This window comes from Cnephaeus nilssonii (assembly GCF_951640355.1).
Source record: "Cnephaeus nilssonii genome assembly, chromosome: 7".
In the NCBI taxonomy this organism is placed as follows: domain Eukaryota; kingdom Metazoa; phylum Chordata; class Mammalia; order Chiroptera; family Vespertilionidae; genus Cnephaeus; species Cnephaeus nilssonii.
The window spans coordinates 19,172,803-19,300,584 of NC_137078.1; the positions used below are offsets into that span (position 1 = coordinate 19,172,803).

Here is a 127,782-nt window from a genome sequence, read left to right on the forward strand (position 1 = left end):
TGGTCCCACTCTGGGTACACTGGCTTTTGGATCTCCAAGGAGGTGCTAATTTAGCCTCTGCCTGAGGCCACCCAGCAGGAGCTATGGAGAAATCTGCAGATTCCTCTTCTTTGTTTGGGGTTTGGAGGTGCCCAGATGAGGCCCAGCTGTGAAGCAATGCAAGCTGCTGTGGGGCCTTGGGCCTTCTTTTGGATGTTCTGGGTCTCTCTGACCCAGCTTCAGTTTGTTAGGTAATTTTAGATTTCAAAGGACCAGACCATTCATATGCAAAGGTCTCTGCGCACAGCTTGGATGGGGTGGTCTCAAGGAATCCACAGAGTGGAGCAAACAGCTATAGCTGATCCTCAGCCATGCCCTAAGAGGCCCCCAGGTATCAGTGTCCTGCGGTAATCGCTGCAAGCACCTCTGAGAGAAAGCCGCCCTCTAGTTCCGCTTGCTGCCAGACAGTCCAGTTTCTCCCCGTATGAGTCTGGGTCCCCAGAGTCTCGCCCGGAACTGGAGTTCAGAGCAGTAAGGAGCTTGTGTCTCCCACCCGCTTGAAAAAGACAACTGCGTCCTCATTTGCCAGCCCTTTCCACTTGCAGACCTCCGTAACTTTGCACTTTACTTCCGCACCTCCTCTGTGTCTCAGTGTGCTTTTCTCTTTTCTTCTAGTTGTAGAATTTCCACTCAGCCAGCCTTCCTGTGGTTCTGGATGATGTCCGTTTTGTCTTTTGGTTGTAGTTTTGAAGTGGTTGTGCGAGGCAGCAATTTCAGGTGTTTATCTATGCCACCATCTTGGTTTCTCCTCTGGGTCTATTTTGTTTATCAGTTTATTTTGTTCATTAGATTACACATATGAGTGAGATCATGTGATACTTACCTTTCTCTGACTGGCTTATTTCACTTAGTATAATACTCTCCAGTTCCATCCATGCTGTTGCAAATGGTAAGAGTTCTTTCTTTTTTATAGCTGCGTAGTATTCCATTGTGTAAATCTACCACAGTTGTTTTTTATACACTCATCTGCTGATGGGCACTTAGGCTGTTTCCAAATCTTAGCTATTGTAAATTGTGCTGCTATGAACATAGGGGTGCATACGTCCTTTCTGATTGGTGTTTCTGATTTCTTGGGATATATTCCTAGAAGTAGGATTTTGGGTCAAATGGGAGTTACATTTTTAATTTTTTGAGGAAACTCCATATTGTTTTCCATAGTGGCTGCACCAGTCTGCATTCCCACCAGCAGTGCACGAGAGTTCCCTTTTCTCCACATCCTTACCAACAAATCATTTGTTGGTTTATTGATGATAGCCATTCTGACAGGTGAGGTGACATCTCATTGTCGTTTCCTAGAGTTCCAAATGGGATCAGGGGCAAGAGCACATTGGGCCCTTGGCTACCACTACTTACTATATGAGTCATAATATCTAATGTACCTCTCACCCTCCAGGCCCAAGGCCAGAGGAAGGAAGTCTGGGATACCTGCCCATCTGATTTTCCCACCTCTTCTCACTTCTATTTCCCATTATTCTGTAGCCAGAAGGACAGGCTGCTGCCTGCATGAGTCTTCCTCTTTCCTAACTCCAATGTCATAGCTATTTTATTTTATTTTTTCAGCCTGGAAGTTGACTTTTAATCATAAAATACAGGGGGGAGGGCAGAGGGAGTGCAGGGGGTGGTGTGGTGTGCTGCCGCGCCAGGTTCAGAGTTGGTTACACAAACTGCTGCTGCTGCTTCTTGGTGGCTGCCTTGCTGGCAAGGTCCTTGGCCTTCTCTGTAGCTGCCAGTGCTGTCCCCTTGGCTTCCTTGGCTCAACAAGGGTTTTGGAAGGGGCCTCACCTTGCAGCTTGGCCAAGATGTATTCAAAACCCTTCACTGACTTGGTCACATTGCTTTTTAACTGGGCGAGACCAAATTCCTGGACAGCTCTGGAGAGATCAAATAAGCTAGAGGTGGCCCAAGCTTCCCGGTGGATTTCAGTGCAGCCGCTGTTATCAGAGTGTACACAGTAAATACATGGTTCCTCCACTACCATCAGCCGGGCATGATTGATGTTCCAGGTGAAGGGGGCATGGTCTGGTTCTGTGGGTTCACAATAGAACCCTCCAGGATGTACACCGAGTGAGCAACATTGGCAGGAAATAGTAGCTCAGCCCAGCGGGGCATCCTGTTGGTCTTGCTCAGGAGTCTATGGGACAGGAGCTTCTGGTCAGGGGTCACCTCCCGGTGCACTATCTTCTGTCAAGACACGTTTGCTATAGGGATTCAGGTATTGCTGCCAGCAGGCAGCGAACATTTGGTCCCAGGAACTCGGAAGCACGCTGTGGCCCAGGAAACACTTCACCATTGTCCCTGCCGGGCGGGGTCAGCACCCAAGCAGCATCAGGGGTGCAGAGCCCGCCGGGGGGGGGGGGGGGAGCACCTAGAGGCCAGGCCGGGGCTCAGCGCACACCTGCCAGGCACCAGCTCAGTCACCGCCCCGCTGCACCCAACCAACAGTCGCCGCCATGAGGAGTTGTGGGGCCATAGCTATTTTCTCTACACGTTGAGAGTCTGTTTTACTAAAATAAGAACTAAAGGGATTGGGAAAAATCTCTCTCACATAAAATCTGCCTTTCAAGTCTATTATTTTACTGCAAAACCCCATTTTGCATGTCAGAAGCTAAGAAGATACCTTATATTTTTTCTAATAAATAACTAATGCTACTCTAATCCCAGGAAATGGGGGTCTTGGGTTGACAAAAGGAAAATTATCTACATGGAAAGACAAAAGAGTGGTGAAGGCCTGGGAGGGGAGGTTGTGGGTGGAAGGGGTCAATGGGGAAAACAACAAAGGGGACATTTGTAATACTTTCAACAATAAAGTAAATTTTAAAAAGAAAGCACATTTATAATTTACTAAAGAATGTAAAATTCTTGTTAGAAGGATATGAGAATTATTAAATCAATGTTTTTTTCAGTGACTTGTTCTTAGAGGAATTAGCACTAGGCCTTTTTCACTGCCTGTCCACGGCCATCATGGGTTGCATACATGCTCCTGGGAAGGGCCTGTCCCAGTCAGCTCTGCTCTACCTCTGCAGAGTCCCCACCTGGCTGAAATTGGTGTCAGATGACCTGAAGGAGCAGATCTACAAACTGGCCAAGAAGGGCCTGACTCCCTCACAAATTGGTGTGATACTGAGTGACTCACAAGGTGTTACACAAGTAGGTTTTGTGACAGGCAATAAAATCTTAAGAATTCTTAAGTCCAAAGGACTTACAACTGATCTTCCTGAGGCTATCTACCATTTAATTAAGAAAGCTGTTGCTGTTCCAAAGCATCTTAAGAGAAACAGAAAGGATAAGAATGCTAAACTCGGAGAAACCAAGATGGCGGCATAGGTAAACACCTGAACTGCTGCCTCGCACAACAATTTCAAAACTACAACTAAAAGATAAAACGGACATCATCCAGAACCACAGGAAGGCTGGCTGAGTGGAAATTCTACAATTAGAAGGAAAGAGAAAAGCACACTGAGATTCAGAGGAGCTGCGGAAAGCAGAGGTATGGAGGCGCGCACGCGGAGAGGGCTGGCAACTGAGTATGTAGCTGGCTTTCTCAATTGGGAGGGAGACAAAAGCTCCCGACTGCTCTGAACTCCAGTTCCGAGCAAGACTCTGGGGACCCAGACTCATACGGGGAGAAACTGGACTGTCTGGCAGCGAGCAAAACTCGAGGGCAGCTTTCTCTCAGAGTGCTTGCAGTGATTACCACGGGACACTGAGGCCCAGGGGACTCTTAGGGCAGGGCTGAGGATCAGCCATTGCTGTTTGCTCCACCCTGAGACCCCACCCCATCCAAGCTGAGCACAGAGACTTTTGCATATGAATGGTCTGGTCTTTTGAAATCTAAAATTACCTAACAAACTGCAGCTGAGTCAGAGACCCAGAACATCCAAAAGAAGGCCCAAGGCCCCACAGCAGCTTGCATTGCTTCACAGCTGGGCCTCATCTGGGCACCTCCAAAACCCAAACAAAGAAGAGGAATCTGCAGATTTCTCCATAGCTCCTGCTGGGTGGCCTCAGGCAGAGGCTAAATTAGCACCTCCTTGGAGATCCAAAAGCCAGTGTACCCAGAGTGGGACCATCCAGATTACAACTCCTCAGATCCATAAGGGACCCACTCAGGGGGCAGACTCAGTGAGCACCAAAGCCCCACTGAAGCAAGTCTTGTCTCATAAAGGTGTCTCCAGCACAGAAGTTCTCCCATCGTAGGCACAGCTGATCCTCACAGCCAATTGGCCTAGAGGTCAATTCCTCCCAGTGATACCAACAACAATCAAGGCTTAACTACAACAAGACTGTGCGCACAGCCCACAAAGGGGTGCACCAAGAGTGTCCACCTCAGGTAACTGGGGAGGCTGAGCCACTGGGCCTTATAGGACACCTAGCACACAAAGCCACTCTATCAAAGGGAAGCAGCCAAAATGCAGAGACAAAGAAACAGGTCACAAATGAAAGGAATGGAGGAAAGCAAATGACTGGAAATAGAGTTCAAAACCACGGTTATAAGGTTTTTCAAGAATTTCCTAGAAACCACCGATAAATTTAGTGAGACCCTCGAGGATATGAAAAAGGACCAACTAGAAATTAAGCATACACTGACTGAAATAAAAAATAATATACAGAGATCCAACATCAGACTAGAGGATCGTAAGAATCAAGTCAAAGATTTGAAATATAAAGAAGCAAAAAACACTCATCCAGAAAAGAAAAAAGAAAAAAGAATCCAAAATATGAAGATAGTGTAAGGAGCCTCTGGGACAATTTCAAGCATACCAATATCAGAATTATGTGGGTGCCAGAAGAAGAGAGAGAGCAAGATACTGAAAACCTATTTGAAGAAACAATGACAGAAAACTTCCCCCACCTGGTGAAAGAAATAGACTTACAAGTCCAGGAAGCACACAGAACCCCAAACAAAAGGAATCCAAAGAAGACCACACCAAGACACACCATAATTAAAATGCCAAGAGCAAAAGATAAAGAGAGAATATTAAATGCAGCAAGGGAAAAACATTTAGTTACCTACCCATATTATTGTCAGCTGATTTCTCAACAGAAACTATGCAGGCCAGATGAGAGTGGCAAGAAATATTTAAAGTGATGAATAGCAAGAACCTACAACCAAGATTACTTTACCCAGCAAAGCTATCATTCAGAATTGAAGTTCAGATAAAGAGCTTCACAGATAAGAAAAAGCTAAAGGAGTTCATCACCACCAAAGCAGTATTATACGAAATGCTGAAAGATATTCTTTAAGAAGAGGAAGAAGAAGAAAAAGGTAAAGATAAAAATTATGAAAAACAAAGACATATCTATCAACAAGTGAATCTAAAAATCAAGTGAATAAAAAATCTGATGAGCAGAATAAACTGGTGAATATAATAGAATCAGGGGCATAGAAAGGGAGTGGACTGACAATTCTCAGGGGGAAAGGGGTGTGGGGGGTGTGGGAAGAGACTGGACAAAAATCATACACCTATGGATGAGGACAGTGCGGGGGGGGGGGGCGGGGGCGGGTAAGTCAGAGGTTGAGGTGGGAACTGGGTGGAGGGGAGCTATGGGGGGGGGGAAGAGGAACAATTGTAATAATCTGAAGAATAAAGATTTATTTTACAAAAAAGAATGCTAAATTATGTCTGATTCTGAGCAAGAGCTGTATTTACCGGTTGGCTTGGTATTATAAAACCAAACGAGTCCTCCCCCCAATTAGAAATAGGAGTCATCCACAGCCTCTGCCCTGGTTGCATAAAATGTCTATTTACTCAAGTAATAAAATCATTGTTTAACGAAAAAAAGAAGAAGAAGAAGAAGAAGAAGAAGAAGAAGAAGAAGAAGAAGAAGAAGAAGAAGAAGAAGAAGAAGAAGGAGAACATTAGGAGTGTTGACCTAAGTCCATTCTGTTTTCCTTGTCTTTAATCTGTCATCTTTTTGCTGTGTATGTGTGTTTATGTGTGTCTGTGTGTGTATATGTGTTGTTACTTTTAGTGCCTCACTTTTAAAAATGAGTGGGTAACTGCCCTGGCAGGTGTGGCTCAGTTGGTTGAGCCTGGATCCATGTACCAAAAGGTCACCAGTTTGATTTCCATTCCCAGTCAGGGCACATGCCCAGGTTGTAGGCTCCATCTCCAGTTCATCAGTAGGGGCACGCAGGAGGCAACGGATCAATGTTTCTCTCTCACATCAATGTTTCTCTCTCCCTCTCCTTTCTTTTCTCACTAAAATAAATAAAAACATATACATATATATGGTTATCCACTCATTAAAAAAAGTATATATATATATATACATATATATATATACATATATATGTATATATATATGTGTATATATATATATATGTATATATATATATATATATATATATATATACTTTTTTTAATGAGTGGATAACCAAGAATCCCTACACATTTGAGGAAAACCTCTAATGTAAAGACTGATATAAAAGCAAATAAGCCAACACGAAGAAGGGAGAGGAAAGAGAAAAAAAACAGGGAGCAGAATAATGAATATTCTTAGAGAATTGTGAAAAAAATAATGTGGCCGTGAAACAAGAATGAAAGGCTCTGAAGGAGAATAATCTGAGGGAGGGGAGGAAGCTCTTGAAAGTTAAAACTAAGAAAACAAGAATAAAAATTCAGTAGGCAGTGTGCAAGGTAAATTGAGAAAATAACTCAGAAATTAGAAGAGCAAAACAAGAATAACAACCAAAAATCCCAATTAAATGGAAAATTGAAAAGAAACCCTGAATGCAAGAAATAATAAGTATTCCATAAAGAGAAAATAAAGAAAACAGAAAAAGGAAATTGTCAAAGAAATAACAGAAAACATTTCCAGAGCTAAATGGCATGGGTTGCTACAATAAAAATGGGGGGAAAACACACAGATGTTTCAGAACCTTAGAAACAAAGAAAAATTCATAAAACCTTCAAGAGAGAAATACAACGAACAAATACAACCTGATGTGACCCATTCTCGGGACCCAGGTTGATTAGAGATTTCCTAGCTTAATCCAAGTGCCCCCAGATCTTCAAAGAGTGCAGCTGAAATTCTCCTATTCACAATCCTCCACGCAGCCCCTTAATACCCCCTATTGTGGACTGAATTGTGCTCCCTCCCTCTTCATATGTTAGAGTCCTAGCTTCCCACGTGATTATGTGGACACAAGGCCTTTAGGAAGTAAAGGTCACAGGAGGTATAAGGGTGGAGCCCTTATCCAATAGAAGTGGTGGCCTTAAAAGAAGAGAGCTCAAGATGATTGTGAGTGCCAAGAGCTCCTGTTTCAACAGTTGACTTTGGGAGAGTTCTTGGATGACCCTCTCTCCCTTCTCTGTTTCCCAAAGATTTGTAGGACTGCCATTAATACTTCTATCTGTGGATGTGTTCTCACTGGCACAAGTTGTCAGCGCCATGACTGATACCCTCGCCATGCTGTCTTCTAAGGAGTGTGCTTTAGACTTACTAGTACTTGAACTACCTCTGCCTTCCCCTCCTGGGGCTGCCACCGTTTTTTTAGTGTAGTATATCCCATACAAACTCTGCTCTGGATATACTTATGCTAAATATTTTTAATTTAAAACTTACAATTAAAATTTTTTAAGTATTCTTTGTTTATCTGAAATCCAGATCTAATTGGGTGTCCCATATTTTTATGGCAAACATACTATCTTTTCGACTATGCCCAGCTTTAATAACTGAGAGAACTTGGTCGAGTAAGCTTATTATTTCTTCCAAAACTGGGAAGAAGGCTTTTTATTACAGCAGTTGGTGAACTAAACTTAATCAGTGTGGTTTTTATGCACATTTTCTATAACCCAGCGTTCTTTCAGGTACGGCTTTCTGCACCCATGTTTTCAACTTCAGTACAGGAGCACAGTTAGGTCCCAGTTTTCTGTTAAGTGTTTAAGGAATCAACTAGCTTTGCCCTTGAGCTCTCTACTATCCACAAAAATGAATGCCTAAAGGCACTTAGACAACCTGCTCCAGTCTTGGAAATACTGAATTTTTAAGGGAGTTCAAACCTGGATGCCCTCCACTTGAACGGCAATAACTTGGTTGGCTATGGAACAGCCACCTCACTGGGTATTGTTTCTTGTATTGCATCTCTTGAGAATAGTCTTAATTGTTGACAAGTCCCCCTCAGTAATGTGAAAAATAATTTCCTCAGTAAATGCATCTTGGTGACAAGATTTACTCTTCATGATTTCTGACCTTGAGCATAGCTCCCAACTAAACTGAGTTGATTAGTCATGGTCAGGTCTTCTTAAGCAGGAAAAAGCCATTGCTTTCTAAAAACGGCTTCATCACCAAAGAAGAATCTGTGGATCACTTTCCAAGATATACCCTTTTCTAGTTCTGTTATGGGGGAAATTACCTTGATGCAATGCAGCCCCAAGTATTCTACCAAGGCAAGCTATCCCAGAGGTCAGTACAGAAAGGCCCACGAATAAATTAAATTCTCAAATCATACAGTTTATTATTATTTGTTAAACATATTTTTTATTTATTTCAGAGAGGAAGGGAGAGGGAGAGAGAGAGAAACATCAAGGACGAGAGAATCATTGATTGGCTACCTCCTGCACGCTCCCTATTGGGGATCGAGCCCACAACCCGGGCATGTGCCCCTGACTGGAATCGAACATGGGACCCTTCAGTCCACAGGCCGAAGCTCTGTCCACTGAGTCAAACCAGCGAGATCCATACAGTTTATTATTAAATAACACATGCATGGTGACATCCCCTCCTGATTTTGTAAAGAACCACCTTGTCCTTCATGTCTTTATTCTGATACAAAGTATTCAGGTATTTCTCCCTCTGTTCAAGAGGCTTATGGGATCCAGGATGGCTAAATGGTGGCTTGTTCATGAGTGATGAACCAGAGGACTCAGATGGTGTTGTGTCCACTGGCCTCCACCTCTTGGCTCTAGTACAGGAAATCCCTCCCCCACCCTACCTCTACTTTAGGTACTTCCTGTTTCTTCTGTTACTCCTGTCTATCCTTTTCAGGTTAAGTTGCTATATGGTTCACTAGCCTCCCTCCTTTCCTATCAACTCATTTAACAACTGGGAGAAGAAAAGCAGGTGGTAATGGACAAAAACAAAATAGAAATCGCATGGCTACGACAATAACTTAGAGTTGGGAGTCTATTTAAGAAGCAGAGCCTTATGCACATCTTGTGCCTCAGTTCTCAGAGCTGCTGTTAAGTTGTTAAACCTTTTGTTCAACTCATTGTTTTCCTGATATCACTAAATTGTTTATCTGTGTTCTCTTGCAGCTCTCTGAGTAGCTCTAGAACAATTACTTTGAATTGGATGTGGGACAATACCCGAATCTCCATTTGGGGAGGGGGGCAGTTGGAGGTTTACTCTATTACTCTATTTACTCCAATTGATGGAGTCTTGTTTCCCTGATTCTTAATGACCCTTGTAGCCTGGCATAGGTGTCTGCGTATTTAAAGAAGCAGTGACTCTTTCCAAACTTTATGGACTGACTTCAAGGGGAGACTTTCACCTGTAGGTAGGGACACATTGGCGTGTACTTGCTGTAAATCCAGGTCCAGTGGTACAAAAAGCCAAGTACAGAGGTGTGTGGTGACACTGAGTTCAGGGGGGCGCGTGGTGTCTATTCAGCTCAGGTCTCTGGAGTCCAGAGCATAGGCAGCTGTGTGGTCCTAGGCAAGAGCTGGCGGGAAATTGGGGATCCACAGTAGATTCAGTGGCTGTTGGGATCCTCAGCCATTCTTCCAGGTGCCACCAGCTAGCAACCAGGGCAGGCAGAGATGGTGGCCAGAGCCAGTGGTGTGCACACACTCAGCTTCAGAGGCCAGTGGCAAGTGGCTGTGCAGGGCCAGGGGCTGGTTTCAGACACATACATAGTGATGGGAACCAGAGCAAGCAGCCAGGGCTGGGGCCAACTGCAGGTGCGCTGGTAGCTGTGAGGACCCTGATACTGACTGTGGAGGTTTGGTCTTGCCACGAGTCTCACAGCAGTGGATCCAGTGACAGAGGTTGGGCTGACCACACACAGGTCTAAGCGAAGGGGGCTAGCTGCATATGAGCACCGTGATGCTGATCAGAGGCAGAAGACTGGGCCTGACTGGGGCCTGCAAGTAGCTTCAGAAGCCCTGGTTGTCAGGCAGGCTCTCCTCTAGCTGTGCAATCTTTCCTGATGCACGTGCATGCAGATGTGGCGGGCGACAGGTGTCAGGTAGGCAGCATGCAAGTGCACAGCTGGAGGTGCTGTCCCCAAGTGTGTGCATGGTTGAGGGGGTCAGCTGTGGGTATTTAGGTGGCATCTTGCACTCACACAGCCACGGGGGGCCTGGGATGGCTGCCAGTGGGTTTCTGGCTCCAGCAGGTGAGGGAGGGAGAGGAGAGGGACTCCGGCTGCTGGAGACATTGAGTGTGAATACTGGGGGCGGGGGAGGAGATGAAGAAGCTGCTGTGCCATCCGCCGTTTTTCTTCTTCAGTGGTGAACGTTGCTGGGTTTGTCTGCTCGGCAGGTCACTGTGAACTGCAGTTGTGTCCACTGTGTGGCTGCTACCGCTAGTCCCTGCTTTTTCCCCTTGTGTATCGCCATTTCTACACATCTCAGTTTGCCCATCTGAATGGGATGAAATTGAGTGGGGCCTTCAAATGGTTCCCCAATATAGGCTGGGGAAGCTGGATGCCACCCCACTCTTCCTTTCCCGCGGGTGAGAACTCATTTTGGCTGGGAGTTCCCTCTTGGCACTGAGCAGTGCCAGCTCTGGGGACAGGAAGATGCAGGCAAAATTAAGCTGTCTGCCTTCTCTCTGTGTGCTTATTCTCAGGCACATGACCTTGACCAGGAATCGAACCTGAGACCCTTCTGTACATGGGCCGGCGCTCTAACCACTGAACACACCAGCCAGGGCTGACTTTTCTTTTAAGCTACAACGTGACGAAATGATTCTCTCCATGGATGATAAAGCTGCACAGGGGTTCCTGCGTTTTCCACCACCTCCGATAGAAATCTCCAATGGGAGCGGGAAGGAAAGCCAATGACCATGCCAAGAAGGCATTTCTCAGGGATTTAGCATCTCCTATCATCCAGAAGCTGCTCCTCAACCCTGCAAGCTCAGAATCCAGTTTGTTAGGAAGTCGAGAGCCACTCTGTCTGTCAGGAAATAGGTGTTTATCAAAGCTCAAAGACAGGTACACCATCAGAACACCATTTACACACACAAAAGGGACCGTAAGTGCCTTCCGGCCGGAGCACATAGCTTGAAGGCATGGCACACGGGCAATGAAGTGCAGGCAGAGGCGGTGTGATGAGCCTGCGATGAGAACAGGAAGCGTCATTGCATCGGAGTATCTGAGGTCTGAGTATGTCCCCCGGCCTCCTCACGCCGACTGCAGTCCTCAGCCAGAGCACCGGCTCCCCGGACAGCTCTCCGATGGACACGAGGACGCCTTCCCCCAGACTCACCATCCTCCCCTCGCTCCTTGGCTGTGTTGGCATCAGCAGTCACAGCCACGTCCCGTCTCTTGCCATCTATTCTGAGTTGGTTTCAGTCTAACTCTCTCCGGGAAATACTTGATTTCCAAATTCTTGGGAGAAGCCTCACGGGAGCTAACACCACCCTATTAGCCAATGGCTTTTTTCCTCTCCACGGTTTTCCTTTCAGTTTCTGGGTCCATCCGAGCCTCTGCTGCGGCTCCTGATTAACGCCAGTTTGCTGTGAACTGGGTTTGCTGGGAGGTGCATTTTCAGCACCACTCGGCCTTTGTCATTTGCAGAGGCTGCTTTTGAGAGCTCTGTGGATGCCGCTGCCGCCCGCCACAGCGTTTAGAGCGATCTTTGCCATCACCACTTACTCCTTTGTGCACCGTGCTCATTATCCCATGTTTATGGATTTCAAGGGGGGTAACATTTTTCAAGTTTGGAATCTGTTTTCTGTTTTGTTTGACAGTGTTCTGCCGCCCCCTCCCTCACACACAGCTCATGCCACTGCCCCCCCCCCCCCAACCTGGTCCTTGGAGTCCTTTCTCCTAACTTCCCAGCTCTCACTCTGGTGGCACCTGAGAACCACGGGGGAGAGTGACGGCTCCAGGTGCCCAGGCTGCACCCAGACCAATTCATTCGCATTTTCTGGGGTGGGGCCCAGCGTCAGTACTTTCCAAAGTCTCATATGATTCCAGCCAAGGCTGAGAAAGGTGGTGACTCCAAGGGATTTGCTCCGCCAGCTGCCTCCAGTCTCACTCAAGCAGGGGTCCTTTGTTTAAAAAGTTGAAACAGCCCAGCTGGTGTGGCTCAGTAACTGAGCATCAGCCTGTGAACCAGGAGGTCACAGTTTGATTCCCAGTCAGGGCACATGCCCAGGTTGCAGATTCGATCCCCGGTGTGGCGCATGCAGGAGGCAGCCGATCAATGATTCTCTCATCATTGATGTTTCTCTCTCTCTCTCCCTCTTGCTTCCTCTCTGAACTCTCTCTCTCTCTCTCTTTTAAGTTGAAATATATTTAACATCTTGCATTGTCTAAGTTTAAGTTTACAACATGTTGACTCGAGACGATACTGCAATATGATTGCCATGTAGGGTTGGCTAGCACCTCTGTCCAGTCACATTATCATTCGCTCTGTGGTGGAAATGAGGGGTTCTTAACCTGGCCCTTCAGGGTAGCCTGTGATAGGTTCTTGCAACTCTGAACTTGTTTCAGTTTATCTGTTTTTTAAGAGAGGATCACAGTTTTCACCTGATTCTTAAAGGGGCCTACGTATCAAAAAAGGGAACTCTACACCCTACACCCTTCATTCCCGATCTTACCCAGGGGCTGCCAGCTTCCCCACCACGGAAGCCCCTTTCTTCCTTCCTTTAAGCACGGGGAATAGCACATGCCAGGGCGGCCATAGCAGGCACCCCCCACATTCCCTCAGGTCTGCAAAATTTGTTGTTGGTAGTGTGTCCATCTTGTGTTCGCTGCTGAAAGCCCTGGCATTCTGAAACCCTCACTGCAGTGTGTCCCTTGTTTATCTGATGGCCCAAACTTCCCCTTCAGTGTCAAAATGCTTTCTTAATTTGACTCGGGTGTGTGTTTTTTTGTTTGTTTGTTTGTTTGTTTGTTTGTTTTTTAAAGTCATTATTATTTGTAAATTTATCTTTCTGGGTTTGGTCCTTTTCATTGTTTCTGACATTTGTATTTTGTGGGGATATTTCTATAAGGGGAAATACCTTGAACTTTCTTACAAAAGAGGAAACTCCTTTGTGCTTTTTCTCTCGTTGTCTTCCAGAAGTGGAGGGAATAAGGGTCAGGGGTATTTATTGAGTCTTGGATGCACCAGGAGCTGGGCTTCAATACCTCCTCAGGTGTAATTCCTGCAACACCCTCTCAGGTAGCCAGCTCTATTTGCCAATGTGGAACTTTCCCCTTTAAATTTTTTTATTTATTTATGTTAATAAATCATTTTCAGGGGAGGGTAAGCTCCATTCTTTCCCATCCTCCAACACGCAGTCACATATAGACTTGTCACCTGCTCCCCTATCAGGAAGAGAAGCTCTCATTCCATAGTCTGTGTTAAACTTAACCCCCCCCCCGCTTTTTTTTTTTTTTTAGAGAGAGAAGGGGGGGGTGAGAGAGAGAGAGTCAGAGAGAGAAACATCAATTTGTTGTTCCACTTACTTATGCATTTATTGGTTGCTCTTTGTATGTGCCTTGACTGGGGGGATCCAACCCAAAACCTTGGAGTATCAGAATGACACTCCAACCAATGTCATCAGAATGACACTCCAACCACCTGTTTAGCCAGGACAAACTTCACCCTTTTTCTTTTTCTTCTTTTTTGTTAATCCTCACCTGAGGATATTTTTTCTATTACTTTTCAGAGAGAGTGGAAGGGAAGGAGGATGGGAGGGAGGTAGAGAGAGAGAAAAAGAGAAAGAGAGAGAGAGAGAGCGAGAGAAGCATTGATGTGAGATAGACACATCAACTGGTTGCCTCCTACACACGCCCCACTGGGGGCAGGGAGCAAACCCGCAACCCAGGTACATGCACTTGCCCAGGAATCGAATCCTCGACCCTGGTATCTAGTGGGTGGAGACCAGGGATGCGGCTAGCCATCCTACAGTGCACAAGACAGCCCCACAACCAAGCATTACCCAGTCCAAAATGTCAATAGTACAGAGATTGATAAACCTTGCTTTAAATGATAATGAAATAATAGATGTGAAAACACTCTACAAATCCAAACTGCTATTTCTATTGTTTTACATATAGATTTCCTGGAATGTTAGCCAATAGGAGGCTCTCAGCTCACATTTATTAGATAGACCAGTGCATGTCAAAAATGCTTCAGCAAACGTTATGCTAAAGTGAAATGTCAGTCACAAAATACTTCACTTAGCCCTGGCAGGGGTGTACAGTGGTTAGAGCATCGGCCGGTGCACCAAAAGGCCTTGGGTTCAATTCCTGGTCAAGAGCAGGTACCTGGGTTGCAGGCATAATCCCCTATGATCTCCTACCCTGGTTGGGGCCCATGTGGGAGGCAACCAGTTGATGTGTCTCTCTCACACTGAAGTTTCTCTCTCTTCCTCCCTCCCTCCCTTCCACTCTCTCTAAAGAGCAATGGAAAAAATGTCCTTGGGTAGGATTAAAAAAAAAAAAAAAGCGTCACTTATTTGAGGTATCCACAGTAGTCAAACTCGTAGAAAAGTAGACTGTGGTTACCAGGAACAGAGTGGGGTGGAGGAGGGGATGTGGGTGTTGTTCAATGAGTACACAGTTTTAGTTATGCAAGGGGAAAAGTCATAGAGCTCTGTTCAACAATATATGTTTAGTTAGTACTATACACTTGTACATTTAAAAGTGGTTAGAATGGCAAATTTTATGTTATGTGCTTTTTACCACAATAAAATAAATGCTTTAGCAAGTCCTTAATGCCAGTGATTAGTAGAATGTGAACTCTACCAGGTTTCAGATTTCAGTGGTAGGGACTAGAAAAGGATTCTGTGTCAAGTTTTCCTGTGGCAGTGTGTGCACCTGAGTAAAAGCTAGTCTTCCATTCTAGCTAATTTTACAGAAATGCAAGAATATGTCAAATACGGAAGGCCAGGGGCGGGGGTGATGGCAGGGAAAAGGGGTGAAGAGTCTGCAATAGGACCTCATGCTAGAGACATTAAGTGCTTGGAAATAAGCTGATGTGTTGAATTAACTCTTGTTTTCATGAGAAATGATCTATTCTAGAAAATAACTAAGAATTTAGAGAACATTCGTAAATATCAATGTTATTAGAATTGGGTGCCTTTAACAGGGGTCTGAATATACCTGTTGACTTTGGCCACGAAGGTTCTAAAATCATGTTTGTTTTACTTTGGATCTATTTACCTAATTTTGATAAGGCTAACCCAAATTAGTGTTATCATGCTGTGCTTCAAAATGCAAATATTTTACTAGCCTCTTTTAAAAGCACAAATATTGTCTTTAGCTTAGGTTTCTGAGGGTAGAAACAGATTATAGGAACGAATCTCATGAAGTTAGGATAATCTCAGCCTTTCTTTGATTTGTCCTTCAGTTGACTAGTGAGGTGGGCCTAGAGAAGGGCTTGTAAGTTTTTGTTTTCTGAAGTCCTCTCTGTCAGACGAAGGTAGGAAAGCTTTCTGGAATCAGCTTATCGCACTGGGCCAGCAGGGACCAGGTCCGGTGCCCGATAGCTGCGTGACTTTAGGCCAGGCACTTTCCATTGTGCTTTCTTCTGTAAAATGACAGCCTGGCTGGGACAAGATGACCTTTCAGCTTCTTTCCAGTCCTATTTGTGGACTATTCTCTTATATAGCCATTTGCTTTTCCAGAGAAAAATAGTGAGAATTTAAAATTTGATACTCAATCAAAGTACATGAAATGCATTAAAATGAAACTATGTAATTTTCATGTGAGTTTGCCTTGGACATTGGGAAATTTTTTTATTTTTAAGACATCGCTAATTCTGAAATGAATAATGTAAGTGATGGTTAATGACCCCATGTGCGTCTTACAGCCTTCACGTTCTCTCCTGGCTGCCCTCCACGCAGCACCTTCCAAAGGATCTGCAATAGCACCCACACGCCAGCCCCTGCTTGCTTTCCTTCTATCTAATCTAACTTGTACTTGCCCCCATTCCCCCCCGCCCCCCAGAAACTCTACTGGGTGTTATTGACTGCTAATGGCCTAATAAGACACTGTTCTCTTTCTTGAATAACTCAAACAATTGCCTCCTTATGAGACCTGTTTAATGTCATTGTGGAAACCTTGGCTGGTGGGGTTGAGACCTTGAGAGACGTGACTTTTCCAGTGCCCCTCAAATGCCCTGTTGTGCACTCCTTATGTCTTCGAAGACATGTTTTTCCCTTCAAGTTGTTCCCAGTCTAGTGGGAAATAAAATGCTGTGATTCCAAAAAATTCTCCCTACTTCTCATCCACAAGATTTCAACCAGGGAAGATATGTCAAGCTACACCGTATACGGCCACTTTGTGGCAGCACCGCATCTTGCCACAGTTAAGTCAGGCTAAACGCAGTGCTGAATTTCCAATTCATTAGCATGCAGGGAAATTCAAAAGTGAGCATGTGCAGGAAACAATAATAGCTGGCATTGGCTCTGGCCAAGTGGCTCAGTTGGTCATCCCGATGCATCAAGGTTGTGGGTTCGATCTCTAGTCAGGAGGCATACAGCAAGCAACCAATGAATGCATACAGAAATGGGTGGAACAACAAATTTCTCTCCCTCTTTCTCTCTTTCCCTCTCTCTCTAAAAATAAATCAATCAAAAACAAATTTAAATAATAGCTAGCATTTATATTGATATTATCTTTATTTTACAGACAATGAAACTGAAACAGAAGGATAGAGCAACTTGGCCAAGGTCACACAGCTAGAAACCAGCAGAACCAGGAACCAAACCCATGCAAGTATCTCTTTAAAGCCCATGCCATGCTACTAAATATGATGTCATTTATGAGAAAAATCTAGAAAATAAAGGGAAAGTTGTAAAATTATGCCAAGGCCAAAACAGTCATCTTGATATAGCAAAAACATATGGTTAGCCGAGGCATCAGTAATTAGAGCAAAGCTCTTCTGTCAAGGGTCAGATGGTAAATATTTTAGGGTTTGGTGGCCAGATGGTTTCTGTTGCAACTAGCAACTCTGCCCTTGTAATGTGAGAGCAGCCACAGATAATTCGTAAACAGATGAGTGTGACTGCACTCCAATAACACTATATTTATGAACACTGAATTTGAATTTCACCTAATTTTTACATGTCACAAAGTATTTTTCTTGTTTGGATTTTACCCCTCAGCCATTTGAAAAATGCAAAACCATTCTTAGCTACAGGTTGTACAAAAACATGTGGCGGCTGGATTGGTTACTCCACACCCCCTTCCCCACCCTCCACCATAGTATTGCTGACCCCTGGTATAGAGGGAGGACGAGTAACTGGACTTATCCAATGATGAGTGCTTAGCCTTAGCTAGGTGATAAAAATACAGTGGTCAGTAGACAGAATGAGCTAATGATGAATGAAGCAAGCAAACAAGCTATTACAAGGGTACGAGGTCCTATTAGGACAAGTGGAAGGGCTCCTAACCCAGACTTGGGAGGGAAGGGAAGGGACTCTAGGAAAGCAGTGCCACGTGGGGACCTGGTGGATCTGGATGGGAGGAACTCTATAAAGAAAAGGTGTGGGGGCAGAATATGCCAGGTAGAAGGCCTGTGAAATCAGAAGGTTTAGGTTCCAGTCCTGATGCTGCCATTAACTCATTATTGGCTCTCAGGCAAGTCAGCCTACATAAGGACTTCAATTTCACGTACAAAATGTATATAATGTCAATTCTTACCTCACAGGCTATCAGTGACATAACAGAGAAAAGAGTGAGATAACATATTAGTTATAGTTCATTTTCAGTGTTCCCCATTAGTAAATTGAATGAGTTGGTCTAAATAATCTGCAAGATTCCTTCCAGCTATGACGGTCTATGAATTTTTATGTTTTAGGTAAAGAGAAACACTACTATTGAACAATTCTGGGTGCTGTACTTGTCAATGGTGACCTGCCTCGTGACAACTGAGACTGCCCAAAGTGGAAGAAATACACTGAGTGGCCAAATTATTATGATCTCTGAATGCATAATAATCTGGCCACTCAGTGTATATCCTATATAATAAAAGGCTAATATGCAAATTGTCCCCTTGACCAGGAGTTCAACCAGCAGGCAGGCCGGCCAACTGCCCATGTTCCCTCTCCCTGGCCAGGCTGGCAGGACCCCACCCATGCACGAATTCATGCACCGGGCCTCATACACACACACACACACACACACACACACACACACACACACACACACTGAGTGGCCAGATTATTATGTGTTCAGTGATCATAATAATCTGGCCACTCAGTGTATATTATCCTTTGTATTCAAAGATGACATCAGTGACTATTTCTGGGGAAAGGGGGCTGCAAGACAGACACACACTGTATCCTCACTTCACGTGGGAAGAGTACCCTGAATTGGAGCTGTCCTTTGGCTCAAACTCTAACAAACTCACAAATTTTTTTCTACAGATTTGGACGGTCTTACCTCGACACTCTTAAAAGAGTTGGGCTTCTTTTAGTCTTTCCAGCAGTAAGTAATTTTAAGAATTGTTGATTTGCTGTTCTTTCGGCTTCTCTTAGCTCTACTCCCACAAAAAACGTAAACTCCATTGAATTTTATAAGTTGCTTCAAACCATTTATAGGAAAGAGGAACCTGAGTTTGTGTGTGGAAGAGAAAGACACTTTCCTCTGCACTCAAGGTTCTTTTGACTTAATAATCAAATCGACATGAGACAGATTAGCAAGAGAAAATAACCAAATTTCATACATATATATGAATGGGAACCCCACATATATGAGAGAGTCAGAGACTGACATGCATGAAAGGTTCAGGGATGAAAGGGAACATGGGTGTATAACAGATCCTGAGCTAGGGATGAGGTGAGGTACCCTGGGGGCTTCAAAAGGCCATTGAAGAATGATAAGGAAAGCAGATGTTTAGTAAACAGAGGTTTGCCCTGCCATATAGGTGGGTCAGAAAGAGATTATCACTGATTAGATAGTTAGGCAGCTAGTTAGATAAGGAAAGAGAAGGACACAAAACTGGCTAAGCCTAAACCTGATTAAGTCTGGAAGTTACAGCTTCAGACACCCCAGGGGATAGCTGAATCTCCACTAAGGGGATTAACATACCTCCATGTAGGGAGAAAAGACCGGCTTTCCAATCTCCACAGGGAAAAGCAGTCCACTGGCTCTGACTATGGGGGTGAGGAATGAACAAAGAAGGGGAAATTCCTCTGGTGGGTGCATGCCCAGTAAAAGCTGGAATGGCACAGAGGAAGGTAAGTGCATGTGCAGTAGGAACCAGACGGCGAAGCAAAACTTTGGGGCATGAGCAGTAGGAGCCAAAATGGTGACATAAAATGGGTGAGTCTAGCCTGAAAAGCCTGGAGAAAAGACTGGTTTGGATAGAGGGATGACCCAACTCAAACCTCAAAGAGCTTGGTTAGTTTGAAAGAAAGCCTGCTCTCTCCCAAGCCCGTGGTAATATAATCAAAGCTTAACAAAGGCCGGTCTCGGTAGGGAGTTTGTTAGTGCATTCACCTGTTCCTTCGCATTAGTTTTCTCTCCATAGCAGCCCCAGGTCTCCAAGCACAGCTCCAAACATAGCTCTTAGCGCAGGCCTGGGTGCAGCAATGCAGCGCCCACTGGTGAGCAGCCTGGAGCAGAGACTATGCTGGACTACCGGAGCTTAGGGCGATGGCATTACAGTTCTGGATCCTGACCCTCCTGGTGGGCAGTCCAAGCCCAGGACTTCTGCAGGGAGACAGGGCTAAGCCACCTGGTAGTGAATGAGACATTGGGTACCTGGGAGCAGTTATTTATTTTCACCCCAATAAATCTTACCAACCACACCTTGTTCTCCTATGTGAGGGTCCCCAAAATGCTTTTCTTGTGATTCCATGGAAGAACCCCACTTCCACTGGCAACAGGATGACTAGCTCTGAACTCCCCCAAATGCATAATAGCATTTAGCTTCTTCCCTGAAATATGAATCATAATTCATTCCTACAAGAACATATGAAAAACACATAGGCCTCCTGTTTGCCTGCCTTAGGAAGAGCCTGAGGTTCAGGGAGGAGTTTCTTGCTGAAGATACAGAACCTGCACTATGGAGACTAGAATCTAGTCTTCTAACTCCCAGCCCAGGGCATTTCCACCTGGGATTTCTCTTCCCTCCTAGGCAGAGCTAAATCTGTTAGAGGTCCCCCTGGACCTGGGGCTACAGGATTTCCCAGCTGGAACTAAATTTAAGGGTGAACCTGAAGCACCACAGGTCTGTGAAAGGAATCCAAAAGTTCCTTCTCTGGGAAGAGCGGCCTCCGGATATGTAAACTGGAGGATAATGTCAGGAAACTACCAGAGAATAATCACCAGGAGCCCTGTATTAGAGTGTCCTAGCGAGTAATCCAGCCACTTCAATGGCAGTTATTTCCTTGTGCAATTTTGTTTTATAACATTTCAGGATAAGCTGGTATTGGTGGCACCTAGACCTTAGTCACTTGAGACATCAAGATAAGGTTCTCAAAGACTCTAAAGGCCAGGCCTTTGGAGGTGGAACTAAAGGCCACAGAAGTTTGTATTTCCACATTCCAGCTTTTGTTATTCTATTTCTAAACACTGCAGTTAACTTGGTTAACCTGCCTTTACCTTAAAGAGAAGGAAAGTGCTCACTGTAGGACATGCTTCCTGGCAATTTTATCCTCCTGGGAACTGCTTGGGAGAGGAGGTAGGAGTCAACCTACTGGAAAATTACAGGAGGGAGATTGGAGGGAGTTGGTGTTCCTGCAGCATTACCTCTATGTAATTCCCCATAGCAGTTTAAGATCCTGTAGGCTTGTATTCATTTGGGCTACATTACATTTTATATTTCCAGAACCTAGCCTGGTATATTGTAAGTACACAAAAAATGTTTGTTGAATGAGTCATTTGATTGTGGTACATAAGATTTTTATTTTTTAAATAATTCCTTATTGTTGAAAGTATTACATACGCCCCCTTTCCCCCCCCCCATTGACTCCCTCTAGCCTGTCCCACCCCAGGCCCTCACTGCCCCATGTATGCATGGCCTCATCTGTGTCCATGGGATGGATATATATATATATATATATATATATATATATATATATACACACACACACACACACACACACACACACACACACACACATATTCATTCCTTGGTTGATTACCTTCCCCCCCACCAACCCTCCCCTACCTTCCCTCTGAGATACTGCATCTGTTCCATGCTTCTATGTCTCTGGATCCACTCAGTTCATCAGCTTATTTTGTTACTTAGATTTCACATATGAGCGAGATCATGTGATACTTGTCTTTCTCTGACTAACTTATTTCACTTAGCATGGTACTCTCCAGTTCCCTCCATGTTATCTCAAAAGGTAAGAGATTCTTCTTTTTTTAAAAAAGGAGATTCTTGTTTTTTTACTGCTGCATAGTATTCTATGGTGTATGTGGTACATAAGATTTTATTTCCAAAAGTTGTTTTTTTAATAGTGCATTTAGTATAGTGCTCAGTTTGTGATGTACTCACTGGGGACGATGACTTTTTATTTGTCTTGTTATATCATTAGTATCCGTATAGATCTTAGCTCCAACTTTTAATTCTTTATTAAAGGACCATGTTCATTTCTAACTTACTGGTTTGCATTATGTTCCTCTGTTCCCTTCAGGCAAGAGGAAAATGTTTCCAGAGTTTAATAAAGTACTTGACCCTGTCTGGTGTTTAAAATATACTTTATTTAATTAGTCACTCCCCACAACATTCCTGTGAGGTATGAACTTCCTTTGATAATAGGTAAAGCTGAAAATAAAGTCCTGGACTATCTAAAAAAGAAATGAGGTATTTTTTCAATTCTAGTAAAATCCATCTTCCACAATTAAAGACAGATTTACTAAGTAAATTCAGGTTTTGCCAAATGCAACGCTACTTTTTTATTGTCCCTATTTTTTTCAATTTGGGCCTTTGATTATGTCCCTGGTAAAGACCTTTCTCCATCCAGAGGTGGATTGGCCAAGCAGAGAGGAGACATCAGTGGATTCCTGGTAGACTGTGGGCTTCACGAAGAAGTAGGGACTCTAAAATCCAGCCAAAACTCTAACTGGAAGACTTTCTAAGCAGGGACAGGTTAGCCTTAAAACATATAAGGTCTTTGGGCTCAGACTCCTCCTTTAGCCATTAGCATTTACAGCCTTGGCTGTCAGGTAACATTTTATGTGCAAATGAAATCAGAATGTGTCTTCTGGGCACAGACTTTATCTAATCTTGAGGAGCTATTCATCTTTCAGCTCTTTGCTCTGTTTTGCATTGCCCCAATGGTATTTAATTGACTGCTTGGAAAGAACAAGCTTTTTTGTGCATTTTTCTGCTATCCTATTTCTGGTTATTTTATGTTAAACTATGGCAACTCTTCCCCATTTACTCCTGGCATTCTTTTCTCCCCCATGGCTTTCCTGCAAGGTCTGAAATTATGTATATTGCTTCTGCAATCCTCCCAGCTCCACCAGGAGATTGATGTTGTCTTGGTTTTAGAATTGAAAATCCAAGACCCCAAGGTGTGGGTGTCCTGGCTAGGAAGGAAGCCACTCCTGGGGGTTGGAGGTCCCTGAGTAACAGCAGGCGTTGTTTCCTCACATTTATGAAAGAGGACGCTGTGATGTGTGAGAGCAAATGACTTGTTCAAGGGCTCCAAGATGTCAGGAGTGGCTGTGGTCCAATGGAGACATTCTGACACCCACAGTTCAGAGCTCTTTTTGCCCCACTCCTTGGCTATTATAAGCCCTGTTGCTTCAGGTTATTTCCTGTGGTTATAAGGACATTGATGAGTGTAAGACAGGGTACTGCATTCAACAATAGTAAATACATGAAAGAAAGGAAGAAAGGAAGAAAGAAGGAAGGAAGGAAGGAAGGAAGGAAGGAAGGAAGGAAGGAAGGAAGGAAGGAAGGAAGGAAGGGAGGGTGAGAGAGAGAGAGAGAGAGAGAGAGAGAGAGAGAGAGAGAGAGAGAGAAAGAAAGAAAGAAAGAAAGAAAGAAAGAAAGAAAGAAAGAAAGAAAGAAAGAAAGAAAGAAAGAAAGAAAGAGCCAAGGTAGGGAAGTAGCTTGAATAGTGAAAAAGGAACCTCAAGTGCACTTAAAATCAATTTAACACAAGCTGCTCTTTCTCTACAAACTCACCAGACTTTCATAGACTCTGAGAAAGTTTCCTTGGCTTCCCTGATTCCTAACTTGGGCCCAGAGGTGATGTCATGATGAAATGAGTGTGGGGAAAAGTGTTTTGGGCATCATATGGATCCAACAATAAGACAAGGATCTATCCACATCCATAAAAATGTAGCTCTTTTCTTCTGCTCCCCTTTCTATAGCCAGTTGTTGAGATGAAACTCTAAGTGTAGCTATTTTAGTGAAATTGTTACCAGAGAGCTGCCTGTGTCAAAGGTGGCTCTCTCCTCCTCAGCTCTTGTCAGCTTGTGAGAAAGAATTTAGATGAGTGACAGACAACAATGTTGAAGCAAATCAAGCCTGGCTGGTGTGGCTCAGTGGTTGAGCATCGACCTATGAACCAGGAGGTCATGGTTTGGTTCTTGGTCAGGGCACATGCCCAGGTTGCAGGCCCATCCTCAGGAGGGGATGTGCAGGAGGCAGCCAATCAATGATTCTCTCTTATCATTGATGTTTATATCTCTCTCTTCCTCTCCCTTCTTCTCTGAAATCAATAAAAATATGTTACAAAGAAAGAAAGAAAGAAAGCAAAGCAAGCAAATTTATTAAGAATACACTTGAAGTCCAGCTGGTGTAGCTCAGTGGTGGAGTATCGACCTATGAACCAGGAGGTCAGGGTTCAATTCCCAGTCAGGGCACATGCCCAGGTTACAGGCTCAATCCCTAGTAGGAGGCATGCAGGGGGCAGCCGATTAATGATTCTATCTCATCATTGATGCTTCTGTCTCTCTCTCTCCATCTCCCTTCCTTTCTGATATCAATAAAAAATATATATTAAAAAGAAAAATAGTCCTAGCTAGATTGGCTCAGTGGATAGAGGGTCAACCTGTGGACTGAAGGATCCTGGGTTCGATTCCAATCAAGGGCATGTGCCCAGGTTGCAGGCTCAATCCACAGTGGGAAGCATGCAGGAGGCAGGCAATCAGTGATTCTCATCATTGATGTTTCTATCTTTCTCTTCCTCTCTGAAATCAATAAAAATATATTTTAAAAAATATAATACACTTTGCATAAAGCACAAGCTGGCAACGCACCTAGTCTAAGCATACCACATGGTGGAGGTTCAAGTGTTTTATATTACCCCCTTCCCAAGCCCACCCCCAGAGGTTTCAAGGTTCCTCTACCAGAGAGATTAGATTTCAAGGTCCCCCTTTTACATTGTTGAGGCTTTTCTCCGAGTTTATGAGAACATCTGGCAATTTTATCTGGGCAAGTCCCAAGACCACTGACTTCTTTGTTCAGTGGATGAGAAAACTCCCCTTTTTTCTCCTTTTCCCTTTCTCCTGCCCTGCAGCTATTTATCCTGCCACATTTCTCCCTCAAGTGATACCATCCCAATGCTTTTGGGGTTTTGGTTATTTGTCCCCCAGACTGTATCTGTCCTTGGGTTTAGCTGGCAAAAATGGTATTAATTATGTAATTATATAATACATTTAAGCTATGTATTCTCTGGTTAGGGAGTAGAGGTATGAACCCATTTGCTGTCAAGTGTCCTTGGTTGGAGAAGATAAGGTCTTGCAATTCACAAGCTGACCGCAAGCTGTCCAAAGTGTTTGGCCTTGTTTAATTTTTTGTCTCAGTTTTCCCATTCTACTTGCCCAGGAATTTCCCTAGCTTCTTTCTATGCTGCCACAAAATAAAAATTAATATATATCCTGGAGTGAGAATTTATAAGAATTCTCTTTATTATATATTATTTAGAATATATTATATAGAAATAAGCAAGTATAGGTTGAACTTTGGGACATAAATTTATTGAGTGACCAAGCCACAAGTCTATATTGATTCCCAATTTCTTCAAGACTTTAGCCTACCTGGTCACTTCCTCCAACTTAGTATTTAAGGCTTTATTTTGATTAGATGTTCAAGTTGAGATAGAGAATCATGCTGTTTTTGTTTGTTTGTTTGTTTTGGTCACTCATTACCATACCCTTCTATTATTTTGAAAAAATACAAGAGTATAGAACCCAGAACTTACAAGAATGATTAGTGGTATATTGCAGAAGGGCCTGGAGAAAGCCAGGAGGGTCAGGAAAACCAGTTTCCCACATTTCCTACATGACCACCATGAGAGTAAGCATAAGATAGTGTGGGTTGATGGAGGAAAAATGATTGATGGAGGAAAATAATTCTTTTGTAAATGTCTAACATTGTCAAAGATACGATTTTGAATAATTGTGAATGTTTCTAGAACTCAAATCAAAGGACCCTCATGGCATTTCAGATGAGGTACAGTTAATGCTACAGCAGAGTACTGAAACGTTGTATTGCAAACGTTCTTCACCCTGTAACTAAATTCAGAGACCTGTAAATCCAGAGAAGAGCAGGAAAATTATTAGAGACTAGTGGTCTGGTGCACAAATTTGTGCACATTGAAAGGAAATTAATTAGAAGAAATATTTTAATATTGCTATTCACCCTTTCTTTATTATAGAAGAGTCAACCAAATTTACGATTGACAACAGATCAAAACACACGCGTGCAATTGGCTCCAGCAAGAGGTTTATATGTATCGCGCATGCACAAGTCAAATTACCCTTTTATAGATATAGAATAAACTTGCTTAATTAGACCTGCTTTCTGATTTAGCTAAACTTTTTCCAACCCAGTGAAGCACCCCAACTTCTCTTTCAGGTAATTGTCAGCAACACAGCAGTAAATATCAACACGAAGCAGATTATTATTGTAGATCATGCAGGGAGATCAAAGGGTAAAATGTTTAATTGCAACAGTGTTTGACTATATTCTGCACAGTGAGAAAACCTGTAGTCATTTTCAAGGTCCACCATTTCTTACTTCTTTTTAGTCGGGTCAAGTTTCTAAGCTTTCTAAATCTCCATTTTCTGGCTAATGAAAAGAAAATGGCATTCCACCAAGTCTCCTATCTACGTATTCCAGGACTTCTGTGAGGATCAAATGAGATGAAGCATGGGAAAACACTTCACCAACATTTGGTTACAGTGTAAATGTTTCCACCTGGCTATAAAGCAAGTCATGTTCCTGGGCTGAAGAAACTGCAAGGAGGCTAGTCGCTAGGGAGAGGAAGCTGGGCGTTGCTATGTGATGTCATTACCTGCATGGTCAGACACTTACTAGTAGCATATTAGCCTTTTATATATACTAGTATATAGATGTTTTTATGCATGAAATGTGTAAAGGGATGAAACTGGAAGTGGTGGACAAAGGGTCTCTGGCTGGAGATAACCTCTGGCCAGAGGCAGTACTCTGCACACCCAATTCTTATCTTGCTTGTAAGAATGAATTCAAATAAGAGCAGGGGTCTCCACTCAGCTTCCCTTTTGTATGACACAAAATCAAAACAATGCCCCTTTGTGTGTAAAATTAAAGAGAGGTTTCTGGCTTGTGTGGACACCAAAGAAAGGGTGTCACTACTATCACTACTTGCCCGCGGTAGAGGTGCAGAAAATGTAACTAAGACCTTGTCTATACAAAAAGAAATAGACAGCCAGTTTGAAAGGGTATTGCCATGGACTAGAACAAAGAATATCCTTATATGATATTATTCTACACTGTCATTAAAATTTTTCCCAGATTTGGATCACCCCCATTACTTATAATAGTTCCTCACACCCATGGGGATAAAAAAAAAAAATCATCTGTTTGGTGCTTGGAGACAAACGTAACACATCTCTAGATATTTTAGAATTACAACAGCATATTATACAATTACCCCAAACAAACTTACAAAATAATTCTTTGAATGTCTGGCAGCAATTTAAAAAGGACATGAAAGGGTTTAATCCCTTCCACTGTGTAGAGGGCCCCCTGGGAAGGCACCTGAGCATTCTAAATTGGCCCCTCTTGCCCTTTTGGCCAAGAGGGACCCGCTTCTCACAATCCAATTGTCCACAGCTGTTGCCTGAGCTTCTGTTCATGCCAAGGTTGAAACCTCGTGATGGTTGGTACCATGGATCTGTCTCTCGCCCAGTGGGGTGAGCTGGGCCTCCTTGGAGAAGAAACCTGGGTTCCACAAGATATGTGATCAGTCCTGGGACCCTGCCAGCAGGCGAGGGGATCCCAAGGCAGGTGCTGGGCGTGGAGGCCATGGGGGCATAGACGACCAAGGAGACAGAACTAAACCTCACATCACCCTGCTTGGCCCCAGAGGATGGCTGGTTGGCCAGAGACGGGTAAGATTCCTCAGGGAAGGAACAACCTAAGACAGGCACAGTCGCATAGGGGCCATCAGGAGAGAACTTGGGGGTCAACAGAGGTGGGGCACAGACCTTCACCCCCCCAAGTTTGCAGGGGCCTGAACCCTCACCCCTGCTGAAGGAGATCTCCTGCCCCCATGGCTGCTCAGCTTCACATGCCCAGCTCAAATCGGGACCCAGGTAACAGAGACTTGGCTGACAGCAGATGCCCTCTCACTGCAACAAGACTTGATGGAGATGTCTTGCACCCATGATCCGGGGAACTGGGGTCTATGATATCTAAATCCAGCCTAGCACAAGGAATGCTCAGGGCCTACTCAAGAAGGCAAATAATCCTCTCCACTAATAATTACAGAGTAAAACAAGATGGTTGTTAGAGTATTAAATTTGACAGTAAAATAGTAGTCAAGTTTTCAGACTAATTTAAATTGGCCAATCAAAATAAGCAAATACTCTAGAAAAATCAATTGTACTGGACAAAAAAGCTGGTCCTAAAGTGTTAACTAAAATTTTTATTGGTAGTTCATCTCATGGTAAAATTGTGTAACATATAATGAACCTAAAGCAGTCACATTTTAGTGCAAAAAAGTAAAATTTAAAAGCTATCAAGATTACAGCATAAAATTTCCAAAAGCCTCCCAATATTTAAACCAAAAAAAGGGGGGATAGTAGAAGAATATCATGTAAGGAAAAATATCCTGTAAATAAATTACATCTAGAAAATTTTTACTTTAGAAAATTAACTTTCATTTGTAATGCTAACAGCAAGACACCCAGGTAAAACATACATGGTGTCAAAACAAGCCAAAGAAAAATCGTTTGGGCAAAAAAATGAAAAAGGATCGCAAGTCAAATTTATAGAAAATATTCCTTTATTAACTTTTGGTCGAGAATATGTTTGTATATTTTCAGAAAACAACTCCGAGACCATGTGGATTCCTGCAACAGAGAGGAATTGACAGGAGTGCTCCAGCCATGAAGTCAGAAGAGAAACAGTCCAGAGATGGAAGACGCTGACCATGCCTTGCCATACTAGCAGTCAGCAGATGTGCGTCACTGCAGATTGCCCAGGACCAAACCAGAGAGGGTCGGACCTGCATTACCACCATTTGTCCACCATCCAGAACTGAAATATCATTGCTGTTATGAACACATAAACAACTGTTGGACATAGAAATCGGGACTCAAAAGAACTGTTGGCCCAGAAAGAAACTCACTATAGACTGATTCATTTGCCTCTCAGCATAACCATTATTGCTTGTCTCATTTTCGGTTCCTATAAGTGTATTCCTAGTATCACATGAGCTCACTCTCTAGGGGAAAAGATGAACAACATAGACTGAAGAACAAGAACAGCATTGATCAGACTGTCAGACCTCAGAGGGAAGGTAGGGGAGGGTGGGGACAAGGGAGATAGATCAACCAAAGGACTTGTGTGCTTGCATATGAGCCTAACCAGTGATCATGGACAACAGGGGGAGGGGGGCATGCGTGTGGGGGGGTTTGGGAAGGGAATGGGGGTGGGGGTTGATGACAAATATGTGATACCTTAATCAATAAAGTAATTAAAAAAACAAAAACAAATAAGAGACTAGAAATGGCAGCAAAAGCAGGCAAGGATTTATTTGTAGGAAAGTAATACATTCAGATAGGACCTGAGCAGGCAGCTAAGCTGGCTGATACTGAACCCAGTACCCTGATATTTGGGAGTTTAGAGAATTTATATCGTAACTCTAGGCTGGAACATCCCTAGTTAAGGAGCTAGTCACCCCCTCCCTCATGTCTCAAAAAAATGTATATAAGCTATAACGCTCCTTCATCTAGGTGCTAGGCCACCAGTTAGACCACATCCTGGAGAGCTCTGAATCTTTCCTGTTCACATAGGGGCCTACCACCTCCATGGTCTATTTTCAGTTTGTCACGTCTCACTCCATTTCCTCCAAGCCCAGCTGCCTCTCCCAGCCTCTTCCAGCTCAGATCTTTCTATCCACTTATTCTAATAAAAATTGTGTCAAGAATGAGGCAATAGCCAAAAGAAAGAAAGAGCTGATGAAAATTGTGGATATATTAAGAGAAAAGAGCTATAAAAATCATTTAACTAGTGTAGGCAATATAATTAGATATTGGCACCTTTATTTAATCATCCCCAGTAAATTTCATTTGACATGGACAGTGACTACCTAAAGGGATATTAAAAATAAAATAAAAGTTAGAGAAATTTTAGTAATCATTTCTTTTTTAAAAACTAAAAAACTTTTCAATTACCATTGACATTCCATACTATATTAGTTTTAGGTGTACAGCACAGTAGTTCAACATTTATATAACTTATGAGGAATCCCCCTGAAAAGTCCAGTCCCCACGAGGCACCATATGTAGTTATTATAATATTATTGACTATATTCCCTATACTATACTTTACATCCCCATGACTATTTTGTAATTGCCAATTTGTTAATCCCTTCACCTTTTTCAGCCAATTTCCCCGAACCCTTCCCCACCCCCAATCTGGCAACTATCAGTTTTTTTTCTCTGTATCTATGAAGTTATCTGTTTTGTTTGTTTGTTTATTTGTTTATTTTTTAGATTCCACATATAATTGAAATCACATGGTATTTGTCTCTCTCTGTCTGACTTATTTCACTTAGCAAGATATCCTCTAGGACTAGGTCCATCCACGTTGTTGAAAATGGTAAGATTTCACTCTTTTTTATGGCCAAGTAATATTCCATTGTAAATATGTACCACTTCTTCTTTATCCAGTTGTCTATTAATGGACACTTAAGTTGCATATATCTTTTCAAATTAGTATTTTAATAGTCATAATTTCTGAAAAGATTGTCCTTATATGACTGCAGTATTGAAGAAATAATTTGTTCAAAAGAATTCTACATTGATACATAAAAGATAGCAATGTAAAAAAAGTGTTTGGGTTGATTGAATTACACTTTGGGTCATATAAACAAGACTATGTTCCTGAATCAAGATGTGGATTATATTTCCTAAAACAAGTGAAGACAACTCACCTAGTTTGGGAGGACTTCCCTGTGTCCTTTCTTATAATTTCCTCTGCTCCTGATGTTACTGAACTCAAGGAGTTTAAGGTTTAGGGTGTTCTATTAAAAAACGAGAGGTGGTTATCACAAGGTAGTTTTATTTACTTACAGCAAGCAAAGGAGATGGGATTCATATCCAAAGCTCTTCCTCCTCAAACAAAGACTTAGCCATTGCCTATACACACTGTTGGGTCCATTACATGGTGATTTCTTCTTTGCAGTTGGCTACTTTTATTTGTTGAGTTCCTGTCAGGTGCTTCAGCAAAATACTGTGCTATGTTTTAACATGTAGCAAGGAAGAACATTTCGAAATGCCCAGACCTTGAGACCCTTGTCTTATCTAACACTGATGCTTACGAAACAGAGTTGACAACCATCTTTTCAATGGGGTGGGGAAAAACAACAAATAATAACTTCCGCCTTATGTTCTAAAGTAATGATTGTGAAAACAATGCCCAAAGAAGACTGAGTAACATTATGGAAAAGTTGTGCTATGATATGAATTGCAAAATGTGTGATGCTAATTTGCATCTCCCCTGACTTCTTGGTAAAATAAATATATGTAAATAAGAGTACAGACCATGAAAACGTTGTGTTTATAAACTCTCTATAATATTATGTTGTCTTTATAATTAAGATGTATTGGAAAAAGTAGGTAGTTAAATGCACACATACTCACAGATATAAATGTAGGTTGTAAATTGTTAATGCTTGGAATCTCACACTAATGTGTTCAGGGAAACAGAAATGAAAACTTGAGCACTTGCTCAATAAATATTTGATTGTTGCCCTGGCTGGTTTGGCTCAGTGGGTAGAGCATCGGCCTGCTGACTGAAGGGTCCCGGGTTCGATTCCGATCAAGGACACATGCCTGGGGTTGCGGGCTCGATCCCCAGTGGGGGATGTGCAGGAGGCGGCCAGTCGATGATTCTCTCTCATCATTGATGTTTTTGTCTCTCTCTTCCTCTCCCTTCCTCTCTGAAATCAACAAAAAATATATATTTTAAAAAAAATATTTGATTGTCTAGGATGTGAAGTCAATTGTGGGAGCAAGACACAGATGAGGAATAGTGAGCTCAGAGCTAATGCGCCCCTTCTTTAGGCATGCACAGCGTGCATTCACACCCCTTTGCAGCTAACTGCCAAGCAAAACAGAACTAGTCAATGCTATTCTAGATGTATGATCTCATTGGCACGGGCTCACAGAGGAAGAAGGGAGGAGCAAGAAGAATTCAGAGAGGTGCTAATTGTGTCATTTTCTCCACTTGTGGTGTGAGGAGAGGCTCTTGTTTCCTCTTCTCTGGCTGTTCCCTTTATTGCTGGGCATGGCCATGAGCTCTTTATATACGCAATCTCGTTTTTATCCTCACAACTGACCTATGAAGGGGGTAAAATTACATAGTCTCGTGTGTGTTTTTTCAGCTAAGGAAACTCCTTTGAAAGGGTTTATAAATCTGAATCTAAGGACCTTCTTTTCTTAAATTTTGGGTGGTCCCAAACTGAGATGGCTCTTGTCTCCTACCTCTGCAGGCATCAGGCGGCTTCTCCTGTGTCCTATCTGGGCTTGGGTGAAATAAACTTGGCGTCCAGCTTTATCCTCTACATAATGTTTGCATGATGACGAGCTGTTGATTTTTTTGGCTTAAAAAAAAAAAAAAGCCTTCATGCATCAGAGTACCCCAGTCACTTTGCGGAGTAAATTAGGTGGTGAGGCAAGCTTGCTAATGTGTGTTATAAAAGACCTTGTCTAACAGCAGAGAAAATTAAGTCCTGGAAAGGATTTGACTCAATAGCCAGTCATATGCCTTGCTTTATAGCATGCCCAGCCAATATGGAGATGGGGGGCGGGTGTGTGGAAAAAGACAGAGTTAAACATTTTATTTTTAAGCACTAAATATTTATTGACAGAATATCTCTCCAGGCGGTGTTCACATGCTTAGAACTGACGCTTTTAACTTGGCAGTGCCGTTTAAGCAAACAAACTCAGTCAGTTGAGCGCAATGATTAACAGGAAGCTGGGGAGCTGACACATTTGACAACCTTTGGCCACGAGAAGAGGCTGGGTTTGAGGTCTTGTGGCAATGACTAGGAGGGTGGCCACCTCGCCCTTTAGTGATTTTATTACGGGGCCAGGTGGGCACATTGGCATCACAACCTTCCTGAGGCAGCTTATTTGTGTGTAGGAACGGGCTGCTGATTAGTGGGAGACTGAGCAAAGCAAATCCAAAGGAATTACTTCAGAAATGCGTCCAAGAAAGGTGGAAATGCAACACAGCTGTAAATGGAAGAAAGAAAAAGTAGGAGAACGGTCCACGGGAAGGGCATGAAACAGCCCATCAGAACGGCACGCACCGAAAGGATGCCGATGGATTCTGGAGAAAATGTAAGTTAACTATATCTCCCCTCTCATCAGGTCTCAAGAGACATTTTACTCATTTCCTGGTTTTGAATAATGGGCTCTTGGAAGCACTGTCTTTTTAGTGTGTCTCTCATCACGGCCCTGATTTTCGTATTTGTTTACAATAACAAGTTATGGGAGAAGAAAAGTCTTCTGAGGGCGTCTCTTATCAATGCTTCACTCTTAGCAGAAACCTGTCATCAGATTCTTAAGGGGAAGGTTTTTTACTTAACAGAGAATGCGTTGAAAACTACCCTGAGTGGATCTTCCTGTTATGAATACATGGCTCAGAGTCACTATATAACAGAAACGCTCTCTGAAGAAGAGGCCGGGTTCCCTTTGGCTTACTCAGTGACCATCCACAAAGACTTCGGTACTTTCGAGAGGCTCTTCAGAGCTATCTACATGCCCCAGAATGTCTACTGCGTTCATGTGGACGAAAAGGCACCAGCTGCCTTTAAAGGTGCAGTGGAGCAATTGCTGAGCTGCTTCCCAAATGCCTTTCTGGCTTCCAAGAGGGAGCCGGTTGTCTATGGCGGGATCTCCAGGCTCCAGGCGGACCTGAACTGCCTGAGAGACCTGGTGGCCTCCGAGGTCCCATGGAAGTACGCCATCAACACCTGTGGACAAGATTTCCCCCTGAAAACCAACAAGGAAATCGTTCAGTATCTGAAAGGATTCAAAGGGAAAAACATTACCCCGGGCGTGCTGCCTCCCGATCATGCTATTGGACGGACTAAATACGTCCACCAAGAAATATTACACACAAAAAATTCCTACGTGCTTAAAACAGAAAAATTGAAAACGTCCCCCCCGCACAACATGACCATTTACTTTGGCACTGCCTATGTGGCCCTCACAAGGGAATTTGCTAACTTCATCCTCCAAGACCAGCAGTCCCTTGACCTGCTGTCCTGGTCCAAGGACACCTACAGTCCGGACGAACACTTCTGGGTGACCCTCAACAGGATTCCTGGTAAGCATGTCTCTTAACTTTTGTTTTTATGAGTACACATTGCATGGTCGATAGTGAATAAAGTGCTTAAAATATAGTAAAAAAAAATAATGATGTTTCAAAGGTGTTTCAGTTTCAAATGTTAACTTCAAATGTCTTATAGCAGCTCTGCTCACAGAGCAGGTTGATATAACTCACCTCCATTCTACAGATGGGGAAACAAGGCACAGTGGTTAGCAGGGCAATGGCAGAGCTCTACCGTCTGGCTTGATTGTGCTGATATCCCAGGGTCCTTTCTGGGCCCAGAGACCCACTTCGAACATGTGCTGCAGCCTGGACACAGGGCCGGGGACCGAGGGAACCCTGGCTATGCAAATGAGATTAAACCTAGTTCTCCTTTAAGTGTGATACACTTATAATCAGGAATAGACATTACAAATTAAATTTGAATGACAATTTGAACATTTTAATCATATTTTTGGCCCTGTTGAAGCTCCTATGGCCAAATCCACATCCTTTCAAAATAGAGCAGGGTACAACTTTAAATTTTTCATTTGCAACTTCTGTCCTGAAATTGTGCCAGAATTTAGAGCACCTTAAAGATTTCTAGACCAGTGCCTTCATTTTATAGACAAAGAAACTTTAGTGTGGTTACGTGATGTGCTCATTACCCAGCTAGTAAGTGACCGTGCCAATTATACACCAGGTCTCCTAAGCCTGATGTTCTTTTTCACTTGATTTTCAATTAGGTCCCAGCTGTTACTAAATTAACTCCTCTTTCTCTGTGACCCAAGTTCCAAATGATTTGAATGATCTCAAGTTGTTTACAGTGAACCGATTCAATTCTGCTAATTCGATTCAAAATAAAAAATTCGGAGTCACGGGTCAAGGGAAACGTCACTTGAATCAATATGAGGATCAGGCTGGTGGTTTCTTGAGAAGAGTGGTTCCACCCTGGATGCACGCTATAATCACCTGGAGCTTTTAAAGCTATGTGAGGCCAGGCCCATTTCCCAGAGGGCCTGACTTCCTGAGTGGATTAGCCTCTTTATGTGTTCAGTCTCCAGCAGATTCTCAGGAATAGCCAGCCAGGCCATTAACTGTTCATTATAGTCATTATTTTTAGATATTAGTATGCAAAGCTTCATAGACTTACAAAGCTTTTTATTTTTCCTCCCAACCACTGAAAACAACTAATTTTCTTTCTTTCTTCCTTTCTTCCTTCTTCCTTCCTTCCTTCCTTCCTTCCTTCCTTTCTTTCTTTCTTTCTTTCTTTCTTTCTTTCTTTCTTTCTTTCTTTCTTCCTTCCTTCCTTCCTTCCTTCCTTCCTTCCTTCCTTTCTCTCTCTCTCTCTCTCTCTCTCTCTCTCTCTCTCTCTCTCTTTCCTTCCTCCTTAATTGAGACATAATTGACATAACATTATATAAGTTTCAGGTGTACAACATAATGATTCAATATTTGTACATATTACAAAATGATCACCACAATAAGCTAGTTAACATCCATCACCACACAGGATAGAATTTTTTTTTTTCTTGTGATAAGAACTTACTGATTTCAGAAAGGAATGGAGAGGGAGAGATAGAAACATTAATGATGAGAGAGAATCATTTATCAACTTCATCCTCTATACCCCCAATTGGGGATCAAGCCTGCAACCCAGGCATATACCCTGACCTGGAATCGAGCCATGACCTCCTGGTTCATAGGTTGACACTCAACCACTGAGCCATACCAATTGGGCCTTGTGATAAGAACTTTTAAGAATTATTATTTTAGCAGGTTTTAAATATTCAATATAGCATTATTCTCTAGAGTCATTGTGCTATACCTTACATCCCCAAAATTTATTTATTTCCAGTTTGAAAATAAATAAGTCCTGGGGATGTAAGGTACAATATGGTGATTCTAAGTAATAATAGTATATTGTTTCTTTCTTTTTCTAATGTCTTTTTTATTTATTTCATATATTTATTTCATATATATATATATATATATATATATATATATATATATATGGAGAGAGAGAGAGAGAGAGAGAGAGAGATTGATTGATTGATTTCAGAGAGGAATGGAGAAGGGGAGAGAGATAGAAACATCAATGATGAGGGAGAATCATTGATTGGCTGCCTCCTGCACACCCTCTACTGGGGATTGAGCCTGAAATCCAGGCATGTGCCCTTGACCAGAATCAAACCCGGGACCTTCAGTCCACAGGCCGACACTCGATCCACTGAGCCAAACCAGCCAGGGCATAATATTATATTGTTTCTTTTTGCCATCTTCACTCATTTCTCCCACCCTACCCTCATTGTCTAATGCCCCCTCACCCTGATTCTGGCAACCACCAGTACCTTCTCTGTGTCTGTGAGTTCAATTGCCTTCTTTTTCCTAGATTCCACATATCAGTAAGATCATATGGTATTTGTCTTTCTCTGATTTATGTCATATAGCATAATGCCCTTAAGGTCCATCCATGTTATTGTAAATGGCAAGATTTCTTTTTTTTTTTTTTAATTAGTATTTGGTATTAGGTTGGGCTGCTATTACAGAGTACTACAGGTGGGGTGACTTAAATATCAGAACTTTATTTTCTCACAGTTCTGGAGTCTGGAAGTCAGAGGCAAAGGTGCTGGCTGGTTAGTTTCTTCTGAGACCTCTTTCCTTGGTTTGTAGATGCTGCCTTCTTGCTGTATCCTCACATGGTCTTCTCTCTCAAGATTTCTTTTTTTATGACTGAATAATATTCCACATTTTCTTTCTTTTTAAAAGTGTTTATTTATTGATTTTAGAGAGAGAGAGAGTGAGGAAGGGGAGGGAGGGAGAGAGAGAAACATCGATTTGTTGTTCCACTTATTTATGCATTCATTGGTTGCTTCTTGTATGTGCCCTGACCAGAGATGGAATCTGAAACCTTAGCATATCGGGATGATGCTCCAATCAACTGAGCTACTTGGCCAGGGCTACACCACATTTCTTTATCTATTCATCCGTCAATGGACATGTAGGTGGTTACCGTATCTTGGCTATTGTAAATAATGCTGCAGTGAACATAGGGGTGCATGTATCTTTTTGAGTCGGTGTTTTTATTACCTTTTAAATAGTGATAGAAGGAATCGGGCTCAAGAAAGTGAGGTGGAGGAGGTTTGACCATATAGCTGTTCATATGGGATTAGAATGTCCAGAATAGGGGAAGTAAAAGCCCCACTTCTCTCTTATGTGTTTCTTGGACCAAATATGATGAATAGTATTCGGGTCTGGGCACCATATCTTAAGGGGGGTCATCGACAATACAAAGAGAGTAGCCAAGAAGGATAAAAGCCAAACCCTTCTTTTTTTGTTTTTTAAGAAATTATCAATGACAAAAGAAAAGATGTTTAATCTGGAAAAGGCTTGAAGAGGTATCACTGTCTTTACATAAAGATTTGCTTGTGAGAGAGAAATTGAACCAACTCTAGTTTTGAAAGAAGAATCCAGGATCAGTGGTAGGAATAAAAGAACCCATTGACCTGAGGTTAGAATGGATAGCTTCTCAGTGGTGAATAAGGCCAAGGAATATGTGGAAGCAGAAGCTGGAGAACAGCTGTGGAAGAAACTCATTTTTCCAGTATTGGACCAAATGAGAGTCCATGATCCTAAATCTCATCAGTTTATTGAAAAGAAAAGGTAACACCCTCAATTCTCAGCATTATTTATCTATTTGAACTGGATTTTTACACCTCTGCTTGGCAGTTACAGATAGCAACGCAATCCGGGGGAAAAACGTACTTCTCCATGTATTTCAAAAATTTTAAAGAGTGAGCCCTTGAAATACTCTGCGTGTTACGTGTATGAAGGATACTTGCTGGAGGCTGTGGCCCATCACTGGTACAGCTGACTCCTGTGGGACCTGGAGTGGCCAGAGTGCAGGACTTGGTCATGAGAAGGGGAGAAAACGGGAAGTTTAGGTGGCCATTTGTTTAATTGTTACTCCTGCTCTGTGGAAATTTGGGTCATTTCTGTTTTAAGGGCCCTTCTATTTGAGGTATGAGTTATTTGTTTTGGTCATTTTTAAGATTGTTCTAGTAGCCTGCAGTGATTGGGGGCTAACTAAGATTCTCAAAGAAGTAATAGGCCAGGAAAAAACACACCACACCTCACAAGTGAAATGGCCTCATGGAGACCTAGAATACCACCACCCAACGGACATATAATGTGAGCCACAAATGTAATTTTGAAATTTTCTAGTAGCCACATTAAAAGAAACAAAAATAAATGAGCGAAATTAGTTTAAATAATGTATTGTGTTTAATGCAATGTAAAGTAACATTTATACATGTGGCTGGTGACTTTCATTGGCTTTGTTTCATTTTTCTGTGTTTCTTGGATTTAAAGATTTAAAAACTGACCAATGAGCCCAGCCGGTGTTGCTCAGTGGTTGAGCATTGACCTATAAACCAGGTGGTCACGGTTCCATTCCAGGTCAGAACACAGGCCGGGGTTGTGGGCTTGATCCCCAGTGGGGGGCATGCAGGAAGCAGCCCATCAATGATTCTCTCTCATCATTGATGTTTCTGACTCTCTCTTCCTCTCCCTTCCTCTCTCTGAAATCAATAAAAACATATACAAATATTTGGAGTAAAAAAATAAGTAAATGAATAAACAAAACTGGATGCAGACAGCAGACTGGTGATTGCAGGATGTGGGGAGGTGCGGGCTGGGTGGAAGAGGTTTGGGGGGGTGGAGGTACAGTTTAGCAGTTGCAGAGTGCTCATCGGGATGTAAAAAAGAAGGGGTAGGCCCCCACTGAACTGGAGTCCTCGATCATCAACTGGAATGCATTTCAGACTTTTGCTGACTGTCAAGTATGTTGAACAAATGATCTCAAGATGTGTTGACACTGTGGAGGGAGATGGTTGCTCCCAAATGCTGGTGGCACTGAAAGCCAGACAGTCCTGGCTCTGCTGCACACAGTCTGTGTAACTTTGGGCAAGAGGCCTGACTTCTCTGAGCCTGATTCTTCATCTGTGTCTTGAGAATAAACGCCCTTCTGATTGGACTGATAGATGGATTAGAGCACACAAATTGTACCTGGTGCATTGTAGGAACTCTTTAAAAATGTCCAGAGGAGGAGCAGACTAACTTCTTCAACGTTTATTTTTGAGGTCTTAATGCTATTATTTTAAAACTTCTGTGTGTAACCAAAAAACCCCAGGCACATCTGGCGTTGAAGGTGCGAAGGTAATTTTTTGCTGGCAGTCAGGTCTGTGGCCACAGAGGGTGCCCTCGGCTGCAGCTGTTCTTAGCAATGTGGTCACTGTAGGGCCCTAGGCAGTTGGTTTCTCGCTCCTGTTATTAGGAAGCAGCATCTGTGACTAGCTGAAAGCCTCGCCCCCGGTCACTGTACACTGGTCTGGAAACCAATGTTCTCCTGTCCCCTGGTTCTAGAATGTTCTACGTTTGCTGCTCATTCTAGTCTCTTCTCAAGACCCACCAGAGAAGGCACTTCCTCAGAGGAGCCTTCCCTGCCCCTTTCCTCGGCCACAGAAGCAGCCATTCTGCTCTTGCTCGGGTAAGGACATCTCCACGGCGTCCTCACTCTTTGTGTGGCTCTCTCCCTTTGCTCGCGTCTCTGCCCCTCCCCCACTACACGCACTCCTGTTGTGGGGCGACCCGCAAGAGACGACCACCAGAGACAGAGATCAAAATTGATGAGCCTTTATTAAGCTGGCCAGCGACTACAGTTGCAGCACTTCACCGCGGTAAAGGCCGAACGGCAGTGCAGATTACAGGTGTTACAGCAAATTTATACTCAGAAACCACGAGAGGGGGTTAGGACAGTTACAATGACAACCCAAAGGTTACAAAAGTTATTTCAGCCGTTTCCAAGAAACTCAGGGCACAGGTGCAACGCCTGGGCACGCTTGGCCGGAGCTTGAACCTCTAACTCCCTCTAAACTCCAACCGACCCATTGTTCAGTGACCTCCTCTACCTCCCTCTGTCCCAAGGCATCCTGCCTCCAGGCAACGGAGGAGCTGTGCAACGTCTGCAGCCCAGAACATTCCGAGGTGAGATTGTGAACGAGACATTTGCCTAGCCTCCTCATTCGGTGGGATTCCAATATAATGCTGAATAAGGAGCAAAGGAATGGGAGAGCAAATGAGTGGGAGAGAAAAGAGTATTACTCTGCTGGCCTAATACTTTCTACAAATATTTCTTTAGCAAATAAAGAAATTTATCCTGAAGCTTTGCACAAAATGTATTTTCTTCTCTCTCAATTCTGGTTCAGTTTTTACTGTCTACAGAGCAGGAATCCTGCCCCCGATTCCCGTCCCTCTCTTCCCCCCTGCCCCCCCCCCCCCGCCCCTACTTTTCTAAAGGGCAGACATTTGTGGCCACCCTTGCTGAATGCACTAGAAAACACTTAGGGAGTGGTGGTGGCGGTGGGAGTTGTTAGTCATCTGACTGTATAAGGTCAGCATAACCTCTTTACGCCTTTTGAAGATTGAAGTTGTACATTTTAGTTCAGGTCAAGAAAAGTAAAGTTAGCAGCTAAGGACATTTGCCAGAGTCATTTTAGCCAGGAGAGGCTTTGATGACGGGATCCAGAAAATGTAGTTTATTTGGCTACAACTTGAATTCCCTGTATATTGCTAAGCTCCAAACACACCTCTAGGCTTTTATGACAGTTTCCCCTAGGGCCTAGGGCCTTCTTTGCCTGGAGGCATCCTGATTATCTTTGAGCAACACCCCCCTCCATTGTTGGGTCAGCCCCCCCCCCAACACCCCTCCCCCCTTCCCTCGCAGAGTTAACCTTTGTCCTCCATGCCCCAGGTGCTCTGTTCACCTCACAGATAGTCCTTCCCTTCTTAGGGTTTGATGCTTGGGCCTCGTGGAATGACAGAATGCAGAGGCCTGATGGTCCCCTGAGCTTCATATCTTCTCGAGTCCCAACCAGCACGGTGCTTGGCTTCAGCTTGAATTTGATTCACTTATGTTGCTAGTATAAAATAAATGTGGTGTTGCTTTCATACAAATCCAGAAGTTTTCTTCTCTCCAAGTCACTGACAGCTTACAACAGACCCACAGAATTCCCAGCTGCTTTACAGAACCTTTCTAGAAGGTATGTAGACCATCATCATGAGTCCTTAGCAATGTCCAGCACTGGATGTTTTACTTTTTTTCCCCCCAAGTTAATAGCTTTATTGAGATATTATTTACATACCCCCAAACCGAGGTATGTAATTCAGGTATATCATTCACACACTGTAAAATTCATCAGCTTTACCATTTCAAGTGTACAATTCAATAATTTTTATTATATTTACAGAGTCATGCAACTAAGATTCCAATCTAATTTTTTAATTGTTGACAGTATTACTGATGTCCCCTAATTATGTCCCTCTTTTGCTCCCCTCCTCCCAGCCCTTGTCCCACCCAGGCTGTCACCACACTATTGTTTATGTCCATTGGTTATGCATAAATGCATATAGGTCCTTTGGTTAATCTCTGTCCATCTCCCTCCCCTCCCCTCTGAGATGTGTCGGTCTGTTCCATGCCTCCGTGCCTCTGCACCTATTTTAGAATATTTTTATCACTTCCTGAAGAAACCTCATGTCCATTTATAGCTACTTTCCATTTCCACTCCCAACCCTTACTTCTCTGTATGGATTTGCCTTTTCTGGACACTTTTGTATACTAGTAAATTGAATCAAGTTTTTTTATGTCTGGCTCCTTCCAAATGGTGGAATATTTTTGAGGTTCATCAATGTAGCATGAATCAGTGCATCCCTCCTCTATGTGGATGACTACTATTCTATTATATGGATAAACACTTTGTTTATCCATTAATCCACTGACAGGTACTTGGGTTGTTTCCACTATTTTGCCATTATGAATAATGCTGCTATGAACATCCCTGAACAAATCTTTGCATAGACACATTTTCATTTTTCCTGGGTAGATCCCAAGAGTGAAATTGCTGGCTCATGTGGTAACTCTGTGTTTAACATTTTAAGGAACTGCCAACCTGGTTTCCAAAGCGAAGGCACTATTTTACATTTCCACCAGCAGTGTACGAGTGTTGCAATTACTCCTCATCCTCACCAATGCTTGTTATTGCCTGTCTTTCTACTGAAGCCATTCTAATGGGTGTACAAGAATATCTCACTGTGATTTTGATTTTCATTTCTCTAATTGTTATTATTGGAGAATTGAGTGGATGGAATTTCTCCGTTGCTAGTGGAAGTGGGGTTCTTGGGGTGCTGATGGAATAAGAACTTCCAGAGGCCATACGAGAGGATGAGATGTGGTAGAAAGCTCTATTTGCGTGAACTTATATCCCTTGGTTTCCTTTAAACCAGTCCTGGAGAAGGTGCAGCTGGGCCTTTAGTAGAGCTAGAAGCAAAGCCAGTGTCCAGAGTTTCCCTTCCATGGTGAAGCTGGGTCCAGTGCAGCATCAGACTAATTCCAGCCCATCAGTCCGTTGTGTGGGGGCCACATGGCTGAGGGCCCTGTGGGCGAGTGCAGGGTTTGAGAGCCCTACAAGCCAGGAGTCAGGCTCGAGCAGCAAGAGAAAAGAGGGCCAAGAGAGGGAACTACCTTTGTTCAGGAGCTGATGTATCTCAGATTTCGTGCTCTTGCAGTGGCCACGCCTGTTCTGGCCAGTGACCTGCTCCCAGGTGTGACAAACAAGCAATCACCTTTCCTACATCATTCAGACCTTACCGGGCATGCGTCCAAACTGCAGCTTCCCTTTGCTCCTTTCCAGTTATTAATAACTGGGTTAAATGAAAATAGCATCATAATGAACAATGATGTTGAACATCTTTTCATGTGCTTGGTGGTCACTGATATATCTTCTTAGAAGACTAAGTGCCTTTAGAGGATGAAGAGATGAAATTATCTAACATTAAATTCGGGACACACTGCGTGGCCAAAATGTTAATTTAGGTTTCTATCTCCTCTAAGCAATTAGCTAAGCCTCATTCAAAAAATAAAGCAACCCACTTAATTGAGATACTGCCCTAATATGTAGTTACTGTAATTTGACCCCTTTTCTGAGGTTTTATGCAAACTATAAGTCCTTCTCCTTTTAAGTATCAAATGATTGCAATTCCCTCCTTTCTAATAAAACCAATCAACTATCTTTAGTCTATCCTGTCAACATAAAAAACATCTAAACCTACAGAAAATTTTTATCACAGTTTATTTGAGCAAACTGACCACATTTGCTGGGAAGCAAAATCTCAAGTGCTCCACAAAATAACAGTTTTGCAGTTTCTTTTAAGAATGGAAAGAGGATTACATGAAGGTGGGAGAAAGCAAGACAGGGACTGGATTACAGGATAGTCCATAAGACTATATGTTCTCTCTGGGTGGTCACACTTCTGTGGGGTCTGATAAGGAGGCATTTTCTTTTCTTTTTTAAAACACATTTTGAGCCGAAACCGGTTTGGCTCAGTGGATAGAGCGTCAGCCTGCAGACTGAAGGGTCCCAGGTTTGATTCCGGTCAAGGGCATGTACCTTGGTTGCGGGCACATCCCCAGTGGGGGGTGTGCAGGAGGCAGCTGATCGATGTTTCTAACTATCCCTCTCCCTTCCTCTCTGTAAAAAATCAATAAAATATATATTTTTAAAAACACATTTTAAAATGATTTTTTAGAGAAAGGAAGAGGAAGGGGACAGAGAGAGAGAGAGAGAGAGAGAGAGAGAGAGAGAGAAACATCCATTTGTTGCTCGACTTATTTATACATCCATTGGTTGCTTCTTGTATGTGCCCTGACAGGAGATCGAACTCACAGCCTCGGTGTATCAGGACAATGTTCTAACCAGGCAGTGTGTTAACCTAGAGAAGCACAAAAACAATGGACAGGGCTTGCTTAAGGCAAAGATAAACCTTTTACTAAAGAAGTTGTAAGCCTGGGGCATGACAGCTCACCATGACTTGCCCAGTTAGGAATTCGTGGTCAGGTCACCCTGAGAGGTTACTTTCGGTGAGATTTATTACCGAGCCCCTTTTATGTCCTCAGCCCTCATCCTCCCAGCTTTTTAAGCAGTGAGATGAAGGGCTGTGCCAGAGTCCTAATTAGTATTTTTGTGGCTTTTACTTTTTGTTTCTTCCATTTTACAAGATTTGTTCCTTGGCTGTGTTCTCCATTTGCGTGTGTGCATTGATTGGCCTGTGCTAGCTACATTTGGCCACCTAGAAACTTCGGAGGGGCTTGTTTAATCCACATCAGTTTGTTGCTTCAAATACGAATTCCTGTGTTACTGAGCTTGACAGATTTAGACAGTGTCTGACAGGGTTTCATAATCATTTGTTTTTACCTCAGATGATTCATAAATGTGTTGAGCTTTCTCCTTATTAGGAATGAAGCGAACTCCAAATTCCTATCACCTTTGCAATCTTAACTAATCTCCGAGTAGCTTTGGGGAAAAAGCCGAATATTTTTTATGAAAGGTAAACCAGCCACCTTTGTAGAACTGTCCATCCAAATGCTGAGGCGTGTGCAGCTCTTTTCCCTGCCTTTGGGATTTTACAGGACGCAGTTCTGCTCTGCGAGACTCCAGCATCTTCCTCTCAGGCACAAGCTCTGCGAGGGACAGGGTTTAAGGCTTTTCTTGCTTTCCAGATTCGAAGCCATAAAAGGGAAGGTTAAGATAGGAGGGGAAATGAAATCAATGACAAGGCAGAATTGAGAATGAAGTTAATTGCTATGATAAGCCACTATTGATAAGAAAATAGAAACCTGAGCTTGTTCTGAAGGTCATACATAGATCCTGTCAAACTCGAAGGCTAACACGGGCCAAATAAACAAGGTTTAAGTGTATGTGGGCCGCAAAAAAAAAAAAAAACCACTTCATTTTTCATAGAAACGTAGGTATATTTCAATAGAGACATGCTGAATACAAAGGGCTAAAATAAATGAATAATCATTTACATAAAATAATAGAATATTTTAATAAAAATTCATATTTTTTCTTGAACATTAACTCACCAGACACTGAATAACTGCTCAAATTAATAAGTGGAACGCAAATAAACCTACTTTTCTTGTTCTCTGAAAGCAAAATATTTCCTGTTGTGCACACCAAACAAGTCAGTCCAAGACTCATGACGTGGCAATTGGCTGCTAAAACATTCGCTGCTAGTATTAGTGGTGAGGAATGGTGTGCCTGCACATAAGGCGTGTAAGGGAAATTAATGCAACATGATTATAGTATCAGTCATTAGCGAACGTTGTAGTTCATCTTATATAATAGAGGTAATATGCAAATTGACCCTCATGCCCTCGCACAAGATGGCCACCCCCAAGTGGTCCAAGATGGCCGCCACAAGATGGCCAGCAGGGGAGGGCAGTTGGGGGTGACCAGGCTGGCAGGGGAGGGCAGTTAGGGGCGACTGGGCCAGCAGGGGAGGGCAGTTGGGGGCAATTGGGCCGGCAGGGGAGTAGTTAGGCATTGATCAGGCTGGCAGGGAGTGGTTAGGGGTGATCAAGCTGGCAGGCAGGCAGACGAGCGGTTGGGAGCCAGCAGTCCCAGATTGTGAGAGGGATCCCAGATTGGAGAAGGTGAAGGCTGGGCTGAGGGACAAATCCACCCCCCCCCCCAGTGCATGAATTTCGTGCACCAGGCCTCTAGTTATTAATAATTATGTATAACAGTATATTGTAAAAATTAAGTTACAAAATTTTTATTAAATTTTTCTTACATACCATTATATTGGCTGGGCTGCAAAAATATTTGCTGTGGGCCGCGATCCATGAGTTTGACATGCTTGTCATAGATCCTCATTCATACATGGTGCAACTAGAAAGAACTTCTTTTTCCAAAATGTGTGGAGTGCTTTTAGTTCATTCCCATCTGTTTCCTGTAATGGCAGTTCTTTCCTTGTTATGCTTTGTGCTCATTGCTTACCTTCCCAGTTGTGGCTGTGCACGCTGGCACATGACAGTGGTTGCATACTGGCAGGGGAGGGCAGTTGGGGCCCAGAGCAATTGGAAACCTTTGGACAGACACTTCTGGCTGAAAGAATTTTGTCCGTTATTTTTTATAGGTGCCAGACAAATGATGGTTTTCAATATATCATGGTGAGAAAACTGTTGAAAAGTACTTCCTTAATATACCATCCCAAATTAAAACTGGATTTCAAAATCTCAGAGGGGCAAGTTTTCATTTGGTCATAAAAGGTAGAGAAGAGCCCAGCTAGTGTGGTTCAGTGGTTGAGCATTGACCTATGAACCAGGCGGTCATGGTTTGATTCCAATCCGGGCACATGCCCAGGCTGTGGGCTCAATCCCCAGTGTGTGTGTGGGGGGAGGGTGTAGGAGGCAGTTAATCAATAATTCTCTCTCATCATTAATATTTCTCTCTCTCTCCCCCCCTCCTGTCCTCTCTGAAATCAATTTTAAAAGTTCTTTTGAAAAGGTAGAGAAGAGCTGAATCCAGTGACCCAGCATCTATCTTTCGGTAGAATCATGCTGTAATGAGTGGCCTATGTTAATTGTACAGAAGGGGCAATTTCCACATCCTAGATGGCTCCAATACTGGCACTGTTGAAGAAGCCCTATAGCACAAGTGTTTTCTCAAGGAGAGAGCAGAAAGTCCCAACATGATACTTCATTTGATTAAGTTACTAAAGCCTCACAGAAATCCTCTGAGGGAGGTAGATGTTATCATCTCCAATTCACAAATGAGGAAGCCAGGGTTACACAGTAGAATGACTTAATCTAGGTTTGCCTGACCCCTAATTTATGATCAGCCTAATCTACTATGCTGCCTTTCAGAAGTCCTCATGGCTGAAGCAATGTATTTAATAAAAATACTACTCTTTGAATATATAGAAAATGTTTAAAGATCTTAATGAGTTTTCAACCTTCTATTTTAAACTAATTTCAAAATTACTATACTTATAAGTAGAGGTAAAGAGCTCTCCTATACCCTTTACCACATTTCCCAACCTATAACATTTTACCAGTATATTTCCTAACACCAGCAACAGAGATACTTTCTTGCATAACCATAGTACAATCACCAAGTGATACAGCATTTCTCTTTAATCCACACACTGTATTCCAGTATCACTGGTTGTACTGATAATGCCTTTCATAAAATTAGGGTCTCATTAAGGATCTCAAACTACACTTACCTGTCATATCTCTTTAGTCTCCTCTAATTTGGAACAATTTCTCAGTCTGTGTCTTTCAAGGTTTCATCATGTTTGAGGGTGCAGGTCTGATGTTTCCTCAGGACCAGATTCAAGTTATGCCTTTTGGGCAAAGATACCAGAGAAATAATGCTGTAGAAGCATACTGTGCTGATAGTGGCAATATTAACTTTTGCCATTTCATTAAGATGGTACCTGACAAATTTGTGTTTTGTATTTACTACTAAGTAATTACTAAGTATTTTGTAGGCAGACACTTTGAGACTATTTAGATATCCTGTCCTTCATCAAATGTCCACTCTCCAGTTCTACCATCCACTGATGGTTCTTGCTGACCCAATTATTACCATGTGATGTGATTTTTTTTTCTAACTCCATCCTTCTATGATTATTAGTTGACATTCACCAATAAGGTAGAGCCTTCTCTTCTCCCCATGTGCTTACTTGCCTTGTTTGTTTATTTATTTATACTTATCCCTATGGATATGAATTCCCATTTTACTCAATGAATTATATTTTATTACTATTTATACTTATTTTGCTGCTCAACTGTCCCAGACCTGGCCTGTGGGTCCCCTTCAAGCTGTTTTCTGTGTCTTTTCAATATATCCCCATTATTTTTTGAGTACTTCCTTACTTTCTAGCACCAGGAGATGTTCTGTTAATCTTGTACTTAACTTGCCCCTGTCTTGGAGTCAGCCATTTCCTTTAAGGAATCCTCATTCCATTTAGTAGAGAATAATATTTAGAAACTGAAGCCAGACAAAGAGTCCACTGCCTATCACTACCAGAGTCAACAAGTAGAGACAAGGTTGAATCTTTGTGGTGTGTTTATATTCAGATGGCTGGTGATCCAAGAGAACTACAGGCATAATACCCTGAGAGAAACCGCTCTGGCGTCTCCACTCAAGCCAGCCTTCATATAGGGTCAGAGGGTGGGAGAGGACCTAAAACTACATGAGTTCCCAGGGTGTGCTTTCTATAATTGTCCTTGGAAAGATTAGCCCTCAGACATTTCTTTCCCTTCGGGCATGTTTTGCTCTTGATCTACTTTCAAATGTATCTTCTTTCAAGGCCACTTATCTTTAGGACTGTGTGTTTCTTCTTACAACATGTGCTCCACAGTTAACCAGGTTCTATAAGAAAAATCTATAGTTAGTGCAGGGAATAGGTATTAATCAACTGTGATTCTATTCTTATTGCATACTCCTTCCTATCAAAATGGAGATCTGGGCATTCAAGAGCATTATTAATTCTATGACCATCAGGGGTCAAAGCTAGAAAAAAATACATGTATGTGTACACATCTGTATACATGATGACATACACTCAGACATGTGCATTCTCCAACATGTACTCCAGCTCACACATTGTCTCATCTCACATATTCACTCATGCATACCCATCTATATTTTAATTTTTAAAATATATATTAAAAACCACAATTTCACACTATCTCTAATTCTAATCCAACAACACGGGGTCTATGTTCTCCACTTCCTTCTCCAGCAGTGAGGAACCTGGCTCCCATTAACCTCAGTACATTCATGTATTGTCTCAGTCCTCCCAATGGTGCTTGGCAATTTAAACTATTCTTATCCCCAAGACATGCAGATCTACCTCTCACCAGCTATAGCCTTGGTCCCTGGGAAGAAAGAAGGTGCTCTGAATGAATTCAAATACCTTTATAAATCTATTTGTATTAGAAGGCAGTTAAGTATATAAGTGTATAAATTCAAAGTTCTGCTTTAATGCTACCTGAGTTCATGACCTTATTCACTCATTCATAGGTAATAAAGTCTTGCTTGCTTATCTGTAAAATGGGGGTAATAATTGTGTTTTTACTTTACTAGTGGCCCGATGCATGAAATTCGTGCATGGGGGGAGGGTGGAAGGTTCCCCTAAGCCCAGCCTGCACCCTCTCCAATCGGGGGCCTCTTGGGGGATGTCCAACTGCCAGTTTAGGCCTGATCCCTGTGGGATCTGGGACCGCTGGCTCCTAACCACTCACCTGCCTGCCTGCCTAATTGCCCCTAACTGCTCTCCCCTGCCGGCCTGATCTCGCCCCCAACTGCCCTCCCTGCTGACCTGATCTCACCCCCAACGGCCCTCCTCTACTGACCTGACCTCACCAACAACAACCCTCCCCTGCTGGTCTGATCTTGCCCCCAACTACCCTTCCCTGCCAGCCTGATCTAGCCCCTAACTGCCCTCCCCTATCGGTCTGATCACCCCTAACTGCCTCTGCCTGCCTGATTGCCCCTAACTGCCCTCCCCTGCAGGCCTGATCTTGCCCCCAACGGCCCTTCCCTGCTGACCTGACTCACCCCCAACTGCCCTCCCCTGCTGGCCTGATTGCCCCTAACTGCCTCTGCCTTGGCCCCCACCACCATGGCTTTGTCCAGAAGGAAGTCAGACGTCCGGAAGATGGCTGGTTGACCTGGTCTAATTAGCATATTACCCTTTTATTAGTATAGATAGATTATATAGGATAGGATTGCTTAAATGGGGGGGAAAGCCGTTTTCAGCAGGAGGAGATGCTCTTGGTAGACAAAAATACAAAATCCCTATATTTGGACTGATAGCCAGCCATATGCACTATACTGCCAACCGGTCATTAAAAAATTGAACCGCTTTCTTACGCCTTACACCAAACAGCTGTTGCCCTTAAAACCCTTCCTCAGTTCCCACCTCAGGTTCTGCCTTTGCAGTTCACCCAGATTAGGTTCTGATTGGTCAGTTTCTATGCCAGTCAGCGTCAAAAGCTCCACCTCCTAGGCAGCCATTGGCTCCTCTCAGTTCACCCAGATTTGGTTCTGATTGGTTGGTTTCTATGTCAGTCAGCATCTCCGGGCCTATCTCCGGGCCTGATCAGAGAGGCGGGGCTGATCAGCAGCCACCCCAGGCTGCTGGCGAGCAGGCTGAACTGCTGACCTCTCAGAGAAAGAAAGAGAGGCGTGGCTGCTGGCGAGGCTGGGAGAGAGAGAGAGGCAAGGGCTTCTCTCTCTGGGTCTCGCCAGCAGCCACGGCAGCTGCTGATCAGCCCCGCCTCTCTTTCTCTCCGAGAGAAGTTCAGCCCACTCACCAGTCCCTGCCCACTTGAGCCTGCTGCTTGTGCAGCCGGGCGTTCATTCGTCCCTTCAGTCATTTTGAACATTATGGACCCTGGCTCTTTATATATATAGACTAGAAGCCCGGTGCACGAAATTCGTGCACGGTGGGGGGTTGTCCCTCAGCCCAGCCTTGTACCCTCTCCAATCTGGGACTCCTGGAGGGATGTCCGACTGCCCGTTTAGGCCCAATCAGGATCGGGCCTAAACGGGCAGTCGGACATCCCTCTCACAATCCAGGACTGCTGGCTCCCAACTGCTTGCCTGCCTGCCTTCCTGATTGCCCCTAACCGCTTCTGCCTGCCAGCCTGATCACCCCCTAACCACTCCGCTGCCAGCCTGGTTGATGCTTAACTGCTCCCCTGCCAGCCTGTTTGCCCCCAACTTCCCTCCTCTGCCAGCCTGGTCACCCCTAACTGCCCTCTCCTGCAGGGTTGATCACCTCCAACTGCCCTCCTTGCAAGCCTGGTCCCTCTCAACTGCCCTCCCTTGCAGGCCTGGTCCCTCACAACTGCCCTCCCTTGCAGGCCGGGTGCCTCCCAACTGCCCGCTCCTGCTGGCCATCTTGTGGTGGCCATCTTGTGTCTACATGGGGACAGGATCTTTGACCACATGGGGGCAGCTATATTGTGTGTTGCAGTGATGATCAATCTGCATATTACTCTTTTATTAGATAGGATAGAGGCCTGGTACAGGAGTGGGGGCCAGCTGGTTTGCCCTGAAGGGTGTCCCAGATCAGGGTGGGGTTCCCTTGGAGCGTGGGGCAGCCTGAGCGAGGGGCCTGTGGTGGTTTGCAGGCTGGCCACGCCCCCTGGCAATGCAAGCGGAGGCCCTGGTATCTGGAATTTACTTTCCTTCTACAATTGAAACTTTGTAGCCTGGAGCAGAGCCAAGCCTGCTGCTCCCTCCAGGGCGGCAGCCATTTCTGTGGCAGTTAATTCACCTTCTATAATTGAAACTTTGTAGCCTTAAGCGGGTGAGCCCAGCCAGGGTGTGCGGAAAGCTTTGCTTCCCCTGTTGCCGGCGGCAACCCTGGCCTGCTCTCTCAAGCTCCATTCTGCCGCCATTTGTTTGAATTTGTTTACCTTCTATAATTGAAACTTTGTAGCTTGAGTGGAGGCTTAGGCCTGCAACGGCTATTGGAAAGCTTGGCTTGCTCTGTTACCTGGGAAACCTTGCTCTCTGTGGCTGTAGCCATCTTGGATGCGGTTAATTTGCATACTCGCCCTGATTGGCTGGTGAGCGTGGCTTGGCTGGTGGGCGTGGCTTATGTAGCAGAGTGATGGTTAATTTGCATATTACCATTTTATTAGAGAGGATAGGGTTGTTGTGAGCATTAAATAGTAATCAACATGAAATGTTGACCAAATACCCAGCACCTGATAAGTATTATCTCAATGTTATCTTTTATTATTGTATCAGTCAGGACCCCAGCAAGAAAACAGGCAGCATACTCAAATTAGGCTAATCAAGAGAGACTTAGAAAAAGTACTGTGGACAGAGCCAGGCCTTCTGGAACCCAGTTTTGCGTGGGCCAAGGTGTCCCCTGGATCAGGCCCTCTGCTTGTGACTGGTCAGACCATGAAGAAATGTGATCACCTGAAGAGGGAGCTGGGGAGATGGAATTTGGAAGTCAATCCTAATGATAGCTGGAAGGAAAGATTTGTCCAGATGATTTTCTGAACAATACAGAAAAGATGTTGGCAGGAATGGAAAAGAAATGTCACAGTGCTTCAGGCTTAGGTGTCTTTTCAACACATGTCTATTGATTGAATGTGAGAGAAAGAAAATAAGTGCTGGAAAAAGGAATGCATGTGTCTTACTGAACGTGAACAGCTCTCATTATTTCTCATGTTTTTCTCCAGGAAGCGGATCTGGGTGCTGCGGCCTAGACATTTCTGGGCACAGGATGGCACAGTGACTGAGAGCAAGAGCTCTGGAGCAGAGCTGCTCACATTCAAGTCCTGGGCCAGCCCTTCTCAGTGACCCTCAGCAGGAAGGTTCCCTGAGAGAGCAGTGACCTTCTGAGTCTCAGTTTCCTCATTGGGCAAGTGGGGGTGGTAACCCCTAATGCCAGATGTCAGCTTTGTCATTCATACTTCTTGGTACCCTGTTGTAACATACATTCTGTTTGTCAGAGCAGGGCTTCTTCCATCCTTATCTGATCTAGCTGACAAGTCCCTTAACAGCTGGCGCTCAGTTCTGTGTTGATGAGCACAGAGGGTTTTTGAATTAAGTTTTGACGTCCTGTTCTGTTTTCTATTGGCTCCGTTTCTTCTGGACATTGCTCACTGGTAGAAAGGAGTGGTTGTTGAGTAGTGGCCGAAGGTGGCTGGTGTCAGGAACCAAAGTAGAAACACCCTTGGCAGTCAGACTGCTTAAAGAAGAAGTGATGTATATGGTACTGCAGAGTATCTGGTCATAAGTAATACCATAAATATCAGTTATTTAAGGAAGACTCTTGATCCCCACTCACCTTGAAGACTCCCCTGGAAGAGTTTTCTTGGGAGGACCATAACTCCTTCATTCATTCATTCATTCATTCATTCATTCAATCAATCATTTTTGGTGAAATAGTGTATAACATAGAAAAGTGCACATAATATTAGTATTCATCTTGATGCAGTTCCACAAATGAACACACCCATATAACCCACATCAAATCATAGAACATGACTAGCATCCCAGGCACTACCCTCATGTCTAACAGCATAGATTACTTTGACTTCTTGTCCTTTATATAAATGGAAATAGACAACTTGTACTCTTTTTTTTTTGGTCTGCTGTTTTTTGCTTCATATTATGTTTGTGAGATTTACTTTTGATGTTGTTGCAGGCATTAATATTTATTCATTTTCATTGTTGTGTAGAGAGAAGGAGGTGTAGGGGTGGGGAGGGATGATTTTGTCCCCCAACCCCCAGGAAACATTTGGCAACATCTGAAGACATTTATGATTGTCACTACTTGGGTGGGGGGTAAGGGGTGCTACTGGCATTTAGTGGTAGAGGCCAGAGATGTCGCCAAACCTCCTAAAATACACAGAAAGCACCCACAAGCTTATTCTGCCTCAAATGCCAATAGTGCCAAGGTTGAGAAACCCTGATCTGTAATAACTGTTGGTGGGAGCTTGGGTCTGTTATGAGTATGGCTGGAGTGAATATTGAGCTATAAGTCCTTTCATAAACATGTACACATTTCTGTTGAATAAATACCTGGGAATGGAATTTCTGGGTTACAGGGTGTGCCTATGCTCAGTAGAGATTGCCGGTTTTTCAGAGTTGAACCAATTCACACTTCCACAAGCAGTACATGAGCATTCGGGTTGTTCCATATCTGCACCAATATTTGGTATTTTCAGCCTTTTTCTCATTTATTTATTTTTTTATTTTTTGACTCTTCTTCTACACCCTCCTCTCATTCAGCTTATGGCACACTAGATCCTCAAAACATCAGTAAGTAGTTTGTCAGTAAGTAGTCCTATTCCACATTTTGTGAAAGACTGGGATTATGCCCAGGTGTGCTTGCTGTGTACAGTAAATTAGAGACTGCATTCGGGGCAGGACAACTTGCTCCTAGGATTTTTCTCATTTAAATAAGAGCCTTTTCTGTATATTCATTTCTTTCATTCTTCCTAGGAGTACTGATTGCTTTTCATAGTAAATTTTATACATTTACTTATAAAACTGATCAGGGCAATCATCCACCATTTGAGTTCATGTTTATTAAGCATTTCCAAATTGTATAGGCTGGTTCATGCCAAACATTGGTTGTTTTATTATACAGTAAATTGCCTAGTCATAGGAAAATAGATCAAGTGTGGTCATTGAGCAAAAAAATCAAAGAATTTTGGTCTCTGATCCATTGGTTCTCAAACTTTGGTCCCAATTCCTTGTTAGAAAAGCAAATTATTAAATTCCATCTGAATCCTATTAACCTCTTGGGTCAGAGTCCTGTAACCTGTATTTTATTTTATTTTTCCCCAGAGAGGAAGGGAAAGGAAGAGAGAAACATCAATGATGAGAGAGAATCATTGATTGTCTGCTTCCTGCACACCCCCTACTGGGGATCGAGCCCACAAACCAGGCATGCGCCCTTGACCGGAATCGAACCAGGACCCTTCAGTCCACAGGCCAGCACTCTATCCACTCAGCCAAACTGGCTAGGGCTGTAACCTATATTTTTAACAAACCTTTCTGGTGATGAAATGTTAAACAGAAGTTTGAAAACTTTTGATCTAAACTTTTTTTGGGGGGGGATATCTTCATCCAAGGATATTTTTTTCCATTGATTTTTAGAGTGAGTGGAAGGGAGGGGGAGAGACAAAGAGAGAGAAACATGGATGTGAGAGAGACACATTGATAGGTTACCTCCAGCACACATCCCGACGGGGGCCAGGTATCAAGCCTACTCTCAACCGGAATTGAACCCATGAGCCTTCAGTCCTTGGGCCGACACTCTAACCACTGAGCAATTTGGCCAGGGCAATCTAAACTATTCTCATCCCCAAGCCGTAGACACCCCTAGTTTGGCTGAATAATTTTGAAAACAAATGTTTCGGTAAAACAATAGAGTCAGTTATTCTGCTAAGGTTAAGCTATTAACGTCCACATCTTAAAATGATAATCGGCTGTGACTTATTTTGGGTAATTTATTTTTCATTTTCTAATGCCCTAAATTTCAGGTTCTTCATTTTTCTAATTGCTACATTTATGCTACCAGAAGATTGATGCCTATCTGTGCGTGCTTTGAATGTGCCTATTTGAATCTGTGTACACTGTTTTTTGCACGTATTTGCTTAGCTCTCTTAGCATCCAGGAAGTGTTTCCATGATACCTTTGTTACATCAAAATCAGATGCAGATCACTGCAGCTCACAGTACCATGCTATGATCCAGCATGACCACCTTCTGGACCTGCCACCTAGGCCTTACAATTCTGTATATTAAATGCCTTCCCCTTCTCTAAGGTGAGAATTTGAAATAATGTTTTGGGTTTTGTGATCTAGACAACAACTCCTCCTGTTGCTAATTAGATGAATGGTATAGAAAGTAAAAATGATTGGGTCCCAGGAGAAGGAGGGTTTTCCCCAGTGACCCCCACTGGAGGACACTCAGTGATGGGAGAATTATCATTTCAGTTAAAGGTGTGCTTGGAAATGTCTCCTTCCTTCTCCTCTTTAATGGTCATCATTATTTAAAAAGAGAAGAAAAAAAAGGCTCCATCTACAAACCATCGGGCTACACAGAACAGAATTACTCACGTGGCTGTCCTTTCTGGTGAATTATTCTTAGTTCAAGGGGGAAAATTAATCCTGATATTTTATAATTAAGCATGACTCACTTGACATGCTATAATCACAAAGCAAATCACACAGAAATGGTCTTTCAAGGAACAGCCATCAGTGAGCCCAAGAATTGATACAATCTCACCTCACTTACCTAATCTTTCTGCAAATATTACTTAACCTCTGGATGCTACTTCAACAAAGTTTATCAGAGCCAGTCCTTTAAGCGACCTTTTTTGCTGTTATTTAACGTTATAAATCTAGTGTTTCTGCTCAAGCCTGTGTCCCCTCAATTTCTTTCCCAACTAAAGAATAGCAGTTAATTGAGAATGGAAAAACAAGTCCCAGAACAATTATGAAAGAATAATGAAGTTTGAATTAGTACACGCAATTAAACAAAGGTAAGATGCACAAGAAGGTGCGAATAGAGGTCAATGCTCATGTGTGTTTATAGTTAGGTCTCTGTAGGCGGACACTGAAGGGGAAGAGATGAAAACGCTTACAGGTACAGTAAAACTATACTTCCGGATAACCAGAAATTGGCTTAAAGAAAAACATGGAGCCCTTAGCCCATGCCATTCTAATATATAAATTGAAAGCTTATGTAAACATGGGTTTCAACACTCCTTTTCTTTGTAGTTGAAAATTGCACTTTCAAATGCGCAGATGATTCTGGACCCATTCAACACACATTGAACACAGGCCCTGTCGAGTTGCGGGGCTATGATAGGAACAGGAGGCCCAAGTCGGGCACTCCTGGCGTTCACACTCACCCTGACTGGCACTTTGAGATAATGGCTTACTGATTTGAACGGTTTTCTCTGTTGCCATGTGAATCGAGAAGCTCCGATTCACAATTCTTCCCAGGAAGGTTCTCTACTTTGCTTTCCTGTTTTTGTGTTCTTGCTCTCTTATGATTTCTCCAACTGGACCACCTCCTGCATGCTCTACGTGTCTGAATCTAACCAGCGAAGCCCTTTCTAACCAGTCAAGCTCCATTTCTAACCATCTTTGTCCTCTGAGCTCCCATGACATTTAGTAGATAACCTCTGGTTTGGAACTTACCCATAGTCTTTCCTGTTTTGTGTATTTGGTTATATTTTCTGTTGTATGTCTTTTGAGTCCTACAGGACAGGGGCCGTTCTCACACTTGATTTCCATCACTGTGCTTAGCGAACTCACCTCACACATACCGAATTACACAGCTCACGGAAGCTGGAAGGCACCGCAGAGAACATCCTGTTTAGTAAGGTGAAGCAAGCAGGATCTAAGATCACATAACCAGTGAACAGTAGAGAGTGACTTGCACCAGGCCCTGTGAGTAATATTGTGGGAGTTAGTGGACAACCCTTTCTTGACACATAAGAAGAAACACATTTTTCATGGTTTCCCCCGGAAATTTGATTAAAAGTTGTGTGTTTTTTGTCATTTAATCTATCTGGTTAGTCTGTTCAGAGTTATTGTTTGTCAAAATAAGAGATACCAGTTGCTCTGTTCCCGATTCTAATTGAGAGCTCTTTTACCCATGGGCACCTGGAACCATGGGGGTTGTGGACTCCATTCATTCATTTATTCATTCAACACATATAAATAGGTAAATAAATAGTATAACTATGGTAATGTACATACTTCTACATTACAAAGTTGAGGGGTTGGAAAAATAAGTCTAGACTTTCCTATAATTCCCAATCATGAATTCCATAATGTCCCTGGGACTTTAAATCTTTCCCCTATCTTCGTTTATTTAAGAAAAACCTCAACCAATATGCAGTATCTGATGTTCTGTGAATATCGACAGGCCTAAAAGCCTTGTTAGAGCCTTGGAATTGTTTCTAGGACACATTATTAATTATGGAGTAGGTAGCACCTTTACTTCACAGTTTAAGAAGCTTTACTCACATCTCATATTTTCATTATTATTCATGTGTGCATTATGCACATATATGGGCTGCCGTGCACTTTCCCACCATGGCTTCTTTTGCTCCTGTTCCTCCTCCACTTGGCACATGTTCCCGGGAGCAGCCCTCCACCCAAAGTCTTTGCTGGTGCTCCTTTGGCAGCAGGATGAAATCCAAGTTCTCAGCACAACACACGGTCTCCCACCACCACCTGCCGCTTCCTCACAGGCCTGGCAGCCTGGCAGGCAACACCCTAGCCCTGCAGCCCCCCCCCCCGCCCCCCCCCCCCCCGCCTCCTCCTCTAGGGCTCGCAGCGCCAGGCACGTGCTCCCCTGCCCCTTCACACACAAGCCTGGCGGGGCCCAGTGTCGGAGGACTCTCTTTCTCCCCTTTGATGGTCTCTTTATTTCACTGGGATACGAGTCGCCCATCATTTCAAAGAAAGGACACCCTCTTCCTTTTGGAACCGTGTAGATGGTATCGTAACGGGAAACATGTCTTTAAAGTGCACAAAGAGTAAAGACTTCTAAATGGAATGAAGAGCGGCCTTGGGAAGAGGGCATGTCTAGCCAGATATATAAACATGTCTAGCCAGAATAATTAGCTAGTTCAGGAACAGCTGCTTACAAAGTGAGGGGCAGGCGCGGTTGCCAGGGCTGTGAGAGTCAACCCTGACCCTGTCTGCAGCCAAAGGCAGGTTGGGAGGCCGAGTTGTTCAGTCTCAGTAGCAAAAAAAAAAATCGCATAGGGTCTATTTCAGATTCGCAGACCAGATGCCTATGAGGAAGGAAAGGTAACAGGTGACCTTTCTCTCAGCCTTGCTCTTTGCAGCAACAGGTTTTTAAAAAAGTTCTCCCGTAGGGATTTCTTAGGAACAGAACCTGAGGGTGGGGAAAGTTGGCCCAAGGACAGCCGAAAGGGCAGAGGGGAAAACAGGTATATTTTCAGCACACAAACAATGCACTTGAAGTAATGGACTGAATACAGAAGTATCATGAAAGTTCTTAATTTGTCTAGTGTCTACATTTCTTACTATAGAAACATTGTTAATGCCTGTGTATAGTGAACACCTGTATTATTGGCCAGTTTAAAATAATCATGTAAACAGCCCTGTTGGACTAATTAACTTATATATCTGTATACTGAGCATTTGGTCAAATTGCAAATATATATTTTTTCTCTTCTGTTAATCCTCACCGGCGATTATTTTGCAATTGACTTTTAGAGAGAGTGGAAGGGAGGGAAGGAGGGAGAGAAAGAGAGAGAGACAGAGAGAGACACATCAATTGGTTGCCTCTTGCACACACCCAGACAGGGGCTGGGGGATCCAGCCGGCAACCGAGGTGTGCCCTTGACTGGAATAGAACCCGGGACCCTTCAGCTCGCAGGCCAACACTCTAACCATTGAGGCAAAGCGGCTAGGGCAAACTGTAAATATTTTAACACTCATTCTAAGTCAACAGGCTTTACCAAACTAGATACTGAAATTACTCTCTGTTGTTTTGAAATAGAACATACAATAACCTAATGTTTAAAGGAATTATTTAGAAAGAGAGAAGCTTGGGATTGAATTTTCTGTTATCATGAACTTTCAGTTGTTTTCTTTGCTTTACTCCTTAGAAACACTAAGGATGAGATTGATCAGCTTTACCCACATAATGGCTGCATTTTCTTTTTCCACTTTGCCTACAAGTCCTGGTGGAGACTACGTAGAGTTAATTTATGATGGGTCTTAAAGGAGGAGAGGAAAGGCAGAGAGGAAAGTAAAGTCCAGGCTGGAAGAATGAGCAATGGGAGCAATGGCAATGAGAAGAAGGAAACAAGACAGTGTGCTCAGGCAGCCACGTGCTGTTCCGTGGGCGTGGGTGCTGACTGAAAGCAGGCAACCCCCACACCTGTATGGTTCTAGTCCTTTAACAGCAGGGTAGAGACTTGTCAAAAGGAAGGAGAGAGTGTGCATTAAAGGACAGGATTTCTTCATGGGATGGGGTGGGGCTCAGTCTCCATTGTGAGACTAGGGTGGAGGCACTGAGGCATTTAGTTCAGATGAACAGTGAGGAGCAATGGGAAGGCATTTAGTAGTTGAACTGGTGCTTCAGAGTCATTTTAAGTAAAATATAGTATGAATCTACATTTAAAAGCACGGTGGCAAAGGGAATGGTGGAAGAAAAGAACCATTTAAGTGGAAGAGCTTGGTACTCCTTAGCCAAACACTATTATTTGCAAATAAGGAAACCAACGTTCATCTCCTAGGTGGTTGAGAAACTTAACTTGGCAGGAACAGTGTCTGATGATGCTCTTTGGGTGGTTAAAACCGGAATAGCCCAAGGTCCCCTAATCTGAACTGTTACTCGTGGCCAGGATTCAAGTAAAGCTTTAAGGTCTCATCTCATGTATCAGGGTATGAAGCTCGAACTTGTTCCTGTGACCCCAACATTCTGTGACAGGCCCCGCGGTGGATGCTGGAAGGGGGAGAAGAGGCGCTGTCACCTGATCCCCAAGTCACAGGGCCAGGATCCCTGCCATTCAGTCCCCCAGGACTGGAGCTGAGCACGGTAGGGCGGGGCAGGAAAGCTTTGCGGAGGAACCAGGATGGATGAGCTTTATTTTCCTTGTCACCTCAGTCATTTTTTTCATTGAAGCAGCATATTTGAGAGTGGAGGCTACATTGTTCCCCGTGGATCACACTGGGAGAGCCGAGGGACCAGGTTATGTATGGATCAGTGCCCTGAGCAGCGAGAGGGGTGAGTGCCGCAGCCAGTCGGATGACTAGCAGGAAACGCATGCCTGCCAGAACACATCATTTCAACTTTGGCTTTCACTGTGCTAATTCCCTGAATGGCAATAACAAGGGGCGGGGAGAGAAGGAGAGGCGGGGGAATGGGAAATGAAAGAGAAGAGATCTGCGAAACTAAATCTGCAGGGGAGAGCAGTTAGCAGAGTTTTAGTGAAACAGCTCGCAGATGCAAGCCCGGAAGCCGAGGGAGGGAGCAAGGCTGGGCTTAAGAACCTGCTACTGGGATTTAGACAAAGGCGTTTTGAGAGAGGCAGAGAACCGGGCGGGATCAGTTGCTAATATCAGCATGGGGACAGAGCCTGCAGCTGGCCTCCCGGCATGAAACGGAATAAATTCCCAGCGTCTCCTTCAGGGTACAAATGGCTGGAGCATGTACCAAAATAAGAACTCAGAGGAAAAAGTAAGTTTGGGAAAAGACTTACAGATTTCCACCGTCTTTGAAATCTTGCTCTTCTGTGAGGCATGTCTTCATCGATGCGTTACCTTTTTATAGTTTCTGTCTCTTGTGTCATAATTTTTATCGTGTTCTATGTGTTCATATTTGGGGGCGAGCAAAGCTTCCAGAGGCTGAATAATTCGGACACTCTGATGCTGACTCAAGTTTGCGCATCCTTTATCAAAGGCAAAACACCTTTCCTGTGGCGAGACAAACTAATGCTGTATCAGAAGTCTTCTTGCAGAGAATACCTGACCCAGAGCCACTATATCACGGCCCCGTTATCCGAAGAAGAGGCTGGGTTCCCCTTGGCATATATAATGGTCATCCATCACAATTTTGATACCTTTGAAAGGCTCTTCAGAGCTATCTACATGCCCCAGAATGTCTACTGCGTTCATGTGGACGAAAAGGCAACAGCTGCCTTTAAAGGTGCAGTGGAGCAATTGCTGAGCTGCTTCCCAAATGCCTTTCTGGCTTCCAAGATGGAGCCGGTTGTCTATGGCGGGATCTCCAGGCTCCAGGCGGACCTGAACTGCATCAGAGACCTGGTGGCGTCCGAGGTCCCGTGGAAGTACGCCGTCAACACCTGTGGACAAGATTTCCCCCTGAAAACCAACAAGGAAATCGTTCAGTATCTGAAAGGATTCAAAGGGAAAAACATTACCCCGGGGGTGCTGCCTCCGGCTCATGCCATTGGACGGACTAAATACGTCCACCGAGAGCATCTGGGCAAAGAGCTTTCCTATGTGATCAGAACCCCAGCTCTGAAGCCGCCTCCCCCCCATAACCTCACCATTTACTTTGGCTCTGCCTATGTGGCTCTGTCAAGAGAATTTTCCAACTTTGTTCTCCGTGACCCACGGGCTGTTGATCTGCTCCAGTGGTCCAAGGACACTTTCAGTCCTGATGAGCATTTCTGGGTGACGCTCAATAGGATTCCAGGTATGTGAGATCCATATTTGGCGTGATGGTGACGCCACCCCTGAAAAGGGCTTCTCGAGAGCCTGGTTCTTTTCATTTGAGTAGAAGATGAAAACCGAAACACACAGTTCTCACCCTAATTATTTCTAAAAGCAGAATGATGTTTTTTATGTGATAATACAATGTTGTAGCACAGCCAAATAATACTTTTCAATGGTGTTGCTTTGCAGTTCATCATGTTCTCTTGCAATTATCATCCTACGAAGTCTTTACCACAATAGATATTATTGTTCTCAATCCTCGCTAGAGTTCTTTCTCCCAAATTTGTCAAGCTTGCTCTAACCCCAGGGCCTTTTTCTCACCCAATCTCCTGCCTACCCCCACACAGGCACAGGCTCCTTCTTGTCAGCCAGATGGCCTCTGAGCTGACCACCCGACCCTGTCTTTCCTTCAAAGAGTTTATTACCCTCTGGAATTGTCATATTTACTTATTTGCATGGGTTTGTTCTTGGCCTCCTCTGCACTAGCTCCATTTTCTAGCTTATTATCTGCTGTGTCCTCAATGTTTAGAACACATAGTAAATGCTCAGTAAATATATATTAGGTGAGTAAGTGAATGAATGAATGAATGAATGGCAAAGTATAAGGCTTTACTATGGTACCACAGCTGTTTCCCAATAAACTGAGAAATATATGGACTCATGCCTGTACCGTTTCATAGGTGTAGACTTACACACACACATACACACACACACACGTATATATATTTGTGATTTTTTTTTTTTTTTACTTCAGATAAATAATGAGGTTCTCGGAGAAGCTCTTTTCTTTTTCATCAAAAACATTTCTATTTTCCCTAAGGGAGTAGGTCAACTATTTTTAAAATGATTTAAAGCACAATAGGATTTCTCCTGAAGGAAACAGCATGCTTTGAACTCAATGAAAAATACAAAATGGATCTCTGATGAACTCGACAGCATTATTATGGCAAGAGAAAGGCAATCATTGTTCTGGTTATTGGGCGGCTGCCAAGTTGGAAGCACTGGTCGGTGCTCTCAGCTGCAGGGCAGGGCCTGCTGGGCGACAGGCACGCCAGTGACCTCTGGAAAATACCGTGTTTGGGCTCTGAGTCCGGGTGACTGGCCTGCAGACCAGGGCTGGCTTTTGCCCTGCGCATTGTCTTCTGCCTGACCTCCCTCTCCCGTTTTTTTTCCCATTATTGACATTGAATTTGAGGCTATTAGGTACTTAGAGGCTGATTTTCATAGTTAAATATTTATCCCCTTTCTATTTTCACGATTCCCTTCAGATTTACAAAAGTTTGGTCCTAGCCATGTGTTTCCTTAGCTATCACACTGAGATGAAGGCATTTCATGATGTAGCAGAGCCTGAATTGTCACTTTTTAAGAAAAGAAAAACATGGGTTTTGATTAGCATTAAGTGTCTGTGATTACTTTGACAGAAGGGACGGCCAGTCTTATCAATGTCAATTATCAAGAAAATGAAGGAAAAAAGAAACTTCCACCATCCCCCTTTTTTCCTTAGCCCCTTTCACCTTTCCCAGCCCTAATCAAATAGACCAAGTGGGAGACCAAGGACGGTACTTAGAAAGGCACAGGAGAGAAAACCATGTTTGCTACAGGTCTTCGGCGTAGCACGCTGGCTTTTGCTCTGTCACAGCATCAATAGGACCCCATGTAAATCACGTAACCTCTTGGAACCTCACATCTCCCAGCTACAAACTGAGGGCCCCGGTAGGAAGACCCCTTTTGTTCCTACACATGCTTTTCCTTACAGAAGATGCAATGCCCAGACCACATACACACCCAGCCCTCGGCTATCGGGAATTCTTAGGAAGCTGAAAGTGCTGGGGAGGCTGGACTCCGAGGTGCCCATTTCCTGTGGCGAATGCATTCCATTTCCCTTGCAGGAAATTGGGGGTGAGAGTATCTCCCCAGGGAGGCAGGTGAGCGCAGGCCTGTTCAGTGGGCTGCCAGGTCTGATTCTGCAAGGCAAGCTTTTCAGGATGATATGACATTTCCTGGGGCTTTGCCTCCTTCCTTTCTTAGACTCTAGATGGCATCCTGGGTCAGGGACACGGCAAAAGCAGATACTGCTGGTAGGGGGCCTTCCCGAATTACTAGTGATTAAAGTAAAACAGGCAAACACTCCGGTGTTGGCGATCTCATCGAAGGCGAAGTAAATTCCATCACTCGCTCCAGGAACTCCCGAGGGTTCACCCGTGAGCATTCTTTGTGATTTAAGATTTGCTGTGTGAATCTGCTGCTTTGTTGCCAGACAAGCTTGAACCACATCGGTTCTCCTCTTTCAGTGTCACGTGTTCAGGGTAAGTTCTGTAGGAGAAGCAGCAGAAGCATCCTGTCTGCTTGCTCCTCTCTTTCTCCTAAATGTCCTAACTGAAAGTGTTTGCATTAAAAAGACCCTGCACAGGCCTACGGGGTTCCCTCCAGCACCCACAAGAGTAATGATTAGGACCCTCTAATGAGATATCAGAAAACAAAGTGAAAATCGTTTAAAATCGGTGGAACTCAAAAAAGACATTCAGAGAGGTAGCACTACATCGAGTACCTTCACGCTGCTCTTGCCTTGCCTTTCTATTGAGAAAATGACTTGCCTCTTGGTTTTCAACCCCTAGGCCTTCCCCATATTGCATTAGAAATAGAAATGGTGGGGCCAGAACCAGTCCCTTAGGAGCCCCAGTCTCACTTCCTTTTTCAGGGAGGCCAGACAGGGTGGCTGTCAGTCTGTCCTCTGTGGCTGGTGGGCAGACATATTGTCTAGACCCCTCCCTCTGGCCATATTCTCAAAGGAAACCCAGGAGCACAACCTTCTTTGACTCAGTACAAAACATCCTGCCCTGCCAGCAGTACCACCCCCCCTCCCCCGCCCCGCAACCCCCCAATGCTGGTGCACACATATTTTCTAACTTCTCAGATCCTTGTAATTGTTGCTACTATGTCACCTTGAGAAAAGCCCATTTTCCCTAGCTTTTCTGGTTTTTCCTCTAGCATTTCCTTTTCCCTACCTGCTCCAGGGCAGGGTGTCAGTGGCCATTTAGATTTTTGCCTCAAGTCTTGTGGAATTGTTTAGCATCTGCAGAAGCTGGTGGTGTTCGGTTTTTCTCCCTTCCCATGGCTACATTGTCCGCTGGTCCCACTCAGGGCGGGGCCATCTCCACTGAGAAGGCAAAGCTGCTACAGGATTTGGCTTCAGCTCCTTTTCTAAGTTTGTTCTTGTGAATTTTCACTCCTGCATGACTCTGACCTTTCTCATGCCACGATGTTTTTCTTCCATAATGTTTTCATTTGCTTCTCTTCCTTTTTCCACTCTGTATACATTTTTTCAGAGCTCCTTTGTCAAATAAATTATCTCAACCTCAGAAGTGACCACATGATCACATTTCCTCATTTTTTTTTTTCAATTCTAAAAATAGCACGCTTCCTACTTGGATTTATATTGCTTTTTGAACTTGGAGTTTTATTTCTATGTGCACATTCTTTGGGAATGTGTTGTCACTCTTTGAGTTGCAAGTGACAGAAATGCGACTCGAAGTTGCTTCAGCAGGCACCAGAACTTACTGAGTCACAGAATTAAGATGTTCAAGGATGGGCTCCAGATAAAGCTGGATCCAAAGTTGGAACAATATTTTCGGGACTTTTTCTTGGCAGGTCATCTCTCTGTGGGGAGACCAGCCGTCCCTGTTTGCCCAGGTCTGAGGGTGGGTTTTGGGAATGGGTCTTTCAGGAATGTCAGACTGGGCGAGTTGGCCACCTTGTCTCTCTGCCTCTGTCCCTGGAGGTCTTGAAGCAGGTTCTCCCACAGGGTGTCAGAAATGGCCAGAAGTAGCTCCAGCTGTTTGGTTCTGACAGCTGGCACTTCTAGGGGGAAAGGAAAGTCTTTTCCCTGATAGTTTTAGCGACAGCTTGGGGGAGTCCTCGGGCTTGATAGGCTGGGTCAAGATCCCTACCCCTAAACAAATCAGGGGGATGAAGCATGCCGGCCAGCCTTTCTTGGGCCGCTTTCTCACACTAGAGCTAGAGGTCAGGGGCAGGCTCCAGTGGAGGACGGCTAGCTACTCAGGGTGATGCTGGGCAGACAGCAACACAGGCACTGCACCATGGTTCCCTGTCCAGCAGGCTGAGTTGTCCTGACCATCTGCACACATCAGAGGGGCAAGATTTAATGCAGCGATTTTCAACCTTTCCACCTCATGGCACATACACTAATTACTAAAACTCTGCGGCACACCAAAAAATATTATATATTTTGCCGATCTGACCAAAATATAGGTATAATTTTGATTTCTTCACAACAGATGCCTATTGTTGTATTGGCTGTTGTCATTTTTTTATTTGACGATTTTAAGGGAAAAGAGGGCAGTGCCCCTGACTAAATAGTCAGGTATTGCATGCTTTAAAAATTCTGGCGGAGAGACAAGGAAGCATGGAACAGAGTGCGGAATCTCAGAGGGAAGGTGGGGGAGGGTGGGAGGGGGAGAGGTAATCCACCAAAGACCTTGAATGCATATATGCATAACCCATGGACACAGACAATAGGGTGCTGAAGGCTAGGGGCGGGGGCAGGCTGGAGAGGGTTAATGGGGGTAAAAAGGGGACATATGTAATACTTTCAACAATAAAGAATTATTAAAAAAAAATCTGGCAGCACACCAGTGGAAAATTGCTGATTTAATGAGATACATAGCTGTAAGAGCTTGAGCTATTTAACTTGGAGAATCCTAACTGAACTGCTTCTGTGGAAGTGGCATGAATTCAGTGAGCATAAACACATTTTTCCTCATAAACACATTTTTAATAATGTTCATTTATTATATTTGGATAGTACTTAATTTGCAAAAGGATTTCTTGTACATTAGCTCCTTTAATTTTTATAAGAACCCTGTAAGAGAATTATTGTTCCCATTTTGCAGATGAGAAAATGTAAAATATGTTACTTGTTCAAAGACAAATATTACATATACCTAGCAAGAAATAAGAATAAAAGGAAACATCTAGGGGAAGGGGAGGTAAGACTAATGTTATATATTTACATAAAATTGAACCTAATTTTACAAAGTCTTCACTTAATTATTTCAGTAAGTGTTCAGAAGATGAAACTTAGGTAATTTTAAGTTTCATTAAGCTTATGGAATGACTAGAGGCCCGGTGCATGAAATTCATGCACAGGTAGGGTCCCTAGGCCTGGCCGGCTATCGGGGCTATCGGGGCCTTCCTTCATTCCATGCCGCCCCCTGGTGGTCAGCACACGTCATAGCAAGCGATCAAACTCCCAGTCTCCCGGTCGAACTCCTAAGGGGACACTTTGCATATTAGCCTTTTATATATATAGATTATATACTTAGACCCACCCAAGAATAATTTTCTCTTGTTTCTTCTGTCATCTTGGTATTTAGCCCATTTTTCCACTCCCTCAAGCTGTTGCTAAAACTATTACTGTTGTTGAACTTTTGGCTTTTTCATGTGAGCAGAAGTACGGAAAGATGAGGAAACTAATGTTTATTGAACGTCTGCCTGTGGGTCTGCATTACCTCAGTTTAATCTTCCCAAGAATTTGTCCAGTTGGAACTTAAGTCTACATTTTACAGATGTGAAGGTGGGATCAGAAGGGGTTGAGTAATGTGCCCTGCTAAGAAGCAGAAAGCACAGTAAAGGAGAGGGCATGAGCAACAGGCACCTCAAATTCTACACACTCAGACGTTAGCTCCTACACTCACCTTGTGTGCCCCTGAATTCAACACCATCCTCTGTTAGCTCAGACCTACAAACTGGCCTCTCTCTCTCCTTAATTCTCATCACTCCGATCCCTGTTGATTTGCCTTTCCATGGAGCTCGAAGAGAACCAGGTTGGAATCCTAGCTACTCCATCACCAGCCTGTGGCCTGACATTTTAAAGCGCAGCCTCAGAGTATCAGTGTAGCATAGATGTTGGAAGCTTGGGCCCTGGAGCCATACTGCCTGAATTTGAATCCCTCCTCAGCCATTGGCAAGCTGTGCGACCTTGGATAAGTTGCCTCAATTTGGGGGGCTCAGTTTCCCATCTATAAAATAGAGAAAATAATAATATTTATATGAAATATGTAAGGCTTAAATGAGTTGGACCAGCACATGTTTTAAGTGTTAATTTTTATAATTGTTGTTACTGTTATTATTGAGCACTAGAACTGCAATAGTATGGGGATATGGTAGTGAATAAAACAAATAAGATTCCTACTCTCATGAAGTATATTTTAGAAGTGGGACACAGATAATAAAAAGTAGACAGAGAAGGTAATTAGAAATTATGGTAAGTGCTATAAAGAAAATGCAGGCTGATACAGGAAAGGAATATATATATTTAATTTATTTTGGTTATTGTTGTTAATCCTCACATTAGGATATTTTTTTCCATTGCTTTTTCAGAGAGAGTGGAAGGGAGGGAGGGAGGGGGAGAAAGAGAGAAAGAGGGATGTGAGAGAGAGAGCCACATGGGCTGGTTGCCTGCCACATGCCCACAGCCCAGGTACATGCCCTTGACCTGGAATCTTGACCTTTGGTGTGCGGGCCGAGGCTCTAACCATCTAGCAACACTGGCCAGGGCTAATTTATCTTTTAAATGGAGCGGGTCAGGGGATGCTTCTTGGTGAAAGTAGCACATGAACGGTACTTCCTATATGAAAATGAGCCAGCTATACACTTGGGAAAGAGGCTCCATGCAGAGGGACGAGGGCTTGCAAAGGCCCTGAAGAGAGCAAGAGTGCCCTGTTCAGGAGCCGGAAAAGCAGCCCTGGTGGCTGTAGCTGAGTGAGCGAGGCGGAGGGCTGGACCAGGCATGACGTGAGCAAGGTCCATGTGTGAGAGCCACAGAGATGACGTGGCTGGCAACACCCTGTTCATAGGGTTATTGGCAGAAGCAGCAAGACAATGTGTGCAAGTGTTTGGCATGGTGCCAGGTACGGAGTCAACAGTCAGTAAACTGGATCTGCTACCAGCCTCCTCTCCATTGATCTGCTCTTGGCCTCCTCTCTGTGTCTGGTTGCCATCTCTCTCTCTCTCTCTCTCCATCTCTCTCCTACAAGGGTCTAATTTCTTCCTAAGTACTTTCCCTGAATCTACCCTCCGTCTGTCTAAACCCATTCTCCACAGGGACAGGATGACCTTCATAAAAATGCACCTTGAGCCCTGGCAGGGTAACTCAGTTGATTAGAGTGTCATTGAGATACACCAAATTTGCAGGTTCGATCCCCGGTCAGGGCATACATAAGGGTCAACTAATGAGTGCATAAATAAGTGGAACAACTAATTGATGTTTCTCTCTCACTCCCTTCCTCTCTCTTTCTCTCTCTAAAATAAAAATTTTTTTTTTCTAAAAAGGGCACCTTGACCATGCGATCACATCTCTCTCCTTTTTAGAAAACTTCTCTGGATCCCTGTCACTTCTAGCGTGACATTCTAGCCCCTTTACTGGGCACAGGTGCTCATCACAGCCTGGCCCCTTGCTTTCCAGTGCCTTCTCTCAGTGGGCACCCCATCCCATCCTGCACTCCAGCTCTCCCGGATGGCTTGTGGGTCCCAAATGTGCCCCTCCCACCTGCCCTGCCTGATTCATGCACGTCCTTCTGCCAGAACGCTCTGGAATGCTCTTCGACCTCCTCCCTGATCCTTTTACTTCTAATCCAGTGTTCTGTCCCCTATTCACAAGGCAAAGTGCAGAATTGCTCTTTTCTGAAGTCGTTTTTACTTAGAAAGGCAGATGAGGTCAAAGTGCTACAAACTAATTATCAAGGATGGAAGCCCTTGAGTGACACTTTGTCCGCCCTTTGACTGTCTGGAACTTTCAGCCACCACTCGCAGCGTTGTGAAGAAGAGGTTATATGCTGCCAACTGTGCCAAAGGGCACAGCTTGTATAAACCCTCTTTGAGAAACTTGTATTTAAATGGATAATTCTGTCCTTTTCTGATTTTTGATGACCAACTATTAAATGGAGTCTTGGATAAAAGTTGATTTTAGAGCCACTCTTCTCAGTGAAATGCAGAATTAGGGAAATGCAAGCTTTCAGTAAACATCCCCCTTAAGTCTTTCCTCGGTTTGCTTTTCTGCTCATACTGTTCTTTCTCCCTCGGTGAGCTCATTTCCACCCACAACTAGCCCCATTTCTGGGCTCCCAGGCCTCTCCCACTTCTCCCTATCTTTGGATCTCCCTTCCTGCAGCTCCCTTGGGAACCTGCCGACATGCCCCCCCCCCCCCCCCGCCCCCCGCTTCCCCATCCCCCACTCCCCACTAACACACGTCTCCAGCATCCCCGTGACTGGCACGGCCATTCTGCAAGTGAGCCAGCTTCGCCCGGTGCAGGCTCCCATATCTAATCAGCACATTCTGCACATTCTGTCTGTGACGGCTTTCTGGGGAGCGGCACCCTCCCTATTCCCATCACTCCTGCTCTAACTCGGCCCTTCACGCTTCTCAAGTAGATTCCCAGACCCTGTCAAGGGTTCTCTTGGGCCCAGGTCTCCCTCTTCAAACCATTCTGACACTCTTGACATATTTTGCTTCCTAAGGCATAGCTCTAAGAATAAACTTCTCGGTCCCCAAAGCTTCAGTGAGTTCGACAGCTTCTTGAATTATTCAGTATAAACATCTCAATGAGGCATGTTGGATATCAATATATCCCTATTGGATATCACCTCAGTATCACCAGTATGACCCACTGCCAGTTCCGGCCGCTGCTTTCCCTGAGAGGGTCACTCCAGAAACACCAGCAGGCCTCCGGGCCTTTCCTCGGACCACTCTCCTCCCTCTCTCCCATCTAAATAATGGCCTTGCTAGGTCTGCATTCAGCGGCTTGTCGTTTAGGAAGCTCTTCCTGATCTTTTTTCTCAATTGTACACCCTTGTATCCCTTGTTGTAACTCTCTTATGTCATTCTATAGGCTTTTTTGCATTATAATTATGAATGTACATACCATATTACCTTGACTGGGCTATAATCACTTTGGGGCCTTTTTTTGTTGTTGTTTTTTTTGGCAGCCCAATTAGTGAGCATCCAATGGGATAAAAAATAAATATTTATTGACTTAAGTCAGATGGAAATAATTTTTAATATGCCCTTTGTGCTGCTGCCCAGCCAGCTGCAAATCATCACCACCACCCCAACTGAGAGAGAGAGAGAGAGAGAGAGAGAGAGAGAGAGAGAGAGAGAGAGAGACTAGATTACCCTGTCAAATCCTGAGGGTCCGCTTCAGGTAGCATCTTCTAGCCATGCTCAGGTTTCCTGGGACAGTTCCTGACATCCTTTCTGTTTCTGGTCAACAGCAATGGGACTGTTCTGTGCTCTCTCCCTCCGTCTTTGCAAAGCATCTGGCTCATCTTGGGGATGCTTCTCAACGCCAAGCTCATTTTGGGGGCAGCCAAACTGCGCTTCACTCTGAGGCCCACCACCCGTGCACTTAGCAGATGGGTGTCTTACTCTGCACCAAAGAAATAAAAAGAGCAGCCCAATCGCAGAGGCCTCTGCTATACAGACCAATCTGGGCTTTTATAAGGCTGCTTCTTTGTTGGAATTACCCCAACATTTGGTGAAGCAAACGACCCTGCTAAGATTTGGAGTGATTTCCCCCCCGAGTCTCAGAGTGGACAGTATGCAATCTTAGAAAGCTAACTCCAAAGCAGCAAGTATTAATTACTTCCCTAACTAACCATTTCTTAGTGTGGTTTCTCAATGCCAGACCACTTACAAGCCTCTCTTTTCCTCTTCCGACCCACACAGTGTGTGGCATTCTTTTTGGAGATGCTTTTGAACAAAACTATGAGTGGCAAAAGGTTTTCCTCAGATATATCTACCCTGCGTCCACTTTAAGCACCGCATTTTCAGAGAATGGATAGATGATAGCCATTCCCCGTAATCTTTCTCTTCAGCCAGATTTGAAACATCGAAACGTAACTGTGAACATATCCAAGGACAACATGGTCATCTTTGCAGCAAGCTGAAGACACTCAGACCATCTAATGCCGTTAGCTTTCTAGTTATGTCTTCTGTAGCCACCCCTTCCTTAGCCCCAATCCTCAGAAATTCCTCTTTCATTGAAATTCTGTAACTTTCTCCTCAGTTCAAGTCAGGGCTCCTTCTTTGAGCTTCTTATGGTTCTACAGGCTGAAGGCTCTCCCGTGTCCCATGGGAAAACTGCCCACCCAGACCTGGAGTCCTGCGAGGTGTTGGGTGGTCTCCTGGACAGGTGGGACGCCTCCCATCTGGGTTCTACTCTCCTAGGACTTTGGTCTGAGCTAACTGCCCTCACCTCCAAGCCTTCTAGATTTATTTCTGGTCAGTTAGCCTACCACATTTTGGACTTTCCCTGCACTTACTCAATCTAACTGTAATTCCCCAGGGCAGTTTCCTGTAAGAAAACAGCTTCCTTTTTAGTCTGAGCAGAAGCTATCAGAATCACAGCATTTAGAGCTGAAAGGAGCCTTGGGGAGCACTAGTTCCAATCCTAACGTTGCATACATTTGGAAGTTGAGAGTCAGAGAGATCAAACAGCTGGCTGATTATGATGTTCCATAAAATGAGTTAATATTTTCTGGCTACATTGCCCATTTATTAAGAATGTTAAACAAGCACTTCAAACACACACACACACACACACATGCAAAACACTTCCATTCATAAGACCCCACATGTTCCTATTAGCTCCACTTTACAGGAAGAAGATCTCTCAAGTCCCATGTACTATAGAGGGAGGGGATTGTAGATATAGTTAACATTGTAACGACACAGTTCTTTTTCCTTTTAGGTTCTCCCAACATGAGATAGGTTGTTACTAAGGCATTCTTGTATCCACTGGGGAACATCTATGTAGATAGAATGGTTTAAGTGCATTCTTTTCCGTTCCCTGTAGAGCTACCCCACAAATGTTAGTCACTTTGTCCCCATGCCTCAGTGGTTTGGGGAAGGGTCATGTAGAGTTTTCATGCATTACAGTTTGCAGACTTTTGATGATTTGCATGTTTCTCCCACACAGATGAATGATTTAAACATTTATTTTCCTTCCACACTGATTCATTACGGAATCCCCTCTATAGGGTATATCTTTCAGCAGTGAGTGGGTAGGACCAATGGTGTCTCGGGTGACCAAGTCATCTTGGTTTGCCCAGGACTCTCTCAGGTTTGGCATTGAAAATCCCAAGGCCTGGGGAGTCCCTCAGTCCTTGGTAAACCGGAACAGCTGGTCACCCTGGGTCCTGCCCCCACACATTGCTGCTCACCCTTCCAATGCCCAGGGCCCCTTGGAATCTAGAATTAGTGCCCTAGATATTTATGTTCCTCCAAATAGCGCTGATCAATAAACTGGAAAAAAATTATCATCAAAATCACCCAGTCATGTAAGTCACAACACATTGAAGACACTGTCAGCCACGAGGGCCCTAACCAGAGGCCAGGACTGAGCCTGCTCTGTTTATAACAAAGTTTCCATTGTTTTTGCAAAGGAAGGATAGAGTTTAAGGATGTCATCTCAAAGGATGGATTGGTAAACATAAAATTTGAACCTAGTCACTTTAACCAGGGGATAAATCAAGTGTGGAGATTTTCTTCAACTAAGTACAAACACAGGACATACCTCGGCGGCACACTTGTTTCAGCTTTAATTTCTAGGAAAGCAGAAGAAACATCTGCTTTTGGGGATTTATCCAAGCATTCTGTCCTAACAAACGGTCTAAACTCAAGTAAACAACAGGTTCTGTGGGAAAGAAGCTAGTATGACAGTGGATAGAATAAACTGAAAATAAGTCAAGAAGTTAATAGAGCTATTAATATTAGAAGTTGGAGCAAACCACTGTCTATCTCTATTTGAAGAATGTTTTTTCATTTATTTAAAAATGTTCAGCCCCGCCGGTGTGGCTCAGTGTTTGAGCATCGACCTATGAACCAGGAGGTCACGGTTCGATTCTCGGTCAGGGCACATGTGCAGGTTGCAGGCTTGATCCCCAGTGGGGAGTCAAGCCTGCAGGAGGCAGCCAACCAATGATTCTCTCTCATCATTGATGTTTCTATCTCTCCCTCTCCCTTCCTCTCTGAAAAAAAAAAAAATCAACCAATGAGTGCATGAGTGAGCGGAACAACAAGTTGATGCCCCTCCTCCCCCCGAATCAATAAGTAAAATTTTAAAAAATGTTCAGAAGATAAAGAGTATCTTCAAGACACACATCTCTGGCAGAAACTGAATTGTAAAATACTATCTTTTAGTAGAAATACCATATCATTCCCTTGTAACTTCAATTCATATTCAAAAATATGGCGTGGAACCCAGGCCAGAGTGGCTCAGTGGTTGAGCGTCAACCTACGAACCAGGAGATCTCGGTTTGATTCCCTGTCAGGCACATGCCCTGGTTGTGGGCTCGATCCCTGGTTGGGGGGCGTGCAGGAGGCAACCCATCAATGATTCTCACCACTGATGCTCCTATCTCTTTCTCCCTCTCCCTTCCTCTCTGACATCAATAAAAATATATTTTTAAAAAAATATGGGGTGGCCGAAACCGGTTTGGCTCAGTGGATAGAGCGTCGGCCTGCGGACTCAAGGGTCCCAGGTTCGATTCCGGTCAAGGGCATGTACCTTGGTTGCGGGCACATCCCCAGTGGGGAGTGTGCAAGAGGCAGCTGATCGATGTTTCTAACTCTCTATCCCTCTCTCTTCCTCTCTGTAAAAAAATCAATAAAATATATTTTTAAAAAAATATATGGGGTGGAGGAGTTTGGCGGTGTCTGGTCTGAGAAGCACAGCAGAAGAAAATGGACAGACCTTGGGCACGCAAGGGGTTCTCGTGAACTTGCAGTCTTTTTTTTTTCTCAGAGGAGACATTGGGAAACAGAAAGGTTGCATAGAAAGATAGTCACCTATTCTTTTCCAGGAAATGTAACAGAACATAGGCAAAGGCTAAATTTTTGCTTGTAGGGGTTTTGTTTGTCTGCTTTGGATAATTAGAGTTAAATCTGGGCAACGAACCCCAGAAGGGAAAGAAATGTGCTACCGCAAGGAGGCTGCTGGGGGAGCAGAGAAAAGCAGTGTGGCCCCAGAAGAACGAGATAAACGGGGGAGGTGGCACGGGGAATAGGAGGGGAGAAGGCTCCGAAGGCTTCTTCACCAGATTCACTTTCCACCACCTGGCTATTCTAGAAACTGCTCTTTCCTTTTTTTTTCAGTGAGTATTTTCAGACTTATAAATAATACTGATGAAACTACTCCTTTTTTAAAAGTGGGAAACTGAGACACGAGTGATCCTAAGAAACGTTCTTGAGGTCACACAATAAACAGCAGAGCCAGGCGTTACATCCTGCATCAAAGCCTTTGTCTTCCCCACCAGGCTGCCAAGTGGTGTCTTTCCTGGGGTGCACCGGCAGGCTGGCTCTCCAAAGAGGGAACCACGCAGTCTGCCGTTGGGAATGAAGGGCGGTTCCCTACTCTGGGGGGGGGGGGGGGGGGGGGGGCAGAAGCAGCTCCCAAGCAGAGCTGTTCTCACCAAACGCACTCAGGAAGGTGGACGGGTGTTTAAGGTCTCAGATAAGCTGAGTTTGGCAACAGAGAGAGAGATGACTCGAGATTCGCTGAGTACTTTTTAAAAACCTAATTTTTAAAACTGATTTCAGAGAGGAAGGGAGAGGGAGAGACAGATAGAAACATCAATGATGAGAGAGACTCATTGATCCACTGCCTCCTGCACGCTCCCCACTGGGGATTGAGCCTGCAACCCGGGCATGTGTCCTGACTGGGAACCAAATGGTGACCGCCTGGTGCATAGGTCGATGCTCAGCCACTGAGCCACAGCAGCTGGGCTTTGGCCTGTTCAAGCCAAGAATGATTTTACATTTTTACACGTTTGCGGGGGAAATCAAAAGAAGACTATTTCATGGCATGAACATGGTATGACATTGAGATGCTGATGTCCATAAGCAGTTTCTGCGGGGACACGGCCACATAGCGTCATGGCAGCTTTCATGCTGCAGAGGCAGACCTGAGTGGTGGCCTCAGAGACCAAGTGGTCCTCAAGCCTGAAATATTCACTACCTGGCCCTTTCCAGGTAGATTCACATGGTGTGCATACTTAGTATTTGCCTAACATTTTTTAGGAAAAATTTTGGTCATAATTTTCTGGACAACCAAAAGCCCACCCTTTTGTGCACAAAATGGTTAAAGAACTATTTTGAATAAGTATTTCAGAAATGCCTTTTAAAATAGAATATGCAGAATATATGGAGAAGAGTTCTATGACTGCATTTATGTTTCTATTCCACTAAACGTTAGGACTCTTGTTTTCAAAGAAGGTCTGGTTGGCCCAGCGTTTGGACTGCTTGTCAGTCTGCCAGCCCTTGCAGAGACATTAACTTATTTGATACTTACGAATGCTAGAGATATTGTCAACAGTAATAAAATGGCCAGTCAGCTGTACAAATAAATGCCGGCCATCCTGACGTTGAATGATCTTGCACTGATCTGCTTGTGGAGTTTTTCTTGGGCCTCCTTCATTCTCAGGCCATCACCCATTGCTGACAGCAGGGTGCCCGAGTCTACCAGTTCTACATCCCTCTTCCAATCTGTGACTGCTTACCTGCTTAGGTCTGAGAAAGTTTAAGGTTTCTCTAAACGAAGAGTTAATAGGCTGGGCCTCAAGACGGGTTTACGCCGTTGATGCTTTCACCAGAGATGATGAACTGGCATCCTGGGGGCCAGGGGTGCATGTGTGTGCATGCACTTATATTTTAACATTTTGTTGATCTCTTGATGTCATTTAAAGAGTTTGGGAATTTTTAAAGATAAAATTCAGATTTCTCACTTCTCTTAAAATATCCGGAGAGCTGGCGGCATTGGCCCCGTGGTGCAGCGTGGATTAATCGCGAGCGTTGAGAGGGAGCTGCGTGCTTTAGGTGGGCACAGCTCTTCACCAGGGTCCCACCCTCTCTCTCGGTCCATGACTCCATGGCCAAGCATTAGCTGCCACTTGTGAACTCACTAGCTCTGTTTTTCCTTCCCTCCGACCAGCTTCACTTACTTTCGTATCTTGCCTGCCCGTACACACCTGAGTGTGTGCATCCAGCCTACAGCATGTGATCCTTGTTTTGGTTGCTGGGAGATCTTCTTTGCTTGTTGTGTCTCGCTTGTGGCCAGTGTTTGAGGTTGCCAGACAGATGCAACAGAGCCTCAGACGGGGAACAGAATGGCGTGAAGGCGATGGAGACGAGAGGACCCATCAGAAGCATTGCTTCGATTCCGTGGCCAGTTATTATGCCAAGAGAAGCAGTCTGAGGTAGAGAACTCTAAGGACTTGGGAACAAGTCAGGCCTGGCTTCCAACCCTGCCCCCCAGCAACCAGCCTTCAATTTGCCTGTGATAGCCCAGCTGAGGTCGGGGCACAGCTCAGGAAGGTTAATGAGAGCTAAGTGACTAAAGGGAAAAAAGATCCCACTGGGTTCTCAGAACCCCCAGGCAGCCCAGCCTTTGTTTGAGCTGAGCTGACTGTGCGTTGTTAGTTGCTATCCTTGTCCTTGTCCTTGTTTGTGACGATAAGGTTATCCTGAGGTTGAGAGAGGCAGGGAGTGATACAAAATGTCCACCTGACAACACTTTTCAGTATGTTAAGCAACTAAAGTGGAAAAGAGCAGAAATAATGTCCTGGTTGGAAGTTAATATTTGAGCCCACCAATTATTTGCTGGAAGACAACGCCTGCTCAGTTACCCTAGATAACAGGTAAAACAAACCTCCTCCCAGGCCAGCTGCTAAAAACTCTAACCTCACTCTAACCTCGGGCTGTTTATCTAAACCACTGTAGATAAGGCAGGACAAACTATAAGACTTTTTTATTACTGCTGTTTTGAATGTAAATCATGTTCCACTCCCACCTGCAATGCGCTTTGATTCAGTCATGATTAAAGACTGGTTGCTTTTGCTTTGCAGGGGCATTCTCCAGAGCTCCCCACTGTGGGACCAAGGCTCAAGGCAAAGAGAGGGGGCAACAACAGCCTCCATTGAAAGCCCTTTGCCTCACTCCCCACCGGCAACCCCACCCTTGCTCTCCACACGTCCTGCCAAGGAAGTACTTTGCAGAAAAGGGTGTGGCTCTAATAAGAATGAAGGAAAATGAAAGCATCAAAATGGATTATTCAGTTCTGCCCTTTATCTAGTCTCATTCCTACTAATTCCTTCCCTACCCCCCTGGGTGGTGGTGGGGATAGTGGTGAGGGAGGAAAAGAGTGAAATTTAACCTTCATTCTTTTTGAGTGGGAGTACCCATTTCAACCCATTGGAAAGCCTTAAGAAGGTGTTTTTCTGTTGCATTAGTAAGAACAGAAATCAAAATATCTGTTCATGAACAGGGCCAGAAATGGCTATTTTTCAAAAGAAAAACGACAACAGCAAAAATTGCTAATGCTTATTGAATAGAATATATGTGAACATACACATAAACCCTGAATAAGAGTTATCTCATTTAATGTTCTTAACCATGTGAAATAGCAACCACTGCTGTGTTCCATCTGAAGAATCTGGTGCTTAGAGAGGCTATGTAACTTCACCCTTGGTGACCAGCTGGTCAGTGACCAGCTGGGATTTAGAGCCAATTAGACTGGCTCCAGCATCTGGGCTAGGGACCTGCAGATAGAAGGCGCTGGCTTCAATCCAGCTGAATGACTTAGGGAAAAAAAATAAAATAATATATATATATATATATATATATATATATATATATATATGTGTGTGTGTGTGTGTGTGTGTGTGTGTGTGTGTTTGTATATACACTTAGTGGCCAGATTATTATGATCTCTGAACGCATAATAATCTGGCCACTCAGTGTGTGTGTGTGTGTGTGTATTAGAGGCCTGGTACATGAATTCGTGCATGGGTGGGGTCCGGCCAGCCTGGCCAGGGGGTGGGGACATGGGCGGTTGGCCGGCCTGCCTGCTGGTCAAACTCCTGGTCAAGGGGACAATTTGCATATTAGCTTTTTATTATATAGGATATACACTGAGTGGCCAGATTATTATGCGTTCAGAGATCATAATAATCTGGCCACTCAGTGTGTGTGTGTGTGTGTGTGTGCGTGCGTGTGTGTGTGTGTGTGTGTGTGTGTGTATATATATATATATATATATATATATATATATGTATTTGTATTGGCCTTAGTTTCCTCACCTGTAAAATAAAGGGTTGTGTTAGGTGATTTTTTAAGATCCCTGCCAAATCTTTGGGTCTATGTCCAATCAAAATCCATCACATCTATGCTACTGTGGCCATTCATTCATCCAGTAAATTATAGGAAGTTAGAGGGGGATAGGAAGGGGCAGGGAGATTATTGCATTGTACACCGGATTTTTTCCTAACTGGGGCAGCTGCTTCAATTGCCACACCGGGGCCAGGCCGGTAGGCTAGCTGGGTGACTGCAGGAATGAGCTGGGAGCACACCCACTGCTTCTTTAGTTGGGCTGGTTACTGACCCAGGAGCATTCTCACCACCTGCACCAATCTGCAGCCCTCCTCCACACCTGCTGAGCGCTCCAGGGACCTGGCGGGTGAGCTTTGGGAACCCCTCTGTAATGTGACCAGACCTGCTGGGCTTCTCTTCCTGGCTCCCCCGAATCTCACTAACCAAAACTTCCAGGAATTTTCCTGCAGTCCAGTAGCCTTTGTTCTTTCTTAAGAGTAAGGAAATGGGAGAGGGCACTGGGTGGGAAGTAGAACCCTCTGAGTTCTCTGAAATGTCCTCAGATCTCAAGATGCCAGGCTGATAAAGAGACCCAGTGGGTAGTCACTCATATTGTAGATGATACTGCGTCAACACCACGGGTTATCTGAAGCTCTTTGTGAAATGGGAACCAACTTTTGCTCTCCGGGAACAATGACTATCACCTTCCTCTCTGGCAGGCGAACTAAGGTGTGCTTATTTCATTGATGTCATCCACACCCCCACCCTTTAATGTTTCAAGTCCCTCCCAGGTTCCTTCTGCCCCCACCCCATGCCCGCAACCGTGTAATCCCACTTTCCCTCTTCCCATAGCCTGCGCACACATCTATGCTAGGTCACACCGTCAGAAACCACCTGATTCAATCCCGCGGACACCAGACTTCTTTGCTGCTGATAACAGACATGTTGCCAGTGCCTTTTTTCCTTATCTGTGCCTGTGCGCGCTCAGAGGCAGAGAGAACACTGAAATGAAAAAAGGAGGCCGGGAAACGGGGGGAGAGAGAGGCCGGAGCCTTAGTCCTCCGCGCTGCGGTTTCCTAGGTGTGCAGGGTGTGCAGGGTGTGCGGGCTGACCCGAAAGAGGAGAACCGCTCGCTCGGAAGCGCCAGGGGAAAGTGTGAGCAGAGAAGGGAGATGCGATCGGAACGGAGTGGAGGGAAAGGGGGTGGGGTGAAGCCGGAGAAGCCCAGCCCCGGCGAAGAGGACTCGTCATTCCTCTCCACGGCGTAATTTGCCGAGGTCCGCCACTTGGGTTTCGTATGCAAACGAGGAGGGCTTCCCGCGGGCCGGGCCGGGGCCGGGCGCCCACTCTGCCCCGCGCTCTGCCTGCGAGCGGCCGGCCGGCTCCCAGCGCCCCGGACCGGACCGGAGCCCCGGAGCCCCGGAGCCCAGGGCGGGCTGGCGGAGCATGCCCTCGCCCGCCGCCGCCGGAGCGGACAGTCAATGAGGAGTCAAGGAAGCCTGCCTGAGAAGCTGTGGAGATTCAGGACTGGCAAAGGAAGGCCATTCCGCCCCTTCTTCACACTTGTGTTTGCAGGGACTGATCATTTCCCAGTCCCTGGGGAGGGATTCCTGCTCCAAGGAAGGGAAAATAATGAACTTTTGGAGGTATTACCTTTTTGCTCTCACGGTGCTCAGTGTGGTTGTTTTTGTGATCCGCTACAACAGCCGCTTAAGCCTGCCCCAAAGGAGGCTGAACGGTTCCAGCGAAAGGTCCTCTGTGGGGAGCGCCTGTGAGTCCGCCCTGGAAGATCAGCCCCCGGTCCTGCGGGAGAAGACGGTGCCATCGCCCCTGGCAGGTGTCCCTTGCGAGGACTACCTGACCCAGAGCCACTACATCACAAGCCCCCTGTCGGAAGAAGAAGTGGCGTTCCCTTTGGCCTATGTCATGGTCATCCACAAAGACTTCGGTACCTTTGAAAGGCTCTTCAGGGCGATCTACATGCCCCAGAACGTCTACTGCGTCCATGTGGACGAGAAGGCCGCGGCGCAGTTCAAGCAATCTGTGTGGCAGCTACTGAGCTGCTTCCCAAATGCCTTTCTGGCTTCCAAGAGGGAGCCGGTTGTCTATGGCGGGATCTCCCGGCTCCAGGCGGACCTGAACTGCCTGAGAGACCTGGTGGCCTCCGAGGTCCCCTGGAAGTACGCCATCAACACCTGTGGACAAGATTTCCCCCTGAAAACCAACAAGGAAATCATTCAGCATCTGAAAGGATTCAAAGGGAGAAACATTACCCCGGGCGTGCTGCCTCCGGCGCATGCCATTGGACGGACGAAATACGTCCACCGAGAGCACATAGGCAGAGATGGCTCTTTCGTGAGGAACACTAATGTTTTGAAAACCTCACCTCCACATCAGCTGACCATTTACTTTGGCACCGCTTACGTGGCCCTTACCAGAGAGTTTGTCAACTTCATCTTCCATGACCAAAGGGCCATTGATCTACTACACTGGTCAAAGGATACCTATAGTCCTGATGAACATTTCTGGGTGACACTCAATAGGATTCCAAGTAGGTACTAATTTCCATTACCATTTGTTCTTACTCATAGATTGAGTTTGCTGCCATTCAACTCCTCTAGAGAACTGACTCATCTGAAATTATTTGGGGGGAAATGTGTAGAAAGCTATTAATCTAGTTGGTTTTTAGTGACATTTTAGTGCCAGCTTTGTTGTCTTACAACCATGTGCAATATAGTGGTCTGAGAAATATGCTGAGCTACAGGAGCTCTGGCAAACTACCTTTGACAATATATCCCACAGTTGCCAACGTTCAGCTCAGTCTTTTGAATGGATGCTTTTCGTAGTCCTCCATAAGCACAGCTCTAGCATCATGAGATTGGTATTTTTCATAAGCATTCTAGAACTTAGGAGTTGAAATAGGATGTAATACAGTATTACATTGATGCTCAAAGTCATTGCTCAAAGTTCATGGGGTTGTTTTCAGAATCTTTGAATTCTCTTTGGATAGTTCACAAATTATCACTCCAGCTTAAATGTCTCTAGTCTAAGACCTGGACAAATACCCTGGTCTCAACTGATTGGGTTTAATAAATCTAGTCTGGTATTATATTGCCTAGAAAAGTGGTTAACCATGAGATGAAACATACAGAGAGATTCTAGCTGGAGTTAATCAAAGGTAAGTTCCTAATTCTTAAGTCACAGATTTTTATTATAAATTCCAGTTTGCAGCCTCTTGTGTTTATATGCTGTGAAGTCATTTCTGTTGTGTTTGATCATTTGGAAAGGGGTCCAATGTATGCTAGGCAACTGGAGGCAAAAAAACCCAACAACCCACCAGCACCAAACTCCTTCTTGGATTAACCTTTTGCACTCGGATGTCGAGTGTGACTCGACACGGTTAGCATCGGTAGCAGCTCGAGAAAAAAGCAAGCGAGTGCAAAGGGTTAAGGACTGGGTTTCTTTTCACAATTCTGTTTCCCATGTTTTCTGGGATTACCTGTGTGACCTGCATTCCTTTTCCCGGGGATGTCCCAACACAGTAGTTTCCACTATGGTGCCAGCCTGGCTGTGGTGCCAGCCAGCCCTGTGTGAGGGGGTGGCCCTACACCTGTCATGCTTGGAATAACTTTCTGCTCTTACATGTGCTATTGCTATTGTTGAGGCATTGAGTGCTGTTTGAAACTATGCTCACATCTGAAAGCACACTCACGGCAGTTATTACCCAGTAACTCAACATTCCTAAAAGCTAAGCAAGAGTGGTTGGGCATAGAAATCTGCTTAGAGAAAGAAGCAGGAAAAAGTCCAGCAAGGTGCCTGGGGACACAGACATATGCTATCCTCTGAGCAGTTTGTTTTCAGAGATACTAAGTTGTCAGATCAGGAAGACTGGGGGGCGGGAGGGGGGGGCGGGGGAGGGAACCAACATTTACCATAGGGCAGTGAGTGTTCATCCTTGGATCGTTTATTAGTTATAACACATGAAAATAGTATATATGTGGCATCTAATACTGTTTTCGTTGATACAGTTTGTGCCAGATATGTGATGTTCTACATCATTTCTTTTAATTATAAGAAATAGTCGTTGTTATGCTCATGTACGGATGAAGAAAAGGAGGCGCAGAGAGTCTGAGCTCTGCTCATCACACACGGCTTGTTTAAAGGCACAGTGGGGATCTGGTCCTGGATTTGTGTGGCCTGAAGTTTAAACTGCTCCTCTTGCAGCGGGAAAAGAAGGAATGATTATTCTTTCCTATATATCCAAAGCAATGACCCTGCGGAATCACAGAGAGGAGAGAGGAGAAGGGTGGGGAGAAATGAGGAGGGCAGCGGAAGGAAGCTCCACCTCACCACTTAAGCTGGAAACAAGGTTAGCAGGGTGTGTGTGTGTGTGTGTGTGTGTGTGTGTGTGTGTGTGTTGAAAGACAGCATGCTGAGGCTTAATGGGCCACTGTGCTAGCTTGAGTCACGGGAGGGTTGTCCTTGCTGGAATTGGTCACCACACCCTACACTGGCTTCTGTGCCAGCTTCCTGAGTCCATCTGGAACAGGCTGTGAAGTGCATGAGGATTCGTCTTCACACAGCATAGAAAAGAAGTCCTCAAAAAATAATAGAGCCGAAACCGCTTTGGCTCAGTGGATACAGCGTCGGCCTGCGGACTGAAGGGTTCCAGGTTCGATTCCGGTCAAGGGCATGTACCTTGGTTGCGGGCACATCCCCAGTGGTGGGTGTGCAGGAGGCAGCGGATCGATGTTTCTCTCTCATCGATGTTTCTAACTCTCTATCCCTTTCCCTTCCTCTCTGTAAAAAATCAATAATATATATATATATTTTTTTAAAAAATAATAGAATGTTTTGACATTTATATTTCCAGCAGTCAACAAGTACTTATTTAGCCTTTCGTGGTACCAAGCATTATTCTGTGTATTGAGGATACCTCTGTAAGCGGACAGACATGACTCATGGAATTTTAGTTTCAGGATTTGAATGGTTGAGCATTAAATTTAGTGCCTGTTTAGTATAATGGGCTAAATTCAGTATGATTTTAGTATATTGGGCTAATTTTTCTCCACTTCAACTCCTCAAAAAATGCTTCCCCCCCCCCTGAATATCTGTATGTGTGTGTGTGTGTGTGTGTGTGTGTGTGTGTATATATATATATATATATGTATTTTTTAAAAAAATTATTGATTGTTTTGAGAGAGAGAGGGAGGGAAAACCATCAGTTTGTTGTTCCACTTACTTACGCATTCATTGGTTGACTCTTGTATGTGTCCTGGCCGGGGATTGAACCTGAAACCTTGGTGTATCGGGACGATGCTTTAACCATCTGAGCTATCTGGCTAGGGCTGTCTGCCCCTATTTTTAAAACAATTTTAAAAGTTAGCTTAAAAACAACAACAACAACAACAACAAAAAACACACCAGAAAATATGTTCACAAAGTTCAAAATTTTTAAATTTTGCACTCCATTAGGGACTAATATTGTAGCTTTCTTCCAGAGAAGTTTTATTCCGTTTATAGATAATAAAACTAATTAAATATGTGTGGAAAATAGTACACATACTTTTTAAAAGTTCACCACAGAAATGCACAGAAAAAGAAAAATGGTCCTTATTTTATTTTATTTTTTTGGTCCTTATTTTAAATGCTCTGTTGTCTATAAGTGAGAACAAAATACCACAAGATGTGGTTTTATTTAAATAGATCATAAGCAAACATTTAAAAACTCACCTTTTGTCTTATTTTGAAGGATTTTCAATCAAGGCCCTAGGAATCTTGTGGGACAAAGGCACCAGGAACCTTTGCTTCCCGGAGTCCAGCAATGGTGAGCTCTCAGACCGGCTGGTTCCCTTGTTTAAAGCTTCACAGTGGCTCCTCATTACCTTGAGTCAGGTTGAGCTCTTCTTAATGTGGCATGACCTCTGCAACCGGACCCCTCCCATTCCCCACCCCTCTCTCTACCCTCATTGCTTTTTACTTGATGCCTCATACTTTATGTTCCAACTTCGTGGTTCTACATACTTTTGCAATTTTCACCTGAGTTTTTGGGGTGGCTCTTTATGATGTCCTCTTCGGGATACCCTTCCCACCATCTCTAACTCCCATCCACACTTTATAGCCCGCCCTGATGTCACCTCCTCCGGAAGCCATCTCTGATCACCTACCTCACAGATGGTTGGGATTCCAACTCTGGGCTCTCTTATACCCAGTGCCACAGCTGCCAGCATTGAATTATAATAACCTGCTAAGTGAATAATCTCCTCTGCCCACCTCTTTAGTGTTTGGCTTTCTTAAGGGTAAGAGATGTGACATCCCGCCCTGGCCGGTTTGACTCAGTGGATAGAGCATTGGCCTGTGGACTGAAGGGCTCCATTCTGGTCAAGGACACGTGCCAGGGTTGCGGGCTCGATCCCTAGTAGGGGGTGTGCAGAAGGCAGCCGTTCAATGATTCTCTCTCATCATTGATGTTTCTAGCTCTCCCTCTCCCTCTCTGAAGTCAATAAAAGAATATTTTTAAAATAAATAAATAAAATAGGAGTCAGGAAAAAAAAAAAAAGTGACATCCCCATCACCTTGCCACAGTACCACCTATCACTGTGCCTGATTTGAGGGCATGCAGAGTGCCGGATGGTGGTGGGTTGGTCTGGGGAGTGGCTGGATAGCTATGAGAAGATCGGAGGGATGGATAAAAGTGTCCTGTACCTGGGTGGGTGCAATTTCTTATAGAAAGGATTAGAGAAACAGTGAATAAGATACTGCTTGAAGGTATAATTCCATTATAGCTAGGCCAACAAATAATATTGGCAAAGGGAAAGATATAAAAAAAAAAACACAAAAAACTTGTAGAAATAGTAAGCTCTAGAGTTCTAGTTGGAAAGTTAATAGGGCTGTCTTTCCTTAGAAAATCTGGTTCCCAGCTAGCCAACCCGGGCCATCATGCAGGCAAATCTGATGCCAAGAGAAAACACTGGCATTCTATGTGGACGCCCCCAGTTTTCGCCTTACTTGCACCTGGTTTGAGTTTCTCCCACAACTTGGCACCCTTCCAGCCCTGCTGTTAGGACCATTCCTGGCCTACTCCCTGTCTATGCAGTGGGCTTCTGCTGCCTTAATTTGATCTAGGCTGCTCCTCAGCTACTGGCTTACAAAGAAACAGGAGTATATGGAAATGAAAGGTTAGGACAATATAGCAATAATAGAAAGTAACTTAAAACCCTTCAGGCGTAGCTCTCAGCAAACATAAACATAGGTATGAGTTCTCTGCAGAAAGGTTACTAGGGCTTTAAATCTGGGTGTGGCTGGACCAGTCTCAGTTTTGTGGGTTTTTTTTTAATCCTCACCCAAGTATATGTTTTTATTGATTTTAGAAGGCGATGAAGGGAGAGAGAAACATTGATTCAAGAGAGAAATATTGCCTCCTGTTCACACTCTATCCAGGCTTCAAACCTGCAACGTGAGCGTATGCCCTGACCGGAAATCGAACCCAGGACCTTTCAGTGTACAGGATGACACTCCAACCAACTGAGTCACACCAGCCAGGGTCCCAGTGTTTTTTAAAGTACAGTCATTAACTACTGGGATATGTTTCTGAAAAATGTGTCATTAGGTGATTTCCTAGTTTTGTGAATACCATTGAGTGTACTTACACAAACCTAGATGGTATGGCCTACTACACACCTTGGCTCTGAGGTATAGCCGGCTACTCCTAGGTTACAAGCCTGTACAACATGTTAATGTACTGAATACCATAGGCAATTGTAACACAATGGTATTTTGTATTTAAACATACCTGAACAGAAAAGATACAGTAAGAATATGGTACAAAGATAAATAGTGGGTCACCTGTATGGGGCATTTACCATGAATGGAGCTGGCAGGACTGGAAGTTGCTCTGGGTGAGTGAGTGAGTGAGTGAGTGAGTGAGTGAGTGAGAGTGGTGGGTGAGTGAACGGGAAGGCCTAGGACATTACCGGGCACTACTGCAGACTTCATAAACACTGCGCTCTTAGGCTACACTAAGTTTATAAAAAAAATATTTTTATTCTTCAGTAATAAATTAGCCTTAGTTTACTGTAAGTTATTTATTTTATAAACTTCAAAAATTTTATTTTTTACTCTTTTGTAATAACATTTATTTAAAATACAGACATATTGTATAGATGTATAAAAGTAATTTCTTTCTATATATCCTTATTCTATAAGCTCCTTCCTATTTTTAAATTTAAAATTTTTTTTTAAACTTTTTAAACTTTTTTGTCAAAAACTAAGACACAAACACACAGGTTAGCCTAGGCCCGCACAGGGCCAGGATCATCAGCATCCCTGTCTCCCACCTCCACATCCTGTCCCAGAGGAAGGTGTTCAGGGCAGCACCACACATGGAGCTGTCATCTATGACAGCAGCGCCTTCCTCTGGAGCTCCCCCTGAAGGACCTGCCTGAGGCTCTTCTTGAGGAGGTGTCACTCTTTTCAGAAATGTGTCCGTGGTTCGCTTGGTGTGCTTCTTTTTGTCATCATGGATTCGCTTGTAAACAGATGATGCACCATGAACATTCCTCTCTATTAATAAGAAGCTTTCTGTGTTGTCTGTGTTTTCAAACATTTTACAGAGCTTCCTGAGGTCTGCAAAGCTTCTGCTAAATCCTTCTCTGTGCATTTTCTTGGAGGTCCTTTTTCTTCCGCAGTTTCCTTTGTTACCGCCTCCTGTTCCAGTCCCAACAACTTACTCATTAGTCAATTCCTCAGGAACCATCCAGGAGCCCCCCAAGAACATCCCCATACACACCAGGTTAGAGAGGTTTGCCCTCTCAACCACAGCCTTCTTGATGTTTGCAACCTTTGCAGTAGACGTCAGAACGATGTCACTAGGCATCGTTGACCGGAACATCGTTTTGGGGCACATGACTGCATGCATTGTGTTCTCCGTACATCGGCCCAAATTTAGAATTCAGTTTGTAAAACCACAAAGGATGCATTTAATCATACCGATTATACTTAGAATGATAAACATTGGGGGATTGTAGAATCAGGTCGTAATGAATGTCATTAGAACATTCAGGTCTACAATAAAGCTATTTTGTGTGTGTGTGTGTGTGTGTGTGTGTGTGTGTGTGGCCATATGACAATCCACACTGATACTTACATTGTCAGCGAGGAAATAAATTCTGGTTGAAATAAAAATTATAGAAGGTTCTATCTATTTAACAGAGGTTTTAAAACAACATCATTTTTGTGTAGCCAGATAATATTAAATACACATAATAAATTTGGACATGATTTTCAAAATATGGTATCAGTGATCTGGGCCTGTGTGACTTGTTTTTCCTTGTTGGTAAAGGGCTCTAGGCTCTCCTAGGGCCAGTAATTTGAGGAAGATCTATAATGTACAATTTGTCCTGGCTCTTGAGTACCTAGACTGATAAGTCGGCATCATAAAATGCTGAGCTCTTTCTTGGCAGAGAATCCTTAAACAGATTGCGGGGTATAAACATAATTAAACTACTGAAGCTATAGGCATTTGCGGGATCATCTGTGATGCCTCTAGCCATTGGCTGTGCTGTACAATATTTGGATCATCTTCACTGAGGAATCTGTGCCCAAACATTCCCCGCCCCCCCCCCAACCCCCCAGCTTTGTTAAAGGAAATAAGCAGGAAACACTGCTCTTAACTAGCTTTTAATTCCTAATCTCTAGAACAACATTATGCAAGATTTTAAAAAATAGACTAAAGTGCACTAAGAACACATACCATTGTGACTGGTAAACATCCACTAAGCTGAATTTAGGTAAATTTAATTCTAATGGAAGGGATTGGTGTAGTTACCACTTCAGAACCGGCAAGACCATTTCTCTAAATTTCATTCAACCTCCCATCATTCTCTACCAATTGCATAAGACAAATCTTTTCTAGAAGTCGCAGTTGTTTTTTAACAAAAACATAAATTGCATTTCAATGACTTTTTTAAAAATTATTTTTTTAAAATCGATTTGAGAGAGAGGAAGGGAGAGAGAAACATCGATTTGTTGTTCCATTTATTTATGCATTCGTTGGTTGATTCTTTTATGTGCCCTGACCAAGGATCAAACCCACAGCCTTGGCATATTGGGACGATGCTCTAACCAACTGAGTTATTCAGCCAGGGCTCAATGACTCTTAAAACAACAACAAAAAACAAGACAAGATATTAATTGTATATTGAAGCCCTAATAGATTTATAATTAATGTCTCCTAAATAATCTCTTTAACATAAATATCCCTACTCTTGTTTCTCTAAACCACAGCAATAGTGTCTCCATCCCTCCCACTTTGAGTCCACATGCTACTAGGGAAAGGGACTAGACAAGCATATTTTTTAAGTCCTGGCTCCCATTTTTCTCTATGTGATACTGGCTTTAGTCTACTGCACCTCAGTTTACCCATCTGTGATGATGGGAATAATAAATAGTACTTAGTTCCCAGAGAACTTATGAGTATCAAATATGATCATGTATATAGTGTGGTAGTTCTCACAGACAGAGCAAGCCTCAGAATCTGCCTTAGGGCCTATGAAAACCCAGATTGCTGGGCCCCGAACGCAGTATCTGAATCAGCAGGTCTGGAGCAAGCCTAGGATCTGTATTTCTAACAAGTTCCCAGGCGACACTGATCATCTGTTTAGGAAGCACATTGAGAACTGCTGACATAGACCATCTTCTACTGAGACTGACATGTTTATAAATTTGCAGCAAATGTTGGTTCTGTTCCTTTCCATCAAGGACTCTGCTTGACTGAGAAAAGAGGCAGTCGCCGAATAAATGAAAGTGCGTTTGTATAAGGAAAAGCTTTCTGGTGTTGGTGGCATAAAGTGGATATTATGAAAGTGGTACACAAATGACTGATGCTTCAAAGTACTCGTCTTGAGGGAACATCGTGGGCTCTGGAATGAGACAAACCTGATGATGAATTTCAGCTTTGCCCTCATTAGCTTTGTGACTTTGGGTACCCCTGAACCTCAGACTCCTCATCTGTAGAGTCACAGTAATGATGGCTACTTAGTAAGGTTTTTTGAGAATTAAATGAAGAAAAAAAAGGTTATAAAGTGAGAGGTTAAGTGTCTATCCACTTATTATTGTGAATATTATTAAGAAAACCAACCTAGTATTCCTAAGTTAGTAAGATCCTCAGGTGTTTAATCAAATTATTTTAAATCTCTTTTCACTATAAAAAGATGTCTACATTATGGCTTCCATATAAAACTAGATGTAGATATACCCAAACAGGAGTAGGGGGAAATAGAAGAAAATTTAAGCAGTTTAACGTGTTGGGATGGGTACTTACATATTCTTCATCATTTTGATTTCCCTTAATGTTATTGGTATAATACTTGAAATTACTAAAAAACCTCACTTAGTCGTTATAAGAATACTGTGGAGTATGTATTCTATTAGAAGAGTGCGTCCTTAAAAATGCAAAGGACATCAATAGTGTTTTAAGATCACATCACGTGAAAGAAACAGGAATTGAGATGGTTTTATTTTCTTAAACCCTAGCATGTAATAGAAAGGACTTAAGATGTCTGTTCAGAACATAAAGGCTTTTGCTGGCCCAGCCACATCCTTCCCATTTCAGGTGTTCAACTTCCTCAGTGTTAAAACCAATGTTGTGCCTCCTAGCTACTGACAGAGATCATTTTAAAGCCTGTATTACGAAATTTACAAAACACAACAGCACTGAGAATAGTGTAATCTCTTGTGTTCATCAGCCAGTTTCAACAACCAGCAACATTGCAAGAAAACTTAAAATGTATAGTAAACCATTGAGCTGACTTTAGTTTTCAGAAATGAGTAGCTTCCTCTTTTCAGAGGAAATGCAAACGTCTACTATTCCAGACTAAGACTTTCTACATACCCTGTAATAATTAATGACTTCCTGACAAGTGAAGGTCTCTCTACCCCACTTAAACTTCTAGGATGGTTTTCTTTTCCCTTTTTTTCTCTTCTAATGGACAAAGCTGAATCTATAAGCACATGCTCTTTAGGCATTAGAAGCAAAAGTCAGAACTCTGCCTGCTAGGATTTCCATTCCTTCGGCCTTCCTCTTCCTGTATGGAGAATGGGAGCAGTGTGTCACTAAGTGCCGGGGCTGACCAGCCCCTGAGCCATGGGTGAATGGATTACTCTGACACAACGTTTGCTGGGAAAGCGAGGCTAAGGGATGGCCTGGCCAAGGGGATCAGGCAGCCTCGATGGCCTGCCTCGTTAGCCTTTTATGTAACTGCAGTTTGAGATAAAGTTTATCTTTAGATACAATCAGGAGGGTGAGTAATCTTGGGAGGACACATGTGTTTACATCACCCTCTAGGCAAGGGATTAGGCATAGGATTCCAGTAAACACTGGCGGGGGGGGGGGGGGGGGGGGGGGGGGGGGGGGGGGGGGGGGGGGCGGGGGGGCGTGTCAGAGGTCTGCAAATGCACAGACTTATTTGGAAAGGTCAAGGAATAATTAGGGGTGCCACCTTCGACACTCCCCTAAGTCTCCCCTAAGTCGGAATTCCGATAAACAGGGCAGGCAGCCTTCCACACACTTCCCTTTTCTCAGAACGTCCTCCTTACAGACTTTCCAATCAAGTCTCCCCACCAACTAAGAGCACTGAATTAAATTAATGAGATAAACTGTTCCATGTGCAGTATTTAGAGGTACCTTTTTAAATCTCTTCTTGCTACTGAATATTCTGCTTCCTCTATTAAAAAAAAAAAAAGGACCAGTTGGCAGTCTTACTATTTTATGAGTCCCCTCTGAGTTTGACTTTGTAATTGACATGAAAATATTTTGCCTTCTAAAAGGGGACATATGTAATACTTTCAACAATAAAGATTAAAAAAAAAAGATATTTTGCCTTCAGCCAAATCTTAATGTATTTTCCATTACCACATGTTCTCCTAGAGCCTTCTTTGTTGGGTCCAATTATCTTGTTAATTTTTCACTTATGTAATTTAATCTGAGATGCCCTGGGCATCAAGCTCTGGAGCTCTGCACGAGGTTTCTCTGGTCTTTCAGGGCGTATGGGAGAATATGGACTTGGGCATCCCAGCCTTGACACTGAACAGCTCGTCTGACACTGGATAAATTACTTTAACCAAGCAACCTCAGTTAATTTCAGTTTTAGGACACAAGATAAAGTATGGAAGGTATTTAAGAATTTATGAAAACATAAGAGTTGTATATTAGGCAATTTTTATTCATCTTCATCCCCAAAACTATATATCCCGAGAACAATATGTCTCATAGCAGTGACTATGACTTGCTCATATTCCTTTTCAAAGATGTTTGTAGAAGGGCCAGAAGGGTCTCTAGGTGGCTCTAAGGATGTGAGTTTCAGATGATCCCAAAAGGCTTTCAAGGATTGAAACAGTAGTTTATGGACTTTGACATTTTAAACGCTTTATAACGCACAGTAGAATGTTAAGCAAACAGGTAGTAAGTATTGCCAGCCCTGTGTAATTATTTTATTTTCCTTTTTATAAGTGTGTAAACTCCAGCCACTGGATCATGTAAAAAGGGCCACTGACCTAGATATGCACACTACGAAATTATTTCCTAGGTCCTGGCCCTGTTTTTAACTAGCTGTTTGACCTTGGGTAGTCACTTAACCCTCTCTGGATCTTAGTTCCCTCTGTAAAATGAGGACTTTTGGCTTTAAAAGCAGTATTTTGCTTTAACTCTGGAGCATGCAATGGAAGGAGCAAAAATTTTAGAGACAGACAGACTTAGGTTTCATCTACCTGCTGTGTGATCTTGAGCAATTACCTTCTCCTACATGGGCTTCAGTTTTACTCATCTATAAAGTGGAGACAATATCAACTTCAGGAGATTGTGACAAGACAATGGAGGTATATCTCACAACTCAGCTATTGTGAATTCTATTACCATCTCCATCCCTCCCCCTCTCCCTCTCTATGGTGTATTAGTGCCATCACTTTCCTATTTATATTGCACCGTGACTAGTAAAATTAATAGAACAGTGGACTCTGGGCAATGACTTTCTTTCTTTGTCAAGGTTACTATGTCCATGTCTGGATGCCAGCTGCCACTGCTGCCATGACTTAGAACTCAGACCAGTCTCCACAGGCAGTGTGTGGAGGTGATTTTTGTGCTCAAAAGTTCTGATCAAATGAGTAAATTGGGTACTGGCTACTTATACACTATCCCCACTAGTCTGCTTGTCAAATGTAGCACATTAGCTCTCATTTCTAGAGAGTATTTTCTGGGTGTGCCCATAAGTGTTGAGCTAGACTAAGGCTAATGTAGCATATCCACTGTGGGTGAGGGACAAGGGCCCCTGGAGCCAGACCAGTTGGCTTCACATCTTTTCAGGTTCCAAGTGTATATGATTTGAAGCAAATTACATATGTAATCTCTCTGAATTTCAGTTTCGGCATTTGTAAAATGGGGATGGTAATAGTACCTACAGTTGTAACCCAGTTATGTGTATTAAAATATATCAAGTGCCTAAATTGGTGCATGGTGCTTAGTAAATACCAATAACTGTTAGTTGTTTCTATTCCTCCAGTTGCCTTCAACAGGGGCTGGAGAAATGCAAACTCCCAAGATGCAGAGGCTTCTGAGATTACTACAAAGGATCTGGAAGATTTTCTAAAACTCAGACAAAGTCAGCTTGAATTCCTCCCTACTCCCAACTTATGATACTACTGGGCTTATCTTGCTGGGAAAATGAGAGGATCAGAGCCACTAAACATGTGACATTGGTTAGTGAGGTAGATTGTCCCATGTGCACGAACCCATGGACTTAAATAGTAAGTAGGAAACACAGATGGCCAACAACAATCTTATGTCAATATTGATATCTTGCCTCTTGAGAATACCTACAATGTCCAAGTAACCTGAATCTCCTCTCTGTCCCAGGTTAAAAAAAAAAAAAAAGCAAGAGTTGTTTCTACTAGAATTAGGAGGTACCTGAACCAGGTTGGAACAGAGTGTCTCAGCAAGGGGTGTCTTGCCCTAATCAGCACCCATCCGTTGTGTCCCAATAGGGACATACATAGTAGGGGGTGTGCCAAATGAAAGAGACATGGCCTCATTTACCGTCAGAGTCCTCCAGTGGAACCATGGAATGGAGAATTATTGTAGAATGAAGAGTGTGGGTCCCCCTCCCTCTGCTCAAATCATGGCGTCTTCTAGCTTATGATCTTGGAGAGTCCCTTCAACTCTTCAAACTTAGTTTCGTCTGCCAAGGATTGATAGTCCCTTGGGGGGAGGAGGGTAAGGAGACACGTGTTGTGAGAAATGAATGAACTAGTCTATAATAATAAAAGCGTAATATGCTAATTAGACCAGACGTCCTTCTAGATGAAAGCACAGGTCCCGGGTGCCAGAGGGAAGCCAGTGCCGGCAGCTGGGGGGAAGGAAGGCCTACTCTTGCACGAATTTCCTGCATCAGGCCTCTAGTAACTCTATAACTAGTAACTTAGAACTCTGGAACCATAACTTTGAAGCCTGTGGCACCATTTCAAACACACAGAAGGTGCCCACTGAATGCGGAATGGTTTTTGGTGGTGTTGTTTTTTTTTAAGTGGAAGATATTGGAAGGATTAGAAACTTGAAATGGCTACTTCAAGAATCACAAAATGATTTTGTGAAGTGAAATGGGCAATTACATACTGAACTTGGAAGGGATATTGTCATCTTTTAAGAATAGATGAACCAAGCCTATGAAGGTGAAGAGATTTGTTCGGGTTGATGATTTAGCAGCTGAACTGGGTCACAAAATGGGACTTCTATGTCCTAATACAACAGTCTTATTTTAGTGCTTCTTACAATTTCTCTCTAAAATACCCTAGATTGGAACCAAAGGGCAGTAACAGCATTTTGGTCTATACATTGCCTAATACGGAAAAACGGTTTTAATAACAGGATTCTATAAAAAGTGTTCAGAATTCACTTTTAAAAGATAGTGAATTTTAATATTTCTCAAATGAAAAATTTTATGTATAGGTCTAAGATAAAATAGAATTAAAATTTATGCATTTATTATGAAGGTGATCCATTCTGTTACATACTGTTAAATTTGAAGCAGCGTCCCATTTTATTTTTAAATTTATTTGGCCTAAAATTTATTCTCTTTGGTGTTTTGACAATTGCATAGAGTCATGCATGTACCACCGCAACCAAGAACAACTCCATCTCCTCCAAAAATTCTCTCGCGCTGCCCCAGTCCAAACCCTTGGCAAATCCTGACCTGTTCTCCATTCCTATGGTTTTTCATTTTCTAGAATGTCACAACATGGGTTCATAGAATATGTAGCCTTTGGGGCTGGAAAAGCAGTTTTCTATTCTGCCTTTTTTTAAATGAATTCATTTGTGTTTTCCAAGGTGTATATAATGGTTTCATACAGATGCTCTGGCAGCTTTCATATTTGTTGAGTATTGGTTCTATTTGACTCACTTTTCTTTTCACATCTTATTTATTTGTTATTCTCCATAATTAAAAAGTAATTTGGATCTATTATTATTTAAAAGAAAAAATAGGGTTGCCCTGGCCAGTGGCTCAGTAATTAGAACATCAGCCCACATGTGTCTCTCTCACATCGATGTTTCTTTCTTTCTCTCCCTTCCTTCCTCCATTCCTCCCTCCCTCACTCCCTCCCTCCCTTCCACTCTCTCTAAAAAATCAATGGAAAAAGCATCCTCAGGTGAGGACTAACAATAAATAAATAAATATTTTTAAAAGGTAGGGTTATTTTTTAGTAATACTCATCTGGGGTAATAAACTAAAAGTCAATGTAGCATATAATTATATCATAATTAAGCTTGAATCTGGTATGCTTTTGTTACCTTGGATTTGAGAGTATTCATGATTCAGAATAAATAGTTGGAACATCATGAACTTAATTGGAAGAATAAGAATAACCAAAACTGTGTTCCGCTTTTATTCCAGAAACCCATGTGACCAACACAAAACTTTCCATAGTGAGCCCTTTCAATCAGTCAGGTCATGTGAGAGTTTCAAAATGAGCACACCACAACTCTCCCATGTGATTTCTTACCAGAAGTCCTACAGAGAGGCTCTGTCTGGATTTGTAGATGGCTCAAAGTTTTACCTTTTTCTATAAATTGAACATATTAGTCATTGTTCTGGATCGAAAGATGCCCTTAATTCAGAATTTCTGAAATATTGAAATACCTATTGCACAAATGAAAACACCAGTATCAAGTGCTTAAAAGTCAAGCCTTCAAAGCCAGAAAGCTGGATACTCAAAAGCGACACTGCAATCCCTAACGTGACCTGAGCAAGGGAATGGGGGCAGGGCAAGGTACTGAAGAGGCCAACGTTTTTTGAAGTCTCGTGTTTTATTTTATAAATTTATGTAAATATCACTGTCCTGTGAACTCTATAAACTTAAACTTTTTATTGAAATATAATGTATCCAGAAAACTACACGTATCAGAATTGAGATCACTGAATTTTCAACTGATCCTCACGTGAGTAACCAGCACAAGAAGCCATGTTACCACTAGTACTCCAGGAGCCCGTGCTCCCTCCCAGTTACTTCCAAAATGACAACCATCCCACCCCATAAACTAGTGGTTGCCTCTTTTTGTGTTGTTATGTAACTTAAAATTTTTATTTTTTTATTTTTCAGTTACAGTTGACATAACTTATGAAGTGATTACCCCAATAAGTCTTGCACCCACCTGACACCACATATATTTATTAAAATATTAGAGGCCCGGTGCACAAATTTGTGCACATTGAAAGGAAATTAATTAGAAGAAATATTTTAATATCGCTATTTGCCCTTTCTCTATAATAGAATTCACGATTGGCAATGACAGATCAAAACACACGCATGCGATTGGCCTCAGTGAGAGCTTTATATAAATAGATAAACTTGCTTAATTAGACCTGCTTTCTGATTTAGCTAAACTTTTTCCAGCCCAGTGAAGCACCCCAACTTCTCTTTCAGGTAATTGTCAGCAACACAGCAGTAAATATCAACACGAAGCAGATTATTATTATAGATCATGCAGGGAGAACAAAGGGTAAAATATTTAACTGCAGCAGTGTTTGACTATATTCTGCACAGTGAGAAAACCTGAAGTCATTTTCAAGTTCCACCATTTCTTACTTCTTTTCAGTCAGGTCAAGTTTCTAAACTTTCTAAATCTCCATTTTCCAGCTAATGAAAATAGGATTCTACCGAGTCTCCTATCTACCTACTCCAGGACTTCTGAGAGGGTCAAATGAGATGAGGCACTTCACAGACATTTGGTTAAACTGTAAAATGTTTGCACCTGACTATAAAGCAAGTCGTGTTCCTGGGCTGAAGGAACTGCAAGGAGGCTAGTCGCTAGGGAAAGAAAGCCAGGCATTGCTATGTGATGTCATTACCCTCGCTCACAGCCACCGGTTCTGGGCTGGGCTGGGCTGGGCTGTGGGCCACATTTTGCGCCATGGGGTCTCGGCAGCGTTGGCTGCGATTTGGTGGGGTGTCGCTCCGGGGTGGTGGCGGGGCCTGTGTCCCACTTAGGGGAAACCAAGTGTTGCTTTGTCGGCGCCAGATTTGCGGTGCCTTTTCTCTGTAAATGGCCAGTGCACGTCACGGCAGTTCCTGCATTGACTGTCTGTTCCCTGGTGGTCAGTGCATGTCATAGCGACTGGTCAGACAGTCAGACACTTAGCATATTAGCCTTTTATATATATAGATCATTAATTATATTCCCTATTGATTACATTCCCATGACTGTTATGTAACTGCCAGTTTGTACTTGTTAATCCCTTCATCTTTTTCACTCAGTTGCCCAACTCCCCTCCCCTTGGGCAACCATCAGTTTGTTTTCTATCTGTGGGGTTGTCTATTTTGTTTGTTTGTTTATTTTGTTTTTTAGATTCCACATATAAATGAAATCCTATGGCATTTATCTTTCTCTGTTTGACTTATTTCACTTAGCATAATACACTCTAGGCCCATCCATGTTGTCATGAATGGCAAGATTTCATTCATTTTTATGGCTGAGTAATATTCCATTTTATATATGTACCACTTCTTCATCCAGTTGCCTATCAATTGCAAATAATGCTGCAATGAACATAAGGGTGCATATATCTTTTCAAATTGGTGCTTTCGTTTTCTTTCGAAAAATACCCAGAGCAGAATTGCTGAGTCCTATGATAGTTTTATTTTAAAAATGTTTTAGGGACCTCGGTACTGTAGTGGCTGCACCAATTTGCAATCCCACCAACAGTACATAAAGGTTCTCTTTCCCCACATCCTTGCCAACACTTGTTTGTTGATTTATCGATGATAGCCAATCTCACAGGTATGTGATTTTAATTTGCATGTCCCTGATGATTAAGAATATTGAGCATCTTTTCATATGTCTATTGGCCATGTGTATAGCCTCTTTGGAGAAGTATTTATCCAGGTCCTCTACCCATTTTTTAAATTGGATTGTTTGTGTGTTTGTGTGTTAAGTTGTATGAATTCCTTATATATTTTGGATATCAATCCTTTATCAGATGCATAATTGGTGAATATATTCTTTCGTTCAGTAGGTTGTCTCTTCAGTTTGTTGATGGTTTTCATTAGGTAACTTCATTAGGGTAGCCCAGTGATTTTCATCCAAATGTTCAGGTTAAATAGATGTTTCAGGAAGAAATGCTAGGCCTACCTTATGGCTTCCTATGTTTCTAAAAAAAAAACCCTGTAAATTTCATGGGGTCAGGGATAGCAGGGCTGGGAGGGGAAGGGACATGCACATGTTGCAGGCACCGCACAAGGCTCTTTCTCCCATGTGTCTTCTCTTTTTAAAGTTTATTTAGACGTTTCTCGTATCTGCAGAAGAGGAGTGTAAACAGAACCATGTCTGCCGTCCTGTATAAAAGATTGGGCTTGCTATAAATAGGCACTTAGTTCCCAGAGTCAGCAATCTATATATACCCCAGTACATGAAGCAACAAATGGAATTTACCACTGACCTTCAGCTCCTTTGGACCTGTTTTGGGTTGTAAATAGGAGTTAAAATTAGATGAATCTTAAGCAAACATGATTTTTATTTGGCTGCTTTTACATAAAATTGGACAAAATGTTTTACAACTTGCAACTGACTTCTGATTTATATCCAACTGGGTGTAGCCTGGTGCCTTGTTTTGAAGATGAAGACGGTGCTGTGTGCAGGGCAAGATGAAAATTTGTATAATGGACTCATGAAGGCCCTTTCTCCAGACAATAGATAAAGCAGTACAGGGCATGCTATGTTCTATAGATGCCAATAGAAAAGGACCCGGCCACGAAATCCCTTCCTGTGTAGTAAAGTGAGAAGGCAAATCAATACTGTAAATACTGTTATTTGAAACAGTTACATCAAATTTAGGAAATGCCACTTGAAATGTAAATACCTATTTCAAACTGTGAAAAAACACATCTGAACAGGTAGATCACAGAAAACTTACTACTTGATGTTCATGTGCTGCAAATAACAGAATCTCTCGAGTTTCTATCATCTAAGGAAACAGTTTTTGAATCAATAAACCCATCAAAGTGGTAAACGTGTTCATAAGCATTGCCCAAACTCAAATAAGTTAAGGAAACCCAACCCATATATATCATTGGTAAAGGCCACTTGTGAAAGATTATTTGCAATCTACATTTAATATAGGTTAGTCAACTATCAATAGCTATGTTATAGTTCGAAGGTAACACAGAAGTATTTATTTATACAAAAAGATGCTTTGCGAAATAATGTTTTCGTAATGATTGTTACTTGTAGGTATAAGATTTTGTAGTGTTTGGCCTTTCTTTAACTTTCAGTTTTGTCCTTTGTACTTTAATGCATTATTTGATTCCATTGTAATTTCAGTGTTCAGTTTTTCAAAGATTATAAGAATAATATTTTTAAGAGGAAAGATATAAAGATTCACAAGGTCAATGTGCTAAGATGCTTAACACTAGCTAATTTGGGGGAGTTGGGAAATAAACAATTGTTTCTTCTTTGACCTTTTGTACTTTTAAAATCTCCAAAGCTTAAAAATAACATTGCTTTATTTGGTGAAAAATAAAACCTCTCCTTACTGAGGCACAGTACAGGGTGTTTTAGAAACTAAAAAGCATTATCCCTATGAAGGGATGTTCAATAAAATATTCTGCAAAGAACAGGTGTTCTCAATCCTGGGTACACATTACCATTGTGTAGGGCATTTTAAATATATATATATATATTTTATTGATTTCAGAGAGGAAGGGAGAGGGAGAGACAGAAACATCAATGATGAGAGAGAATCATTGATTGGCTGCCTCCTGCACACTCCCCACTGCGGGTCGAACCCACAACCTGGGCATGTGCCCTGACTGGGAATTGGACCTGGTTCAATAGGTTGACATTTAACCAGTAAGCCACACCGGCTGGGCTGTGTAGGGCATTTTTAAAAATACCAGTGCTTGGGCCTCACCACTGACCCATTAATTCAGAAAATCAGGCAGATGAGGCACAGTCATTGGTACTTTATTTTAAAGTTCCATAGATGATTCTGCGGTGTAGCCAGAGTGGGGAACACTAATGTAGATAACTGGTTGAGTTAAAGATAAAAACTGAAGAATGGAATTATCTTACTGGCCCTTATTCACTCCCTAACATTTGCATCCTAAAAAAAAAAAAAAAAAAAAAATCAGTTAAGGATTTGCTGGGAGGAAAAGAACTTGCAAAACTTAGTGACTTAAAGAAAGTTTTTCCCGATTCTGTGAGTTCTCTGACCAGGGCCAGCTCCACTAGGGCGGGATGGGCAGTTGCCAGACCCAGGCCTCTCCTCAATGGTCCCTGGTTTCCTAGTGGGCTCACCAGGGCTGCTGCACTTGGCAGCCTCAGGGGAGGGCAAGCCCTAATCACTGAGGATCAAAACTTCTTACTGAGCTGAGACAAGAACTTCCATTTTACCACCAATTACATAAAGCTTTCCAGTTAGTACTGCAACACCTACTCTGCTCCTGCGGGTTGACACAGTGGCAACAAAATTCCACTGTCAGGCCTGAGGGTCCCATTTTCCCACTGTATCCAAGTAGCTTCAGCCACTGTGCCCTCTGACTGCATACATGGGACCTTCCAACATTGCCAATATTGTTCTGGGGTTGTAGCCTTCTACAGTATTCCAAGTCTTCAGTGCTTCTCCTCCTCCAACCACATACAGCTAGTTTGTCATCTAACACTGCAACACTGGACCATGGCCTCCTCCCACTCATATTCACCACAGGGCTCCACATATTTGTACGGAGGTCATACTTTTCAATGCTTGTTGCTTCTTTTGTTAAATCCATTCCTCCAATGAAAAATAATGTACCAACAGTTGACTTCCTAGGTTTTATCTGAGGACTTTGTAACATGGGTCATCTCTCTGATAATAAATGATACTCTGACATTCTATACTGATACAGGATTTTCTGGACTGGAACATGCGGTGTTCCCCTGGGCAGGATGGTTCCCAGGCTCTTTGTCCGTTGGAGTAAAAAAATGAATCCACGGACCGAAGATGGTACAGCAAAGGTGGAAATTTATTGAAAAACAAGTACAGACTCCCACGTGGGGATGGGGAAAGAGTCCCACTGAGTTCCTTTTTCCCTGGTTTATAAAGGCTGCAGTTTTTGTGCCTCGATATCCCCTCTGATTGGCCGCTATTCCCCTTTGATTTGGTCACTATAGCAACTTCTGAGCTCAAAGGTCAAAACCTCGCAAGGGACATGTGGGGCCCTCCTCCCTCAGAGTTCTCTGATTCCCTCTGGGCTTTCTTCCTCCTTCTTTATTTTGTAAATATAGACTTTTTGCTACTCCCAGTTTCCTTATCTTACGGAAATGTAACTTCTCCCAGTCTGTAGCCCTGTGTTTTTTCCATGGACCTCTTTAATTTTTAAAAATCTCCTAAACCTGCCTATACCCCCCTAAAATTCCTATTTCAATATCACCCCCAAAAAGTTCATTATTTCCCATGTCTGCCAGGAACTGTGGCCCGAAAAGAGGTAGCCTAATATAAGCCAAAAGTTTACTGAGATCTTTCTGACTCTGTTGCAAATCATGACGGCTGCAAGTTAGAAGTGCATCCAATATTCTCTCCTCATGTCATCACTGGCCAAGAGCTTTGCAATCTCACTAGCTGGTAATAATACAAATTCCTGGTTTCGAGTTACTCCATCCATGAAATGTACCATAGTATAAATTGTGAGCCACTTTATGCAAAGCTGTACAACCTCGGGAATCAGCAAAAGAACGGATTCCAAGACAGTTGGATGGGTGAAGCTGTTTCATTAAAAACTTACAGCATGGCCCGGCTGGTGTGGCTCTGTGGTTGAACGTGAACCCAGGAGGTCACCGTTCCATTCTGTTCGGGGCACATGCCAGGGTTGCCGGCTCAATCCCCAGTCGGGGGCGTGCAGGAAGCAGCCAAAAGATGATTGTCCCTCGTCATTGATGTTTCTATTTCTCTATCCCTCTCCCTTCCTCTCTGAAATCAATAAAAACATTTAAAAAGAAAACTTACAGCATGCTTCCACAATCTGTGAAACTGAAGACAAACTACAAATAGCAGGCACTAAATATTATCCTTTTGTAATTCAAGGCGGCCTGCATATGCATACTGAATCAGGGACCATAGTGACTTCTGTTCTACACCTTCCATTTTTATTTCTTCTGGTCTTGCTTCCCTGACATCATTAGTAAACATGGCAGCAAAGCAATCTGAGCAGAGGAGAGCACCCATCTATGAGCTGGAATTCTGCCATCACCAGCAACTAGAATTACATCACATAACTGTTTATGTCTCAAATATATTTCCATCTTTCTAAAGGTTTGCTCAGCATGATTAAGGGTTTGGGAAACTTCATCTGATGAACGTGGCTGCATAGTCCGGCAGGATGTTAATGGCTGATTGCTATTGGAAGTCCACGTTGGGCTCCTGAAGCGGTGTGGGGGGGGGGGAGGCGCGGTGCGGGGGGTGGGGGGCGGGGTCACGGCGGGGTGGGGCAGGGCTCCGGGGAGAAGGAGGAGGGCGGCGAGGGCCGGCGGGCGGAGGAGAGGGATGCTCCACCCCTCAGGCGCCCCCAACCCCTTCCTGGCAGCCTCACCCCCTCGCCCCCGCGGGCCTGGGAGGGCTACTATCCCTCCGTCTGACAGCATCTGGCCCGGGACTCTTCCGGCAACTCCGAGGGGGCGGGGCGTGGGGCACTTCATGAGTTGCAGCCCGCCCCGCCCATCCTGCCAGACTCCGCCCCTCCCGCCAGACTCCGCCTTCCCTCCCGCCAGGCCCCGCCCCTCCTCTCAGGGCCGCTTGCCCTGGGAGATGGCCACCCTCTCCCGCAGTCAGTCGTCCCCCGCCTCCCCGAGGGCTGGCCAGGTGCTGGGGAAGTGAAGAGAAAGAGCAGGAGGGGTGGGGCGTTGGCTGAGGTCTATTTTCTTTTTCTTAATTGAGTTATAATTGACATATTATATTACTTTTAGGTATGCAACATAATGATTGGATACTTGTATATATCGTAAAATGATCACTACAGTAAGTCTAGTTAACATCCGTCACCACATATGGCTACAAACTTCTTTTTCTTGTGATGAGAAATTTTAAGATTTGCTCTTGGCAACGTTCAAATATACAATACAGTATTAACTATAGTCACCATGCTGTAAACATTACATCCCCAGGATTTATTTTGAGCTTGTTTTCTTGTATTAGACGTTTGCATAAGCCAAAGTATGGGGAACCAGGTGAAAATGAAAGACCTGTTAAGTAATTCCCAAAAGGGTGACAAGAGACTTTGGTGTGTGTGGACAGTGATGAAATATGAGGCCTGAAAGTGTTGCAAACTACAGGTCTACAGGGCCAGGCAGACAGCAGGAGTGAGTGAGGCATGATGGGAACCCCGGTGCAGGAGAGCCCCTGTCTGCCTATAGCCCCGGCGAATTGTTGTCTAGGGACCCAGCGATCCAGACTTTCATGAGAAATCTGTTTTCTTCAGTGTTCCACTCCCCTGCCTATGGTGGTCAAGCCAAACACACCCATCAGGTGCGGTTTATGGGCTGTCTGCAGTCTGGAACAAGATTGCAAAATATCCTCATGTGCATGGTCACAATTTGGGGATCTTCCAGGTCGGAATGTGGTCTATAGCAGCAAACTGAGGGACCCAGCCAGGGTTATGGTTGTGGGGAGGTGGCTGGGGCTTGATTAGTGACAATCTAAAACAAAAGAGAAAAAATGCCAGTTTAGCTTTTTAAAAAATAATAATTTTATTGATTTCAGAGAGGGAGAGGGAAAGAGGTAGAAAATCAATGATGAGAATCATTGATCTGCTGCCTTCTGCACACCCCCTACTGAGCATTGAGTCTGCAGGCCGGGTGTGTGCCCTGACTGGGAGTGGGGGGGGGGGGGGGGGGCGGGGATCGAACCATGACTTCCTGGTTCATAGGTCCACATGCAACCACTAAGCCATGTCAGCTCGGCTAGCTTTTTTTTTTTTTTTTTTTTTTTGGAAGGAGATAAACGTTAAACTGTGTCCTAAAATGAGAATGGGGGTGAGGAGTCAAATCCTAGTAAGAGGTGGAATGGACATCAGCAGGAAAGGTCTAGGATGACACAAGTCTGAATTTGCTTTCATGTCATAGGGTGAGTGGTTGCTGGGTATCTTCAAATGGCTTGAAGAAATAGACACGGTGCATGATTCAAAGTAATCCCATATCCCCACATAGAAGAGCAACAGGGTTAACACTGGCTATAGGAAGAGCCATCTGGTGTGTTGCCAAAGAAATGGGCAGTCTGGATTCAGAGCCTGCTTGGTAGGCAGGTGAGAGTCGGTGAGAGATGTAGAGCACCTGAGCTAGGGCAGTGCCCGCAGAGGGAGGCAGCGCTGCCAGAGGCAGGGAAGGCTTGAACTGAGCTGCCAGTCAACTGGAAATCAGTTGAAGCTCAGCAGGAAATCGGTTGGATGTTAACTGGACCTACTGTGGTGATCATTTCACTATATATACAAATATCAAGTTATGTTCTTCACCTCAAACTAATGTTAAATGGCAATTATACCTCAATTTTTAAAAAAAGAAAACAAAAGGAACTCTGGGTCTAGGACCCAGTAGTTTTTATTTTAACAAGCCCTCCAGGAAGTTTTGATAAATTCTGAAGTTTGAAAACATTACTTGACAATCTTTTCCTCCCTCCATCCCTCCCTCCCTCCCTCCCTCCCTCCCTTCCTCCCTTCCTTCCTTCCTTCCTTCCTTCCTTCTCTTCATTCCTTTCTTCTATTCAATAGTTTACAGAGTATTTGCTAGTTATTTGGCCACTTGTCTGAGGATGGCTCTGTCCATATATCAAAGGCAGTGTTCTGGCATTTGCTTAGACACTATGGTATTCCTGGCACTGATTAAAGAATGTTGTGAGAGGACTTCCCTCCTGTTCATGCCAGAAGTCAGTCTTGCCTGACAGTCTGCCACTCTCAGTGAATGAATGGTTTGCTGACCAAACAGTGGGCAGACACTATATGTGAGATTTTTTTCTCCCAGGTGCTCTTATTAACCTTCAAATAAAAGGCCCACTCCTTTTGGTTGAAAGGCTACTTGAACTCAAGACTTTCATGAAACAACATGATCATAATGAATTTGTTAATTGTTTCATACTTTACTCACAAAACTTCACACTCTCAGAAAAACGGGGTAACCTAAGGAAGGTTCCAGAGAAACTAATGGCCATTTTTGGCTGCTTGGGATGTGTGATGCCTAAGAGAGGGCCCCTCCCTGAAACAGAACTAGTGGGAGGGAGTGTGAAAAATAACAACACAGACTAGTGCATGTAAATATAACCCAAATGCTCTTCATTTTAATATTTCTTTTCCACATTGAATTAGCATGATTTCGCACTGAAGACAAGCAAACCAGTTTAAAGGAAACTTATTTTGCTTTGACATTTTAAAAACAAATGTACAACATGTACTCACGCAGGTGAAACTCTTCTAAAGAACATACAGAGGGAAAATGCTGAAAGACAAATTATTTATCCAAGGTTATTCTCAGAGAGCTGGAGCTCAGGAACGTGCATTGTGCCACTAGAAACAACACTTTTTGGAAGGGAAATAGTTCTTAAAGGTGACTACTTTTATTCTTTTCATTCCTTGTTAGCATATTTTTGATGCAGCCCACTGGATGGGATGGGTCAGATTTGGGGCTCCCCTCTCACATGCTAGAACCATTTCCGCCTCCATACAGTCCCTTATAGTGTTGCTTCTGGGCAACACTGTCAGCTAATCACATGCTACCCGTCATTCAAGACTCACCTCACATTCTACCCGTCTGCCTTTTGATGAGAGGTTTCTAAAGCCTTGTTAAAATAAAGGTGCTTTGCACAGAGTTTCTGATTCAGTCTGGAATGGGGGCTCAAGAAATGGATTTCTATGTTTCACCAGTTTGGACTGAAGTTTTAAAAAGTTATTTTATAAAGCTATATGATTTTTGTTTTGTTTTTAAAAAGCCAGGGAAGGCTTGAAGAACTGCCATTAGATTGGAAATCAGTTGGGGGCTCCTGTAGGCACAGAATTACAGCAGTCAGATCTGGAAGGATTAATTAGATTTGGATCAATTGTGAACGTGAAGGATTATGAAGAACGTCATGGTTTAGTGGAGGAAGGAAGGGAAGGAAGGAAGGGAAAGTTGTCAGGCTAGAAGTCTGGAAGTAGTGAAACTGAAGACATCCACTGCCTCAGAAAAATTTGCCATAATTTAAGGGGTGTTTGAGAGTTAAAGATGATAAACAGCCACAAAAGAAACGTAGGCAGAGGGCCAATGGACAAGGTCAGGATTGTAATGAAACCTGAACTGCTCTGGAACAAGAACTGCCCACTTTTCCAAATGCTCCACTAATCTTTCCTGTTCACACCAGCACTGTCCAGGCAAGACTCCTTTAAAAAAAATTATCTTTATTGTTGAAAATATTACAGATGTCCCCTTTGCAGGAAAGACCCTTGAGTAGAGGTGCCTGGGCTGCTAGTGAAGATATCGGTACATATAACCCGTTGGATACACTAAGCTAATAGCTCTAAGAACATCCCATTCAGGGCTTTCCCCCCAGCATCTACTCTAGAACATGGGAGGCATGTAAGAAATCACTGAGGGAGGTGGGGGAGGTAGAAAAGGGTGAAGGGAGGATAAATGGTGATGGAAGGAGACTTGACTTGGGATGCTGAACACACAATACAATATAAAGGTGATGCGTTAGAGAATTGTACTCCTGAAACATAATCTTATTAACCAATGTCACCCCAATAAATTCAATAAAAATAAAATATGTAGGGCAAAATAAAACAACCCATAGAATAAGTGAGCAAATTATCTTGAAACAAAACTAACAAGTTATTTAACAGGTCCACACTCCTGAGCAACTCATTTATATTTCCTAAGCTCTAGTTCACACAGCTTAGCATTAAGGGGAAAAGATTAAAATATTAAAACATATTAAAATTTCTAAAATCCCTTTGAGTTGAAAACTCTGGACTTTTCTTCCTTCTCCCATTCCATCTTTTCCTTTTACAACCATTTGTGGGCAATTATCAAGGTGAATGCAGGGTTGTCATTTTAAGGATGTTATGCCATTTATTATCTCAGGGACTGCAGAACTCTAGAAAATACCCACATTAAATAAAAACGCCATCTCTTGCTTCATGTGTTAATAACCCCATGTGATTCATGAACCATTGGTAGGTGAAAACAATACTGTATCTTTTTATTTTTTAAATTAACTTTTTTTTTAAAAAAATTGATTTTAGACAGAGAAAGGGAGAGAGAGGGAAACATCATTGTGAGAGAGAAACATCTATCAGCTGCCTCCTGTATGTGCCCCAACCCAGGATCAAACCCAAAACCCCGGTATGTGCCTTGACCGGAAATAGAACCTGCAACCCTTTGGCACATGGGACGACACTCCAGCCAACTGAGCCACACCAGCCAGGGCTCTTCTTACGTTTAAAAATTACCCCAGTTAACAATGAGAAAAAGAGGCTATGTTATTTAACACTGCCTTTCTGTTATTACCTAATTTTCCATTTTTTTATTGTGAAAGCCAATTAACAATGAACATTGTGTTGTATTATTCTTAGAATATTTACAAGCAGTTGCTAAATCAGTGAAGCAATTAACACTCAGATGTATATAAAAAAAACTTTTAAAAATAAAAAAGCAATACAATAACATTAAAGAAACTTTTAGAAACTTAAAACATTTTTCATTTCACATGCAAATGTTTATACATGGTTTTATTAATAATGTAAGATTTCATGTTGTCAACCAGGGCTGATTTTGCCCCCACCCCCAGGCACATTTGGCAACATCTGGAAACGTTTTTGATGGTCACAACTGGGGATGAGATGGGGGAGGGGAGGGACTGATACTGGCATCTAATGGTAAAGACCCAGGATGCTGCCACTAAACATCCTACGATACACAGGGCAACCCCACAGCAAAGAAATCGTCCGCAAAAAATTATCCAGCCCAAATGTCAGTAATGTCGAGGTTGAGAAACCTGCTTTAGATTATAGTAAAAAAGCTGTCTTCTATAGCAACATGTCCACGTGATTTTAATAGAGGAATTATGTTTTCAACCATTTATTGGGTAGTATGTATGCCAGGCTCTATGCTAAGCACAACACATACATTATCTTATTTAACACTAACCAAAACCTGTGAGGTTTTGAAGGTTAGTAGATGATGTTTCAAAGAAATTACATGACTGTTCGGGGTCACACAGCCAGTAAGAGCAGATGGGGATTTAAAATGCCTACTGTCTGACTTCAAAGCCTGTGCTGTTAGTGAGTATGTGTAAATAATGTCATAATGAACATGGTCATATACAGATTTTCACACTTTAAGAATTATTTCCTAGCTTATTTTGAAACTTGTTTTAAAGGGCCAAAGGAAATTGGCAATTATGCTGGTCTTTCCTACATTGTTTTCAAATTGATTTTCCAGAGTTGTACCAATTTACAGCACCACCATTAAATGTGAGAAAATCCTTTCAGTAAACTGACATCAGAATTGACTTTTGACATTTAAAAACAAAATTCTTTGTTTATTTAATAAGTTAGAAAGTATATATCTGACCTTAAATAATAAGCAATTGCTGGAATTTGTCTCCCCAAATGAGGGCCACACTGTGAGAACAATAAGAAGAAAGTCAAGCCAATGTAAATAAAGCTTGTATTTCAAAGAATCATCTTCATTTATTCAACAAGTGCAATTATTTGACTAATAAAGGCTTAGTCCCAAGAAAAACATTGCTGACTACTCTGTAAACTTTATTTCACATCTTTTGTTTAAATAAGCCTATGAAGAGCAAATGAGAGAATTGAATTTAATAGTTTGAAATGTTTTCTCTGATAATATTGGTGTCTTCTTTTTGCCGCACCCCAGAAAGAATGAAAAATAGATCTTTCCTGTGAATTGAGGGTAGACTATTACCCATATACCCCATAACTATCCTCCTAGAAGCCTGATAATGACAAAGCAGTAGGAAGAAAGATCGATTAATAAATAGCATTTTTCTTTCAGTGTGTGTGACGATGCTCCAACCAACTGAGCCACACCGGCAGGGCTAAATAGCATTTTTCTTGAATATTCAACACGTATAAGCAGAGTTTTCAAGTTTGACAGCAAGAAAGGAAGAATCTTGAGGTGTACCCCTAAAGACTCATGCTATATATATATATATATATATATATATATATATATATATATATATATATATATATATGTGAAAGCCGTGCCGAATTTAATTTTAGTTAGGAAACCTTGGTACAATTCTTGACTTAGTTCATCATATAATTATTATGTGACATCAGGGTAAAAGAACAGAGGTTTTTTTGTTCTGAAAATGCAGATGTTTTTGTTAATGTTATTAAAGAGGAAATATTTTTATGTGCCTATCCAATTAAACTTCTTGAAAAGTATTAGTTGTGTCTATTTTTCTCATTAAAAAAATATTCTGCCCAGCCAGTGTGGCTCAGTGGTTGAGCGTCGACCTATGAACAAGGAGGTCATGGTTTGCAGTTCGATTCCTGGTCAGGGCACATGCCTGGGTTGTGAGCTCGACCCCAGTGTGGGGCGTGCAGGAGGGAGTTGATCAATGATTCCCTCTCATCATTGATGTATCTATCTCTCTATCCCTTCCTCTCTGAAATCCAGACAAATATTTTTTTAAAAAATTCATCGTCTTGGGTAACTTTTTCTCATTAGTATGTATTTAGTTTTCTATTTGCCACCATAACAATTACCACAAGTTTAGCAGCTTAATGGACATAGATGCATGGTCTTACAGTTCTGCAGGTCAGAAGTCTGACACAGGTCTCACCAAGCTAAAATCAAGGCATGGATGGGCTATTTCTCTCAGTGGGGGCTGGGCAGCATCTGTTACCTGCCTTCCAGCTTCTAGAGACCACCTGCATCCCTTCGCCCCTTCCTCCACTTCAAATGGCAGAGACTTGGGGTCCTCACATCACACCAGGCCAATCAACACTCTGCTTCCCACTTTCATTGTTAAAAGACCCTTGTGATTACATGGGGTCCACCTGGATAATTCAGGATACTCTCCCTATTTCCCAGTTTAAGGTCAGCTGATTAGCAGCCTTAATTACCATTTGCCATAAAACATAGCATATTCTCAAATTCCAGGGATTAGGCTATGGACTTCCTTGAGTATATGCTTGGGCCGGGGGGGCGGGGGGGGGGGGAAGAGGAGGGCGCATTATTCTGCCTACCACAGTATATCTTATCAGTATTTAAGGTCTGTAAGAAAGGACTATTGCAATTTGAATACAGATAACATTTGCTTAGTGCCATTACATCAAAATGGTGTTCAGATTGAATTTCTCACTGGTGAAAATTGCTGCAGTTCTTCTGAAGTGAAATATTCCTCGGCTAGTTGCATTTACATTGATTCCCATATACTCCTTTTCCAGTAATGGAAACCTTGGGGCATAACTATTCTATGTGATCAAATGGACCCTTCTTCTCTGGGACCTCTCCAAAATTTATTGAGATGAAGAGGGTTATTTGAGTAGCTTAGCACAGTGTTTCTCAAACGGGGCAATCTTGCTCCCCTGGGGATATTCGGCAATGTCTGAAGACATTCTTGATTATCACGGTTGGGGGGTATGTATTACTGGCATCTAGTGGGTAGAGGCCAGGGGTGCTGCTGAACATCGTACACTGCACAGGACAGGACCTAGAGCCAAGAATTATCCAGCCCAAAGTGTCCGTCAATGATGCCAAGTTAGAGAAACCTTGGCTTAGCCAGATGACAACCTAAAACTCCCCTCCCCCCTTTTAAGGCAAATTCTTTACATTTCAGAGGTGCATTAGATAATTTCTAACTAGAAAATAGGTCAGCAACAGCATTTGGTCAAAGAACAACCGAAAGAGATAGAGAAGATGAGTGGATCAGTGTACACCAACCTTCTAGGAAAAACAAAACTCAAAACCTACTACTGGGATAGACAATTCATTACCCTCATTGGGTGATCAGGAATCACGTCTGATTTCTCTGTCCCCAGTTCCCAAAACAGCCCTCATCAATATCAAATGCTCAAGAAGTATTTTAACAAATATAAAGCATAGTGTGTTAAAAGATTTATGAGTTAAACATGTCGTGAACAAGCTGTCTTTCTCTGTATGCCTAAAATTGCAAGGTCATATAAGAGCGACCCTGGAATTGCTCCCACTTAATTAGCACTAAGAACCTAGACCAGCCTGCTTCCAGGGCTTTCACTTCTTAGAAGCCATCTGGAAAATCCTTAAAAAAAATTAACATTAGGATTGAAAGTACATTTAATTAAAGGCCATTAAGAGACCCAAAATCCCCAACCTTCTCTTGTGGTTTTACACTACAGTATTTCTTAAACTCTATGTGTGTGACCAAACTTTTCAGGCTTGGTCACACACACTGAAAAAAATCAATAGATTCTTTTTACTGGTGGCAAAGCCAGGCCCATAACCACCAACTATTCACACCATAATGATGAAAAAGCTGATGTGAAAGATAATATATTTAAAGAAAATGACTTGGAGGGTTAAAGAAATTGACACCCTTCTTCTCTCTTGGTTCTCATTTATGCTTTTCTTCTTTGTCAACATTGCAGGTGTCCCTGGCTCCATGCCAAATGCATCATGGACTGGTAACCTCAGAGCCGTGAAGTGGATTGACATGGAAGACAAACACGGAGGCTGCCATGGTGAGGCATGCATTTCATACTTTAAAGCCATACTGCTTGTTGATGTTGGCAGGAAGGCAGTTGTAGAATACAGGGTTTTCATGGAGAGAACTGCTGGTATATTTAAACCAATCTGTGAGTGATTAAAAGATTAGCAAGAGGCTTTTAGACACAGTTCTTGAAAAATACATTTAAACACTCTCCAGGTAGGTTCAAATTATAGTGGCACTTTCTTCTTGGTAGTTTCTGTTTTCTTATTATTGCTATTCCTCTTTCTGTTCCTTTGGAGAGTGCAGTGGTTAGGGAAGTGGTAAGGGTGAGTAGTGATGTCATCTAAGAGCAGGCTGGACCCCATCCCTCTCATTAGCCTCTGCTCCCTCCACAGCCAGGCTTCCGGTTGGGAGGTGTTTACTACAGCTCCTGCCTGGTGGCAAGCGGCATTAATGAGAGATTTCTCTTCCAATGGACAAGAACTTGAAATCCCAAGTAGTCTTGTTCCTATAGAATCTTATGAAGAAAGGTTTTTATCAGTTCTGTTGACATTTCATTCAAACTATTGCCTTCTACATAGTGGGCATGTGTGTTTGTTTGCTAGGGCTAACAAAAGCAAAGTCATTTTACACATAACCACAGACTGGGTGGCTTCCACAAAGGAAATTTATTTCCTCATTGTCACAGAAGCTGGAAGTCCAAGATCAAGGTGTCATTGGGTTTGGTTTCTTTGGAGGGCATGCTCCTTGGCTGATAAAAGGCTGTCTTCTCCCTGTGTCCTCACATGGACTTCCCTCTGTGTGTATCTGTGTCCTCATGTCTTCTTATAAGGATGTGCTCATTTTAACTTAATTATCTCTTTAAATATAGTCACAGTCTCAGGTACTGGGGGTTAGGACTTCAATATGTGAATTTTGGGGGTACACAACTCAGCCCGTAATAGCACACAATTAATATTTATTCAGTGACTGATTAAGTGAATGTATGAATGACTATGGAAGTCTGACCTTTTATCCCTGCAATAAGGCTTTGCCTTCTCCACTCTTCTATTCAATCCACAGCCTTACTTATCAATCCATTTTCTCTACACCTAATTGTAGGTTGCTGCTTTCCACACCTCCTCATCACACTCAGCCTCCTTTTTTTAAATATCTATATATATAAAAGCCTAAGCAACCATTGCAACCAAATGGACGACCGAACAGGCTGCATGGGGTGACCAGGCCTGCAGGGGGGTCAGTGAGGGGCGACCAAACGACTGAACAGCAGGCTGCGTGGGGCAACCAGGCCAGCAGGGGGGGCAATTGGGGGCAACCAGGCCGGCCAGGGGGGGCAGTGAGGGGTGACCAGGCCAGCATAGGGGGGCAGTTGGGGGCGACTAGGCCAGCAGGGGGGGGGCAGTTAGGGGCGATCAGGCAGGCAGCAGGTGAGCAGTTAGGAGCCAGTGGTCCCGGATTGTGAGAGGAATGTCCCAGATTGGAGAGGGTGCAGGCTGGGCTGAGGGGACCCCCCACCCTGCAAGAATTTTGTGCACCGGTCCTCTAGTATATATATATATATAATTCTTGATTGTTGAAAGTATTACATATGTCCCTTTTTTTTCCCCATTGACCCCCTCCAGGCCGCCCTCCCCTCGCCCCCCCCCTCCCCTCCCCTACCCTAGGCCTTCAGCTCCCTATTGTCTGTGCCCATGGGTTATGCATATAAGCATATAAGGTCTTTGGTTGATTACCTCCACTCACCCACCCTCCCCTGCCTTCCCTCTGAGATTCCACAATCTGTTCCATGCTTCCATGTCTCTGGTGTCTTTCTCTTGAGAGTCCCACCCCACTGTGGATGGCAACATCCTCACATCACTGTACAGAAATTTCAGTCTATTCTTCAGCACATTTATATCTTTACCTTAATCAGCCCACATTTTCTCAGAAGACAGCTCATGCCACCTGCCTGCATTCTCACCACAGCCTGCCCTTCTACTGGAAGGAGGAGAATGGGAGGAGGTGGCTTTGCTCTTAGAGCTCCTGTGTCTTCTTTAGAAAACAGACCATCACCATCAGTCATGGTCCCAATATTTGGGCTATGGTGTCTTCTCCACACCCTTCCATAACCCCTACCGTCCTCCTTCTAGGACCACTGCAGTCATCCTCTGATCTGCTTCTCCACCTCCTCTCCAGCTGAGGTCTTGAGGACTTCAACATCCCCAACAGGGACCCACATGACATCATTCCTTTGTAGCGCTAGCCCTCCCCAACCACAGAAGCTCCTGTTCCCACTGTGCAGCAGCCACTGCCCCCCCCCCCCCCCCCCCCCCCCGCACCTTGCAGGTGAAGACTTACCTCAGTCTCCTTGTCATCACCTCTCTCCAGACCCTGTCCCAGTAGAGAAGGTATAGGCTAGTCAGGTTTGCAGTCAGGTTTGCATTTTTTTAGGAACCTTTACTGATCACATGACTGGAGGGGGCCCGGAGAGAAGCCCCTAGCCAGGGAACCTACACTGGGTACAAAGCTCAGATAGCCCAAGCCCCTCTCAGACAAATGTCTCATTTTTCTTTTCTGGGTACCTGTTGTGCCAATGAACATCTGAAAGCCTTATCAAGTTCAGAGCATAAAAATGACTGGTTCCCCCAGCCCTGGCCAGTGCGATTCAGTTAGTTGGGCATCATCCTTTACACCAGAAGGTGGCGGGTTTGATTCCCACTCTGGGCACATACCCAGGTTGTGGGTTCAATCCCCAGTCAGGGTACGTGTGGGAGGCAACCAATCAATGTTTCTCCCTCACATCAATGTCTCTCTCTAAAGTCAATTAAAAATAAAAATAAATTCGTTTCCCCAAACAACTATAGAGGAAAAAGGAACAGACATAAGTAGAAGTAGAACATTGCATGCCAAATCAGCAAGCCAGTAATACAATCTGGACTTTTCCCCCTTGGCTGTGAGTAATAGGATTTGTTCCAAACTCCTGTGTGTGCCTGCTTTACAAGCCCTCTTAGCACTTAGACTCACAGAGCACCATTCTAGCTTTATGGTCTTGGACTCAGAGCTCACATCTCTGATTACCATCTCTTTGTCACACTGCTAATTTCCTTCACCAATTTATGTGTTATATATCCTTACTTTCTCCCTGGAACAGAATAGAAGCTCTAAGAGGGCTAGGGTTTTTGACCAAATTGTTCACTGTTATATCCCCACACCTAAAATATGTCATTGCTGTTGTCATCATTATTATTTTTAAATGTGTTTGCTTTTTTAAAATTGGGATTTCCAGAGGTTCAGCTTTTCCAGCCTTTTTCTTGTACTGGTTTCCTTCCGAGGACTCCTTGTCCAGCCTCTGTACTCTATCGGCCATCCCAGGCTGTCTTCACTAGCATTTGAGGTTCCCTCGCTATTTGACCCTGCAAGGCTGATTCCTACACTTGATCTTTACTGACATCTGCTTTTTGCCACTTGTGTTTCCCTAAACAGAACACTGCTGGAGAATGGGAAAGGGACCTGCCATCTAACTTCAGCTAGATGCTCCAAAGTACCTACTTATTCTTTTATCTACCTCATTATTTTCCTGGTGCCCTTCCCAGCATTTACCATTTTAGCTTTCCTGCTTACCTCTAAGCTCTTAATCTTATGCTAAAACATCCTTTCAAACAATGAATATTTCAATTCTAGGAAGAACTTTCAAGACATTTAATCAAAATCCCCTTACCAATTCCTTTTCCGTATCATCCCTTTTCTCCATCTTTGAGTATTTTTGACACATTCTCTCATTGTTCCTTCTTATTTCAAGAGGAAGAGTTACCCATCCTCACCACCAAGGTCACCATCTGTGGTCTCAGTTATGTGTGGGTCCCCTACATGATCCCCTTGCTCTCTTGCATCCTCAGTGTCTTTCTCTCTGATGATTCTTTTTCTTCTCTCTGCAAGTATGTACTTACTGCCTCTGTCCTCAAGATCAAGTTGTCCACGCACCCTCTGCTTGATACAAACGGAAGTATTCTCTCCTGTTCACTTCCATTTTTTCTTGAAGTACCAGCATGTTTTATTTATTTTTTTAAATATATTTTATTGATTTTTTACAGAGAGGAAGAGAGAGGGATAGAGAGTTAGAAACATCGATGAGAGAGTAACATCGATCAGCTGCCTCTTGCACACACCCCACTGGGGATGTGCCCGCAACCAAGGTACATGCCCTTGACCGGAATCGAACCTGGGACCCTTGAGTCCGCAGGCCGATGCTCTATCCACTGAGCCAAACCGGTTTCGGCCACTTCCATTTTTTAAGCATGGGTATGCTTCCTATGCGTTCAGCTCTCCTCACCACCAAGTTGTTCTTCAACTTCTCACCCAATTATTATTTAACTTCCCACAACTCTGGATTCTTTCCCCAGCGATTTCCTCTCAATTGTACTTCCTCCCTGCCACATTGAATTAATCATCAAGACCTGTCAGTCCTTCTGAATTCTGTCTCTAATATCCTTTCTTTCCCACTCATGGAAACTATTAACTTTGAATGAGCTTTCTGGTTTACATTAAGTTATTACTGTAGTCTCTTGATTGATTTCTAATGTACCCTGCCAAGTTCTGCAAAATTAATATTGCTAAAATGAATTTCACCATTTGATTCATCTATTCAAAAATCTTCAAAAACTCTCCATAATTACGGGATAAAAAAGGCACAAGTCTTTTTTAATTTAAGTCGGTCATCCATAATAGTTCTACTCTGTGCCACGCAACCTCTGAAAAAGAGTTCCAACTTCCTACCATTCTGTTTCTAGGCCATTCCCCAATAAAACTACTCATTCTTGCAGAAAATTCCCATCTCTACAGTTTTTTAGAGGCATTTTCCCCAATTGAAACCCCCTCCCATCCCCCTGATACTTGCTAATTCTACCCATCCACTAACTCTCCACTCCTCCTTCTCCATCATTTTATTCAAAAAGTATTAATTTAATACCTAATATTTACCAGGCACTGTTCCAGACGCAGGGGACACAGAAGTGAACAATCTGGTCTCAAATGCCAGCTCTTCTGGAGCTTATATTCCAATCTAGGGAGAAAGACAATGAACAAAATAATATTTTCCTTCATGGCACTGATATATACATCAGTTAGTAATAAGTGCAAGGAGAAAAATGAATCAGGAAAAGAGGAAAGGAGGACAAAGAAGGCCACTCTGAGAAGATGGCCTTGAAGCAGAGACCTGGGGTGGTGCGAGAGGGAGCCTTGAGGATGTCTGGTGAAAGGGGGCAGTCCAGGGGAGGAAGAGCAAACAGGGATTCTCAAGTAGAACATGCCTGGTGTGCTTGGGACCAGCACTAAGGCCCGTGTGTCCGAAATGAATGAGCACGGGTTATTAAGGCTTATAAGTGATTGAGTAAGTGGTGGAAGGTAAGTCCAAGGGCTAAACTCTGAGAAGTCTTTTTTTTTAATTTTTATTTTATTTTATTGATTTCACAGAGGAAGGGAGAGGGAGAGATAGATAGAAACATCAATGATGAGAGAGAATCACTGATCAGCTGCCTCCAGCATGCTCCACACTAGGGATCGAGCCCGCAACCCAGGCATGTGCCCCTATCGGGAATCAAACTGTGACCTCCTGGCTCATAGGTCAACACTCAACCACTGAGCTCTGCCGACTCTGAGAAGTCTTAAATGCCATTGCTAGGATTTTTTTTTTTTTTTCTGAAAAGAACATTTTATTTTCTATATCACTAGCCATGAATGTTTGTCATCAGTTACCACATAAATGCTGCCTGGTGCCATTATCCAAGTGGCACCACCATTTTATGTCCACAATTCACTTTGTATTTATAAAATTTTCATAATTTACATAAGTACATCTATCACTGAAGATTTAACATTGAGATGCAATCTAGCATCCATATTATCTGATGTTTTGCAGACAGTAATGTAGAAGAGATGTATTTTTAATCACCTTTTCCATCCATATTATCTGATGTTTTGCAGACAGTAATGTAGAAGAGATGTATTTTTAATCACCTTTTCATCTGAGTCACCCTATGTAAAAAATAAATCAATAACTTCGAGCACCTAAGTCTCTAAAGGACAGTTCCAATGTGCTCATAGAAACAGTTAAACAGGATTGTCAGAAACAACTTCCATGTCCACATCCTCTTGTAGTTTCTGTACCATTTTGTCTTCCAACTGCTTGCCTTTGCATGCAAAAGGTGCCCGGATGAGATGGATGTTTTGCTTGACTTCTTTGCTGTCCTGAGCTTTCTGTAGTTCTTTATTTTTCTTCAACCTGTTCGTTATAAATTTAGCTTGACGTTTCTGTTTGATCTCTTCAACTCTCTTCATTGCATCAATCGTTTTATTCCACAGCTCTTGCTGGTATTTGACAGGTTCATTTCTGCATTTTTCAAATTCAAATGAATTATCCACTTTGAGCTCTTTACCAGCTGCTTTATGGGAAGCTTCAGTCCACCGGACCTTGCGAGGATTGCGCTTCTTTTTAAAGTTTTTATGACACTTGGATTTACAAAACCTGGACACCTTGCAGTCGTTGCGGACGAACATCATGCCGTGGCCCGGGTACATGGGCCCGGAACAGAAGTAACACTTTTCTATACGCATGTTAAACGCACGTGGGGACCCACCACCCCCACTGCTAGGATTTTGACTTTTGTTCCACATGAGATGAGAAGCCATGTAAGCAGAGGAGGCTTACATGGTCTGCTTACATTTAAAACTCATTGTGGCTATCATGCTGAGAATATTACTAACAGGCAGAGGTGGAGTCAGCGAAACCAGTTATTATTACAACAGCTCAAAACAGGAAGATGGAGGTGACTTGAACCAGGATGGTAATAGTGAAGGTGGTGAAAAGTAGTCAAATTTTATTTTAATATTTTGAAGATTGAGCTGACAGAATTGCTGAGAAGTTGGATGTGGAGTGTGAAAGAGAAGGGAGAAGTGCTGAAATCACCGGAGAATAGAATTGCTGTGGATTCCAATGGGGAAGACTTGGAGAAGATTAAGGAGTTCAGTCCTGACATGTTATCTTGGTTAGGTTTATTACTTATCTAAGTGAAGGTATAAAGTAGGCACTTAGAGAGACTAGGCTGGAGCTCAGGGAAGAGGCCTGACCAGTGTGACCCATTCAGCCATCTGCACACTTCTAGAACCTCTCATCCCTAACTCTTAATCAGATAATATGTGAATTGCCCCATGATGCCTAGTGTGTTACTGCTTTGTGTTATTTAACTCTCATTTTCTTCAAAGACATATTTATACCCTTTGTCCTTCTATAAACAGTTGAGCTTTTTGCAGGCTGGTCCTATACAATCATGTTTCATTAGAATCCCATAGCACTTGGCCCAGTGTTGGCTACTCAGTAGTCAGACAGTAACTGGACCCACTGCAGGTTCATGGCCCCTGACTTTTGAAAGCCAGCATGTTTGATGTTTTTTGTTTGTTTGTTTTCTCCTCTGCAGGCCACTACGTGCGTGGCATTTGTATCTATGGAAATGGAGACTTAAAGTGGTTGATTAATTCGCCGAGCCTTTTTGCTAACAAGTTTGAACTTACTACATACCCCCTGACTGTGGAATGCCTAGAACTGAGACTTCGAGAAAGAACCTTGAATCAGAGTGAAACTGCAATACAACCCAGCTGGTATTTTTGATCACCTGCAACTTGTGATTGAAGGGAAGTCGCCGTTGGGAAGAAGAGCTTTTGAGAGAGGACTTCACCTTGGCCAACAGTTTCAGGACTGAGGTCATGACCTCAGGATCTGGCTCCACTACTACATGTTGAAATATCCACTGGACAATAACAGGAGGCTGTGCAGAGCGGGCCTGGCCCTTGGTCCACTCTGGCTGTTTCCTGATGCTCACCTCTGTGCCAGCTTGTTGTTCTGATCAGTGATCATTTTCACTGTTGTCACATCTTTGCACCAGATATTCATCATATATAAATGTTCTAATCAAAAGGAGAAGTGTAGGTAATATGATTTAGGAAAGAAGAACTGGGTTTCTTTGAAGAGGACATCTTTTATAACAGATCTATAGCCACATATTAATAAACACCATTCTTCCTCGCTCAACTGTGCATAGATGTACAAGCAGTTTTCTGGGTAACTCACCAATCTCCTTTAGAACTTGAGCTACTAGAACTGAAGAACTAAATCCTGTTCCTGAGTTTTAGCACTAGCATTTTCAGGTTTCTTGCTGAAGTTCCGTATAGACTATAAAGTCATTAACAGAAGGCAGAATGTGCTTTAAGCGGTCACTGCCTGCTGCTTCAGTAAAAGGACCCCGGGAAAGCAGAACACTTCTCGGTTATATCAGAATGTGCTCTGATCCCCCTTTCATCATTGAGAATGCTGTAAAGTTCTCACAGAATGAAGAAACTCCTAGAAGACAGGTGGTATTGCATAGATCTAGTCTCAAGTCTCTTATACCTCTTCTGCCACCACCCTCCACCCCCACCAAAGTTATCTTAACTGCAAAATGGAGACCAAATTCTATCCTTGAGGCTTTAACAATGCCATAGTGTTCTCTGAGTGGCTTAACGACGTCTGGTGCTGATAAGAATGCCTAGATTTTTAAGAGCTTTCAATTGTGGGTGAGCATCCCTGCATTTATCCCTTGTCCATTCCCTCATCCCATTCATTCAGCATGCAGTCAGTAAATATTTATTGAGTATCTACTATACACCAGACACATGCTGAGACAAAGAGGGAAACGTAAGACACAAGCTTTTTCACTCTAAAAATCTTGGTAATGTGAAGGTTGTAAAGACTGCTCTAGAGAACCTTAGATAATGGTTGTATTTTAATACATTCACATGTAGATTGTAGACTGTGATATCGGACCAAGGATCTCAGTAATTACAAATTGAGGTTTAAGTCAGAGATCACTCAAAAGAGAGAAGGGAAGGAAGCTAAAAAAGCCGATGTGTTCAAGACATTCGGCTAGCTCACTGCATTTAAACCTCACAGCACTCTTGTGAGGTCCTCATTATCCCTGTTTTGCAGATGAAGTGAGTGAGGCTTAGAGAGGTTGTTACTAAGCATTAGGAAACAAGCTCTCTGTCTGACAATTGGGATTCTCCTACTGGTCTTAGTTCATTTCCTGGGGTGGAATATTAAAGAAGATGAAATATAGCCATATTTAGTATACCAGATAAGGTAGGTTTTAAGAATGATCTCAGTGTTAATATTGAGAAAATGTCCTATCACCTCAGAAAAGTGTGAAGTCTACTTTTGTATTCCTCTAATCTATTGAGTTCCTTAATATTTATTTATCCTACAACTAATGATGCATTTAACACAATTTTTCTTTTTTTCCTGTAATTGTGCCTGTTGAATGTTAATCATATTTAAAGAGAATGACTGAAATAAAGCCTTCTTTGTTCCTGCTGCTTAAAAAGATGGAAGTGCATTGGGTGGTAAAGGGCTGAGGGTTAGGGAACACACCGAGAGCTAATGGCAAAGTCATTTTTCAATTTACTTAAATGACACCACCCAGAAGAAGAAATGTTTTACACTGGATATTCTCATATAGAATGAGAAATCTTTTGGAATAGATGTTTACATGTCCATTGCTAGTCAACTCTCCTGTGTCTTTAATACTTCAATCTTGGAAGAGTGTGGTGTTGGACTAGTGGCTTTCTCCTTTCCATGGAGATGACCCAAAACTACTGAATCTGTCTTTTTGATGCTGTACATGTTGTTTTCTTGGAAATAAATTAATATATTGTTTTCCACCTTTGGGGCTGTTATGCATTTTTTTTTTAATTTTTAAATATATTTTTATTGATTACAGAGAGGGAGAGGGAGAGAGAGATAGAAACATCAATGATGAGCCCTAGCCGGTTTGGCTCTGTGGATGGAGTGACAGCCTGCGGACTGAAGGGTCCCAGGTTCGATTCAGGTCAAGGGCATGTACCTTGGTTTCGGGCACATCCCCAGTAGGGGGTGTGCAGGAGGCAGCTGATCGATGTTTCTCTCTCATTGATGTTTCTAACTCTCTATCCCTCTCCCTTCCTCTCTGTAAAAAATCAATAAAATATATTTTTTTTAAAAAAGAAGAAGAAACATCAATGATGAGAATCATTGATCAGCTGCCTCCTGCACGCCCCCCACTGGGGATCGAGCCCACAACCCAGGCATGTGCCCTTGACTAGAATTGAACCAGGGACCTTTCAGTCTGCAGGCCAATGCTCTATCCACTTGAGCCAAACCAGCTAGGGCTGTTATGCATTTTTATTTGATGGTTGGTTAATAGCCACTATTCCTGTGTGAGCCACTCTGATGGAACCTCAGATATGGCTGCCAGTCAGCTCTGTGATGGGGGAAGTCTCCTCATAGGAACAATGACCGTGCGAGCACCCCTGTCCAGAAGAAAGCTGTCCCTACATTCGTGCTCCAATGCTAGACAATGCAGTTCCTTCCCATATTTCCCTGGATCCCCACAGCAATTGCCCCAGCCCTGGAGCTCAGGGGGAGTGAGTCCAAGTAAGTTTCTCTGCCAGCCCTTTAAGAGGAACTGCCTGGGTCTCCACCAGCCTCTGTGCCACTCAGCCACAATCCCTGCTGGTTTTTACAGCCTGAAGTTCTGGGGACTTCTCTTCCCACCTCTGGAACCCTGGGATGGGGGTCTGGGACCCCTTGTTCCTCACAGGAAACCTCCACAGCCGAGATATCCCTCCTGATTAAAAAAAAAACCAACACCACCACCACATGGGGGTGTCAAACCAGCCCATTCCACACTTCTGCCCCTTCTACCAGTCTCAATGTGCTTTCTTCTTTATTTCTCTAGTTGTAAGACTTCCATTCAGCCAGCTTTCAGGCGGTTCGAATGATGGTTATTCTGTATTTTAGTTATAATTTTGATGTGGTTGTGGGAGGTGGTGAGTACCAGCATTTACCTACGCCACCATCTTGGTTTGCCTCTGCAATATTATTTTAAATATTAGCAGTATAGCAGCGATCCTTGACTTGTTCCCAACATTACAGGGCATGTTTAACGCTTGTGCATGTTGTTAGAAGTTTCATGTAGGTTTCTGGTAGATACCTTTTTATTGAGTTAAGAATAAGAATACCAGAATATAAATATATAATTTTTTTCTTTTTAATTCCCAGTCACTATTTCTTTTGTTGCTTCATGGAATTATGGGTGATTTGGGTATTTTAATGTTTTATTTGCACATATTACTTCAGAGGTGAGAAGTCACTACTCATTTTTTAAACAGTAAGAATGCAGTATAGCAGTCTATGTCAGAGGAAACTGGAGCAGGGATCCATTTAAACAGACTAGGTAAACAGTTGGGAGTTTGCCTGAACTGGAAGGTTCCTACTCCCTTTTCTTTTTAAATAGTTTTTTTACTGTGTCGTGTTTTTGTTGTTGGTTTTATTTTGTTTTGTTTTGTTTTGTTTCAGAGAGAGAGGAAGGGAGAAGAGAGAAACATCAATATGAGAGCACAACATCAATCGGCTGCCTCCTGCATGCCCCCCACCAGGAACTGAGCCCGCAACCCAGGTGTGCCCCAACTGGGAATTGAACCAGCAACCTCTCATTGTACTAGACAACACCCAACCAACTGAGCCACATGGGCCAGGGCACAACTCCCTCTTATGGTCAGGATGACTTAGGGATTGAGTAGTCAAGCTAACAAGAAAGATACTGGAGGTCAACCTTCTCCCAGGGCCAAGTTCTGACCTTGGAAAGAAGACTAACAGTGATGTCTCTGAGAGGAAGAGAGTAAAAGGTGAAGCTGACCATGTTCACTTTTCTGTGAGGAACGCCTGTAAGCTTTGAAAGTGGTGGGCATCCATGGTGGCTCTCTGAAAGATTAACTTTGACTAGTCCTGTTGTGAGCCCAGGAAGCCTGACCTATATCTCAGGAAGGATTCTGGGCCTATATTAGATGGGTGAGCTGAATAATCTAAAACTAAAGGGTTCTTAAGAAAAGCAGACAAAGTTCAGAAACTGATGGCCAGCATCAAGTGTCAAACTACAGAAATGAATTTCAGGCATTATGTAATCAGGGGTTGAGGAAGTTAGGAGAAATACTTGAAAAAGTTAGTGCAAGATTAAAGTGAATTATTTATGAGCTTCAGGCCATTCATTTCAGTTAAAGTGGATTATTAGTGAAATTCAGGCTATCAGCTGTACACAAGGCAAAAATAGAGGGTTTAAGAGGGCTTTATAAAAGTTTTATTTTGAAATACATAACTTTAGACTTAGAAAAAAGTTACAAAAACAGTACAGAGAGTTTTTGTAGATCTTTCACCCAGCTTTTCCTAATGTTTAACATCTTGTATAGCCAAAGTTAAATTCTCAAGACCAGTTTTGTTTTGCTTTTAATTCTGTGCTGGCTGTGTTGAGAGTTGGAGCCAGCTGACTCTGACCTTTGCATAGGACAGACCAGATAGGTAAGGAGAGGCCCAATAACCTGTTGTGCCATCACATCAAACCAAATGACAGAAAGAGACAGGTTTCAGGAGATGCTTCCTGATTAAAAACTGTACTATGAAAAGGAAAACTCTAAACATTCTCTATTTCAATCTATGGAAATAAGATAAAAGAAAGGGATGAGAAAGAACAGATTTATAGTCATATCCCTAAGAAAACTGTGGAGGAAAAGCAGGTGTGTGGCATTTAAAATATGTCTTGCACCTTTCAGATCATTGGTTGGAAAATTCTAATTTAGATTTATTTTCTCAGAATTTTTCTAAATACATTTAACGAGTCCTGAAGAATTAAGAGGAAAAGCACTGATTACTGCCATGTCTACACATTTAAACTCTCTCCCTTTGATGATCCTCTTCCACATACCTCCGAGCAGGTGAGGTGTGGTAACTTCATGATTAGCATTCACATGATGGCTTTCACAGATGACTCATCTGGAAGTACTGAATTAGATTATCCAACTGCACCATGGTATCAGAGATGATCCGGTGAAAAAAGATTGGTTTAAAGAGTAACCACAGCAATAGCTTGATATTTTGGGGGGATAACAGTTACAAAAAGCAACAGGGCCGAAGCTGGTTTGGCACAATGGATAGAGCATTGGCCCTTGGACTGAAGGGTCCCGGGTTCTGTTCTGAGGGCTTGTACCTTGGTTGCAGACTTGATCCCTGGACCTGGTCGGGGCATGTGCAGGAGGCAACCAGTTGAAGTGTCTCTCTCATATCAATGTTTCTCTCTCTCTGTCTCGCCCTCTCCGTTACATTCTCTCTGAAAAATCAATGGAAAAATATCTCAGGTGAGGATTAACAACAACAAAAGCAACAGGGTGACTTAAATACATTATAGGCTGATAGAGAAATATTTGAACATGTAAAACATTTACTAAAACACTGTCATTGGCCCTAGCCAGTTTCACTCAATGGATAGAGTGTCGGCCCACGGACTGAAGGGTCCCAGGTTCAATTCTGGTCGAGTACATACCTTGCACAGGAGGCAACCAATCAATGTGTCTCTCTCACATCTATGTTTCTCTCCCTCTGTCTCTCCCCATCCCTTCCACTCACTCTAAAAACCAATGGAAAAATATCCTCAGGTGAGGATTAACAAACAAATAAACAAACAAACAAATAAAATGCTTTAAAACACTGGCATTGTAGTCATTACCATACATGGGAATTTTCCTATCTGGATATGGGATCAAGAAACTTTTCTAAGGAATGGTGGGAATCTGGTCAGATGTCATTTGAAAATCTTCCACAAATATAAAATTTGGTATGGAAATGTGTGTTCATAGGATTTTTGAGCAGAAAGATGCCATTCGTTTATATATTTAACAAATAAACTGTGCCAGGTGTTGGCAGCCGCCCACTGTCTTCACTAGCAGAGGTGTGGACAAGGAACCCGGAAGGCTGGTCAACCTTGGAGCTCTGAAAGGTCAGAGCCAACCACCCACTGTTTAGTTAAGACAATGGTAGCTAAAGCAACCTCTACCTTTTAGTTTTATGTAAATCCTTGCTGATTGGCTATTATTGGAATTGCCTGCCTAAGGGCTATGGGTGTATCCCAAAACCTGAATAAAAGGGATCTCTAGGCCGGAGCAAAGCCGAGTCCTTCCTCAATAAAAAAATTACAAATATATGCCAACAAACAAGATAATTTTAGACAGTGAATTGTGGGGCGCGGCTACAGTGTTTGGACAGGTTCAAGCCTTGGACTGATGAGAGGGCACAGTCCTCAAATGGCCACGTGCAAGTCCCAGCTTGGAGGGCAGAGCCCTCCCAGCACAATTATAGCCAACAGCTGTAGTTGTGAGCTTGAACCTATGGTCCGAACACGTGGCCCCACCTGCCTAAGTGATAAAGGCTGCAAGTAAACAAAGCTTGATCAGGTGCATGTAATTGAGTAGGATCAAAACTCACTAGAATGTTGTAAACATCTAGACCACGCCCTTACTGTGCCTCGTGGCATCGGCTATAAAATAAAGACACGGCTTGTGGGCGTCGGCGCTGCTGGCTCCCCATCAGGGAAGCAGTGTCCCACCGAGTCCCAGCTTTCCTTCTCTTGTCTGTCTTTTCTAAGCTTTTCAGCCGCCCCCTCTCAGGGTCACTGAACCTGGCTGAGCTGGCGCGGCACATAAGGCGCCCTGAGGCTGAGTATGCCATGGCCGTGCCGGCTCCCCACAGTGAATGAGTGCTGTGAAGAAAATAAAACAGGGTTAGGTGATAGAGGCCAGCAGATGTGAAGGCAGAGGCCTCCTTTAGATTCAGCTGCCAGGCAAAGCCTCTGCAGAGGGGACAGTTGGACACTACAGTTTGCTATCTGCAACTGATCATAAAGGCTATCGTTGGGCGTGAGGACTCCCCTTTACTAATGTGATCCTGGGCTTTGTTAAAAAATTCAGCCAGTCAAGAGCTCCTTGAAGACAGTGCAGGTTCCAGAGCTTGGGAAGGGAAAGCATACGATGAGTCATACATATATAGAGGAGGCAGAAAAGCTTTCACAGTGAAAGGTCAACTGATAAGTGCAGAAGGAATGATGGAGTTAGGAAATCATTAAGGGTTGCTAAAACTAGTGCGTGAAAGTTTGATGAGGTACAGAATATTTATGTAGTTTCAAAATATTTCCCTATTGATGACTTACTTGTTTCCAGTTGTAACTTCACAGTGGAAAACCCTGGAACTATCTCCTAATCAAGTGGTCAAAGTCACATCACTAACACTGCGACAAATGGACTCATGTGCCTCCTGATGGGAAGCAGTGAGAAGATCATAACCTCACTTTAGTGGTGCTCCTACCAAAACTGCATAGACTGGATTTGTAGTTATGAGAAAACATCAAACAAACCAAAACCAATCAACGCTGTACAAAATAACTGGCCTGAACTCTTTAAAGATATAAAAATCAAGAAAGACTGGAGAATTGTTCTAGATGAAAGGAGATTAATGAGAAATGAAAATCAATGCATACATGATCCTGGATTAGATTCTAAACTGGAAGTATTACAAAAAGCTATTAAGGACATTACTGAAACAGGAGGGAAAAATGACCTATGGACTATGAATTAGATAACAGTATAGTGTTCACGCTAAATTTCCTGACTATGTAAAAAATTTTTCTTTGTACTTAGGAAGTATCAAAGTGTTTAATGATCTCTCCAACATACTCTCAAATGGTTCAAAGAAGGTATGCACACACACACACACACACACACACACAGAACGATGAAGCAAATGGGGTTTTGCAAACCATTAGATCTGGGTAAATGGTATAAAGGAGATCCTTGTACTATTGTTTCAATTTTTCTGTAAATGTGATTACATGTCAACATGAAAAGTTACCAAAAAACCAACTATGCCCTAGCTGGTTTGGCTCAGTGGATAGAGCATCAGCCCACGGACTGAAGGATCCTGGGTTCAATTCT

At 43.3% G+C, this 127,782-nt stretch overlaps 2 protein-coding genes and 3 pseudogenes across 8 annotated transcripts; 2 read left to right on the forward strand and 3 right to left on the reverse strand.

Annotated features, from left to right (window-relative positions):
* Positions 1-1,694: 1,694 nt before the first annotated feature.
* Positions 1,695-2,329, reverse strand: LOC307103618 (PRELI domain-containing protein 1, mitochondrial-like; annotated as a pseudogene). Its single transcript has one exon. The product of its transcript is annotated as a PRELI domain-containing protein 1, mitochondrial-like (transcript).
* Positions 2,330-2,989: 660 nt separating this feature from the next.
* Positions 2,990-5,776, forward strand: LOC307103701 (small ribosomal subunit protein uS15-like; annotated as a pseudogene). Its single transcript has 2 exons — positions 2,990-3,327; positions 5,649-5,776. The product of its transcript is annotated as a small ribosomal subunit protein uS15-like (transcript).
* Positions 5,777-32,651: 26,875 nt separating this feature from the next.
* GCNT2 (glucosaminyl (N-acetyl) transferase 2 (I blood group)) lies at positions 32,652-121,655 on the forward strand. Of its 4 annotated transcripts, none has more exons than XM_079777666.1 (3): positions 32,652-33,950; positions 111,869-111,961; positions 119,379-121,655. In XM_079777666.1, exons 1-3 carry the CDS (start codon positions 33,029-33,031, stop codon positions 119,567-119,569), a joined length of 1,206 nt encoding a protein of 401 aa, XP_079633792.1. In that variant the 5' UTR covers positions 32,652-33,028; the 3' UTR covers positions 119,570-121,655. The 4 variants fall into 4 exon arrangements, 3 of the variants coding, with proteins under 3 accessions (XP_079633792.1, XP_079633793.1, XP_079633791.1); XM_079777667.1 differs by lacking the exon at positions 32,652-33,950 and adding an exon at positions 60,304-61,548; XM_079777665.1 differs by lacking the exon at positions 32,652-33,950 and adding an exon at positions 79,743-81,281.
* Positions 101,381-110,674, reverse strand: LOC307102684 (kelch-like protein 5; annotated as a pseudogene). The gene is made up of 3 exons: positions 110,574-110,674; positions 102,266-102,666; positions 101,381-102,054 (listed from the first exon to the last, which is right to left on the reverse strand). The product of its transcript is annotated as a kelch-like protein 5 (transcript).
* On the reverse strand, positions 117,660-118,535 carry LOC307103370 (putative ribosome biogenesis protein RLP24). The gene is made up of 2 exons (XM_079777671.1): positions 117,922-118,535; positions 117,660-117,856 (listed from the first exon to the last, which is right to left on the reverse strand). The coding sequence occupies exon 1, from the start codon at positions 118,516-118,518 to the stop codon at positions 118,015-118,017; it is 504 nt and encodes a 167-aa protein (XP_079633797.1). The 5' UTR covers positions 118,519-118,535; the 3' UTR covers positions 117,660-117,856; positions 117,922-118,014.
* Positions 121,656-127,782: the final 6,127 nt, after the last annotated feature.

Excerpts from the sequence above, each read along its gene's own strand:
- GCNT2 (XM_079777666.1), top strand. The coding sequence starts at position 33,029 with ATGGGCTCTTGGAAGCACTGTCTTTTTAGTGTGTCTCTCATCACGGCC. Across the intron at positions 33,951-111,868 it reads GACCCTCAACAGGATTCCTG|GTGTCCCTGGCTCCATGCCA; the intron begins GTAAGCATGTCT and ends TCAACATTGCAG. Across the intron at positions 111,962-119,378 it reads CAAACACGGAGGCTGCCATG|GCCACTACGTGCGTGGCATT; the intron begins GTGAGGCATGCA and ends TCTCCTCTGCAG.
- LOC307103370 (XM_079777671.1), bottom strand. The coding sequence starts at position 118,518 with ATGCGTATAGAAAAGTGTTACTTCTGTTCCGGGCCCATGTACCCGGGC.